Consider the following 144,179-nt stretch of genomic DNA (forward strand, 5'->3'; position numbering starts at 1 on the left):
TTTTTTTGTCATTTTGACTTTGTGCACAGCATTATTTTTTCCTTCACCTTTGGCCCTAATCCTGTTCCATAGTTTAGAAATATTTTGCGGCTCTCTGTACTGCTTTCTTGGTACAAAGACTTATCGATATTAAAATTGTACCAAAGAGACTGAGACAATGATATTCAAGTGAAAAAACTGTGCAAGTCCGTCCATTCAGTTTAAATGAAATCCTAGGTTAATATTCTGAATTAATGCCTCTGGAAAAGCTGTTCTTGGTTTCATTAGACATTAAATATGGTGCTGTTAAGAGACACTGATTATGTGTCCCTATTTGAGGACCTTTTGTAGATTGCCTTTTAATTCATTTTGTCTTTTATCTGGGCCCTGAGTTTTAAATACATTTTGAAAATGCATTTGATAGAAACCTGAAAAGAAAGCATTTTAAATGAGTTCTTTAAATGTAATGGTGTGCTGGCACCCTCTCTATGTCCAGGTCCTAATTAAAGCTTCAAACAGCATTTATCTAATTGGTCTGTTCACCTTTATGTTGACAAATTTATTTTTAAAAGTATGGATCATCAAGAGTATTTAGGTTGACTATAAGATACTTTAAAATCCAAACTGAAAAAAGGCAAGTTCCTCACAGGTCATAACTGCACGTACCACATATAACTTCAAACATGAGAAAGAGACATGCTGATGAATGTTCACATGTAGGAAATGTCCCACAGCTGCACATGGGCTCAACACTGACATCTGCTGAAAGTCTAGATTAATAGCAGCTTTGGGCGTTTTTTAAATGGGATCAAGAAGCCCTTTAGTCTGTTCTGCAGGATTGAGTCTTTGCAGCCTGTTCACATGCAGTACTATACAAAGTTGTTTCTTTGGTCAATTAACTAACTTCAGAGAAAATCATCACTTGTATTAAAAAAAAAAAAAAATATATATATATATATATATATATATATATATATCAAGGATTGAAATAATTCATAAAGTGTCGAAGTATGACTAAAAATACGGATTCTTGATAGTAAAGTCATACTAACTGTCATTTCTTAAGTTCAAGTCATCACGGCCCTGCTCATAACTAACTTTACTTATAACAGTTCCAAAAAGGAAAACAGGCAGAAATAATCACTGGAAGAACAATAAAACGCGTTCATCCATGTTAAAAAGTAAGGATAAAAATTTTTTTTGATAAAACTTTAAAAAAAAAAAAAAAAAAAAAAAAAAAAAATCCACTGCGCCTGAGAGACGGCACCCAGGGTTTATTAATCCCATATTGAGTCACCGTCACCGATGACGTCATCATCATACAAGTGACTGCTGTTATCAAGATGGCGCTGCGGCCAGGATCTGGGGGAGGCAGCAGGTATTAAAGCCTTTTAAAATCAACTCTGTCGGTGTAAAGTAAACATTTTGAGAAATATCCGCCTCTTAGTGCCCTTGTAAACACAGTAATTACACCGAAAGGCCTCAAGGACTTTAGTGGAGGCTGGTTTTGTTGTCGATGCTGGCTGATGAGATGAGATGGCTGGTTGTCAGGTGTCACTGCTAACGCTAGGTTACTGTTGAAGCTAACGTTAGCCAGCTAGCTGTGTCTGCTGTCTGTTAAAGCTCAGAGTGGACCTAAATGATGCCTTTAGGGTTATAAATTAAAACAATAACAAATGTTGTCTTCTGTTTTCACGAATGTATTCATAGCTCACGGTATTTAGTGATAAAAGGTGGTATTTGTTGTAAAGAAACTGTATTCCTTTTATAGCATTGTTAGATTATAGCTCGTACCTGTGCTGACAGGCCTGTTGACGCCTGATTCTGTAAAATCTGGCCTTACACTACACTGTTTTTTTGACTAATTCATAGTCCGCTATGTCTTGAATGTAAATAATGCTGGTAATCTGTGTAAATGTAAGATATGTAAGTTGATGGATAATGGAAATGTGAGAGGAGCTGCCAAATCACTTATGTTTGATATTATTGTATGGATCATAACTCCAATTTAAATGGCTCTATATTTCATTAAATAATGTGAAAACCTTCCTTCATGTTTGACTGAATTTAACAGCCAATCCTTTCTCATGTTATTAACTCATATTTACATTGAATAGCTTAATGTTTAATAGGTGAACAGGTCTGTAGTTAATAGATTGGTTTGATAATATTCTGTAGGGGAGATGAAAACAACAGACTCATGATTCTTTCATACACTGAGCTTGAGCAGCTTGAATAATGAATACACTCTGTTACAAGCATCTCGACTGGCCAGGTGATACTGATCTGACAGGTGAAACCAAACCCCCACCAGACTTTATGAATGAGTGGAGCCAGTAGGAAAAAGCAGATGTAATCGGATGAACTGGAGGTTTGCTAGAATATTCATACCTCTGTGAAATATATATGTATCAAAAGTCTGGGTTGTTCATATTATCAGTCTGCAAGAGGGACTATGTCAGTTTCTTTTTATTTTTATTTTGACAAAATCTCAGACATTCATATTCTTGCTGCATCTCAATCAACCAACCAAATTTTATCTATATAGCACCTTTTAAAAAAATTCAGTTGCAGTTCAAAGTGCTTTATAGGAGAGTATAAAAGTGATTGACAAAAAGGTAAGATGGTAAAAGAATTTAGAGACTAATGCACACCAAAATTAATTTAATAAAATGATTTAAAACTGGATGATTACGAAAGAAACAATTTAAACAGAAAGAGACAGATAAAAGGCAAAGCAAGAAAGGATTGAATTTTTAAAAGAAACTGTAAAATTATTATAATATAATAAAACAGTGATAAAAGATACAAATCACAAATAGTTAAAGGCCTATTACATTCTACATAAAAAGAGTAGATGATCATAACTACATATTGAAATACTAAAAAATAAAATATGAATTAAATAAGAAGTAGAATAGAACATTGATTTTGATGATACTATTTTAATCATAAAATCATGAAGTCCCACTTAAACGTCAGACTGAATAAATGAGTTTTAGCTTGCATTTAAAAATCTCAATATTCTCTGCTCCTCTCAGATCCTCTGGCAGGCTGATCCACCGTCTCAGAGCATTATAGCTGAATGAAGAATCCCCAAACTCTTAGTTCTGCTCTGTTGAGCAGCCAAGAGAGAGTCACCAGAGGATCTAAGGGGCTGTCCATGTTTGAAGACTAACTAGACTATAAACTAATGAAATAATTTTAAGATCAATACATGAACTAACAGGCAACCAGTGTAAGGACTTAACAATCTGTGTAGTATGTGCCCTCCTTCTGGTCTCTAGTACTCAATTTACAGTGTTCTTTGGTAGACCAGACAGGTCCCTCTGTTTCTGCAATGTTACATATTTTAATGCCAGTTAAAATGGCTAACATTAAAGATTTTTGAATGGATACAGTCAAAAAGTGGGAGTGCCAGAGTGGAGAGCCAGGAGGTGGCAGTAGTGCAGCTTACAAAACCTAACTGACAGGTAAAGCAATCTTTGCAGGTGTTTGAGGTTAATGTAATACATATATATATATAGCATTAAATGCTCAATTTATCAGCCAAATGTAGATTCATTTCTCCATACAGAGCAATGGTTTCCAGCCTTTACCTTAGCCCCCCCCCCCCTTGTGTATCTAAGAAATGCTAAGCCTTCCAGGACCCACTTCACAATGTCTTAAATTTTCCGCTTTAAAAACCTGAAATTTTTGAGACTACGAAGTCATGTATGCCCTTTTATACTCTGAATTTTTGAGTTTGCTTTCTTGTGAATATTTGACCTTATAATCCACATTTTTACCTTAAAATAATCAACGATCCCATTTATGTATTATTTTTAGGGTGGCCCTAATATGCCGTCTTACATTATGTTTCTAATCATGATTCAAGAAAAAAATAAATGCACGTCTAATTTTGACAACTTCAGAGAAGCAGCCCTTGGCTCATTATTTCCTCAGATGAATGCACACATCTTAATATAAGGGGAAAAATTACTATGATCTTACTGTACTCCCAAACACAACATAATGTCTTGAAAGTTTTTTAAAATTGGCCAATAGTCCAAAGATATTTTTTGCATAATATGAGAAGAATGACAAAGAAATTTGGCATATCTATGTGATTTAAGAGGCTGAAGCCAGAAAATACTCCTGCTGGAACAGTGACAAGCAGCCTATCAACATTCAAAGTTGCTGTTAATGATACTGATCACAGTTCTTTAGGGTGTTTGAAGTGTGCTGCTGTCTCTTTTTGCACTAAAATCAAATAGTTCTTTTTACCAAGTGATTAAAACCTTAGACATGCAGCCAGATCAGTTTGTGAAGCCTAATCCAGAAAAATGTTTTTTTTTTGTTTAAGTGAGAAATTGGTTCAGGAAAATCAAAATTGCTGTCAGTCAGTAGTGGCCAACACCAATCAACAATGAAGATCTAATTTTGTTCTTATACTGCAGAAGATAATGGCAGCCTTCATTTATAACCTTAAAGACTGTTTTGCCTCTTTAGAATTAGTGATTTTATGTCCTTAGAAAGCAGCTATAGAATGAGATATGGCAATTTTAGATTTTGCCTCCTCGATGATGGCTTTGTCTTAAACTCTTGACCCTGCCATCAGTCTCCCAGCTTGAACAACAGTTTGATGATAGCTGTTGGATGATTACAGTCTTTTTACGAGGCCCCAGCCTGCAGGGCCACAGCTGCTCTTACTGCTTATCTCCTCCTGTGTTAATCTGCACTGCCATGACCTCTTATTCACTGCAGGATGGTGGGCAGTGGTACTGTAGCGCTCCTGTAAAAACCTTTTAAGCTGCAAATCTTACAGGGAGCAGATGTGAGTCTGAAGCATCATGAAGTCAGGAATCACTATCACTGAAGATAAAGATGAGTCTTTTTACATAAGCAGCATCTTCTCTCTACTCAGAGGGTAATCACTTCATTGTGATTACCTTGTAAAGAAATGTAATATCCTGTTTGTAAAAATCCACATAGGAAAAAAGCGCAGTATATACTGCCTAATGGTGTTTTGTATAAGTACACCTGCTGTTCCATATTAGCTGTGTTTGTGGTAACAACAACAGGACTATAGGTATAAAAAAAGGAGCCTGCCTGTAGAAACAAAACCAGGGTTATTTTGATATAAAATACAGTTAAACAGTATCTAAGTTATCTGTTTATATTGGCCACTAGGGGCAGAAGAAATAAGCTCTCAACACAATACGGTCATAATACAGTATCACTAAGTTTGGTTTCAGGTTGACAAACAGTTGCACTTTGATGCACCCAGCTTTTATGGAACCACGAGTTATTTACTTTAAATAATGTTTGTGTTAGCTTGATGATTGTTTGGACAACACGGCTCTTTTAACTCTGTTTTTTGTCTCCACCGCTTCCTTAGGGGAGTAAGTGCCATGTTTTTTAGCCGCTAAATGCCGTGTAATTTCACAACCCGTTATTTTAGTACTGAGAACATTGTTTACAGTTTGGTTTTATAGGTTTTTTCACTGAAATCAAATGCTTCAGCTTTTTCCAGACCAAAATAGAAAGTTGCAGACTATAAAAATGGTTTAATAAATTAAAAGACACTATAAAATAACAGAGGAACTGCAGGCTCTCTTAAAATGATCTCTGAAAAGGTATATATTTAATTAAAGCAGCTTTAAAATGTACTTAAACTAATAAAAATGCATTTGAGCTAATATTGCTTCTCTCACATAGAATATATGCTGGAATATGGAAAAGTAGAGCTAAAACAGTAACAAGTCACAAATTAACCCATTTTTCCAGGCTTAACAGCCAGTCAAAAGTCACCTTAGAGGTTGCTTGATCCAGAAAAACCATCATTTGCGGTCCTGCCTCAACAGATAAGTACATAAATAAACACAGTCCTTATCATGATGAATGTTAAAAGCATCCTGAAGTTAATTTTGCATGCAGAAGTCGAACCCAAGTCAAAATTACCCCCTGTCTGCCACAGGGAGTTTGTAATTGCAATGGCAAATGCTTGAACTCTGTGACAATGAGCTCGCTGCCTCCCTTTTGTTAGCACAGTTGTGTTGGTGCTAAAGTTATCAGTATGATAATGTCGCTTATCCGTTGGATTAGCTCGATGCTCAGAGTCAGACGAGGAGGCAGACACTCTGTTGGCTCGTTCTTCTGTTGCTGCATCATCAGCTCCTGCCTGAAGAGATGGCGTGTAATAAGTTATTAGACAAATAGCTGAAGGCCTGTGTGACTTGGCTCGGCTGAGGAGGGACTTGGCCGGCTTCTAGAGGCTTCCTCGGATTATTTCTTAAAGGCTTGTTTCTCATCAAGGAGGCCAAGATGCCTGTGGAAACCAAATTGCAACATTTAAGCTTTGTTTTGGCGTTGATGTTTAAATTAGAAAAGAAAACTTGTATCTGGAGTAGCCGAAATCACTCAAAAAGTGACTGTGATGGAGCTTTTGATTTTAGCCGAATTGTGGGCACCAACTTTAATCACATATGAAAAAACCCTTTGGTGTGCTTGTCATGATGTGGCTTATGTTTTATAAAGACCTACATTTTTTACTTGTTGAAACTGTTCAATGCTGCAGGGAGCATTATTCTTTTCTAGTACTCATTCAACAAGTACTAGTGCTCATTTAGAAGTCTTACAGGCAACTTTAATATCATAGTTTTTACTTTACCTTAAGTATCACACTCACATGACCTCATGTTGTCATTTTTTCTTCCTTTAGTTTTATGTATCCTGTTGGAGGGGGTTTGGGACCACCACAAGGTGAGTTATACTGCAGTTTACATATGTTTTTTAGATAGTTATCACGATACCAGATCTTTAAACTTTGATACTAGTAAAAATCAACAATATCAAGAAAGGGTGACAAGAAAGAGAAAGGGTGACAAGAAAGAGAAAGGGTGACAAGAGAACAGTTTGAGAAAGGCCCAGGGTGCAGGAGAGTGATCATCATCTGGTAGCCTGGGGGCCAAATCAAGTCTCCCAAAACCCCATTCGGCCCCCAAAAGATGATTAAATTCAGAAAATGTGAGGAGGAAGAAAGATGTCGTGTTTAGGGTATCTTATGTCTTTAATTCCCTAGAGCTATCAAATCAACGCCAAAACGATCAAGATTGCAACAGTTTTGTCAGGAATTACTTGATGTTTGATTCTTTTTTTTACAGAAATCCAGTGACCATATGTTTCATGTTTGAAACCATCTCCAGATTTTGCTTGAGTCTGATTGTCAGAATTACTTTAGTGTGTTTTTTCCATCCAAATTTTTTAGAATCATTTATCAAGAATCTAGATGTGCCATGAAATGATTGGGTCCGTCAGAGTCTCCATTGTACCCTTTCCATTTTATGTCCGTATAACTTATTTAGCTTAAGTGAGTAGCAACCTTAATGTACAGAGTAGTGCATTGCCAGCTGTTAGATACGTCATGTACCTGTGCTCTCCTGTCATATTTAGACTATCGGCTCTTATTAGCAGTGCCAGTTTAGACAGAGTAGATTGTATTCAGCTACCTAAACAAGCCGCTTATTCAGCAAGCTGATTCCTAACACAGTGAATCATCTGGCGACTCCAGTAGGAGCTGGCTGCTCAACTCACACAGCATCTGTGAAAACAAACAGACACTTTCACTGCCTTCCCTCACTCCTTTTGTTTTGCTCCAAGCTGTCACAGTTGTCACAAGAAAAACAGATTTGGCTGATGCAGAGCCCACGCCTTTCCCAGCTGTCCAGGAAATTGATTTGCAATACCGAATCATGTTCACACTCTGCAGGCTTTTTTTTTTTTCGAACTGTACTTGTATAAGTTTTCCTCAGTGTATTTTAAATTGTGCTGACTGTCATTCTTCCAAAATTGATTAAATGCACTGTTCTTTTCTATGGCTTTAGTTCATCCTACTATTGTTTGTTTTCTTAGGCATGGTTCCTATGCAGCAACAGCAGCAGCAGCAACAGCAGGGCTTCCCCATGGTTCCTGTCATGCAGGCAAATATGCAAAGCATGATGGGAATGAACTTTGGGGGACAGATGGCTCCAGGGGCCATGCCTATGCAGGTGAGCTTGTGTTCTGCATTTTTACAATGTTGACGTCCTTTTGAATGCATAAATCTAAAACACTGCCCTATCGATTCAACTGAGTTCATTCAAGTGAAGGCCTGAATTTAGAGCTCCTTTTTACTTCCAAATCAATCTACCCATGAACTGTTTTAAAAAGGAGCACATCAACAGGGATTTACTGCAGCCTTGGGATTTTTAACAGGACTCAAGTCCATTAACATCAATCTAAATTACAGTGCTGTCCCTTGGTCAGAGCATTTAATGTCAGGTTAGAGGGGTGTTTAAGTAGGGCTCTAATGAGATATCTGAGCTGCTGTTGGTGTTTTTTATGTGTCTAACAGGGTGGGATGGCTATCGGCATGCAGACCCCCGGGATGCAGTTCTTGGGTCAGCCACAGTTTATGGGTATGAGACCAGCTGGACCCCAGTACACAGCCGACATGCAAAAACAAATGGCAGAGGAGCACCAGTAAGGCATCTTTACATTTTAGGTCTTCTCTGTCTGTCTGGGTCTAAGAGCTGAAATCTGCATGTGTACAACCCCGTACTTTGAGGGACTCCAAACTGGATTTTTACATGAGAAAGGTGACAAGTTGGGACTGAATGATCCCGATTATGACATCTTCTTTACTCCACTAAATTTACTTGACAGCCCCAGTTACTTTTTACTCAGACTTCGTTTTTTATTACTTTAATATCAAGTGAGCGTCAGTCCGCAAATTTTGACTATGGCTGGAATTTATGCCTTCATGATTAACTTGGAGTTTAAATATTTTCTCTTGAGTTCAGCTTTTTTAGCCAAATAAACTAAACAACAGAAATATGCTGGAAAGTGCATAGAGACAACACTGAAAACTGAGATAATTCGTGCATGACAACACCACCACAGGTAGTATTCTAGGTTAATGTCATTACTGTCAATAAAGAAGGAAACAGTGCAGCATCGCCCTGAGCAGTAGAATGGACTTAGATCAGAACAATACACTAATCGTTAAAAAGAAAAACATTATTACTAGACTGAAAAATGCTATACAGAAGTCCTACATGTCCATACATCTGAGATTTTTTATTTACTGTTTCCCATGAAAATAAGTAAATTTTGGCTGTTTTCCCTCAACACCCCGATTTATCTATTGTTTTCTTAAGGCTTTCACACGCACAAAGATTTTTAAAATTGATACCAATTTTTCCAATGTGAGAGACCCCACACATGGCGACAAATAATCACTGATTTTCCAGTTTTGTTTGTATAGTGTGTGGTGTAGAATGAGAGGATCAACTCAGCACACCACACACTTACAGATTCTGTTCACCAGCTGCCCAAGTCTCGTCCTGGTCTCATATTTCAAATTCCAAATTTCGGCCATCAAATGAGACTTTAGAGTGTAGAAGCTACTTTGGTTAGCTGTCAGCTTTGTGCTAAGTCCCTTGCCAGTTCAGTTAGCCTTTTCACTTGTGTGTTTTGTTTTATAATATATTTAAAGTAACACATTTTTGCATCATATTCTCAACATGTTCTAGAATATAAAGTTGTTTGATCTTTTCTTGCCCTTCAGAAAACGTCTAGAGCAGCAGCAGAAGATGCTAGAAGAGGACAGAAAAAGGAGACAGTTTGAGGAGCAGAAACAGAAGCTGAGGCTGCTCAGCAGTGTCAAACCCAAGGTGAGTCTCTCCACATCCTGATTATTTTTCCACTCTTAATATGGCCTGTTCAGAGCTCATCTTTGTAACCCCTCCGGGCTCTTGATCCTTCATTGTTTTGTACTTAGACAGGAGAAAAGAGCCGTGATGATGCTTTGGAGGCAATCAAAGGCAATCTGGACGGCTTCAGCCGAGATGCTAAGATGCACCCGACTCCATCATCGCAGTCCAAGAAGCCAGGTACCTCCACCTCAAAGCTTTTAAATTTAATCCCTGTTGTGCCTCTCCGGTCAGCTGATCTGCTCTCTGTAGCTCTGTTGAAAAGCCTCTGTCTGACAATAATAGTAGGATTAGAGGCAGGTCAGTATGACGAACACCCAGCTGGCAGCCAGACCAGCCAAAATACGGATTTTCTGTCTGAGCGCATAAAATGTAACACATATTTCTTTAATCACTTGGTGCTCCCCTTCTCACACTTCATCTGCACACCTATCAGTTTATTCATAGTTTTTTAGTAGTGTAGAGGTTTTTAAATTTGTGTTTGATAAAGCATTCATGTATGAATCCTTAGTGGTCATGTATGGATCTTTTCACTGATGTAGAAGTATTTCTGTCCCTCACTTAACCTATTTATGTGCATTTCCAAAAACTGTAGTCATGCATTTAAAAATCTGCCTGAAGTAGAGTTTCAGCAGACGTTACCAACCTTTAGAAAAGCTGAAGCAGTGTTTACTTGCTCATTGTCTTTCAGTAAAATTGCCTGTGTTTAAAGGAGAAAGTTGAAGAGGTAGCGCCAGGCAAAATATGCTGAAATATTCACGGATATGTTTCAAGTAGTCTATTAATGCCTTATTTTTCTGCCTTATAATGAAATCTTTGTCCTTTAAGAGGGAGCAGGTCACATTTAGGAAGTCAGACATGTTTAAACAGTAGAGTAGACAAATCAAAGCCAGGCTGTAAAGCGGTTCTTTAAGGCTTTTTCTCTCACACCCACACACACACACACACACACACAGGCACACACACACTACTTAAAATTTAAAGACTGTACTTAGGGACATGGGTGGGCCACTCAGCTATATTTACAGGTACCCAGGCACATTTGCATACCATTTTCCCTGATATATATTCACCATCTGCATGTATGAGAGAGATGTCCACTCATGGACCCCTCCAGTGAGCACCGATGCAACGACCCCTGATGATGATTATCTCTGCCAACATCATCCTGTACTCCGGCATTCTAGAATGACCCATGATAAACTAGCTTCATCAACAATGTGATTTCACTCACAGCTCAGCTGCTATAATTACAGAAAATCAAATAAAACATTTCAAAAAGAAAGTGATGTTTAAAAATGCACTGTTGATAATTGCTGTTAAAAGAGCAGAAGCTCAGAAAACTAAACATTAAGAATGAGGCAGGGTGGGATAGTCAGCCCTTCCCAAGTAAACTGTTATTCTGTGGGAAACGCTGGGGGAGGCAACAAACTCACATCTTTTTGTTCACCAATGCAGATTCCATACAGAGTCAAATATCAATTAGTAAATTGTAAAAACATAAAAAAAAATCTGTCATGAATGAATTAACTTGAGTTGCTACTTGGTTAGCAATGAGATACAACATCAAACATCAATTTTACTAGAGGATGGAAAATATAAATATTTAAAAATAGTCTATGATTCTTGTTCTTTGCAAAAATGTGTATATGAGTCAATGACATAAAATAAATATTTTTGTGTCCATTTAAAAAAAAATCAGTCCTTAACATACATCAATTAAGTCTATGAAAATACTTCGTTTGAATAAACTTTCAGTGTATTTGAATGATATCATTAATTTTATACTTTGGCTTCTCAAGCCCTAAAAATGTCAGGTGGTGCAAATGCCTGAGTAAATGAACAGATTATTGAGACTATTAAAATGCCATTTTAAGCATGAGAAATTCAAATTACAACACTTTAGAATACTTTTATGGTTGATTTGTTTAAAATAAACAAATGTTATTAAAATGTGTCATTTTAAAGCTAGTTTTTCACTGAAAAACTTTTGTCCCTGAATTTTCGAGTTCGTAAATATCATGGTGGAGCAACTATAATCCTGGGACTTATATGAAAAGATAAAACAGATTTTAGCATAATTTATCATCCATTTGACTCCAGTTAACACTCATGGCAATGTGAAATGTTTTGTAGATCCTTTTTAAATTAAGTATGAAAACATTCCTCTGAGTTTTTTTCAACTAAAACTAGACTAATACTAAAAGGGATAGAAATGACTAAAATGTGACTAAAACTAAAATACATTAGTATTTGCCGGTTTATTTGAAATTAGTTATGAATGTCAGGTGGTGTTCCTGCTATGTCAGAGATAGTGCAACTGCATAGAGTGTCACTATATAAAATAGTTATTTAAAGCTTTTAAGAATATTACTTCTAAAAAGGTAAATGAGGTATCACTCATAAAAAAGAAAAGTTTAATTACAGTTTTGCTTAGTTTAGCATGTACACCTTCCATGTCAGATGGTACAACCAAGGTAAAACAGCAAAATTTTATTTTACTATAAAATTCTTTGTTTTAAAAATATTTATGTATCCACTTTCTAACTAGGACAAAAGTACCAACAAGTGTGAAATTATTTGCCTGTTTAATTTGAAATTAGTTTCAAATGTCTGGTGGTTCAACTGCAGTGGATAAAGCCTGATATGTCATTGATCCATATTTGGTTGGAATTGTTTTTGAATGTGGAAAAAAAGGAGCAAACTACAAACAACAGAAACTTTTCAGGTGCACAAGCAAAACAGAAAGACTACAAACAAAAAAATAAAACTAAACATGCGGCAAACATTGCTGTCTTTTAAGGATATTATCAGGGCAGTGGCCCTTGTAGTCTGTATGCTTCCACTGCACAGAGTTAAAGACCTTCAAAGGACATTTTTGTGTGCCACTATTCAGTTTTGCTTGTAATTGTCTCTGAAAGAGCGGTTAAGCATTGCAAGATTCATCAAAAAAAGGAAATATAAGTAAAATATCTCTGATAGTAATTTTAGTAATTTTGATATTGGCTTTGAATTAAAAGTCACATAAAAACAAACAAAATACACTTTTTTCCAGCTTTTCTAACAAAATATGTGCTCCTGGCCTGTCCACAATACTGGAGTGTTTTTTCAACAACAAACTTCACAGGCATATTTTGGGGACCTCTGAGACCAATATAAACTTGTGTTAGAAGGGTAAAATATGGGACCTTTAAGAGATTTTAGTTGCATTTGCAGGTCTACACTTTTTGGTTTTGCACTAAATAGTCTTAATCTTACTCTCTGTTCAGCTTTTATTTCATTCTCCATTGTAGTGTGTTTTGTGCATCATCTTGATTTCTTCATTTTTGCAGACTCATCGCCATCACACCCGTCTGTCACCACTCACTCCCTCCCCCCAGCTTTGTCCGAGGACAATGATGAGTTTAGTGACTTTCAGGGGCCAGTAGACGCCCCCACCTCTTTCCCTCCACCCTCCTCCACCTTGGGCCTCTCCTCTCAGGCCCACGCCCAGCCTTCGTCCTCTGCCTCTCAGACAGGTTTCTCTGAGGACGATGACGAGTTTAGCGACTTTGTTCAGGGTCCAGTAAACACTCTTCCTTCCTCCAACACCACCCACCTCTCCTCACAGGTTCAACCTTCATCCCCCTCACTGAGGCCAGGTCTGTCCTCCTCTCCCTCCCCCTCCCTTCCTCAGTCCCTTCCTGCCTCTGTGTCCGTTCCCACTGTCACCCAACACTCTGCTGTCATCACCAGCTCCCAATCTACATTTCAAGGTAACTCTTCTTTTGCTTTGTTCACATCTCCCCTCCCATCCTCATAATTTATACTCAACCATTTACTCTTATTTTTTTTTTTTTTTTTTTTTTACTTGTGATGCTGCCTTTGTTGCTGAACATTCAAATTGGTATCCTTTATATTGGTTTGGCCTGTGATGCAGTGTGAGAGCATGCAGCCAGCACAGCAGATGGCCTGTTGTCATTACCTAAAACCTTAAAAGCTATCAAGCATTACAAACAAACAAGGGTGCAGAATGAATAAGAAAGAGAGACACTTTTCCCCAGTAGGTCATAACCATCCAGTAGCAACATTCACCACTGATACTAAATCCTTATTAAATGGATAGTGGTCTGATTGAAGACTGTCACTCTCACGTGTCATCTGGCGTCTAATCTGTGGGATGAGCAGCTGCTCTGTGACAGCTTTCTGGTCTATGAATGACAGGACAGAGATCAACGTCTGTCCAGAGAAATGCAACAGCTGACCCTCCATTGAGTGTCAACTCCCAATCCTCTGAGACATTTATGACCTAGTTGTTAAGCATCTGGAATAAACAGATTAGAAGCCCTTTAGATCTCTACCACTAATACAAGAGAAGACTTCAGGGATATAAATTTGTAAAACAATGACAAAAAATATGCATTGACTACCTTGTTTCCCTTAAGAAGAAAAACTAAGACTAGCTAAACATACAGTACTGTGCAGAACTTTGAGGCATGCTTGGGCAGAAAAAAAAATTGTGGCTGAAATAAGGTGTAGATGTGGTGAGTAAGCTGCCTGAGGGCACCAGGGAGCAGGAAGGAGGATTGACACAACCCTGGTAGTGCTCTGGATGTCCTTGTATGTTGCCAGGGGCTTAGTAAAATAATCTGTTGAAAAATAACAAAATCCATACAGGGCACATTAACGTGTGGATGTTGAGAGTAGCCTTGGGAGGGAAGCCTAGGGTACTGTCCAAGTGTGTAGTGGGGTTGTCATGAGCCATGGTCATGCTGTGGATGTTCAAAGGGCTTGAAAACCACTGGTGGTCTCGGGGCGTATCATCAGAGGTTTAAAAAGTCCAAACAAGAGAAATGCCAATGGGGTTGACCTTGGCTGCATAGCAACTTGTATCGGCTTGTGTTGACCTTGACTCTGTGCTCTAATCTAAAGACTTATATTGTGTTCACACCAGATGCAAGTACAATTATACATGCAATTTAATTAAATGCAAAGTCAATGTAAAAATACGAGTAGATGTAAGGGTGCCTTTAGCGGCGCAAATGCCACAAGTGTGCGGCAGGAATCACGCAAATTGAGCGAGTAATTTGCCCAAATGAGGCAAATTCAACTAAACACTCTGTTTGCTTGATGCGCTAGAGTTGGAAAAACTGAACTCCAGTAAACCACTCGTGCCGGGATGACCAATCAGTATGGAGTTCTTCTGGGACATCACCGGAGGATCCCCAAAGGACAGCCTGGGGGGGGGGAGATGACATTTATGTGAAAAACGGAGGAGAAACTTGTGGTGTCTGTCTGTGGCTATCCTGAGCTATACAAAAAAACGTACCTGTTCTACTGGCACAGGAATAAAAAAGGTGCTCCCGTGGAGGAAAGGGAGGAGGTCTGATTGCCTGGTAAGGCCAGCCACACATTACAGGATTTTAAGCCTGATATGGTGCAAGATTTGCCTCCCCTGATGATCATCCCGGGCGTATCCTGAGAGGAGCCTCATCGCAAACGACTGTTTGTCTGAATAATCCTCGTATGTGGTGTCAGCACGATTGTTTTACTGCTCCAGATTGTGTCGTAGCCTCCAACATCCTGAACTGTAAATGTCAAACACATTTGGTAATTACGATTCTAAGTCTTTGTGCTTCTGACAAGTACCCTCAAAAACCAATAAGAGCAAGCAGATGGGGTAACGTCACAGCCGGATCATACATATTTTCACCGCTCACAACCATAAACACAGCTTTAACTTAATTCCAGCCAGGATTTCATCCTGAGTCTTTCCCATATTTTATGATTTTTGCTTCACCTGTAACTCTTGCCAGGGCAGCCTGTTGTGGAGGGACAGCAAGAGGGTATTGACAGACATCCGTGTTTGTTTTTTTTCCTGAAGTCTTGTGATCACCGAGGTCGTTGGCAGGTCGGCAGGTGTGTGGTCTCCAGTGATCTGACAGTCTGGCTGAGTTGTCTAGTGTGTGCGTTCAGAGGATTAAAGATTAAAAAAATCTTTTGAAATTGTCTTCATATCTGTGGTCTCCCATGGTTTTAAAATTGTTTCAGATTTTAAAATTGTGTAGCGTGTGGTCGGCCTAAGTTGTGAAAACATTTGTCTGTCACTTGATTTTGGCCATCTACAGCCAAGTTAGCACTTAGCACTCACTGCATCTTTTGGGCTCTCGTGTACACGTGATTTGACACACGAGTGGAGCGAAATTTTTAAGAATTAAGTGAGTAAACTCCCTGTATTCTCGTGTTCAGATGGGCGATTATTCATGTCTGGTGTGAACACAACATGAGACTATATTTGAAATAACTACCAAAATTAGCACTGCTTTTGATAGAGCTACTTGTTTATTTTAGTTGGGTATTTACTTGGCTAAATATGAATATCTGTAATAACATTTTTAACCATTGCACAAATAACACAAAGTTTGATAAACCAAAAGCAAAGAGTGTACACTGGCTTGAATTTACATTTTCACTTCTAGACCCATCTTCAGTTCTTTACACCAGTGGTTCTCAACTGATAGGTTGGGACCTGAAAGTGGGATCAACCCACATTGGAGACCATCCCAACCAAAGCTTAAAGGCTGCTGAGTGGTGAACACGAGCCATGAACTTTCTCAGAAACTCTTAAAAACCCCAGGTAGAAGACCTTAGTATTCCCCCTGTGGGTTTTTTGCCTCAGAAGGTTGTTAAGCTCTAAAAGTAAGTGCCAAAAACATTAGTGACTTAATTAGTTCTGAAATAAATGCAGCATATTCTAGGCAGAAAATCTCAACTCCATAAACCTCCGTTTTCTTTTAAAAAAGTACTTGATATGATCAGAAAAATAACTTAATGTGCACCTTTGTCTTTCACCCTGACTAATAGTTGAACTGGGCTGTTTGTTCTTATTCTCTTTATCTCACTTTGAATATCTGAGAAATTACTGCTGCAGTTTTACACTGGCATTTCTCTGATGTTATTTCTCAAAACACATTTTTTTCGATCACAGTGATAAATATTCTGCTTTTAACAGGAAGTTAACATTCAATGTGATCAATCACAGTTAAATGCTGGTTTAAAAATAACAACAGAATTTGACATTTTGAATGCTAATTTCCTCTAAACGGTGAATTTGTCATGAAGAAACTTATTCCTTATTCACTCCTTTAGGCCCATCCCTGGAAGAGAAGCTTTTCTCCTCGTGTGATTTCACTGCTGATAAGACGGCCCAGCTTAGCTTTAAGTCTAAGCAGAGTTTGGCTGGAATGAGTCCTAGAGCCAAAGTCTCAACCCAGTTTCAGTCCAGCACTAAAGCCAGGAACTGGGCTCAGGCCCCCGAGGACTTGAGTTCTGTCTTCGTCTCAGAAAAACTACCTGAAGCTCTGGTGTCAACAGCGCCCAGCATCCCCCCACAGACTGCTGACTCATCTCCTCACAGCAGTAGTGACAGTGGTGAGAGAAGTAAATGTTTATCAGACTTTATCGCTTCTTCTTCTCTTTGCTGCAGGATTAACATGCAATCAAGGCAATAGTCTTCTTTTTGTCCTGGAGATATATTTTTACTCTTTCTCACCCAAAATGAATAAATAATCTCTCCTGTGGCTCAGTCTCCATCAATTTCTTTAGAACATGATTTTAGACTGGGCATTGCGCTATTTGCAGCTCTTTTGCTGTTGAATATCCTGCTGACATTTTCTGTACCTCTGAGATGATTACAGAGTAGTGCTGTCTTCAAGGTCTCTTCCCTGGTGTCTTGGCTCTCAAGCCAAGTCTTTGCTCTTCTTCCTGCCTGCTTCATATCTTTGTCACTTCAGGCCAAATCTCATTAGAGGGACCCTCTCATGTTGTCACTGGGTGCACACAGTAGAAATGGACTGTGTTATACCTGCTGACTCAATAAGCTGCCGTCTGTTCCCTGGCTGTGTAACACCCTCTCAGAACAACCTCCGGTGCATGCTGACTGCTTTGGTTTAACAGGGATGTGCATGGATGGGCAGGCGCCACCTGGGCCTGAATATAATCCAAGTCTGATTGTGCATGTCATCAAGCTACTCCTTTGTGTTGTTATTTGTTTGTCTGTGTCCGTGTCATCAAGGGAAATATAAAAACTCATCATGGAGACAGAGGGGAGATTTATAATAAGATTCATTTAACTGCCCAAGACTAATGGGAGTATTAATGGCAAAGAGGCTGCTTGAGCAAACAGATGCCCTGCAGACAGATTGGTAGTGAGTTTAAAACGGCTATTGTTTTCCCCTAGAAAGTCTGGTTGCTTTTTAGTGTTTAAATGTTACTAAGGTAAATTTCAGCTGCTAAATTAGCTTCTCAGTGATTTTTCTTACAAGGCAGCCTCTGCTACCCCCTCTGTTGAAGCTGGATCGGCTCACAGCTTGATTTATGGGTGTCTGACGTGGCAGCACGCTTACAATTCAGTGCAGGGGTGCGCTGTGTCTGCAGCCAGCTTCTCAGACATCAGGTGTATGATTTTGTTGAGTTGGATACCAGCGGGGCTCAGCTGCCAAGAGGCTTGGCAAATCGTAAGCCTGGACAAGGCTTTAGCTGGAAGCACTAACTGTGTGTGTTTGGTGTGTGTGTGTTTGTGGCAGCAGGTGTTGGCGTGTATCCACAACAAGAGCATATCCAGCCCATGCTGCCCGCCTGGGTTTACAACGACAGCCTCGTCCCAGGTAAACATTTACACGCTGATATATCCAGTGCCATGTTTCAGATATTCCAACTAGTCATTTTCTTCTTCTACCATTAAAACAAATTAAAATAACTCCCTAGTTTAATGCATACAGTGCCTATAGAAGGATTCACCCCTTGGATGTTTCAATATATTTTGGCTGTCTCTTTAATGTCACAGTGAAAACAGATTTCTACCAAGTAATGTTAATTTAATTAAAATATGTAATGTAAAATATTCAACCCCTTCAAGTCAGTATTTAGTAGATGCCGTTTGTCTGCAATTACAGCACTGAGTCTGTGTGGTTAGGTCTCAGTCAGGCTTGCACATCTGGACACTGCAATTTTACTGCAGTTTTCTTCCCAAAACTGCTCAAGCTCTGTCAGGTTGCATGGGGATCGGGCGTGACTAGCCCTTTTCAAGTCCATCCAGAAATTCTCAGTTGGATCTGGGCTTTGACTTGGCCACTCCAGACCATTCACCTTGTTGTCTTTAAACCATTTCTGTGAAGCTTTCGCTGCAGGTGTCAGGTAATTGTGTACTGGAAAACAAGTCTTCTCTGAAGCCATAATTCTCTTGCAGACTGAATAAGATTGTCCTCCAGGATTTTTCCCTGTATTTTGCTGCATTAGTTTTACCCTTTACCTTTACATGCCTTCAAAGGAAGGCTGCCAAGAAGCATCCCCACAACACGATGCTGCCACCACCGTGCTTCACAGTGGGGATGGTGTGTTTGTAGTAATGTGCAGCATTTGGTTTCTGCCAAACAAAAATTTTTAAAAGCACCAATTTTGGTCTCATCAGACCAAAGAACTTGACCATGGAGTCTCCCATGTGTCTTTTGGAGAAGTCTTGTGATTTTGAATTAGTTTTCTTCAGCAGTGGCTTTCTCTTTCCCGCTCCCTTATAAAGCTTTTAACTAGTGAAGAACCCTGGGTACAGCCATTGTATGCAGAGTCTCTCCTATCTCTTTTCTAACCTACAGAGTAACGTGGAGTGTTCTTTTGTCTTCACAGTGTAATGGTAGCCAAGAATACCGATAAACCAGTGACCCTTCAGACAAATGTGTCTTTATACTACACTCAGGTGCACTCAGGTGATCCTTTTTTCACTAGTTGTGAGACTAATCTCACAAAATATCTGTACCTCTGTTGAATTAGGTCAGTCACTTTAAAGGGGGTGAATATTTATGCAGTTACTTATTTTATACTACATATTTTTAATTGACACTACTTTCTAGAAACCTGATTTCACTCTGAAATTAGTTTTTTTTATTTTTTTATCAAAAAGCATAATTATATCAACCATGATTGATTTATAAAATCAGTGAGTGAAAGAGTAAAACATCTAAGAGGGTGAATACTTTTTGTAAGTACTGTATGTTAGTTGATTACTTCTAAAACATTTTTCTGCATCTCGTCATCAGAAATGTTCAAGAAAGTTCTCGAATTCACCATGACGCCAGCAGGGATAGACACAGCCAAGCTGTACCCGATCCTGATGTCATCAGGTCTTCCCAGGGAAGCTTTGGGGCAAATCTGGGCATCAGCCAACCGCACAACACCTGGCATGCTGACCAAGGAGGAGCTCTACACCGTTCTTGCACTAATTGGTGTGGCGCAGGTAAACACTGGAGTCAAGACAAATTATCCACTTAGAGTGACTTCACTGATCATCCTTTCTGGCTGCTGCTGCAAAGTCTCCATAAACTCCACACAGAAATCAGACAGGCTCTGCGAGAATGAGAAAGAGGCAGCGCTGTGAAACGGCCTGGGGCTCGTGAAGCATTGTAAGCCACGTAGATGTCTGAGTCCCCATCAGCCGAGTTTGGCAGGAGGCTTCTTATCATCCTTAGCTCAGGCCTGTCACCACCACCAGCACCTCTGGGAGGATGCAAATCTACAGGCAGCTCACGAAATGAAGCGTGCCATCGCTTCCCTGCAAAGAATAATAAGACACCTTTGGTGATGTACAGCAGCCTTAAAACACAAAAACACAGGTTGCATTCTCCTGTGAGGGAGAAAAGGTTTCAATCTGCCTTTGACCTCGGTTTTAAAGGAACTTGAACAGCATGCTGAATTTTTTATAAGCAAACAGCAGTCCTTTTTTTCATAGTTTATAGTATACAGGATGGTATCAAAGGAGAAAGGTTCAGAGTATACCTGTAAGCTATAATATATTAAACATCGCTGTGCTTTTCTCTCTCGTTTTTTTACCCATACCATGTCCAAATTAAAAGAACAGATAACCTAGCTTATAAGTGACAGGAATATATTTCTGAAATTGTTGCTCACAAAGGCTTTTTTAAGTTTAAGACAGCAATTGAGCTCTTTGACCCAAAGATATAAGCTAAAGTATACAAGGCTCTGGATGCAAAGGCATTGCTTGCTATAAGGGTCTCTTAAAAACAAATAATGTCACAGGTTGTATCCGTTTGTTCTATTTCTATTTATTTCAGAGCGGCCTTCCAGCTATGAATGTGGAAATCCTCAGCCAGTTCCCTTCTCCACCCGTCCCCAACCTGCCTGCCTTGGCTATGGCCATGGCCCCTGTCATGCCCCAGCACCAGCAGCCCATGATGACCCAGCCACAGGTCTCCATGGCGATGCCCACACCAGCACCCCCACCACCAGTTATGGCCATGACACCCGCAGCTCCGGCTCAAGCACCCACAAACACCAACTTCATCGCCAGTTTCCCCCCTACACAGGTAAAAACCCTGCCTTTATAATTCTGTATCTTCCTCCAGCTGATCAGAATGAACTTTTTCTGGTTTTCTAATTGTCTTAGGTCAGTAAGACAGATGATGATGACTTCCAGGACTTCCAGGAGGCTCCAAAAGCAGGAGCAGACCCTGCCTTTTCTGAATTCAAAGGAGATTCAGGAGGAGGTTTCCCCAGCACCATTGCACCTCAGCACCAAAACAAGTAAGGAGGCTAAACAATGTACTTTTAACTTAAATAGAGCAAAATGTAATTTTAGTCCAACTTGGATAATTAGTGTAGTTTCCAAAAAGCAGAAGTTGCACTTTATGTGTATCGCTGCCTTTGTAGCCTCTGTTTTCCTCATTATTTCTGCCTCCTTTTGCCCTCTAAGTAGTTCTTCTGTTCAAAAGAAACGTTTGCAGTGAAGAGGGTCTAATATTCAGTGTGTGTCTGTTATTTATAGCAGAGTTCCTCTGCATAGTATTTGTGTCTCTCATTGTCTGCCAGTGAAACCATAGTCAGTCTCACCGTCTTAATATCTCATAATAACCTCCCCAGAATAACAATGAGTATGGGTCATCTCTTAATGAATTCCTTTCAGTGGACAGTAGATAAGCTCATTTCTTTATATTACTTTCCAATGCCATACGGAGAGAACGTCCTTTCACGGAGAGGAAGCTGAAAGGCAATTATCCCATTGAAAGACAAAGAGAAAGCTGGACCAAAGTATCTCCCATCGAAGAGGCAAAGACCTCCAATAATGCCCTCCTGTTTCTCCCTGAAAACATCCCCTCCTCGCTGTTTCAGCTGTGTGAAAAATGTTCCCCACAGCCTGAGATCTCAGTGTAATTAAACAAGGGGTTGTAAAATCATGTTGGGTTGCCAGCATTACAGTCAGATGTCTGTAAAGAAAGGGGTTTTGATGAAACTTCATGAGAGAGTTAACATAATGATTTCCTGTAGTGTTTAATCGTAGTGTGTTTTATTCAGATTAGTTGCCTCTGCAATGGGAAGTATGCCACATTTCAGCATATCCTAACATTTGCTTATGATGCATTACATCTACTGTAGTGTATAGTTTCACTTCTGCCCTTTTCTACTGGAATAGCTGTGAAAATGCTACTTTGAGGCGTACTTGAATTTTTCTACAATATGATGTGTATGAGTATTTGTAGGTGCCTTTATTGGGGTTATGCGCTTCAGTTTTTTCTTGGCTCTTTCTTTGGCAACATTTCTCACAGTAAAATTGAAGATTTTTTTATTGGATCACATTTTATCACATCACTTATGAATCAGCAGGTTCTGGACTTTAAAAGTGTCCTTTTTATTTTAAAAAAAAGTCTTTTTTTAATTTGTACAGATAAATTGAAAGAACTCTCAGTTTACTTTAGCATCATAGCTACCAATAATTAGGACTCCTGAGAATGAAAAAGATTGAAACAGAAAAACTTCTCAGTGTGTAAATTTCACTACCTATTGTGAATTTTCAATCAGCTCAGTGTAGATAAACCTCCCTGCTGAAGCTCACTCCTCCTGAAGTCTGACTCTTGTTTCCCTGTAGCGCTCCTGCCATGCTGACTCCAGTGTCTGGTTCTTCATCTGCCTCTGTCGCCTCCTCTGATAAGTACGCTGTGTTCAAGCAGCTGTCTGTGGATCAGCCCGCAGAGCTGACACCTCCTGCATCAGGTACCTTCTACTCCTCACACAGTGTGCACAATTTGTTAGGAACATTTTCTGCTCTGCATGAAATACTCCAGACAAGTGAAGTCCTTTGAAGAAAAGATAGTACAAGAAGTTTAGGGAGAGAAAAATATAATCCTCACACCTCCTGCTTCTTCCCCTCGATGTTTCATCACACCTATGAGTTACTGCATATTTCAGCCATGACACAGCCAAGGAATTATAAGACCAAGCATTATCCTTCTCGTGCACGAAATTAAGCTTTTAAATTACTTTTCAACCTTATATTGAACCCTGACGGTTACCTATTGCAACTTTAAATATGCATTAGGTAAATTTCACAGCCATGGGGCTCTTAATCAACACAACAACCAAAGATGATAAAAGAGACATGCTGCCTACCTCTGCAGGTTTCTTGTTGTAAATTGATAAGCAAGGCACCTTATGGAGAACAGTTTTTTACTGACCAGAGTCCTCAAATCAAAACAAGAAGTGAGCTGTGTGCAGTCCTAGTGGGGCGATTGAGCTTGCAGCTGATGGTAGAGAATAAGCATGGTCCATCACAAATTTGCTGCACAAAACATGAATGGGATGCATCATCAGAATCAGTAGCAGTTCATGCTTCCTTATTTAGCAGTCTTTACATAACATCCAGTGTTTCCACCTCTGCCCTTTCAGCCACTTTAACAAGACACATCCTGTTACAGTTATAAAAATGAATCATTTCTCTGACTTTTAAAACAGTTGGAAATATTGTAATGTAGTAATGTAGGAACTAGAGATGGTTACCGGTCTTAATGGTAACCGTGATAATATGTCCCCACAGTTATCATACTGTACGTATTTTAATATGTACAGTATGATAACTGTACATAACTGCCAGTTATGTAACCATCCGTAATAAATGCCCTTTAATATTATGGTAAAAAATGTCTAGATGGCATGCCGCACGTGTCACATGAAGCAAACTTTAAAACAGTTTTTGATGGCAAATTGAATGAATCCAGTGGTGAGGAAAGGAATTGTGTTTGCCTTTTCAGCAAGATAAAAAAGATAATCGATGAAATTATAACCTTTTAACTTAAAACCTACTCATCTTATGCAAATTATGGTAAATCAGATTGTTGAATTATCTTTCCATCAAACAACAGAACATTATTACCTCCGACAAGGAGGTTAGGTGATCGGCAGGGTTTGTTAGTTTGTTTGTTAGCAACATAACTCAAAAAGTTATGGACGTATTCTGATGAAATTTTCAGGAAATGTCAGAAATGGCATAACAAAAACTGATTAGATTCTGGGAGTGATCCAGATCACCGTCTTGATCCAGAAATTTTTTGAAGGATTCTTCACTATTGGGAGACAGAGCTAATGGCAGAGGTCTGCGCCCTCCGAGTGCTTTTCTAGTTGACGCTGGTATTGATAAGGAGCTTTGGATTGAAAATATGACTTGTTTATCTGTTTTTTGTTAGTAACTTTGGTGTTTTTCTGTCCTATCAAATGAAAAAATAATGAATAATATATTGTTTTAAACATATGGTATCTTTAAAATGTTAAAAAGTATATCATTTTGACCACCTTATCAAAAGGATGTTTGTTAATGCTTGTTTCATAAGTTTTTCATGTTTACTTTTATTGTTTATAAAACTGTGAGGTCTTGTCCCATTCTGCTAACTTGATTAAGAGTGCTTTTGATATCAAACTTAAGGAAATTATTTGAAATGATGAATCTGTTTTTTGTCAGGTTTTCAGCAAATCACGACAATACTACAATAATACGGTTAATGGTTAATGGTACAGTTAATATGTTTTAGGCCACGATTATTGCGATATGATATTTTAGTATCTCTAGCAGAGCTCAGCTAAATATATCTGCATATATATAAGATAGGAGTACACATTTCAGAGCAAAAATTCTACATGTTGTATCTTGAAGTCAACAAAATTGTAATGTCTCAAAAATTAACTGCTGCATCTCATGGTTAATGAAAATGTTTTTAACTTCTTATGAACTTCTCATGTCTTCTCTACTTCTCTACAAATGCTTTTTAACAAAGCAAATTCAGAAACATTTTTGGCTCATCTGGGTTGCAACCAGATTCTCTCTTTGGAGAGGGTTTCATAGTTGTGTCTCAGTCCAGCCTCTGAAATTATTTTTGTGAATTGTGTGTAAGTGATGTACATGACAATCTGACAACATAACAGCAATTACAATCTGAGAGTGACAGATGTGTGTCAAAGCACCTGATCAGTACATCTTCTCATATATCACTGTTAATGAGCATCCATCATTGCTGAGTATTTTCAGTAGCAAAGGAAGACTTCTGAACTGTTCCTCAAAAGCACAATTGTTCAGTGGATGTAGTTATAGATTATCCTTTATTAACAGCTCGCAAAGTCACTGCCTAGCTCAGTAACCCATGCAGATAGGTCGGTGGTGTGGTGTCTGGAAAAACAAATTCAGTTACATCACCTGCAAATAAGAATGAATACTGACAGTCTGTCTTGAAGATCTGATTTGAGAAACAAATCTGATTTGCCTGCAGTCAGAACAAAACGGCAGAGTTTTGTAGAAAACTGCATTAAAGCAACACCTGCCTGCCTGTGAAATATTTCTCATTCATACTGAAGCCGTTTTTTTATTTATCTTTATCCAGACTCTGGAGACAAATACAGCGTCTTCAGACAGCTTGAGCAGCCCACTGACAAGAAACCAGTCGGTAAGAAACTCAGAAACTCATACATGCTTGCATTTGTGGTAGAAATGATGTTTTATTGTGTGAGCCGGTACCTTGGGTTTCTCTGACATCAAAGCTGGGACCATAGGCTCTAAGATGGTCCCCACATGCAAACAATTAAAGGACTTTACATAACAACATTGAATTTTTGTTAGAGAACAAATCATACTTAGGGGAAAGTTGTTGGATTCCTTCTAATAAACACTTTTGTACCAAAAGCTCTCAGGTCATTACAATGCCATGTTACCATTTCTCCATGTTTGCACTGTGTCTTGTTTAGCAGACCCACAGTGTTGATATCTGTGTGCTTCCCATCCCTGTTTCATTAGAACAGTTTCCGATGGGGACAGCTCTTACAACTCCAGTAAGTCATGCTTTTGCGGTGACCTTTCCTTGGCATTGTCGGGCTCCATCTTTTTAACGAGCCTATTAGTTATCTCTTCTCCTCCGCATACATCAACAGTGAGGAGTTCCAGTTGCAGTCCATGCATATATTATATTATACCACAGTGGATCATCAACCAGCTGAAACTGAAGAACATGGTCTTTCTTTTCTTCCTGTTTTGTTTTCAAGTGGAGTGTCTGAACATTTTGAGAATGAAAAGAGTCAGATCTGACAAAAAGTTTCTGCTGCCCTTTCAAGGATGCATGATATTTTCTCATTGTAACAAATATCCATCTTAACTTGAAATACAGAGCCAAACTATCCCCTCTAGTTATACTGTACCTTGCTTGGATATGTGGTGATATAATAATAAAATCTGACGGAATACCTTTTGTTATCTTCCACTTTTGAATCTTTCTCTGGAAATTTGTCTGCAAGACCAACATTAGTGCCATTCATTAATGCTTTTTTTTCCAAACCAGCTGATTTAGTTTATTTTAAAGTATACTGAACATCATAAATGTTGCTAAAGTAAATACAAGCTATTGTTGGAAGAAACCTAGTCCCTAATATCTCACAAGGACAGTCATCACTCCAGAAGTTGCAACATTTTCAGGCTTAAGGAGATCAAATAACTTGTTAGGATGGGGATTTGTTTGCATCTCTGCTATGTCATCTTCTGTTTGAAAAGGTCAGTGCTAGGGGTGCACATCATGTTCACAATCATGATCAAGTCTTTTGACTTCTGTTTTCCAATTTTAGATCTTTTCTTGAACTTATTACACACATAAACTCCAGGAGATATTTCTGCCCTATATCAGTCCTTCAGACTTTACATAGGGGCCTACAACATGTGGCCCGCAGCTCATTTTAGTTTTGTAAGACATGACTAGTTTTTAATGAGATTAAATCTGTTACATATGAGGCTACAGCAAATATTTACATTATTTTTGGTTTATAGCAGTCTTGATTTGATAAATGGAAGGCTTAGAGCAAAGTTTTATTTTAACAGGTACTCACTTGTTATGAGTAGCCTCGTAACAAGAGAGAAAGAATGTGGGTATAAAGAGATCATCTGTCCTGCTTTAACCACGTCAAGTCCAGGCTGTTTCTATTATTACAGTAAATCTAATGTGAGACATCAGGCTTTAATCTGTGTATCAAGGGGGCATGAAACAGCAGACTTTTCCCTTTCTGTTTATCTGTAGAGCCTGTATCAGACTCCACTTGCGCTACTTTAGCCTCAACAAGGGGAGAGTGGTTTGTATCTGCAAACGCTGTCATAAGGTGATTGTATACAGATAAAAAAAAAGCAGATGTAGTTGGCAAAAAAGGCATGCCCGCGCTGCAGTTGTCTCTGTCCTAAATATGTCCACAAAGCCGAGAGAGGAGTGGATATCCTCTATCTCGGCTGCTGCTGCTACCCATAGCTTGTTGAGGAGCGCAGATGGATGAAAACTGTAAACAGGCATGAGGGAGGAATTTCTAAACAAAAGCGAAACTTAAAGGTGATGTAGAGATTAATGTTTTGACTTTCTATCAATCTGATTGGATAAGTAATCAACCAATCAATGTACTGATAAACATTGATTAATTGTTACACTCCTAGTCAGTGCATGGTAATGCAGATTTATGTGTTAAGATGATAGAGATTTTGTGCAGTGATGTGTGCTACTCTTTGGACACTCTAGTGCGAAATATGACAAAATTAAGCCTAATCCATCTGCTTCTTTTCTTGTAGGACTAAAGAAAAGACAGATGCAGCTAAGACTTTATTGTATTTTGTCAGGTCTTTATTATGCCTCTGAAATGTTTAATGTTTATCTTAAACTGTTTTCTTTTGTTTACAGGTGAAGGATTTGCAGATTTCAAGTCTGTCAGCGCTGATGATGGATTCACAGACTTTAAAACCGCCGACAGCGTTTCTCCATTAGACCCCTCAGAACAGGCCAAGATCTTTCAACCTGCCTTTCCTCCTGCTTTCCCAACCTCTCAGTCTCTACAACAGCTACCACAGCAGCCAGCAGCGTCTCTATCTCAGCCCAAAAATCCTCTCAACATGGCCGACCTGGACCTTTTCTCTTCTATAGCTCCCTCTGTCCCAGCCTCCTCTGAGACAAAGCCCACCACGTTCCCCTCAGTGTCCGTGCCCCCATCTCTAGTTCTCCTACCAGGTGGAGCCAAACCTCCAGGAGCGGGAGCAGATGATTTTGGTGACTTTGCCCTCTTTGGCTCCTCCTCTGACGCTGCTCCGGCTTCAGCAGCAGGAGGCGCTGTGGCTGCCCCTCAGGACGACTTTGCGGACTTCATGGCATTTGGCAGTTCTGGTGGGGAGCCTAAAGGCGAGAGCAGTGTAGGTGTCCAAGGGGAGACCTCAACCCAGCAGCGGCCACAGCAGAGCTCAGACAAGTACGACGTATTCAAACAGCTGTCTCTGGAGGGGGGTCTGGCATATGACGATACGAAAGAAAGCGGAGGAGGGTCCTTTTCTTCGCTAAAGAGTGATACTGATGACTTTGCTGACTTTCAGTCCTCAAAATTCTGCACAGCACTCGGGGCTTCGGAAAAGACTCTGGTGGACAAGGTGTCGGCTTTCAAACAGGGCAAAGAGGACTCTGCCTCTGTCAAATCCCTGGACCTCCCATCCATTGGGGGGAGCAGCGTAGGAAAGGATGACTCAGAGGACGCTCTCTCAGTGCAGCTCGACATGAAGCTGTCGGACATGGGCGGAGACCTGAAGCACGTGATGTCGGACAGCTCTCTGGATTTGCCGGGGCTCTCTGCTCACCAGCCCCCCGCTACAGGTGAGGAACTAGTGCGATTGCTCTGGTGAGGCCCTTTAACCCCTCACCATTCACATAGAGTATTATTTTAAAGGCCGGCAGTGGCCTCTTTCCCTCAGTGCCCAATGCTGACCACCAAACAAGGAGTCAGAGGGCAGGGTCTTTGATTGAAAAATTCTTTAAATTCTGCAGACAGACATAACACTAGATGAATCCCATATCAGATTAGACACATCACATCTTTCATCCTATATTTCATCATTAGTCTCATCGTATTTATTTATATATTTATTTATGTATTTATTTCAACCATATATTCCTTCCTTAACCTGTTTTCTTTTTATTTTCATATTCATCCTCCTCCCTCCTTAATTAATACGTTACATTAATACGTTAATATTTAGATAGCAGAAAGGTCTGTAGCATGTTGCACCAGCTATGTGTAAGTTCTGTCTTAAGTTAAGGTGTGAAGTCCACACCAAACTCTACATTGAAACTAGTTAAGTTCTAATTTGGGTGAGAGTTAGAATTAAAGGTAAAGAGTCTTAAAAGTTTGTTGTTAAAAAGAACTTGCTTAAAACTGGTTTCAAAGACAGGCAGTGTGAGACAGTGATTCAGCAGCAGCAGCATGACAAAGCAATGCATGCACACACAGAGTACAACACCCTGGAGGTACTGAGAGAGATTTAAAAAAAATCTTTACTAGAGTTTAAAGCTTCTGTAAAGTGAAATCAAAACTTTGTGTCTGAACACACTAGATATATTTGAATAAGGTTGCTGTAAACATGTGAAAACACTGAGATCTTTGTGTGACAGAATTGTGGTTTAGACAGGTTGTTTACCTCTTTCCTGGCTAGGTTTAATTTGGGACCTACGGGTCGTTTAAATCATCATAGCAGAGAGATTTGTGACAGAAAGCAGACTTCTGTCTCTGCTCTGTCACAGAACCAGGCAGCTGCGCTCTGGCCAGAGTTCACCGTAAGGTCAGGAAACAGGCTAGTGGCTGGACTGCTTGTCTATTTTTCACTTGAAGGTGAAGCAGGAACAAACATCTTACCTGCTGAAGATGTTTTAATCCATATTTTCCTTGTCTTTAGTCTTTGATGATTAAAAGAAGAAGACTGTAGCTTTGTCTCTCTTAAAGCAGCAACAGTTAAATTGCTCACGCCTAATAGTTGGTGAAGCTAAAGTTCGGCCTATTCCTGCCTAAAAATAACTCTTGCTAACTGCTGTTAATCCTCTAAAAGCGCCGAAAGTGTTTACAAATGTGTCAAAGAATTTTGCAACACCGACATCGATTGGTGAAATCACGAATAAGATGAAATACTTTCTCTGTGATCGGCAGAAATGATCTTCCCTCATGAAAACTTACATTCACTAGGCTATGGTTGAACTTAGGCACAGCTGGTGTAACCCATAGATGGCCCTTATCTTCATTAATCTTTAAGTTGATGGCTGTCTGCTTGCGATGTGTCGGCAAAAGCTCCATATTTTTGGGTCCCCTGCAGCAGCAGAAATCGCTCTTCCCTTCAGTGTAGCTTTTGTCTCCACAGGCAGGAATCTGTGCGTGTGTTTGCATTTGTGTGTGTTGCTGAGGTGGTTGAACACAAACAGAAAAGTTTGAACAACATACAGAATCAGTGTTAGAGTTTTGCTACTCTTTGACTAAATCACAGGTTTTGCACAATAGACAGTTAAAACAAAGGCACAGTCTTTAAGCTCTCAACGTTTGATTTGTGCATATCAGAAGGTTTATTCTAATCAGCTTATATTGAGATGTATCCACATATGGGATATTTGCATGTAAGACCAGGATCAAGCTTTTTAAATATGAAGTCATGAACCAGTTGAGATTTTAAGCACGCTTAAGCTGGATGTTTCTTCAGGCCTGAGTGTATGAATGTGATATGTGTGTATTTACCTGCAGTATGTCAGACTCACCATGCAGTATTATTTTAGTCAAAAGGCTAACTATGAGATTTTCTGATAAAAGCTTTCCTCCCCTACCTCACTTCCATAATGTTTAAGTGGAACCTGTTTATTCTCCAATCATTTTGTGAGCTGAAAGTTAGTTATGAGTTAATTGATTGGCAGTGACATTTTGATGACTAGTCAATCGTTTGTGTCACAATCAAGGAACAAAGGGCAAACTCTTACAACGTCCAGCTTCATCGGTGTAGAGATAACTTATTATTTATAATAAAGAGAATATGTTCAGGTTTTGACTGTCTCAGAGATAACATGTAGTTAAAAAAAACTTAACCCATGATTCTTAGAAATGATGATGCTTCTTACAGTAAGTGGATGATATATGAAGAAAAATCCATCAAACAGGAACTGAATAAAATCTTAACATTGTACGACACATCAGCCAGAAATGACTAAAATTTTGTTAATTTAATCGTTAATTTAACAAAATCAGCTCAGTTTCTCTATGTATCAGGTAACACTCCTGTCAGCGTTCCCTCTCCTCCTCTCTCCAGTTCTCATTACTTATTCGTCCAGCATCTCACCTTCATGTCATGTTTCACGTTTTACAGAAAACATTCAGTACTCGTTTTTGGTGTAACACAGAGAAACTTTTAATTGTGGTCAGGTGAAAGCTTTGCAACTCTAAACATGGTGGAAACTTGAAAGCTCATAGTTTTGAAAAGATGGTTGAGAATATTTAACTTACTTTAAACCCTCCGAGTGTTTTTTTATGGAGATCTCGAGAGCTCAATTTCCAAATAATTTCACTTTTAATATTAAAGGTTAAGTAAAAACCACTGTCAACAACTAATATTAGGGGGAAACCCCACCCACCTCCCTGTAGTTAGGTAACATGGACTGCTGCGTGAACTTTTGAACATGAGAAGATTTCGAAAAACAAAGTTTGACAACAAATATTTTTTTTCTGTTACTGAACACACTTAGCAAGTAAATCATGGTATGCAAAGTCCCTGCCTGTGTTTTTGTAAAGCTGAACATTTGTAATAAACGCATCACTTAAGTCTGAAAGTTTTGCAGCTATAAAGATAAATTATTATGTGAACAAGCGAGGCTTTTTCCAAAGCAGTCTGGCAGCAGACCAATTATTTCTGACTGCCACTCTCACAGACTGTTCATCTGAGACGCTGTATATCTCAGAAAGGAAGTGCAATAATTTGCCAGTGCAATGGATTTCCTGTTTTAGATAATTTTACAGACTAAGCAAAATTTCATAAATAAACAGAGAAAAAGGTCATAGGTCTAATCCAGGATTAAATTATGTGTCAAGCTATTTTAGAAGTAGATACTCTAATGGTGGCTCACTTGAGCTTTAGCTGAAGATACCATAGCTGTGATAGCTACGATATTATCGTTACTACATAAGCCAATATTGCTAAGTTAGCTTTAGCTACATGAGCTTTAGCTCATGTAGCTAAAGCTAACTTAGCTATGTAGATAAGTAGTATACATAGCTACTTTTTGAGCTCAACATTAGCTACATAGCTCCGATATCTATGTAGCTTACACAGCTAACCCAGCTACGGGAGCTACACTTGCTGTGTTAGATTGTTTTCATAGAGGACAAAATTTTTTCCTTCAAGCAGACTGTTTCCGCTACATTATTCAATGTTTTTCTGCAGATCAGCTTTTTATGTTTTTTACTTTAAGTATCCTGACGGTTACATTAACCCTTACCCTAACCCTAACCCTAAATGCAAGTTTTATCAGATTTTACTTCAGAAGTTTGGGCGTCTTTGATAAACAGTCTGTGAGAGTGGCCACCAGAGATGTACAGTCTACAGCCATACCCCTTGCTAGTTAACTCTTTGTATAACAGTATTTATTTTACCTCTTGGATGCTGCCATGTAATCATAACTATTTGATGTGATTTAGTGAAGGTCAGGCTTTCTCTCAGCCACCCTCCTATACACTATTACCAGATAAATGTTGACAAAACAGCTTTATGGATTTGTTTCTAATTCAGGAGGTACATGTTGAACATTGACAACAACTTAAGACATGAAAACTGCACGTCAAAGCTAATATACTCTTTGGCTTCTGCTCATTTTTAACCCTTGATATTGTGATTATATTATTGAGCAGTGTTGGATATTTTTCTCATTTTACTCAGGCCTAATTCAAAGCAAGTTGAGCTGAGTAGAGAAGATTCCACCCTGTGTCTGAAATTGCAAAGACTTTTCCTGACAACAGTGACACTTTTTCACTCATTAAACTCTGCATGGATTGAGCTTTTTTGTTTATATCTAAATATTTTCACTAATCATATGATTATTACTCCAACAACATGAATACATCATTTCCTCCAAGGAACGGTTGATTCCTTGTTGGTTAGAAGAAGGCGTTGATGTAAACATCCCCATTGCCTTATTTTGTTTCTGTGCAGTGGAAATAAAACAGACTCCACTGTACCGACAAACAAACAGTCTGTGGAGCTGCAGCATGACATAGTTAACAATTTTAACATCACTACATTCCAACAAAGGTTTTCTGCTGCAACAGCCGCTCCACATTTCACCTCAGATTTGATCTATCTCATGTTCTTGGAGAGCTCTGGGACTCACCTGTTGTTAAAGTGTAGCAGGCCGAGCAATTTGAGCACCCCCATCAGGCTTTGCACTGTGTTTCTGTAAACTTAAAGAGACAGTATTTCTTTTCCACAGTTCCTTTTGAGTCTTTGAGCACAAAAGGAATCTGACTTTATTTGATTTATTTATTTATTTATTTTTACCGTGATCTGTGATATCGCAGCATGAATTATCATGTGTTGCTCAACGGACTGGCTCTCTGAGAACATAATGACATTAGTATAACCCTTCCTGCCTTGCTTTTTGCTGCAGTGTGCCTGCCTTTTCAATTTGTGAAATTGACAAGAACGTTATACAAAATACCGTTTTATGCATAACAGTATTGCAAGTTGTTTTTATTCAAGGAAAAATGTATACAGATTTAATAGTGTATTTTTATTACAGGAATATGAGCTCTTATTATTAAAGACTACTTGATCTTGATGTGATTCTCCTACAATGTAAATTAAATGTAGCCTACAGTATTAAGTAATTAGTGTTAATGAAACATTTTAGGTTAACATTCCAGACTAAACATTATTTTGAGTAATTAAAATGTTTTTTTAATCCTTTAGGGGTTCATAAGCTTTGTGCATATTAGCCTGCTTTGATAAAGAATCACTGTAGCAAGAGAAAAAAAGGATACTGTCTCTTTAAATCTGTTTCTACTTTTGTGATTGGATGTAAATGAAGGCTCTGTCGGGGATATCAGGTGTTAGGATGGCCCTCTTTGTTTTCTGTAACCCTTTGAGTGCTTGAATCAAGTTCACGTCATGTTTACAGATAACAGCAGATGTTGTGACAGTAATTGTAAATGTATAAAATGACAGCCTCTTAAATTGTGGCTCATAAGTCCTCACTGCTACAAAAGTGCAGTTTGTATACAGACTTTCCAAACAAGCATTCATTTCTGGGATGCTGTACCTATCCCCCCCCTCGGGTCCTCAAAGGGTTAATGCTTCCTGCCTTGAACTTTTTCTTTGAATTATCTTTTAAACTTGGCATTTCAAAGTGTTCTGTATTCTTTTTCCAAAACACCTGTTGCTTAAAACAAAGTTTGTCATCTCCCCAGATTTACTGATTCTAGTCTGTGAATGTGCCTTCTCATTCTGGTTTCTGCTTCTATATCCTCGGGTTCTCTTTGTTTTACCTTCTCGCTGTTTGTTTTCTTCCTTTTCTCCTGACTCTGCATGCCCTTGTACTCTAAATGACTGAACTCTGATTTTACAAGTGTTAGTTTGACAAACCTCTTGTAACGATAGACCTCTTTCACAGTACTTTGTGACCTTTCTCTTTCTCTCTACTCATGTTGTCGTAATAAATATTACTGTTGGTATTGCTGAAATGCGTACCGTCTTATTTTCTCCTTCCTTTTTACTTGAGAAGCTGTGAATTGATCTAATGACACAAAGCTTGCAGCACTAGGTCCTTGTCAATTTCACAAATTGCTTTTTGTATCTGATTGTTCTGTCTGGCAAAATAGGAAGGGTTCAACAAGGTCAATTTGTGTGTTTTTGAGAGTGTCAGAGGGGGACCCTGAATCCTTAAGTGCTGGCAAATTTGTGCAAGCAGCACAGCTCTGTCAGCTTCTATTAGTCTTAAAGAAAACAAATTGTTTTTACCAAAACACAGTGAAAGAAGTGGAACAAATGTAGTGAAAAGAAATATCTTTTCTGATGTTGTTAGAGTGTCAGAGCCTTTTAGGTGGCATCAAATGTGAAGAGATGGGCTCTAATTACTGTCAGAGAGGCTGTTTGTTATCAGCAAACACAGAGAAAGTCAAACGTAGAATTCGCTGAGTTTAACTTCAAGTATAGCACAAGTTTACTTCTCTTTTATGTGATTTATTGCAGAACAAAAGAAGTTTACTTGTAGCAAGAAAAAAAATCTTTGCAAGGCTGTTTGCGCTTACGTAGTAGGTGTTATAACAAAAATCAGTCATAACAGCAGTGACCAATCAATCAATCAATCATTCTGTGTTTTTATAGCGCCAATTCATAACCAAGCTTACCTCAAGACACTTTACAAAGAGGGCAGAGGGCAGACTGTACTCTCTGATGTAGCCTATTTAAAAGACTGGTGCAAATCACCATGACTCCAGCACTAGTAGTATTTACAGTGGCCAGAAGAACCTTCCCTTTAACGAGCACGACTCTCGAACAGAACCAGACTCATGTTGAAAGCCATCTGCTGAAGCCACACTCGTGTTGGGAGGGGGGGCAGGAGGAGGAGAGGGGCAAGAGAAACAACAAATTGAAGACAAATTTATGGTTGTCTTGGCTGTAAATCATCTCCCATTTTGTAGGATATTGCTGTAATGTCAGTGAAATCAAGTCAACATTCACACTATGGACAATGTTGTATGTGGTCAACTATGTGAACAGAGTAAGTTTGCTTAATGCTTAATATGGCTGGGGGTCCATTTACAATACATATGATCTCACTCTTCAAGTGTTACAGAAATGCATGGATAATGACAGTAAATTCAGAGGACCACTTCTTGATATGAGTGACCCATTATTTCTAATTTTAACTTACCTGTAATCAAGCTGTCTTCAGGAAAATAAAGATACAATATGCAGCTGTCAGTCCTGCATATGTCACATTTTAGCACCAATCTATAAGACCAAAACAAGCCCCCTTTGCCTGCAGCTTTCCTGACCTGCCTCTCCCACTGTGTTCAAACAGGGTGCACTAATCTCCATTCTAATAAGTAGCCCAAATAGGATTTGGTTCTTAATTCTTTAAAGTATTTTAGAACAGTGGTTCTCAACTGGTTGAGCCATCTACTCCTCAACGAGAATTGTGACCCTTATTTTTGGTCAGTCAGATGTGTTTCATAAAGTAGTAGAGTTTGGACCTCAGATGGTGCAAAAGATGTAACAAAACAAAGAAACAGGACAAACTGAGCAGATTTTTTTTCCCCAGGAACACAACTGTGACCACTGAAAAGGGCTTCATGACCCACTTTTGGTTCTCATCAGTTAAGAACCATTGTTTTAGAACACAGAAAGACTTTCCCTTTGTTTTGACTGTGGTTTCTTCTGTGGTTGTACTTTTGAGACGACATCCCACCATTGTGTCTCCTTCGTACAGCATCCCCTAAGTGGGCAAGGCCCTTGTGTTCCCTTACATGGCAGCAGGGCTAACAGTTAAAGATATAGGGGTTAATGTAGCGAAACAAACATATATGAAACACGTTTTAGCCTTTAACTGAAATATAAACAAGCTGAAGAAAATGCTGTCTTGTCAGTGTGAACACAGAGCTAAAAACAACAAACCCAGAGGGAATTAGACTTGACTCTTTTTAGAGAAAGTCATTACACAGTGATATAATCAGTTAGGAGGTATTAGTGTTTAAAATGTTGCATCTTATACTTTTTATTCTACTCATCTTGTGATATTTTATCCTCCATTTGGTTCAGTGGAGTTGAATGTAATTTACATTGTGATGCCTAACAGCTTTTTCTCCTAATGACAGATTTTTATGCATTATTTGTTGTAATTTTCTTTCCTTAAAGCACTGCAAAGAAAATTTAGTTAATTTCAGTTGTGGAAGCACTTTCAGACACATTGAAACTATCAGTGTGGCTAAAAAGACTTGTTATTGAATGTTTTAAGTAATTTTGGTGAACAGAGCCTTTAAAATATATTAAGGCCCCTTAATCAGATCATCATTCTGTCATAAGAGAAAAGATATCTCCTGAACCATAGGCAAGTGACAAAGTATTAATCCAACAATTTATCTTTCAGGCTCCTTTATTTATTACTTATAACAGGAGCATCTTTGCTATTCCAAGGAACCACTCGTATGTCTGTGTTGTCATTACAGAGGGAGATGACATGAAATTTGACCCATTCGGGACGTCGGCCCTCAGCACCCTGTCCAGCTATGACTGGTCAGACCGGGAGGAATGTCTGCCCGGGGAAGTCAGAAAGCCACAGAGTTTGGAGGGAGCTTCTCTTTCGTCTTTAGCTCCGGCTCAGAGGACAGAGCTGACCTTTGGCAGCTCTGAAAACATCACAGGAAGCTCCGCGGCAAAGATCACCACCTCCCTCCCCGCAGAAGACGGCTCCTCGACAGACGACAAGTTCGAAGCCTTTGCTGATTTTGGCTCTGGTGAACACAGAGGTGTTGATGACGAGGACGACTTTGGAGACTTTGCAAGTACTATTTCGGAAAAGTCAGACTCACCTCCCGCCAGCACCGAGGCAGGCTCTGAGGGAAATCTAGGTGAGGCCGCTGATGAGTTTGGAGCCTTCCAAGGGGACAAACCCAAGTTTGGGAAGTCTGACTTCCTGAAAGCAAGCGCTCAGCCCAAAGTCAAGTCCAGTGAAGAGATGATCAAGAACGAGCTGGCAACGTTTGACTTGTCTGTTCAAGGTGAGTCAAAACCATCATGTTTAAGGTCTTTACATACTCGGTCTTTTATTTTCGGATGTGTTTTTTTCAGATCCGTAATCCAAAAAACGTCACGCACTTGGACCTTGCACAATGTGTCCGATGTGTTTTTATTTGTCTTAAATGCGAAAATTCGTAGAAGGTGGCAAATAGTTTCGTACTGCGAGTCTGTCCTTTAAAATCCCGCTGGATCCATCCTAGAGAGCTTCATTCAGCACCCATTCATGCGTCATAATGCTGAGCCACGTTGGAGAGATGGAGAGCAACGTTATAATTCAGTCTCTGTTATGAGCTGTAAATAGGCTACAAATGTCTGCCTTTATCTGTTATATTTCCATAGGTGATATTCACATTACACACCTGCAAACAACGGTGTTTTAAGTGAGGTTTCAGGAGTGGGAGAGAGAGGGAGGAGTTGGATGGGGGTGAGTGAGCGAGAATAAAGTAACGGGCACTGATCTGAATCATCAGTCACCTGTCTATCTCAATGAAGATTTCGGTGTCAGTGTGCAACCTTGATTAAAACAACATGAGCTCGGTTTTCTTTTTTAACATGCAAAAAATTCAGACGAATTAATCGGTCCCAGTGTGCAAAGGCCTTTATACTGTAACAAATCCTAGAAATACAACTTAAACCAAAACATTTCTTTAAGAAATTTATTTAATCTCAGATTTTCTGTTGTGAATTGCGATTAATCACATTTTAAAATTCCACTATTTTGCATTTAAAACTGTTTTTGTGTCATTTTGGATCTTTGTACTGTCTTTACTATGGGTAATTGACTTCTTGTTTGGATACAGGCCTGCTATAGGTAGATTGATTATTATGACAATAACCAGGAAAAGGAATTCGCTATGGATTGTAAAGAAAATATGGGGACAGCAAATAAGATAAATGTTTGATATCCCAAGGTCCAGATTATTTCTTGCTTATCTACAGAGCTGTCTGAGATTTTTAAAGTGAAATGAGACTTTTAGGAGCAGTGATGCAGTTATTTTACATCGTGGTTGCAGGGAGACACTGATGTGGCTTAACCTACATGTGCTGAACGGGACAATAAAGCATGAGCTTAATCGCAGTTTAAAAAAAAACAATGTACTTGTCATGGACCTTGGATGATTTCAATTAGCGCGATTAATCTTGACAGCCCTAATTATAACCTTTGATTTATTTGAAGGTTGCACAGTTTGACTTTTTATCAACTAACCAACCAGTCGAAAAGAAAATAACTCTCTTTTTTTTGTTGCCCACTAAGTTCTTTGGAAAATGCATTTAACATTTTAAAGAATTCACTGGATTTTAAAAACTCAAGATGATAATTTAACCTGTTTTATTAATTAAATTTACTAGAAAAAAGCAGCAGATCTTTGAATTTAATCAGCTTTTGTAGGTGTAAGTGTTTAATAGGTGTCTCTGTTTGATAAATGAATTTTCCCTTCTAATTTATCTATTCCACCATTTTATTGCCTAAATACTTTTCAGAATTTATATCAAAATGGAGCAAATACAACCATTTTTAAGTAAGACTGTTCCGCTACATGAGAATTATAAGCCATTGGCCCAAAAATGGTGCATCAGCATCGTCCAGCAGCACACTCTGTGATCCAGCCACCACCTGTAAGGCCCATCAGATGTGTAATAAAGGGGCTAGACATTAGATGGCAGTGTTGAGATGACAGCCCCGCTCTAATGGCAGTGACTACTGAGATGGATTAGAGGAGGCCCACAAATCTATGAGCAGAAATTAACCGTATCCACTGAAAGGCAGTTGGTTTTTAAATGGCTGTTTGCTGTTGTCGTGTTCTACATATCATTGATGATTGTTTCACTACACTGTGATAAAGCCCATTTGCCTCGTAGATTTATCTCCTCCTGCTGGATTTAATTTGTGTGAAGAAAAGGAGGGCTAACTTGGCTCATCTTCACTGAGTGGAACAGTAATCTGATCATGGTGGGGCTCCTGGTGTGGGGAGGATGACGCAGGTCTCTGTGGGGGTGGCGGAGTTTGGGGGGTAGATTACCTGTGTCTGGACAACCCTCACACAAACGCATAGACACACGTGCTCTGACTGGCAGTCTTACTGGAATAGTCTGAGGCTTAGCATGTGTTTGTTGTGGTTCCCTGCCAAGATCTGTCCGTCTGCAAGTCCCCATGAATTATTCATAGCTGCATATTTGTGCCTCTATTTTGTATGTAATTATTGCTTGTCACAAATAAAGTATTTACTCATGCCTTCCTTGTCCAGGAGGAATTAGCCACAAAATAATGGAAGTGTAATGATTGTAAACTATCAGGAGCATATCTTTAAATGAGGTTTTTAAACTGACATAGTTATAGGGTATGTTTTTATGCGTTTTGCTTCACTTCTTCTCTCCTTTCTTAACCTCAGGCTCCCACAAAAGAAGTCACAGTTTGGGCGACAAAGAAATCGGGCGTTCACCTCCTTCTCCAGCTCCAGAGCAACCCTTCAGAGATCGGTCAAACACCCTGAGCGAAAAGCCTGTCCTGCCTGTCATCAGGGACAAGTACAAGGACCTGACCGGGGAGGTGGAGGTGAGAGGGATCTGGCTTTACCTTCAGTCTTTGCTCTCTTTTTTTATCCTCTACATGGTTTTTCCTGGACCCAATAATCAGGACTGTTGACGACTGCAGAGCAGGAAAATATCCTTGTTTCTGCTCTGTCTTTGTGTTACGTGTAATAATGTTTTGCTGTGTTTTTACAGGAGAGCGAGCGCTACGCATACGAGTGGCAAAGGTGTCTGGAAAGCGCTCTTGAGGTTTGGATTTGTTTTTGTCCAATGTCTGACTTGATCCAGTGGCGAGAGTTAATGGTTAGCTTTGCAAAACAAATGCAGAAGAAGAATTAAGATCACAGAAAGGTGCTGGGTTTTGTTGGCCAGTTGTTTCACTTCTCATTTTGGCATTTATACCCCTGCAAGCTTTCCTTCACTATTTAATTTAACAAATTTTTCAAGGTCTCCATAACAATTCAAAGGTCTGCATACCTAAGTATGTGGCAGGTGGATTATTGGCTTATACATTTTCAATGAAAATGAGAGAAGTTTACCAGATGGCCATATAACAGAACACATTTCTAAATATTCCTTCAGTGATTAGGTATTTTTAGGAGTTTTCTGTTTATATTAAAGTTTTAGATACAAAAAATACTATTTGTCATAGTGCACACTGCCTATAAAAGCGTTAACCCCCTTTTATTACCAGTCGTGGTCAATCTAATTTGGCTTTTTTGACAAAAAAATGACAAAAACACCCCCTTAGTGTCAAAGTGAAAACTGATTTCTATAAAGTAATGTCAAATAAAAATATGTGATGTAAAATAAGTGACTGGATAAATATTTACCCCATTTAAAGTGACTGACCTAACTCAACAGTTGTCCAGCTAATTGGTGCTAATAGTCTCACATTTGGTGAAAAAAGGGATCACCTGAGTGTAGTGAATGTATCTCAGGTGATTGTAATATAAAGACACCTGTATCTGGAAATGTAGATTTCAGTAAACTGTTGTATTATAATGATTATACTGATGGATGAAAGGATTAGTTTTTGGCTTAACCCGTCTCTCCTCCCACATTTAGGTCATCACCAAAGCGAACAACATCCTGAACGGCATCAGCAGCTCCTCCGTCTGCACCGAGGTCATCCAGTCTGCTCAGGGCATGGAGTACCTGCTGGGTGAGGGATCACAAACACTCATGCACACTTCCACACAAGACTATAAACAAACCTGGGCTGTTGAAGAACCCTGTGTGTGGCCTTACACCCTCTGAAGGACAGACAGGATAAGATTAGAACGAGCTCTGCTGTGTGATGGCTTATCTCTGCCTGCTCTGACAAGGTCCCTGCTCTCTTATTGTGTTTCTCTGCTTTTAATGAGCTGTGCGTGGCAAATATACCACAACAACAGAGTGGACACAGTGTGCCCCTTGAAAAATAAAACAAAGAGAAGCAACAAAAAATATTTTAGTGATTGCTCTGCTTGTGTGTTTTGTCTCTCAGGTGTGGTGGAAGTGTATCGCGTCACCAGGCGAGTGGAGCTGGGTATAAAAGCGACAGCTGTGTGCTCTGAGAAGCTACAACAGCTGCTGAAGGACATCAGCCGTGTGTGGAACAACCTCATGGGCTTCATGTCGCTCGCCAAGCTTGCTGTAAGTCTGATTAAAATAAAACTTAATGTCATAGAGAAAAGAATGGACATACAGTTAGAATAACAGACAGTGTAAAATGTTTAAAGCAGAACACCTACCTTAAAAACAAAAGCCAGCATGAAAGCTCCTTAAATGATGGCATATCTGATTGTATCACTCATGGGGAATTTCTAATGCTTCTCTCTTGGTTGATTACTAACAAATTCTCTTTGCTTTCAGTCCAGTGGGATATTTACAGGTGCATCTAAAAAATTAGAATATCATAAAAAAGTTAATTGTTTCCCTTGATTTAAATCAAGATGTGAAACCTCTATATATTCTAGATTTATTGAATGCAAAGTCTGACTTTTTTTGTTTTAATCTTGATGATTGCGCCTTACAGCTCACAAAAATCAGAAATCCATGATGTAAAAAAATATTAGAATATCACAAAACATCTGTCCAGAAAGGATATAACACAGAAATTTTGACCTTCTGTACAGTTATGCTAATCTCTGTTGTCAGTAATTGGTTTGAGCTCCTTATTCACAGTTTACTTCATCAATGCGATGTGGCATGGATCTTTAAGGTTCAGGTCAGACCAGTTGGTTGGCCAATCAAACACAGTAATACCATGGTCAACAAACCAGTTCCTGGTAGTTTTGGCTTCACTGTGGGCTTCACTTCCTGCTGGAAAAGGAAACCTAGCATCTTCATGAAGCTCCTCAGCAGATGGAAACATAAGGTGCTTTAAAAACTCCTGGTAGATGGCTGACAGCATTGACTACACTTCATAATGCACAGTGGACCAACAGCAGCAGATAACATGCAACCTCAAACCATCACTGACTGTGGAAAAACTGTAAAAACGAAACTTTGATGCCTTGATTTCCATCTGAAATTCAAAATTTACTTTCATCTCAATACGGGACTTTAGACCTTTGGTTCTTTTTCTCCTTAGCCCAGGTGAGACGCTGATGACATCTGTAGTGTAGGATTGGCTGGACACTGGGAATACCACACTTGTAGTCTATTTCCTTGTAATCTATTTCCTGGACCACATATGTGTGGTTGCTTCTTTGTGAAGCTCCACTAAGTTTTTGAATCTGCTTTGTTTTACGGTCCTCTGAAAGCTTAGCCCATCCTTGTTGCTTGTGCTCCTTTTCTTAGCACACCTTTCCCTTTCAGTCAACTTTCCATGAATATGCTTTGATAGACTCTGAGAACAGTCTGCCCTTTCAGCAGTGACCTTTGGTGGCTTACCCTCCTTGTGGAGGGTGTTGGTGACTGTCCTCTGGACATCTGTAAAGCCAGCAGTTTTCCCCATGATTGTGGTTGTGTGTACTGAGCCTGAGTAAGACAATGAAGACCCAGTAAACCTTTACAAATTAGACTTTCCCATAATATCCTGATATTTTAAGATAATTGATTGTAGATTTTCATGAGCTGTAAGCTGTTATCATCAAGATTAAAACAATAAAAGTCTTGAAATGTTTCACTCAAAGATAAAGCTAGAATTACATGGAAATTATTCTCCTGTAGTAAATCACAGGAAAAAATAACTTGTTCATGATATTCTAATATTTTAAAATGCACCTGTACAGTCATGATGAACTTCAGCTCATATTCCATTACTGACTTACCCCCAGATAAAAGAACTGAAGTGTTTATAAACTGGCATTGCCATGGATCCCTTTGCATGCAGCGGTTCTTGTTTAACAGTTAGACTTTAGAGAGGGCCATAGTGCGATGCCATAGCATGGAGCAGGTAGCGATGCTGCTGCTGAAAACAGACACACATTTCCAAGGCCTTTATTTTTAACAGAACCCAGAGATACATTACCGCCCATTCCTCATGGTATCATTTACTCATTTCAAGTCTTCTTTAACACACCCACACCACATTTTTATCACAGGCACTTGGTCACTAAAAGGACCATAATATCAGAATAGAAACTTAGCATCATGCTAATATCATCCAGACATGTTTAATCTCTTTACATGTAGGTAGAAGAATATGCATGAGACAGAGCATTGTGGCTCTGTTTGCATGAAACGACTACCAATAACATAATGAAATGTTAGTGAAACCAGCATGGTTGGTCCATTAGGTGAAAATCAATTATTCATTGATTAGATAGCAGGAACCTCTTTGGCAGGCTGTGTGTTCATGTCAACAGGGATGGCAAGGACTGTATAGATTTATTTATCCCGCTGCCTGCTGGAGTCTGTGAGACAGAAACAGGGAGAAAGAAAGTCCTAGTCTGCAGAAATATTGTTTGGTACTATGGAAGATACAACACAGTCTCTCCAGTAGAAGGAGAAAAAAATGACGTGCTTTAATTTAAAAGTGCAGGTAGATTTTTGTTATAGAAAAAGAAATGTGCTATTAATGTTTGTTTTTATTCCACGTAGTAAAAGTAAAGTGGAGCATTTATTCAAAGTTGATGATGCTTGGAGATGTTTACTATAAGCAGACTTGTTTTTATTATAGGAATAGAAATGCTACATTTTCCCTGCAGCAAAAAGTAAAATTAGTTTGTGTATTTGTGTGTTTTTGTGTCTGTGTGCAGCCTGATGAAAGCTCGCTGGATTTCTCCTCCTGTATTCTGAGACACGGCATCAAGAACGCCAAGGAGCTGGCTTGTGGGGTGTGTCTCCTCAACGTTGACGCTCGCAGCAAGGTTTGTGCATACACTCAGACACACAGTAGTGTAGTAGTAGATAGACACAGTGTTTGTGAATGCACTTTTACATAAACATTGTTATGCTCATCCACAGCGGATAAGAACTGACATTTGACTTTGACTTTGAAACGTTTTGCAGAACAAAGAAGGAAGCACTATTGGACGTCTGTTTAAACGAGTATGGCACAGTCAACTGTCGACCAAATCTCATTCCACTCTTTCCCACTGGGGGGCTTCGGGGGGGTCTATTCTTCTTTTTCAGATGAACCCTGCAGGGGGCCAAAGTGACAGCTCTCCACCGCTCCTCTTTCACAGACAAACATCAGTTATCTGAACAGAAACAAACTGTAACACATACACAAACTCAAACAAAATCCCTCCTCCTAATCCATCACACCACTTTTCACGACGCGTCACCCCTGTAAGTTACCACTATTTTGTTTTTGTTTTTGTTTTTTTTTTAGATTTATTTTGGGCATTTTTGTGCCTTTATTTGATAGATGAAGGACAGTGGATAGAGTCGGAAATAGGGATGAGAGTGGGGGAGAGACATGCGGTAAAGGGCCTCAGGCTGGATTTGAACCCAGGCTGTCCGCGCACGTGGGAACGCGCCTTAAACCACTAGGCCACCTGCGCCCCAAGTTACCACTATTTAAGTGTTTTTTTTCTTCTCAAGTATTCATTTCCATTTTTAAAAATAGTCGGTATGTTTACATGCAGTTTGGAAGTCAATTTATTATGTTAGTTTAACCAAAACTGGACTTTTAATATAGTCCAACTGAATCTAAATTGACAGACTGACACACCAGGATTATATAGTTGGCAATTGATTGACCTGGAAGTTGAGCAGCATAGACAATAAGCTTAGCAGAAATCACATTGGTGTCATTCTTTCAATTCTTACAATAAGATGGAGAGATAGCATGTATCATATTTGTACCAAAAATAAAGCAGAGAGTGTGCACAAATTGTATAAAGCTGTAAAGTTGTCCAGGTTTGTTTTGCTGTTTTACGTTAGTTTTGCTTTACTAACTTGTTAGTAAAGTCAACAGGTTGAAAATCTGCAGTAACTAGCTGAAAGGAGGCATATTGCCACCTAGTGAAGTGGAGGTTGAAATGCTTTATCATAAATCGACTCTTCCCCATTCTCCAGTGCATATACAGTTGCATTTCAAAAATTTGAATATTATGAAAAAGTTTATTTTTTCCTGTGATTTAATTCAAGAAATGAAACTTCCAGATGTTCTAGATTTATCTCATACAATGCTAAATATTTCAAGATATTTTTTTTGTTTTGTTCTTGATGTTTATGGTGACCAGCTCACAAAAATAAAAAACCCACTGTCTTAAAATATTAGAATATTGTGGAAAAGTCCAATTTGCAAAGGCTAACTGAGCCTTCATTCTCTCACTCTGGTTCAGTACCAGTGTTAGGCAAATTACTGAAAAATGATAACTAGTTACAGTTACTAGGTACTGCTGTATCTGTATACAAGGGACAAGTATAGTAGTCTGGGTGAATATCCTAATCAAGCTATAACTGCAGCTCTGCCAAATAGTGCTTAGAAACATACTGAGTGAAACTCAGACAGCTGCAGGTCAAAGTTTTTATCACATTTCCTCAAAGCCAATTGCTTTGTTGACTGAAACAACTACCACTAGTAGAGTTATCTACTGTAGGTAGCTAGTTTATTAAGCCATTATGGATCATTGCTTTGATTTTGTATATTTGAAGAAAATGATCCAATGGCTTGCTATTTCAAAAGAGTAGTCTTGATGTAATGCAGCTCATTTACCACCATTTTTCAGTTCAAAGAAAACTAAACACAGATTCAGTCTTTCAAGGATTACTACATTAGGATATCTAGTGCTTTAGTGGAGGGCTTTTGGTTTATTTTGTCCTCAGGGGGCTACAAGTTCAACAAATACCTACAGATCATCACAGATACTTCATATTAGACATTAAATATTTGATAATGATGTTATTTAGTAATTTTAAGGGGACAAAATCCTTCATGTTTTTTCATCTTTGATGTTTATCTTATATAAACATGCAGTACAGCAGTCTGGTTTGAAATATATTTGAAAAAAATCTAAAAATAGTAACTGCTTTGCATAAATGTTGCACATTTTGTCAAAATAGTTTTCTTACGTTTTTCTTTGTCATCCAGTTTAAATCGAGCCCTCTAAAGGGATCAGGGTGATTTCTATTGTCAAACTGATCCCAATCCTATTTACGAGCCACCACAAACTGGATTCTATCCATATTAAAACCGTATTAGATAAACCAAGTTTCATTGTATTACATAACACTGTTTTTCTTTTTATCAGCTTTATATCAAGATTTGATCAAATCTTTTATCCTGCTGTCTTACTATTGAATAACCGGGCCTTGGTTCCCCACCAAAGGCACTTTTTTTCTTTTCTAGTTGGATTTTGCATACATGCAGACAATACTTTATAAAGGTAAACGCTTTGACTTTCAAACACCTTTTTTATTATGACTGTGTAAGTTAAAACCCAATACTTAGAACTAAAAAGCAAACTACTCCAGGGTTGCATGTCTTTAAAATCCAGACACTTTCTTGATTTTAGGACTCCTTTGGTTTTCAACCCCAAACTTCAATGTTAAATGGTAGCATATCGTAACTAGCTTAAACTATTTTAATTTAGCTAGGCTGACATGAAAACAGGTGAATTAAAATAGAGTAGACAACCACTTTTTATATGTCAGTACAAACACCAATAGCATACTTAGCTGTTGATTTTAATAGAGACCCCGTGTGCACCTCTTTAACACAATGAGAAACCCTGTGTTTGTTGTTGGGGTTGCTAAGCATTTAAAAGCACACAGCTGTTCACCAGGGGATGGATTTAATGAACAGTCAGAGTTATGTCTGACAAATTTCATAAAGATTCCAACCAAGAAAGGGTAATTATGTGCACTCTTGAAATAAGTCTGTGAGGAGAAGTGTCACTTTGGCCCTTTAGATGGGTTTTTGCACTGTGGGATTGGTTCTTCAAAGTCACAAAGAGTGTTACTTTTCCTTGAAAGGGTTTCATTTTCTGTTCTTTCACCTCTATGTAGAGGCAACTGCTCACCTCGCCTCTTTCAACTAACAACCATTGGTGTTTCTGATAACCGTTCAGTTATTAACTCTGACTGGGCCTTATGAGCAGAATTGCTGTATGTCCAGCTCCTCGCCCACGGTGGCTGTGATTTTCATCAACGTGGGCCATTAATGGTATTCTCAGACCCTGTGGTTAGAAGGGCAGGAAGGGCGGCTCTGATTGTACCTTGCGGTCGCTCCGTTGCTCCGCCATAGCCAGATGGATGGAGCAGGCGAGATACGGCTGACTGAGAGGCATCCAGGACGCGAGCAGATGTGGCTTCCACATTAGTCAAAAGCAGGGAGAGCAGCTGATAATAGACCTGCAGGCTCCCTCCCTCACCTCTTGCTCTTGTGTTTGCAGAGGCAGGCTGAAAATTAATGCAGTTTTATTTTGTCTCTGTGCCACAAGCATGAGATTAATAACCCATCTTTTAATTACATTTTTGGCAGAGCCACTCTGGTAAGAATGCACAAAAGCCGAGTGGAGAATAGCATCCCCTCAGAGCATAATGAAGTGAAAGAGCAGCTTTGGTGACCACAGACGGCACTGATTGTTGTATTGTCCTTTAGTGAAGAGGTACTGATTTGTTTTCAAGCAGAGGTACAGAAGGGTGGAGGAGTGATGTGCCATCAAAGAAAATGTGAGAAGAATTGAGCGACTCCTGTCTAAATCATGCTATGAATTTTAATTCAGTAGAATTTTTATCCAATTTGTCAACATGTTTAGAGAGAGTAATCTTTTGTCTCAAACCTAGTCAGTGCTGAAACTTCCTTAGAGGTTTGTCGTCTCATCCTGCTGCTGTTGGATGAAGTTTTTGTAGAAACTCAGATACCATAGTGCTGTCCCCTCTTTTATTTTCTTTAGGCTAGAAGGTGGAGATGGGCCACCAGCAGCAGCTTCATCTCATCTCAGTCTGTCAGTAAAAGGCAACAGCAGTTTTATCAAAAGTGTTTCTTTCAGCTAATGATTCTCCAGCACTTCCCCAAAATGGTGATTTGAGCAATTACAGAGAGAGGCACTGGAAAGGATTTAAAGTAGAATTATGGCTATTTATATAAACGCTGGCTTCTGAAGTGCTGAAGGATTTAGATTGATTTTGCTGTGAGCTTTTACTCAACATTGCAGCATAGCTAGGAGAAGTTTGGATCCAAACTTTTTAGTTATTTCTCTGAAATGTTCCCTCCCCTCAACTTTTTAGCTTTACAATCTGCTTTGGTTGTCTGTCTCTGTTGCAGATACCTTTTAGTTGTCGAGGTGTGCAGGGTTCCTATACAGCCTCATAAATGTAGGGGTCCAAACTAGAGATGCTCGTAAATAGTCAATTAGACACTCAGTCCCTTGGTAGCAGGCACCAGAATTGCTTCTAGAATTACCTACCTCTTATTTTTTCTTAATTTCAGTCCTACAGTCAGATCAGATGCTCTGTCTAAACTGTAATACATCTGCCCAGTTAACTGGAAGTAGCTCCAGTTGATGGGTACTTTCATGCTGCCACATGGCTTTTTAAATGCACTGTATGTAAATTCTGCCACCAGGGGGCCCTGAATAAAAAAAAAAAAAACACAATACATCAAGTAGAGCCCAGTGCATCCGGTCTTATTAGCCTCGAAATGCTTAAACTGGAACCCAATGGTAGCCACCATTAGAAGGCATGTCCCATTACAATTATACAAATTAAGAGTTTCTCTGGTCTTGAAAACTGTTGAAATATTTGAGATAATATAAGAACTTCATTAAAAATATTCACAGGACCTCCAGGATGCCACAAACCTGGGCTTGGAGAGAGGGGGAGGGCGGCCAGGGTTAAGCCTGACACATGTTGAAACACACGTCTACCACCCAACCTCCAAGGTCAAGTTTAACAGCAATTAGTTTGTCCAGGTCTTTACACCCCTAGTGGTACACTCAAAGACCACCAGCATTTTTTATCTGTTTTTGGGCCCCTGAAACATTCACAGCACAACCAGTGGCTTATTGCAATCTTACTACCCATCCGGACAGTGCTTACACCATAATTACAGGTCATACCTCCTCCTAATGCCGTGCTAAGGGTCTAGACTTTGCTATTTTTTCAACAGATTATTTTCCCATGCCCCTGGTAATATGCAGAGACATCTAGTGCTAGACCGGGGTTGTCTCAATCCTCTGTCATTCCCAGTGGTACCCTCAGGCAGCCTACTTGCCACATCTACGCCTTAATGCCGCCTCATTTTTTGGCCTAAACATGCCTGATATAACACAACAGTAATCTTTTTTAGATGTATATAGACATTTCAGTACCAAAAAAACCTTCATATTGAAGCTTTAACCTGAAATTAAACAACATCAAGCTGATATCATTTTGTAGAAACAGCTCAGTTTAGCACTATTTTGTGCTAGAAAATTGTGATAGTTAAGACTGTGAGATTATTTTTCCTTATACACAGAAAAATTAACAGTGTTATGCCAACTCTCATATTATTAAATTAAAAACTTTGTCAGAATTTATATAATTCTCACATGTTCTGAGGTAAATTTACTCTTTGGAAAGTGTCAGTATTTTAACTTTGTAATGTTAATTTGTAATACTTTTTTGTTTGCTTTTTATACATGAAAGTGTGCTTTTAACACAACTTTGTGTTAAGGGTGTAATTTTGAGGTATTTACGGATAAAATTATTGACACTTTGAAATCTACTTTTCATTCTTATCAATGAAATACACACTTGATATAGATACAAACACTTTACATACATAGGAAGGGACGAACCTTAGTGGTTAACTTCACTCATGATGCACAGGTGTATCACATCAAAAACAGACAACATCTAATGACATATAAAAACATATTTATACATCTAAAACACATCTTAACGCTCTGTTCAAGGGCATGATGGTAAAATTCTGCCCCCAGTCTTTGAAATGGCAGTGGGCGGAGCTTAGAGTTAGAGAGTTTGATCAATACTAAATGGATCAACACTGTCAAATTACTCCAACACTGAAGGCCATTTCACTTAGATTGGAGTTAAAATAACAATTAAGGACATTAAATCAACTTTGAAATGGATAACACTGAAATATGAACACTACCGTTTTTCTATGTAACCAAAGCATCAAGAGACAAAATTCAGGACAGGCATGAACTTTAATCTGCAAAGAGGATTGAAGGCTGGCTGTGTTAGCTCCCCTAATGTTAGTACAGTCATGGACAAAAGTATTGGCACCCCTGGAGTTTTTCCAGAAAATACACCATTTCTCCCAGAAATTGTTGCAATTACAAACGTTTTTGGTATACACATGACTGTAACTGCTGCTGTGATCCAGTCTTAAATACATAGTGCTCAGTTTGACTTTTTCTGGGGTGTTTCCTTACCTTTAGAGGAACATCATTCCAACTCTAAACTTCAAATCAGGCAAAAACTTTAAATTGGTTGATTAGCATTTCCAATCTGGAAGAGTTAGAACCTAAAGAGTCAGGGACAGAAATGTAGGGGTATTTTTGGCTACTTTTCCTTCATAGAGTATTATTTAATTTCACATGAATCCAACCATTGATCAGGTTTCAGTTCTGCAGCCTCCATAACTGTAGCTGAACAGAAATCAACTAACAGTGAAACAGCGGTGTTTGGTTTAATCAGTTGCCCCCTCTGTTAGATGAACGTATTTTCTGTGTGTGGAAGTTATTCAGCGTCAAAGCAGGAATCAAAAATTGGTTATGACAGAGTCTGAGTGTGGCACAGCTTTATGAAATTTTGTTAGCTACAGGGTGTCTACAGGGTCTTAAAAAAGTATTGGAGGTTGATAAATCAATTTAGGAAAAATTAAGGCTTTTACAAAGTCTTACATGAAAGTCGCTAAGATCTTTGATTTTATAGCTTATCATTTATATATTCATCAAACATGATGTAGGCTAGTTTAATCTGCTTTTGTTTTTATATATAAAATCTGAAGACACATGATTAATTATTTAGATGTGTCAGTATTTCTAGCCAATCTAGACTGATGGAAATAAATAATTAAAAAGCTTTAGCTTATCATCTGAAACAGTAAAGTCATTTCTATTTTGATACAATGACTATATCCTTCTTTAGTGCAAAAATCCAATTTTCCATTGATAGCTACTTGATGGTGTCAAACTTGGTTTTTTTCCTTATTGTCTGATCTCAAAATGCATCTAGAAAGCTTAATTAACCAGCACAAAACATTTATAGTTTGTGTTGCTAATGAAACGAGTACAAAGTTGAAGATGCAGTTGGGTCTTAAAATGTTTTAAATTTAATGTCTGATGTTTTGTATATGCATTGTAGCTAATTAAAACCATCAAAAAGACCCTCTAGATGACAAAATCAGTAGAAGTTCAGAAAAGACAGTAAAGTGCAAAACTTTAAATTTCAGCTGCTTCAGTTTGAACCTTAACTGGAACGTTTGTTCGAGTGTGGGCGATTGAAACACTAGATTTAAAAGGAAAACTATGAAAGTTTGTAAAGGCTTGTGTCTTTGACCTTCAGTGAGAATTAAGTAAGTTTGTTAATCAATTCAAGGTTTTAACTGAACCAAAAGCTTGAAAAACCTTGATAAAATTTCAAAGTTAAAAATGAAAAATATTTTTTAAATTAAAAAAAAGTTATTTTTTAAATAAAAGTTCTAGTTTACCGTTTGAGCATCGATGGCTTCTGCTTAACCTTGACTAAATTGTGTCAGTCATAGTCTGTCTTTTAATTGGATTTGATGACAGATTTAACAGACACTTTATTCTGGATTTGCTGAACAGGTTTCTTGGCAACAAAAGACAAGAAATACCGTTGGGTTATTTAAAGCTGAATCCCTTGAATACTACAAAAGAAAATGTGTAGGAGCCCTGAGAGTAATAACTTGACTTCTTTCATATTTTCACCCACAAACACTCTGGGAATGGGGAGCTCTGTCCTGTTGAAACAGCTGATCTGAATGTTTGCACTCGGCTCTTCCTGTTGTCCTTGCTCTGGGCACCGCATGAACATGCTGACTCTTCTTGTGCTTACAGGCTCGGACTAAAGACAATAACAGGCGGGTAAGGGTTAATACACATCATTTATTTTTAAATCTCCTATAACTTTTAGAAATTATATAAAGCAGGGACTGTACTCAGGATGGATTTTAATGTTATTCAACCAGATGAAGCCCCATTTTTGATTCTCTAACCTTTACATGCAGCTGCAAAGGTCAGCTGAATTATTAGAGCCACTGTTTTATCTGAGCAGACACAGCTTGAAAGCATGAATCCTTTTATTCGTGTTCCAGCCTGTCTAAAAAGGTTATAACACGCAGCATCTGTCTAGTTAAATCAAACTAAATGTGCCTACATTCACTGCCATACAGGTGAAGTTGAAGGAAAAGGTTCAGGTTTAAAAGTGAAAGGCTCTGCAGTGAAAGGAGGAGGTACTACAGTGGGTTTTTGTGTGACCGCCCTTTCATTTAGCATCCTCTGCCTCCAACATTTCCCAGCTTTGGCAGCCGTAAGTGCAGGTTTGTGAAAACAAGTAGGCCAGGGCACAAAAGAGCTCGGTAAGGAAATCACTCTGCCTGTGAAACGCGAGCGTGTGAGAAAAAGCAAAGTGGAAATGTGTCATTCAGTTTGCGTGAGAGAGGCCTTCATCCTGCAGAGCATCTGTGCTGCAGACTGCATCCGAGCAGGTGAAGATGTATCTGACTTCTGCGCTGTGTGTGTGTGTATGGTTGGTGTGGGTTATTATTTATTTTTTTGTATGGAGTTGTTGCTTTCTGCATGCCTCTCTGTCTGCGTGGGAGGCTGTGATTCACTGCACATGACTCATTCCTCTCTCCGGCTTCAGCTCCCAGTGTTTCACCAGGGATGCAAATTCTTCAACGGCACAGTGCACACATTAGCATCTCCCAGCTGAACACACACGCAGCACTACAGCTGGACCCGGTGAAAATGTGCAACAGCAGCACTCAAGTGGGGGTCAGAGCATGCAACATGTGGGGAGGGTCTCTAAAGATCAACAGTGTTAGAGGTTTGAAGCAACAGGTTTAGTTTTTAGGCTACAGAGCAAAAGTGATGATGAAAATAGCATCAAGGTGAGTTTAAAGTCACCCTGATGACCGGATAATTAATAATTTAGATCTCTTAGCTAACATGTTAACAAAATGTGATCACTCAAACTTAATTGAGACAACTTTGACACAAAAGAAAGGTTACTGATGATAACACTGACGCAGAAAACCAGTTAGGAGGAGAAAGGAGCAAAACTGATGAGCTGCTGTGTGTGAGGGAATGGGAGGGGTGCAGGGGTGTGTGTGTGTGAGGGGGATTGAGGGGGGCAAAATCAGTTGGTTTTTGCTAGTTTAATTTTGAGGAGAGACCCCAATAAAACCGATAGATAATAATGTGATAAATGTTATGATGAAAATAATGAACCCACAGGGGTTAACATTTTAATATTTTATCAAGCCAGCACTTGTTATGATGCCTTAAAAATGTTTCAAAAGCAATTGTTTTGATACCAGTGTTTAATTTTTCAGTTTCAGTTTGTTCTTGTCAAGAATTTTTATTTTCAGTGGTAAATATTTAAGTCATCATCCTGGCTCTTGTACAGGAATAAATTGCAGTGTACCTGCAGATCCTTGAAAAGTCTAAGTCTTAAATTGCACATTTCAAATCTAAGACTTTAAAAAGTCTGAATTTTACCAGTGAGCAATCTTAAATTTTAGAAGGCACTTTGACTAAAGGCTGGCTCAGACTACACGAATTCAGCCAGATTTAAGACCGACTGCGACGTCGCAGCTCATCGGCAAAACTCTGACCCGATTTTGAGAGTCGGGTACGACAAACCGTCTAGTAGTGTGATGTAATTACCGACGCGTCCAAGACTCCTTACGATTCCTCACGACCACAATTCAACAAGACTAGCATGTCAGAATTTTTCGTACATCGTTGTCTAGTTTGACACCCTGACCTGACATTAATGACGTGAATCCTGACGTCTAACAACAGGAGAACATTTGCATATTATCTTTGCATTATCATTTACAAGATTTACCGCTTTTATCCCCTTTTATTCCCTAAAACTAATGTGTATATTTTATTTACGTTATCACATGCATACCTTAAGTTCTATCTGAAGGAAAGCCAGTCCATATTGTCCTCCTTTTGATACATCCATACTCATTATCCATAATTGTTTCTTATTTTCCTTTTTTTTTAGCAAAAAGACTGCTATATCACATAGAGCGCTTCTGTTGTAGAGTGATTGACACTCTTTGGCCTGCCCCCGACAACCTGTGAACTCGCACTCAGTTGTGGAGACAGTGGTGATGTCAGCATATGCTGATTCGGTCCCGACCACTCTTGTAGTGTGGCCAGGCTGTCGGCCAAGACGAGACAAGATTTTGGTTGCATAGTCTGACATGGTGCCATTGTAAATGACCAAAAGAATCGTGTAGTCTGAGCCGGCCTTAAGACATTTTCATATCCAGCCTTTGTTTTCTACCTTATATAATTTTAAACATCTTTGTAGAATAATTATTCTCTGCTGAATATCAGCAGATGTGCTGCTGATACTGATAAATACCAGTATTTGGCAAAATAGAATAGAGGCATTAAATGTGCCAGAAATCATCAAATTTGGGTGTTTATGACCAAAAAATGTAATTGAACTATACAGTTTGACATTATATTAACAGTTCATCAAATCAAAAACATCATCCCTGGACAAGTGTTCTGAGAAATCTCATATGCTTCTCATTTTTTACCTTTTACTGCACAAAAAGCGGTATTTTTTTTCTCAGTTCAGGTATTAAAAGTCTTAAACTTGATATGTAAAAGGGCTTAAAAACCCTGAATTAACAAAGGGACTTCTTTGTCCACAGGGGGTGCCAAAATAGACACAAACAGAAAATTTCCCCTTTAAAATTTACAGTGTTTTTATAGGTTTCAGTAAACATGGCATATAATTTCAGGTTATGACACTTGCATCTTAATCTGTCCTTTATCTCATCATCCTTTTGGGATTTTATGTTTAATTAGTGTACATACAGCAGCAACCTTCATCGCTTAAAGGCACATCATCTTAGCTGTTTAAAAATGGGTCTCGTGCATGTAGAGCATCGAAAAGATGCACATTTTAACATCTTAATTCTTCTCTGTGTCAAGAGATGTACAGTACTGTGCAGACATTTTAGGCATGTATGGGCCAAAATTTGAGGCTGAAGTAAGGTGTGTAATGGCGAGTACACCCACCTGAGGGCCCCATCAGGTAGGAAGGAAGATTGACACAACCCTCTGGATGTCTTTGTATCCATGCCCCAAGGGTATGGGAAAATAATCTGATGAAAACAAAACAAAAACCACAGCTTTAGGGTGGCGTTATGGGTAGATGTGGCGCTTGAACATACCCCTAGGGTACTGTTAGAGCAGCTAGGAGGGTTGCCACAATCCCCTGGTATTTGTGTGTGTGTTCTAAACACCTGAAAACTGTTGGCGGTTGCTGGGCGTATTACCAGGGGTGCAACGGCCCGGACAAAAGAAATGCTGTTAAGCTTGACCTTGGCTGCTGAGCAACACACGTACATGTCAGATGTGTTGACACTGACTCTGGCCGCCCTCCCTCCTCTATTCAGCCCAGGGTTGTGGAACATCAGGACCTGTGAAGAACCGTTAGCGCTCTACATGCCTAAAACTTCTGCATAGTACTGTATGTTTATTTTTTCCACCGCAGTCAGAGAAATCAAAGAGACTGTTCGGCCTTCACAAGCCTCAATGGGAGTTTCAGTGTGTCACAGTATGTTATACCTCATGCTTTGAATTCACCACAACAGCACTCTTTAGGGAAAATTATTCAGAGTTATTGAGACGGTTTGGAAACAGTCATTTAGATTCAGTTGTGATCAATGTTTCCATGAAATGCAAATTTGCACATTCCAGTTGTTCCTATTTGAGGTCTTGTATTATTTATGTGCACCAAGGGGATTTTAGTCAACCACCTTTTCCTGCATAAGAATTCAAATTCAATATTATTCAGGTCATTTAAAACAAATGAGATGGTTCAAAGTCTTCTCATGCAGGTATCGTATGCATGCAAACTCATGTGTATTAAAATCTGTTTTTCTTGCCAAAGGCTGATTTTGTCATGCGTGACTTGGCTGCAGCAAACAGCAGGGTCATGTACACAACAGCTGAGCTGTTTAGCAGAGAACTGTGATTAGAATAGATGTGAATAGTACTCTGAATTCAACTGAGGCTGGGTTTTAAGTCTTTGAATCATGGGATGGGGCACTCAAACATGCTTAAATGATCAATCACTGTGGTGTGTTAGAGATAAAATGTCTTCTTCCTTTTTTTCCTACATATCTGTCACTCTTCCTCCTGTGTGTACAGGAAGGTTTAATGTCTCAGTGATTCAGGTTTGTAATATTTCACTCTGACAGGCGTTCAACTCGGAGACGGACAACTTCAAGCTACTGTACGGGGGCCACCAATACCACGCCAGCTGTGCCAATTTCTGGATAAACTGCGTGGAGCCCAAACCCCCCGGCCTCATACTACCTGATCTGCTATGAGCTTTGGCCGGTGCTGCCGTGGCAACAGGACACAGCTGATCATCAGATAGGTGGACTGACGACTCACTCGCTCTGCACGCGCTCTCACCTTGAACTGTGAGCGAGAGGAGGACATTGAAACACTGGATCCCTTTGTATTTATTAGGTTTTATCTGCTGCCCCTCACTCTGAGTTCATCGTTTCATCTAGTGTTTTTGTTTCACGTGATTTACCTAAAGTGTATGCTTCACTTGTTATGGTTACATTCAGATCAATAAATAATTACCCTTTGAACATCAATACCATGTACACATACATTTACATTGCTAAAAAACATCCTGACTGGCTGATATTTATTAAATTAGGTGTGCAGTATTTTAAACAATACTGGCAAAAGTCTGAGTTTTGAGTTTTAATAGTAACTTCTGTTTGCAAATGATTTTTCTCATTATTCCTTTTGTTTTCACTGATGCAAAGCTGTTAAATCATAAGCCTATTACTCTACTTGAATCATATTTGTTGGTCTGTTAGATGAGACTCTGTGGCTGTTCTGGTTTTAATCTCTCTAAATCTCATGAATCACTCTGACTGGCAGGTGTCTACATTTATATGAATTGTGTTGAGTTAACTGGTTTGGGCGTTTCTTTGCACTGCTGAGGAGGTTTCACACCTCCTGGAGTATTTAAATTGTTTATTTTATTGGGAACAAAAAGTTGATTTTGGGGACTTGAAGGGAATCGTGTACGGTTGTGTTTTTTTGTCTTGGTGTTGTGTGCAATTAGAGCTGAAAGTCGAGAAGAAAGAAGTTGACTGTGATTCTGAACTAAAAATGGCAGCAGCACTTTTTGTACATTGAAGTGTCAGGCTGTAGCATTGTCATTGAGACAAACTGTAATGTGAATGTTATGTAAATAAATATGTATACGTCTTATTTCAGTTGTCAAAGATTATTCATTGGTCTCTCTTTGAGGTCACTTACTTTGATCTATCTTACAAAGAATACACTCAGACCTACTAAATTTGTTGTCGGACACTGTAATGAAATGAATACTTTTCACTTTTCGTACATCTCTCTAAATGATTAATCAATTTACATGGAAACCTAAAAAAAGCAAAACTCATAAATACATAAAGATGAGGGTGATATCTTTTTTTTAAGGGCTGCAATTTTTAATCATGATTAATCACAGAATTTTAATAATCGGTGTTATTCTAATCCTGTTGAAACAATGAAATTGCATTTCAAAGCATTAAAGGAGACATGCAAAAATCACTTTTTCAGGCTTTTCTAACACAAATATGTGCCCCTGGCCTGTCCACAGTCCCCTCAAATACCAGAAAAATCCATTCCCTCTCCCCCTCTCTTTCTCCACCTTCCAGAAAATGTGTGCTGAAACAAGCTGTTCTCAGATTTAGCTCCTGGTGACCTCACCAGGAGCGTAAGCACCCGCCCCAGGTTTGGTTGGCCCTCCCCCACTTGGAGGAAAGTTCTGCCCTCCTCTACAGATCCTCCCAGCTACCAGCTGAGATGCTGGATAGCTCAATGGGTTATCCTGACTACAATCTGGGAGGTTGATGGTTCAAATCCCAGTCAAGTTCTAACCTTTGGATAAAAGTGTCTGCTGTCTGCTCTGACATTGCAAAAATAAGATGTATATATATATATTTTAATACGATGATCAGAAACACCACGCACAGTAGTGTATTAGGTATTAGGGCCAACCCAAAAGATTTTTTTAAAATGTCCAAATTTGGGGGGAAAATAATCAAACTTTTAGATAACAAAGTTGTATATTTATAAGAAAACAAACTCAGAATTTCCCCACTTAAAAAGGCCAAAAAAGATGAAAAAAACTTAAAATGTCCAAGTTTTAAAATGCTTAGATTTTGACATTTGAACCTTTACAACTGTGTAAAGTCAAAAATGTACAAGAAACCAAACTGAAAATAGTGGTTGTATTTTCCACTTCATGATCACAAAATAGTTCTTGTTCACATTTATTTACAACTTTTGAAGTAAAAAAAAAAAAAAAAAAAAAACAATTTTTTTCTCAGTAATTTACAACTTCTTAACTTGAGTTTTTTCAAGTTTTTTCTTGAAAATGAACAGATCCTCTATATTATTATTTTTTTCCCAAAGTGGCCCTAATACATTATAATGGAGAGTTTATACATAGATCTTTGTCAAGAACAATCAATATAGGCCTATCATGTTGGAATTTTCCAAGTTGGTCCTGGGGCGGTGTTAGCTTTTCTTACATATGAATACCGATAGGAGGGGGCCAGGGGGTAACAGCTTCAAAGTGCTTAGTCTGTGAAACACATTGTTTTGCACTTAAAGACATCAAGGAATATACAGGAGTGCATGTACAAAATGACTCACTAAAGTCCAATGATCTCAACATTTGCATTTTTTAGAAATTCCTGTTTGGTTTGCTTTCTCAGTGAATTAACACAATAAAGGTAATTAAACTATGATGACGCCACCTGATGAAATGTGTGACGTCGTGCATGTATGACGGCTAATATGAATGACTAAACTACATCAAAATGCAAATGTAGATTAAGTTAAGGTAGCAAACTGCTTTTGTTAGCTCAAGCTATAGATACACTGCCAATGTAGCTACTTTGTCTATTTTGAAAGTTTTAGAGTGTATTTCCGTCCTGGCAGAGGTGGCGTCTCGTGGTCTGTAAGAGGGGGCGTCTGAGAACTGCGGTCTGCAGCCAGACTGGTTTTTTTTGTCAGCAGTGCTCCTCTAGTGATGTATTAATGTTGGTTTCCTGTTTTAAGTCTGAGCGAATTACATTTTTAAAATGAGATGATCATTTAATTCTCTCGGCCTTTGATATTATTCTTCCGGCTTTTCTGTGAAGCTTCCTCTTCTAAATGCATGAATGTTGCAGCACATTCACATTTCACTCAATAATGTACTTTCTCTGCGGCCAGAGAGGCCTCATCTCCATCACTTTACTACAAAATGGAATAAATTCTCCATCGACAAGCCTGCGGGGCCATCGCTGGCGGTCCAGCTTCAGCCAATCAAATGAGATGTCTGGGGGCTCGGTGAAACCAGTCTCATTATCCTTCTCACACTTTTGTTCAGGTGTGTTCTCCGACATCCATTTTATCTCCTGCCGTTCCCTAATTTATTTCCTGCTGAAAATGAATTCCTCTCCTCTCACAGTGAACATCAGGATTACAGAAAATTACAAGCACGGAAATCAATTACTGACTAAGGCTGTGTAATTCGAAATGCAGAGCGCCTTTCTCTTCCTTGTGCCTGTCATCTCCACGCTTATTGTCTGCAGAGCCGTGCTGAAATGATCACTCTGGGAGAGGAGTGAGATTGAAGTGATACTGTATTGACTGCTGTCCTTTGGTATTTCACAGCCATATAAATCATATTATTGATTAAGAAACAGCTGCTTCACCTTAAGTCCAACTGATTACTTCAGCCAAGTGGATAAGGTTGCTTCCTTCTTTGGTTTTTCCTGCTTTCAAGATTTTTTTTTTTTTAATTTATCAACAAAGTCTAGAAAAAGAGGTAGCTTAGAAAGAAAGAGCTGCTGTTTAAGAGTCTGCAAGGGCTTAAATGGCTCTTCTTTTGAGTGGGATTAGTATCTTAACTCTTTTGTTGGATTTATTGGTTGTTAATCATCCTAACCCCATTACTTTAAACCCACATTATTTATCATTAAATGTCGCTGGCAGCTAGAAGGGATACCAGAAACAATCAGATCAAAATCAACATTTGAATCATTAATCAACAAAATGGATTAAAACCTTTCAAACAGAATATATTCTTAACTTGTTTAAAAGTGAATTTTGTTGGAGTTGGACCAAACAGGAGGATTAAAGATGTCACCTTGGACCCAGCCTGCATTCTATCTCTCTTTAGCCATCTCTTATTTTTTTTTTTATCATTTATTACAAATTCAAACTTCAGGTAATTCAAACATTCAAACTTATGATTGTGAAAGTTCAGCAACTAAAGCTTTGTTATATAAAAGTTGATATGCTTTTGCATAAATTCGGTTAAGAAAAAAAACTTTGATATCTAAAGTTTAGATGGCTGACAATAATCAAAATAAAGCTTGCAAACTTTAAATCATATCGTCTGTTATAGTCCAGATTTTCCCATCATTAGAATTAAAATACTGGATTAATTCAATACCATTTTTTTGAATAAACAAATCCTGGTTTACTTTTGATACGATATAAATGTCCAATCAGTTCAGGTCTACTAAAAATGATCCGGATGACTTATTTTTACTTTATTTTTTAAAATGATTCACCTTTTATTAATATTAAAAATCCATCATGATAAATATAATTTGGCTTTCTTTGGCAAAGAACTAAAATAACCCCTCTTTAATGTGAAAGTGAAAACACATATTACAAAGCAATGTCAATTAAATAAAAATATGTAATGTTAAATAAATAACTGCATAAATATTTGCCTCCTGTAAAGGGACTGACCTAATTCAACAGAGATCCTGCCAAGTGGTCCTAGTAGTCTCACAATTAGTGAAACGGGGATCCAGTCAACCATTACACCATGAAGACAAAAGAACACTCCAAAAAACTCAGAGAAAAGATTATTGAAAAGTTTAAGCCAGGGGATGGATACAAAAACATGTTGAAGGCACTAAACATCCTCTGGAGCTCAGTAAAATCCATCATCAGGACACGCATGGGCTCTGGAAGCTATGGCGGAGCACATACGCATCCTCGGACCACTTCCTGCATGAATGCAGAAGTGCGCTTTCAAGTGCATCTCTCTAATAACCAGAAATTTATGAGTGACAAAAATATCAATGTTCTCTTACTTGTTACAGAGGTTATAAAACTTCAGAATTTCTCTGTCTTTGAAAACTTTAAAAAATATCTGAAATACTGTAAGACCTCAATAATACTATATATATACAGTAAATAACATAGGAATGGTCACTTTTTAATTAACATTAACCTGGCAGCAAGAACTGCTGATGAGAAGTGCTCTCAAACTGAAGTTGTGGGTGCTGACAATGCAAAAATGGTGACTTAGCCACCATGGCTGTAAGAAAGCATTGGTTGATGCCACTGTGACTACATTCATGTTTTATACAGTCTAGGCTTACATCAAAATAAGCAACAGAATGTTTAATTATAGGGATAAAATATCAGTCATGTAGAGTATGAGAGTAGATCATGTAGCCTCTGGTAGTTTTAGAAACAATGGAGCTATTTGACATGGAGGTATCGGGTTTATGCTGAGAAATGCAACCATTGTTGGTTTTAGTCACTGCATTGAATTTGGTGCATGTTGGTTAGATATAGAGAACAAACACAGTAATCCTTTTACACCTTTAGTTAAAGGTAAACCGTCAACACTTTAGTAGATTTATGAAGCTGACTTTCACCATTAATGACCTGAACACAGACATGAGTCATTGGTACTGGTAGACGCTCTGTACTGAACGCAGCTCTGGGCTCAATCTTTGCCTCACTGTCCACTCCATCAATCAGTTCAGACAGTCGAGGCTTTAAAGGCGACAGAAGGATGAGTCACTGTTACACCCGAGAGACGGCCCGCTCACACAGCTGCTCACTGTGGAGGGATGACTTGTTTCACTACAGCCAAGGTCTCCTGTTGCGCTTCAGATGAACCTGAGACTTTAAAGTCTCATATTTTATTTTAGTTATGGATCATTCTTTTTAATACTTCAATTTCACGTCTTAACCACCCTAACATGAAGCAGTAAAAGCCCTCAAATGTTTCCTCTGGGACTTTACCAATGTTCTCCATGCTGCTGTTTGTGTTTGCAGCTGATGCATATTTTGAACCTCATCCAACTGTTGAAGCATGTGTTGCTGTGCAGCTAAATCACGCTGTCAAATTAGAACTATAACAAGGGTGGTGAGCTTTAAATTGAGGCAGGAGTGAGAGCAGCATGTTTTTATTAATGGTGGGCCTTGTGTGTATGGCCTTGTTAAAATGGAAATTCCAGATTTACATCTATTGATATGGAGCAGTAGCTCATGCTGATTATAGTGAATTATTAAAGGCTGCATAATTTGAAGCCCGGAGAGGCCATGATTCAGAAGTCATCACGGCAACAGCAGATGTTCATATTTTCTTTGTGGTGGAAATAAAACCTGTTGTAGGCAGGGATTACAAATACTGACTTCAACCAGCCCCCTCATCCTGTACAGAAAAATATGTCAAAAAAAAACTGGGACATCTCTTTTAACAACATTTTAATTCTGTCATATCAGTTTCTAACCAACTGTAAAGATAAATCTTCAGAAATCTGACTCATCCTTGAAACCTCAGACTAGTTTGTCTGCTAATGTAGAACATTAACTTATGGTTTGAAATTTACACATTTCCACATGTTGACATTACATAAAAATCAATGCAGAGATCAAATTATATGACCTATCTAATAAGAATCTCATTAACTCTAACCCCTAACCCTCCTGATATTGTGGCAGTTCTCTGGTAATTAGGTGGTATTTTAACCTAACCCTAACCCTCTAACAAGACAGTGGATAGTCAGGAACAGGGACGAGAGCAGTGAAAGAGCCACAGGCTTGACTTGAACCTTGGCCGTCTGCATGCATGAAGCACAACCTGAACACTACACCATCTACGGCCCGACACTTAACATTTCATCATAACTTTCTCAGCTCTTTGATAAAATCCTAGACTCTTAGACAGTTAATCAAGTGCATTTTTGCAGCTCACCTGTGTCACACCCACCGTTTGAGTTTCTGATTTCTGTCTTCTTAAACTTCATCAGCACTGTTTGTTCTGCTCGGCCTGCAGAGCCGTTGCCCAGCCTCCCTCTGCTGCTCAGGATGATTCAACGTTTCTGCTTACTGCTTTAATGACAGATGATAATATCCTGCTGCTAGTGAAGGATGTGTTTACTTTCAGTGCTTGATTATTCCCTGGAAACATTGTGCATGTACTCACATTAACAATGTAGAGACAGGAGAGGGGGCAGGAGAACAAAAAAGATGAATTTCCTTTTTTTTTGCCTTTAGAAAATAGTGTGTGCAGTGTGTAATTTGGGCCCATCACTTTTGCATCTCGGCGGTGGTCGGCCTGTCATCAGACGGGCCTCGTCTCTCTCGGGAAATGGAATTCGTTGTGAGACCACTCCGGAGGTCCCTATGAAGTGTGGGCACAAGACGAGGAGCGCTCATCAATATCTGCCTGCTGCTCTGTAGTCACAGCAAATGAAAATGAATGACAGAACACTTCTTTGACATCGTGAAAACATCTCTTGGGGGAAAAATGTCCATGCAGAATGAACATAAAGAGGAGGAGGAAACGCTGCAGCCCGCTCAAGTAAAAACATCTAAAAGATAGTCAGAAGAAAGACACTTAAAGTTTCTCTTCCTTTAAAAAATGAACCATCTCTTCCAGTAAGAGCCTGTAATGGGTGTTTTTTTCTGCTGTCTGACTTTGTTATTGTTAAATCTGAGCGTGAACAGGTACCATTCACTTCTTTAAATACATTCATTATGAATGTTTTGGGGTAAGACATACTGTACAGTAAATTTATTGATCATTATTAATACAAGAATTTCACTTTGACTATCTTCACCTGAACTTTTATTCTGTTTTAACTATTGTTGTCCAATTCACCTAAACTCTGTTGAGTGTTATTGCACTGATTTGCGTGGGTTTAAAAATCCCCCTTTACTTTTGGGTATGCTGGTTAAAGTAAATAGGTACAAGAAAGAAGACAGATTTCTAAAGTCTGCCAAGGGACAAGGAAACTATAGAAGCTGCAGTGTAATCCTTGATCTAAGCACGTCCACTTTAAAGTGCTCACATTTGCCACTGATTGTTGAAAATAGTCCTAAGAACTACAACTACCACCTGGAAATGAATTTTGGAAAGCTGAGCTCAGTTTCACTAGCCACACCCAAGCCTTGTTACAGCCAGACCTGCTGAACCAAGAAACGTCTTAAATTGAACCTTTATGACTAAGTGAAGTAGGCTAAAAGATCTAAAGAAATTCAAGAACAGCTGTGACACAAAGTCATTGACGTCTGCCAGTCTGGACAGGGTTACAAAGCCATTTGTGAGGCTTTGAGACTCCAGTGAACCACGGTCAGAGCCATTATCCACAAATAGGGAAAACTTGGAACAGTGATGAACATTTCCAGGAGTGGCTGGCCTACTAAAATTACTCAAAGAGCGCATTTACGACTCATCCAGGAGGTCACAAAGAACCCAGAACAACATCTAAAGAACTGCAAGCCTCATTTGACCAAGTTAGGGTCAGAGTTCATGATTCAACAATAAGAAAGACTGGGCAAAAATGGCATCATTGGGAGAGTTCCAAGGCCAAAACCACTGCTGACAAAAAGGAAACACAAAGGCTCATCTGACATTTGCCGAGAAACATCTTGATGATCTCCAAGACTTTTGGAGAAATATTCTGTGGGCTGACGAGACAAAAGTTTAACTTTTTGGAAGATGCTGCCCCGTTGCATCTGGCATAAAACGTACGCAGATTTTCATTTAAAGAACATCATACCATCAGTCAAACATGGTGGTGGTATTGTGATGGTGTGAGGCTGCTGGAACCATGAATTCTGCTCTCTACCAGAAAATCCTGAAGGACAATGTCCAGCCATCAGTTCATGACCTAAAACTCAAGTGCACTTGGGTATGCAGCTGGAAAATGATCGTAAAAACATCAGCGTGTCCACCTCTGAATGGCATAAAAAAAAGTTAACAAAATGAAGGTTTTGGAGTGGCCTACTCAGAGTCAGGACATAAATCTGACCTTAAACCAAAATTTCTCCCCAGTGAGGTGAAGACTTATTGGCAGTTACTGCAAACATTTGCTTGCAGGGCCAGGTGGGTTTGGATGGCTTTTTTCCTTAATTGAAAAAAAAAAAAAAATCATTTAAAAACTGCATTTTGTGTTAACTTTACTTGTCTTTATCTAAAGTTAAAATCTGTTTGATGATCTGAAACATTTAATTATGGCAAATATACAAAAACAAAAAAAAAAAGGAAAAGAAATCAGGAAAAGGGAAAAATACTTTTCACAGCACTGTTTCTACTGTATTTGCTTTCTAGTCTGGACTAGACAGTGTGGACTGTCATTATTTAAACCAGCAGATTAAATCAGACTCTGGGTTAGAAAAGACTCATTGATAAGAGAGCGACCAGTTCCCATGAGGCAGCAGATATTTTAATACAGCATCAAATATCACTACAATAACATAGTGTAGTCACAGGATGGAGCAGTCAACCCTGTGGTACACAGGAACTTTCCTTAACCTTGACTTTGTTTACAGCTTATACAGTTTCACCTTTAAAAAGGTTTATATACTAACATCTTTTAAGTTAATCTGTCCCATAAACATTTTCCCGCCTATCCCAATAAAATAATTTGTCTTATATATTTTTTTCTGTACACTTATCTGAAATGCTACCATAAATTGAGAGCATGCTGCTGCCCTTTCACACTAAAATCTACTGCAAAACTTTCACAAAAACCACCACATGACACCACGTCAGGAAAAGGACTTCAGTCACATCTCAGTCAGAGCTGCAGAGTCTCACAGCTGGCACCTTCACAGAGCACCTGTCCTCCACTGGGAATGGAAAGACAGAACAGGAAATAGACAGCAGCGACTTCCACCCTCTTGTTTGGTGTCTGACATCACTGTGGTCCCTATTCATCCCCTACACTGAAGGATTCTGGGGCTTGGAGTTGCCTTGCTCCCACTTAAACAGTACATGGAGGTACCTGGTTGGAAAAACATCTACAACCAGTGATCCCAGTGCCTCGCTCTGTCCAAACGCACCATTAAATAAGCTTCACACACGTACACTCACACGTTGCCTGTTCTGAACACATATGAACCTGCAGTCCAGAAGGGCAAGAGGGCTCCTCTTCACATTACGATCCCTCGTTGTGGATGTTTTCTCTCTCACAGGCCCCAGTACGGAGCCAGACTCCTGCGGTCCCTGTCATAAACATCAGGTATGACTCCGTATGGCGTCTGCACCATCTTTACAGAGTTCTTTCCAAACAGCTTCCTCTCATACTCGATCAGCTGGCGCCAGAAGCCTCCATTCGGCCTGATGACCGGGCGGCGGGCTTTCACCCAGGCGTGTGCCTCCGCCAGAGACACACGGTGATACTTCATGAGGTACGCCAGACACAGAGAGGCTGAGCGGCTCACTCCAGCAGCACAGTGCACCAGCACTGCCCCTCGCTTCCGTCCCACACTGTGGATCTTATCGGCCACACTGTCGAAGTACAGGGAGATGGGGGAGTGGGGCATGTCCGCAAGAGGGACCTTCACGTACTCCATGTGGGGCCAGTTGAAGTTTGGGAGCTCGATGGTGGCGTTGACGACGCAGGTGATGCCTTTGGACAGCAGCAGGCTGCGGTTGGACGCCACGTTCCCTCTGCTGAGGAAGAGGTTGGGGGTGATTTGTGCAATACCCCCCAGTAGGCTGCCGCTTTCAGGCAGCAGCCTTGGCACCGTAGCAGGCAGCATGGAGCTACGATGGTGGTGATGGTGGTGATGGTGGTGGAAGAAGCTTTGACTGCGGGAACCCATTGGGGAATCAAGATGGCTTTAAGAGGGATGACAAATTTGTTCTTCTTTAAACTTCAGGAGGTCAGGGTCATAGTCGAGCAGGCAGACAGCTCCTGAAAAACAAACACATCCTTTTCAATTTTAATTCAGTGTTTTTCTGACTCAGTGTAGGCTGACAAAACCACAAACACCTCACAAGGATGAGGAGAATCACTGCTGTTTGCATAAAACAACAGTGTCAAAATACCTTTTTTCATTGGATGCCATTGTGCTGCAGAGATGCAGAAAGAGAGGTGTTAAAATACTCTGACACTGTGCTGAGAGTTGTTTCCAGGAAATGTTCAGCTGCCTGGGTCTTTATATATTATATAAAAAACACACCAAACAATTACAGATCAGCCAAAAAAGCCACCTACTTCAAAAGGTGACCTGAGGACCCATAATCCTGAGACTACAGACTATTTCATATACAAAGCCTATGAAAAGAAATCACCGCCTTGGATGTTTTATACTTTTACTGATTTCAAAACCAATCATGGTCAACACAATTCAGTTGATGTGATCAATACAAAAAAATCCTCTTAAATGTCAAAGTGGAAACAGATTTCTACAGTTATGTCACATGAATAAAATATGTAATGTCAAATAATTGACCACAAAAATATTCACCCCTTTTAAAGTGACTGACCTAATTCCACAGAGGTCCAGCTAATTGGTGCTAGTAGTCCCAGTCACTGGTTAATCAGTATTCCTTGCCACCATTACACCGTGAACACAAAAGAACACTCTTAGGTTATTGAAAAGTACAAGCCAGGGGATGGATAGAAAAAAATTAAAGAAATATGGCTTTTGTAAATCTGCCTGATCTGGCTTTCCTCACAAACTGAGTGACCGTGCAAGAACAAGACTGTCAAAGAGAAAGCTACTATTGAAGAAAACTCATTTTAATCTTGACTAGAGTTCAACAGAATGTGCGTGGGAGACTCCATGGTCAAGTGGAAGAAAGTTCTATGGTCTGATGAGAACATAATGGTTGTTTTTGGCCATCAGACAGTACACCACAGGTGTCAAACTCAAGGCCAAATCTGGCACACGGAACAGTTAAATCCGGCCCGCAAGATGATCTGATATTTCTGTTATAACTGGCCTGTCAGTATAAGGTCTGCAGACTCCCTCAAGTATAAAAATGTGAACTTATCCTTGATGATTTATCATATTCTTGTTGAGTCATAAAATCTGAACAAGTAAGGTAAAAATATTTAGAGAAGATAAGTCGGGAATGTGGGAAAATAAATTAATTTGTGTTTTAATTTCCCATTTTCAATGTAGCATCTCACAATTAGGACTCAGACTTAGGATTTTGACTTTTAATTTCATACTTTGAGGATTTCAGCTCATAATTTTGACTTCTCATATAATATTTTGAGCTTTAAGATTTATAATTCTAATTTTTAAGTAATATTTTGACCTTTATAACCAATCATTTTGTATTTTACCTCATATTTTCAACTCCAAACTTTGACATCATAATCCCATAGTTTGACCTTTTAGACTCATAATTTAAAATTTTTAATCATATTTTGAATTTTAATTGCATGATTACAAATTTTATTTCACATTTTGACCTTTTAAACTTAAGATTTTGACTTAATTTCTGATATATTTGCCTTTAAAAAACATTATTTTTTAATTTCAGTTTCATGTTTTGACCTTTTTTAACTAATAAATTTACTTTTCTCAGATTGTGCGCCTTTTAGCTTACCTTTGTAACTTTTTAAATGTCAAAATCGTTTATAATCATTCAGTTTTTTAATATATATATTTTATTACCAGTGAAACAAGGTTGACAGTTTATGGTTAAAAAGGTGACCCTGTTAGGCCCTCAGGTTAGTCCTGAATCCAGAATCACAGAACCTGCTGTAAGTTTGACACCCCTGCAATACACTATGTTTTTGCAGACACCAAACACTGCACATCACCACAAACACACCAACCCCACTGTGAATAACGGTGGTGGCAGCATCATGCTGTGGGGATGGTTCCCTGGTAGGCTTGTAAAGGCAGAGGGTAAAATGAATGTCGCAAAATCCTGGGAGACAATTCTATTCAGTCTGCAAGGGAAAATAGTTGTTTTTCAGCAAGACAATTACCTGGAGAACACAGTGAAAGCTACACAGAAAATGTTAAAAGACAACAAGTTGAAAGCTCTGGAGTGGCTGAGTCAAAGCCCAGACCTCAATCCAACAGAGAGTTTTTGGCAAAACTTGAAAAGGCAAATTATCAATCATGATTGATTTTTAAAACTAATTAAGGGGTAAACAGTGTTTAAAAAGGGCATAACCTTTAAAAACTCAGAGTGATAAGATGAGCACATTCATTGCAGGCCAATAGGAGCAATAAAACATATGACGTAGTGGGCGTGTCTGGAAAGTACACTATATAATGTGGACTCAACAGGCAGCAGTTGTCATTGCTTACTATCAGTGGAGCCAGCTGGTAAACACAATTCTCGCAGAAGGCAGTTGAGAGAAGAGCAAAACATCTCTTTCACCAAGAAAAGCTATATGTGCATTTTTTTGCTCTTCTTTTAATAAAGATAGGCTGTTAAGTTCTGATAAAACTACCACTATAGCTGCATCCAGGCTTATCTTTTTATTGGCAGCCATTGTTTATGGGCTTGCAGTCACTTCAACTAAATCACACCCCTAGCCATTAACGGGAACAGGTACTACAGCTTAAAGCTTTGCCAGATAAACCCATCTGATGAGGTAAGGAATCTGCCCAATCAATCTGCTTTGTAATCAGTCAGTGCAAAATGGAAAAAATAAACTGATAAGACAAAAATATGTTTTGCAATACCCTTCCTTCAACCTATCTGCTTTTGTCTTCTCCTTTTTGATGCCAGACACTATTTTTCTATATCTTTTAAACCTCAGAATCATCTGTATTTACAAGGAAAATTGATATTTTGTATTTTTGCTAGAAATGAAATAAAAGAGTCATAGTTGCTAATAAATCGTCCATAATCTTTATATATATATATATATATATATATATATATATATATATATATATATATATATATATATACATATATATATATAGACATTTAAAAATGAAGCTGAGCAGGACAAAAAAGTCATAAGGCCGGGTGATCTAATTATTGTTTTACAGGTCTCAAAGCCAATCACAGCTCCATTTAACTATGGCATCCTTCTCACTGATCCCTGCCTCATCAATGCTGTTCACACTGGACCCCAAGCTTTTGTTGTACTGTCATTAATTTTCATGTTACTACAGCGTAAATTGCTGCTGAATTAAAGGTCACATATTATGCAAAATCACTTTATCAGGCTTTTCTAACAAAAAATGTGCCCCTGATCTGTCCACAGTCTCCTCAAGTACCAGAACCCCCCCCCCCTTTCCACCTTTCAGACAATGTTTGCTGAAACAAGCCATTCTCAGATTTTCCCCTCATGATGTCAAGTGGGGAGTAAGCACCGTCCCCAGGTTCAATTGGCCCTCCCTGCTTGGAAGAAAGTTACGCCCCCCTCCCCTGATCCTCCTCTCGGCTGCCAGCTTAGAGGAGGATCAGGAGAGCCACATCCATTTCCTAAGAGGGGCGAAGTTAGGGGCGGATTCAGACAGCTCATTAACATTTAAAGCCACAGACACAGAAACAGCTCGTTCTGAGCAGGGCTGAAACAGAGGGGTTTCAGACATACAAAAATTCAATACTGGAGTGTATTTTCAGCAACAAACTTCACAGGCATGTTTTGGGGACCTCTGAGTCCAACATAAACTTGTCTTAAAAGGGTAAAATATGTCCCCTTTAAATTTCTCTGTATTTGACATATATTGTCATAAATGTATGTGTTTATGAAGCATGCTGCTTGATTAACCCAGTGGGCATCTTTTGAGCAGAGCCTTCCCTGCAAGACAAAACTGTACATCCATTTTGCAATAAATAGTTTAGTCCACGATGAGAGCGTTCCTGACTGAAATACTTTTACTGAAATTGTATTGTGATATGCATCATACTGAGTTGTTTTTACAGTCCGTTTTCATAAATCTTGACACATAAATCCTGTTTGTTCTTCAGCCAGAGAGACCAGCCTCTCTTTACTGTATGTCTCTCTACATTCAGGCAGAACGGCCTCCGTGCTGCACACTGCAACGTGCCACCCTCTGCCATGTGAGCATGGACCCCCTGGGGGGCGAACACTCACCTCATCTCATGTTCATCCATCCACAGCCCTCACGTACAGATTACATCTCTCGTCTCTCTGGCTACTGCTGCTGTTATGCCGCTTTAGACGGCACCAAACAGCAGGGTGCAGAGTAATTATACTTCCTACCATCATACCAAACTGTGCTCATAATACACTGCAGTTAGAATGAATTGTATCAGACTTACTCTGATTTTTAAAAAGCAGGGTGATCAAAATGACCAGCCTGATTGTGTAACATGATCACGTTGCAGATCACAAAGACAAAAATAAATAATTGCATTCATAATGTGTCATTCCTGCTGTGCTGTGTGATGGAAATAGTCTCCTGTGTTAATACTCCAGCTATCAGCAGAGAGACCACAGCTCTGGGCACTGCTGCTGCTGCACACACTGTTGCACTTGTCGTGCGTCATCCACACCTTGTGCACCGGTCTGGCCGGCAGCTCTTTTTCATTCATTTTCTTCCACAGTCTGGTTAACAAGACACACGGGTCAACTGCTTTCAACTGGAACTCAACCTGCAGAAATAACAACACACCTGATCACCTGCTGCATCCTGTGAGGAAGCTGCACAGACAGATATGGGCTCCTCTTATTTATTTAACAGAGATCAGATACATGAATATAAATCCACTGTATGACTGACAAAAGGATGAGATGGAGCTGGCAGCTGTGTGATCAAACGCATAAAACGTGACCTTTAACATGTAAAATTCAAGAACCTAAAAAGAGGCCTTTGTTTCCAAACAAATTCCTGGGGTTGGCTGTTTTCTGCCTTTTTCAGACAAAAACTTGAATTCTCTTTACCTAAAGCATCTTGTGTGCACAAATTTATGGCTGTAATGGCCTCCTAATTTGTAGGATATGGCTATAATGTCAAAAATGACAGCAGCAATATGTGAAGATAAGCAGTAACATAGCAGCAAAACAGTAGCAAAATTAGCATTAGCAGAAAGAGAGAGCTACATTGATAATTACAGCAGTCAAAGAAGAGCTCTTAGATCCAAATTAACTGTTTTAGTAATGATAAAAATAAGTGAGGATGATGTTGGTAGATGAAGCGGCTGTAGACGCCAGCAGAGAAGCACAGAACCTTGAGGAACTCCTAAGCTAACTTTGGTGTAGAAGACTTATCATTAACATGCACACACTGAGACTGATCTGAGGGATAACCAGCCTACAGCAGTTCCTGTAATTATGAAAAATTGCTCAAGTCTCTGTGACAGATGATGACTTGTTTCAAATGCAGCACTAAGATCTAATAAAACAAGTACAGAGAGAAGACCTCTGTCCTCTGCTAACAGTAGATCTTAAGTCACTTTAACCAATGCAGTTTCAGTGCTACAGTGGGCTCCAAGTCCTGGTTGAAAGTCTTCAAATAGGCTGTTACTTTGAAGAAAGTCACTCAACTGATTGGTCACTGGTCACTACTTTCGCTATGATCCTAATGATTAAAGGAAAAAGGGTCTATAGTTAGCTAAGGGGCCTGAATAAAACATTGGCTTTTTAAGTAGAGGTTTAATGACAACAATTTTGAAAGACTGTGGCAGAGCCTGTCAATAAGGACATACTGATCATGTTAAGAAAGGGAAAATTGTGTTTGGGATTTTATTTCTTTGTTGGAACAGTGCTTCTTAGCAATAAAAGCCTGTTTATTTCCCTTTTAAATGGGGCCACACGATAAGGAACATGCATTTGTGGGATGAGCAGCAGAGCTGAGTATGTGGGTTGGGCCCTTGAAAAATCAGCCAAATCTTCCTGGGGCTTCTGGTACACCCAGGACAATCAGGTGCCTGATTGTCACCTGTCCTGTTTAGCAATGAGTGCAGATTCTGGCTACAGCAGTTAGATCATAGGGTCAAAGAGTGGGGAAGATGTGGAGAACACTATGCCGATTGCTGCACCAGTAGAGTAACATCTGTTGGTGGAGGCAGTGTGATGATGTGGCGTGGCATCTACCTCACTAGTAAAACAAGGCTTATCATCATTAGAGGAAATCTCAATGCAGAGAAACATCGAGATGAGATTCTGCAACCAGTGGCAGTCCCATATCTTCACAGTCTGGGACCAAACTCTATCCTCCAAGATGACAACACTCGCTCCCACAGAGTGGGGTTTATCAGAGACTACCTCCAGAATTTGGGAGTGGAGAGGATGAGATGGCCTGCCAATAGTCCTGATCTCAACCCCATTGAACACTTGTGGGATCAGCTTGGGCATGATGTTCATGCCAGAGTGACCAACACAACCACACTGGCTCACTTGCATCAAACGCTTGTTGAAGAATGGGATGCCATCCCACAGCAGTGTGTGACCAGGCTGGTGGCCAGCATGAGGAGGAGGTGCCAGGCTGTTGTGGCTGTGTATGGTTCTTCCACACACTACTGAGGCTCCTGTTTTGTCTTGTTTCTTCAAACTTCAATCATTCAATACACCAATTAACACCGAACAAGAGTCAATGACAGAATAAGCGGTTTGGCATTGGCAGAAAAGATTTGGCTGATTTTTCATGAGCGCAATCCACATACTCAGCTCTGCTGCTCATCCCAGAAATGCATGTTCCTTACAAACATGGCACCATTTAAAAGGAAAATAAACAGGCTTTCTTAAAGTAAGATACATTGACAAAAAGCATTGTTACATCAAAGAAATAATCTACCATACACATTTTTCCTTACTTTCTGTGCTACATTTATGTGTCAGAGGTGGGGCAATCAGTTGATAATTTTAAAAAGCATGATTCAAGGTTATACCGGCCTGCAGCTTAAGTTATGTCCAAAAGTTTGAGGACTTTATGTACCTCATAGGTTGTAACAGGGCTGAAACTAACTAACTTGTCTTGGCATTTCCCTAAAGGACCTGCATGCAAGAACACAAACCCCCAAAATCCAGCAGACATAAAATGAGCTTTCAAATATCAACTGTTCAAAGAAGCTTTGAAATGGTGCAAAGTCTAGTTTTCATTAAACACCTACAACTAGGCTACATTATGCTGAAAAATCACTATTGACCTTCAAAGAGAATCTCTTGCCTACTCCGACTTAGAAATAAAGAAAAGGGTTGCTCCTGGTTCACACGGCCTCAAATGATTTAGCAGATATTGCTTTGTTTAATCCTGTCACAAACAAAAAGGATGAGAACCAGTGCTCTAAATGTAACATCAAAAAAAGTCCAGATAAAAAAATGTCATCTGTCATATTCCCCCACAAGATAACTTCTTTCTACACAAACCAGGCTGTGACCTCAGATATGAATGGCTTTAAAATAGGGCTGTCAAAGTTAACACATTAACATCACATTAACTCAAATTACTTTTAACGCCACTAATTTTTTTGTCGCATGATTAACACATGCGCGTTCTGTGTGACCCATGACCCATTCGGTAGTTTGCCAGATCAGGAAGCAGCGCCGTCGTGATGCAGTGAAAGTGAGCAGAAATGGATGCAGGACAGAGACTTTTGAATGGCAGGTTCAGTTTTCAGATCATGCCAGATAAGACTGAAGTTATTTGCTCTTACTGTCAACGTGAACTTAGGTACCAGGGGTACAGAGCCGCCGCCCTAGCTATACTGGATTGTTTACTATAGAGACGCTCAGACAACTCTGTAAGCAGGGATGGACTCGCTATCTGGCATACCGGGCATTTCCTGGTGGGTCAACGCACTTTTGGGCCAGTATAATTTATTCATTTGTTTATTTCTGTTATGTATCGGCTCCATAGCGCCACTGTCCCTTTATACTGATGAGTCCGATCACATCTCCTAAAGGTCCGTTAACCCCTCTCCTATCCCCACTCAGCTCCTGCTTGAAAGTGAAAATATTCGGAGAAAGCAAATCTTAGTAAAATGATGGATTGGGACTGTAAATAAACGCCAAATTTAAAAAAAAAAAAGGGCAACCAAGATGCTGCAAAAGTGTCAAAGTCTCTGCAGTCCCTATAAGACACAGTCTGACCGTGGGTCTTCTTTATTTATGAAGAAAAAAATGTTTGAGATTGAATCTTCTATGATCTAAAGAATGAAGAGATGGTCAAGTCCTCTTACTACACATTAAAAATTCTCCATTAAGACTTCTTTAACTTTGTGTGTTCATGAGTGTTGAATAGCAGCTTCAAATGTTTGTTTATTGACATCTTTCCAGTAAATCTACTGGACTGATGACAGTAATTTCTTACTGTCAGCATTTATTTTACATCTGGGCATTTTTTTAATTTGAAAATAAAAAGATGATAAATAATAGCAGACATTTTTTAAGTAATTACATGCTTTTTCTCTTGAGTAGGGCAGATGTCTCTACCTTACTCACCTCTGACCTCATCAGAACAGTGAAACACCATTAGATGTGTCTGTGCCTTACTGCTGAGCTCTCCCTCTCCCAGTAATCTGTAGTGTAATTCTTTAACTGTATTTGTGTCATCCTGTTGTGAGCCTTTATTTGCCCCATGTGAGACTGAAATTCTCTGCTTTAGTGTGAAGGATCCAGGAATGATCTTTGAGTGATTTAAACTTAACTGACCATGCTCTTTATGTACATGTGTGATGATTAGATTGTTCTGTGTTCAGCTGCTGAGAACAGAGGAGTTCAGCTCTAGAAGTCTAAAGTTTGACTCTACATTGTGGTGTTATTCAGTAATGTTGCACTAAGGTCAGTATCTCCATCTGTTGTCCTTGTTGGTCTTGAGTTTACCATGTTATGCTCTCAGCAGATTTTTGGAGCATTCAGCATCTTTGAGCTTAGTCTAGAGATTTTTTTGAACATTATCGGTCACTTTGGGTTGTTGAAATGAACGAATATTAGCATAAAGAAAGCATTTTTGTCCACTTGTGTTGATAAGGGTATTTAAATTTTGAGATATAGTCCTGTATGGTACATTTAGAACAGATAAAAAGTGTGATTCATTTGTGATTAATCTTGAGTTAAGTATGAAATTTGTTAGATTAATTGCGATTAAAAATTTTAATCTATTTGCAGCCCTACTTTAAAGTCTACTGTTAGCATGAAAGTATAAAAAAAGACATCCAGTCCAAAGAGTCTCTCAAAGTCTCTTTACACTGAAACTTCATCTCCTGAAGGTCACACTTTTATACCAGATATTCAAAATAAAGAACTCAACCTCTCTCTGCCTCACCTTCTTCACATATTGATTATAGTTTTTCTACCTCAGCATGGTCTCCTTGAAAGGAAAAAAAGCTCTCCACATTCCTGAACACCGGTCTCCACTGGTGATTGGACAACAGAAACACGAGCCAGACTCTGGAGGACGGGTTTTACAATCAGGCCACAGCAGGAGGCACAGAGGCATTTGTGTTCTACAAACAGTGCATAAAAACAAAGAAGGCCATTTCTCACACTGTTCGTCTCAGTGGATGGTTTGTTCATGATTTTAGTTGCTTTTGCTTTTCTTTAAGCTATTAGTTACCCTTATAGGTGTGTTTGTTTAAAGACATCATGTGAGAAACATTTACAAATGTCAGGGTTTTTTTTTTTCTTCCTTTATTGTGAACAAATGGTAGGAAAAGGAGTACACACAAACCCTTAAACTTTTAGTGTGCATAACCAAAAGGAGATTTGGAGGAAAACAGAACAGTCAGCACATATGATGTCCTTTGACGTCTTTTAATCTGGCAGAGCAGCAGCGTACAGAGAAGCTAGAAGCCTTCGTCAGCATTGATCATGATGAAGGCTCTTTGCTGAAACACATCTGTTGCTGGTCTCTGCCAAGATTAAAATCCCTTTTAATAGTAGCAACGATCAATATGAAGTTTTAAACAGAGCAGGAAACGCACCACAACAAATCTCAGAAACCAGAGGATGAGTCTAAATTCTCTCCATTATTCAGAGCCCTGTCATGCTTGTCTTTGCTGTTTCCTGTTTGTTCCAGGGTTCATCCTACTCTAATCAATCACTCCTTAGTAGTTTATCATTGCATGGTCAACATAGATGCAAAAGCTGCATGTAAAGTAGCATTCATCTGCATTTTCATACTAAGAAAGAGGAGAAACACATCCAAATTATGCAAGGTTCAAACCCATCAAAGAAAAGCCAGCGATGGAGAAAGTTGTGTGTTTTTTTCACAAAGCAAGAGACAGATAAGATTCTCTTATTACAATTTAAATCACACAGTAGGTGGCTGTTACTACACTTCATCCAAGAACTGACGGATATATTACAAGGAATGCCATTTTATCTCATGTTTAAATGTATTCAGACCCTTTGAAAAAATACTTAAAATTTCACTCAGGTTCCTCCTGTTTCAGTCAGGAATGCTTGTCATATTTAACCATTTTATTGCAAAATAGATATACAGTTTTACTTGGCAGGGAAGTCAAGCAGCATGCTGTGACTTCCAAGGAGCACATGGCTAGAACCCCCATATGGATAGATACACTTATGACAACGCCTATTGAATAAATAAAATTAGTTTAAAAATTAATCCATAGTAGCATGAATCTGAAATGAGGGTGTAACCAGCTTCATGCTATAAAGGAGGAGGCTGGAGTGGAGGAGGTTAAGCTTTTTCAGCAGCTGCAGCACTGCATATTCAAACAGATTGCTGTGTCCAGAGAAAGATATTTGATCTAGGAGGTGACCATTAGGATCAGCTGGCCGTCCGCCTATAACAGCTAGGTGTATGACTACCATGTCCTGCATGAACTAATGCTAAGCTTCATTTCTCTGATTGCTGCTGAGATGTTTCTACACTTTAATTGGAGTCTATCTGTGGTAAATTAAATTGATTGGATAGGATTTAGAAAGGCACACACCTCTCTATAGAAGGCATCACAGCTGACAATGCATATCAGAGCAAAATCTCATCCATGAGGTCAAAGGACCTGCCTGAAGAGCTCAAAGACAGGATTGTTGCAAGGAACAGATCTGGGGAAGGCTACAGAAAAAATTATGTTGCACTGAAAGTTCCCAAGAGCATAGTGCCTCCATAATTCTCAAATGGAAGAAGTTTGGTACGACCAGGACTCTTTCAAAAAAGAGATGGATGCCCAGCCAAACCGAGCAATAAGGGGAGAAGGGCCTTAGTAAGACAGGAGACCAAGAACCCGATGATGACTCTGACTGAGCTCCAGAGATCTGTGTGGAGATGGGACATCACTGTAGCCCTTCACTTATCTTGGCTTACGGCAGAGTGGCTAGATGAAGCCTCACAAGAAAATGAATATACAATAAAATACAGATGCCTCTCCTACAAAACTCTATCAGTGTGAGTTAATGCATTTAAAGTTGAGTGAAAATGAAAGGAGATTTGCTTTTGTGATGAAATGTGACCAAAAACAGAACTCTCTGAATCACTGATTCAGATTAGGCTGCAAAAATAACTGTGACATCTAAGAACATCCGACAAAAGAAAAACCAGAAATGGAAGACTTTCTGCTCCAGTGGGGTGCAAAGTTTATGCATTACCTCATGCTTAAGATAAGTATAAACCATCAGATGAGGTAGAACAGTCTCTGTTGCTGCAGCAACCTCCTGACCACAGAATAAGACAACAGCAGCCACATGAACGCAGAGATGAGGAAGATTAAAGAGCCAAATCATCTCTGGTCCTCTCCACAGTGCTGATGTACCACGGCCCCAGGCCGTGCTGAGATTCACTCGGTCCACACAGATATTTTTACCCCGGGCAGGGCAGGAGAGCGGCTGCAGAGAGCGGAGGAGGAGGAAGTGTGCAGAGGATGTCACCAGAGAAAAATCTACTGTAATGTTGATAATAGCGCAGATGCTACTGCTTCCTGTCTAATTTAGCAAAAACTTTGACCAGGATTACTCTGATACTGCACATGTTCCTGAAGCAAATCAGGAAGCATAAATGATTTCTTCGAGATCCTAAATTACCAGGGTACGTCAACAGGTGGTCCTGCCTCATAAATCTCCTCTGATGCTCTCTCCATCTGCAAAAAGATTCCTCCAGGATCTGGTTCCACCTCCGCCAACATGAACTGGAAACAAGACCCACCATCAGCAATCTCATGCCCACAACACTTAATGTTGAAACCTCTACGACACCCGGATCTAAGCCGGGGCGTGGGATGAGCAAACATGAATCCTCACCTGACACTCCCACGCCGCCCAGAATAAGATGAATGAAATGTTTGGAGAAGGAGCGAGCAGATACGCAGATCTCAGCATCGTCCCTCAATCAAAGACAATCAATTTAGTCTGTCTGAGTGATCCACGAAAGTGACTCTGCTGCTGCTGACAGTCCAGATAATAATCAGGAGAAAATGGGGAGAAATGACAAGGATGGTTCTTTGCTGAGGAAGGACACAGCTTTTAAAATTCAGCCAAACACACCTGGGTGCAGCAATAAACCCACAAAGACAGGAGGAGCCTTTAAAGTTGTCTGCAGAGGGTTCATAAGAGAGAGAGAGTCCAAATCCACATGAAGAGAAAGGCTTCAGCTTTGGCACCTTCCTGTAGTAGCAGTGCCTGGATGCTGCTCATGGAGCCACACAGTTTCACTCCGAGATGTGAACAGCCCCAGACAAGGCCACGTGTCATGTAGTGAACGACCATGTAGCTTCTACAGCAATTTTCTTTCAGCTTTTCAGACATATATCACACAAAAAGCCCTACTGTATGCAGACGAACAATTCAACTATGCATAAATAGCTGTTTGCAGGACTTAGTGTCACTGCATCCATCACAACAGCTAATAAATAGAGCACCCCTCATTTACTCTACTTTTCAACAATAAAAGAAATGACATGCAGCTCAAATTCTAATGAGGCCTTCTCATCATTACCTATAATTGCTGCTATAAGCAGTGACTACCAAGTAGAGCTGCAAAAATGTGCCAATTAAATAATAATCAGCAACTATTTAAAACCAATTAATAGCTTCAGTAATTCTTCAGGCAAAATGTCCAAACTTGATTTGTTAAATGTAAAATTTGCTGCTCTTCTTTGCCATTTGTGGTTAGAGTATCTTAAGGTTTTGACCTGCTGGAAAGAAAATCTAATTGCGAAGGATATCAAAGTCCCTTCAAACAAAATGTGGAGTTTGTGTTATACCCTATCCATTATTGACGTTTTTATGGTAGTGCATATCATTCTGTTTTTTTCCCCCTTTTTCATAATGCATTTGTTCTGTTAAAGTCTGTTTAATGGTTTAAAGAAGCATTATGTAGGAATTTAGTGTGGTGCATTTTTGCCCCACTGAGGGTTTATGAGTGTAACTACACTGTTGTTAAAAATTAAAAAACAAACAAAAAAAAACCCTTCTCCTCACAGACAAAATTTGTTGACAAACAGATGGTGGCAAAGCTGAAAAAGTTGTGAAAACCAAATAACCCTGGCATTCACTGACAAGGTACAGCATATGCTGTTCTGTAAAGACCAGTTTTAGAAGTAGATTTGCGAATGGTGGCTCACTTTAGCTATGTAGCTATGTAAGCTTAACCTTACATAGCTACGCTACTTATGTAGTTAACGCTACTACATAAGCCAATGTATCTACATTAGCTTCAGCAACATGAGCTTAAGCAAACACGGCTAAAGGAATGTAGCTACTTAACCTGTGTAAGATACACAGATAGTTCAGCTACACAACTTATGTAGCCAACTTTTGCTTCATAGCTTCATTGGTATAAATATCTGCCTGTATTATGCTTTGCATATAAGTATATTTCACTTATAGGTATGTTATGTTTTACATCTTAGTATATTACACTCATCTAATGGTTGACTGTCCTCACATAGTCTTTGGCTCCAGCCCTGGAAAAGAATGCTGAAACATTCCTGAGAAGGCGAATGTTTACTGGACCAGAAAGAGTTTTTAATGTGATAGACGGGGAAAGGGGGCTTGGAACGATGCCTGGAGTAAGTGTTTTGTTAGATACCAAAGAAATGTTTTGATATTTATCTAGAAGTACTTGTATAGAGAACATCAGGAAGTGTGTAGTTAGGCGCATGTAGACACATATGTGCACACATAGACTGAGAGGTATAAAAGCCATGATGAGACAGGTTTGGGGTCTAAATCATGTACCATTGACCTGCTTGCAATAAACGTTAACATCAAGGTTGCATTCAACTCGTTCTGACTCCTGACTTTTCTTTTAATGTAGTAATTCTGGCTACAACAATATCCATGAGTTTTGTGAGCTTTAATATTGGCTACATTAGCTAAAGTTCATAAATATAACAGAGAAAAAGGTTGATATCTAATTAGACTCATTTTAGAAGTGGTTACACGAACAGTGGCTTGCTTAAGCTTTGTTAGCTTTAGCTAAAGCTAACATTTGACAACTAAGTTCTTAACATTACTACATAAGTGAATATAGCTAAGTTAGCTATAGCAACGTGAGCTTTAACTAATGTTGCTTTGTAGATAGTGTATCTGTGCAGCTTATATAGCTGCTTTGTGAGCTTAGCTTTAGCTCTCTCAGTGATGTAGCTCAATTTTCTACAGCAAAGTTTGGCTTAGAAATTTTCAGCTTTAGAAAACATAGCTAAAGCTAATGTAGCTTCATAGATAATGTATCAGTGTAGCCGACATAGCTGCTTTGTGAGCTTAGCTTTAGCTCTCTTAGCTCTATTAGCGATGTAGCTCAATTTTCTATAGGAAAGTTTGGCTTAGAAGTTTGAGCTTTAGAAAACATAGCTAAAGCTAATGTAGCTTCATAGATAATGTATCAGTGTAGCCAACATAGCTGCTTTGTGCGCTTAGCTTAACTCTGTTAACGCTGTAACTTCAGTATCTATAGAAAAGTTTGGCTTGGCAACGTGAGCGGTAGAAAATGTAGCTAAAACTAATGTATCTTCGTAGATAAATTATCTGTGTATCTTACGAAGTTGCTTAGTGAGCTGAACGGTTTCCAGCCAGTGTTTTGATCAAAGCAGGTGACTTGGGTGCACTGTGAAAAGGGGGTGGACTCTATTGTACCTGCTGAAAATTATTGTACTAATCACATTTTAAACTACTAGTTTAAGGTAGAAAGATTACATATTGGTGCTGTAAATGGGCCACTTAGTCAAAATTTTCTTCACCGTTTCTGCCTATGCATGCAAAAGAAGACAAAGTATTTCTTATTTTATATCCTTTTATTTTTTGCAAAAATTGTGGAGTAACTGAAAACACAATCATACATTAATCATTACTGGCAGCTCTACTGTTAAATTCTGAATTTTTTTTTCCAAGATAGCACTGTAAGAGAAAAACTCACAGCTGGCTCCACATCTCCACATCTCTATCTAACTGGATCTAGAGCTGTTATCTTTCATAGTCTGAACATAAATGTTGTACATTTGCCTCTCCATGGAAAAAGTGACACCTGCCGCGTCGTGCACGTGACACAGGGTGTTAAAAATGAGGAGCTTTTAGGTGAATGACTCCTCAAGTTAAAAATGTATGACTGAGCCGTGAATGGGCAGTGTTCCTCTGCGCACGCGCTACTCGTCCTCGTGCGCGTGACGCGAGATGTGCGTGTGTTCACAAGTTGTGGTGTCAGAAATAGCTCCCAATAAAGTATAAAACATACGAACAGCCGGATGTTCGTGCCCTTCATACACCTGAGATAAACGTTCCTTCTTAAAAACGGAGTAGGTGCGCACGTTTCTCCTGTTTCACAGTCTTACATCATAAAACAGATAACACAAAACCCAGCAGATAAAAGCATCTTAAAGATACTATTAAATATTTCTGAATTGAAGTTGAAGCCTGCTGCCTTGAGGGTCAGAATTAAACCGATAAGCTGCCCCCATCAGATTTAAAACTTACCAGTGGGCTCTTGGTCGGGCAGAGATGGAGGTTTTTAAAGCGACTTCACCAGCGGGGTGCTCTGTTCCAGCGGGGTGCTCTCACAGTCCGGGCATCAACCTTCAGTCAGTCCGATCATACAAACGGCCGGAGGGATGGCGAAAGGCCAGGAGGTGGGAGACAAACCGCGACAGCCAACAACATAATGTGAAAGTCAACAGAAATACGAGCCATCAGTGCATTCGCCTGCTTCTCCACTGGCAGGAGCGGCGTGTACGGAGCAGCACTACATTTGTATGAGGGGTGGTTAGTGCCACACAGAGGCGGAGGCAGCGTGGAAGGGACCTTCACTACAAATGTGTAAGAGATTTTCTGTTGGAGGATGAAGGTCTTAGGTTTTTCTAGCCAAGTACTTCCCACTCTTAGCGTGAACTATATACAGTATTAAAAAGATGAAAGCATGTGTTTCCAGGGCATTTAGAGCTCCCTCTACTGGCTAACTCCAATGTAGGCCTTAATCTCTGTCTCCTCCATATAAACAGATGGGACACAGGTTTATCTTTAAAATCAAAATACTCATCAGATGTATTTTTTAAGAATGGTTTCTGTTTTAAAAGTTAGTTCTTATTCTGATTAATGTTGAAGTGTTCTCTTTTTTCTGAGAAGTACAGTCGGCTATTAATTACTTGATGCTATAGAGGGAAATAGAGGTGGACTTTACCAGTAGGCAAATTGACTGAGGCCCCCTGTAACATAGCATGAAATATGAATGTAAGTGGCATTGATTAAGCTTGATTAATAAAATTTACCAAAAAGTTTGAACTATATATATATGTGTGTGTGTGTGTGTATATATATATATTACTTTTTCATTTGAAAAACACCAAAACAAGTCATCTAGTGTCACTGTTATTTTACCAGATATTTTTGATAGATATTATACAAGTTTATTTACAAATAAATATAGTTATTTGGGCACTTTTTGAGAATGTTTTGTTGGTAAAACGTGAGAGAAAAATGGGGAAAGAGAAAAAAAATCCAAAATGGAATAAATATATATTTTTCTTCAAGGAAATTGTTATTTGTTGTGGAAAAAAAAACATTCAAACTTAGTACTACATTGCTCTGATGTCTTGTTGAAATCTACGTGGATATTTCTATAAAAGAAAACATTGCTGAACAATCATTTTTGGCTGGTTTTAGATCAAGCTACAATCAAGCTAGGACTTCTTTGATAAATAAAAATTTCAAAGGGGGGAGAACAATGGATGTAGAGGGTCCCATGACTCTGTTCGCCCAGGGCCCTAAAATTGCTGAATCCGCCACTCGAAGGGTCAATATGCCATGACTGACTGCTTTAGGAAAAATGATGCTCTTGTGGTGCTGAAAGCTCCAGATTGGCTGATCAGAGGAAGAATATTGAGTCATTAAACCTGCAATGATATGAGTGCCAGCCTAAAACAAAGACAAGCTCTGCTGCAAACTGTACTGACCTGCAGGGTATCTGCTGTTTTAGGGGAGAGCTAAATGTGGGTTTTGTTTAGCTAAGGGGCACCAAGTTAGCACTGACATAAAAACTTTGTCCTGTCTTAGCCAACAGAGAGGAAGAACTACAAGTGTGATCCTGACTAATCGTCATCTGCTGTCTTCTTAACATTTTCTCCTATCTTTGCACTTGTGTGTGAGGTCATAGGTCATCAGGGTGGTGGGTCAAGGAGCATTTATCATGACTACAGCAGAAGCACTGTGTGGGTCTTATGTTCTAAAAGGAAGAAAACAACAAGGAGGAAAGAAGAGGCCAGTATGGACTGGACATCCTTCAAGTAGAACCTGAGGTATGAATGTGATAAAATGTCAAAAAATAAGCCCAGTTAGCCTAGCTAAGTGCCGCTCTCCTGCTTTGCTACCTTTGCTGAATGTAAACAGAAGCTCCCCAGTAGCAAATGCTATATTGCTGTTCAGCATCAGGATACAAGACACTGATGTCAGGTCAGGGTGTCAAACTAGATGGAGGATGCAAGACAAATACCTGCATGTCAGTCTTGTCAAACTGAAGCCAAGAGCATTTGTCAATCCCAGCTTTCATATTTGGGCCTGCTGTGGACTCTGGGTGGCTTTGTAGTGTAGTCCAGCCTTTAGCCACTTAAATAAAATGTAGTCTGATATAAAATGTCATGATGCCAAACAAGGACCCACTGAACAGTGGTGTTTGTGACATGAATAACATTTGAATGGATTATTTCATTGTAGGATATTGCACGCCACTTACTTCTGTAAGACTGCAATTAGGCATAAGCTTAAAAAAATGAACAAAGTGCCCATCAATAAGCTGTTATTTAAACCAGTCTGTATGCAGACTGGTTATTTTTATGTGGCTTCTCCTTATTCCCCTTATCATCTGATCTTTGACCTCATAGACAAAAAACATCAATGAGATGGCAGCATGTTTGATATGTTGCATTCATACACCAAAAGATGCAATACTTAAAAATTCCCATTTTCATTTGTATTAGACTGTAATCAGTTTCTAGACACATTATCATGATAGGGAAACAGCCCATGTGAATGCAGGGTGTCAGTGCAGTATGCCTTATTGTACCTCATCAGTTATGCTTTGTACACTATTATTTACTCTACTTCATACAGTGACAGTGAACACACCCTAAAAATTAAAACCTAAGGTTGCTTTGACCAAACCTGAACACCCGTGGCACATAGAAATGCATACAATGATCTGAAATCAAACACAGTTTGCTCCTTTATTGTCATGAAAAGAGGTCTTAGTGTGCAGCAATCTGGGACTTAAGATAAATCAGTTCAGTACTGTCATCTGGCTCTGGCTGAGCTTTTATACAATAGAATCTACAGGCCATAATCCAGCCTCCTCACTGTCTCTCTGGCATGAGTTACTCCTCATACAAAGCAGTGGGAGGATCAAGCGCCTCCCCAGAGCACAATGCTGAAAACTATGAGTGAGATGCAATAGAAGAACAAACACACCTCTTGTCTGCTCGTAGAATAATCAAAGCTAGACTGAAACACAACGCTGACTCTTTCTAAACAGTAGACTATTTGTTTTCCATAAAGCACCACTGCTGCTTTTATCTCTGGGGTTAAAGTGGAGTCTGAACTATAAAACAAAGCAAAGACTGTGGGCAGAATTTAAGGTCAGGATTGTAAATTCTCCAGGCTGAAAACACCAATCTAAATGTGTTTTTATTACCAACCACACTACTAAATTCAGGGTGCAAAAGGAGGCTTGTTTAGTTTATTGATTCAAACGTTCAGTTGTATTTTGGTGAAGGTCTAGCTGTTGTTCAGTATTTATCTGCATTTAATATTAGAAATCTGTTAAAGGTTTTTCTCTAAGCTAGCTAAAGCAGGATAGAAGCTCTGATCTCAAAGAGAAGATTTTTCCCCAAGTCATTTAAACCCAAATTCCCTGAATATTAACAAGAGAGCATGATTATTAAGTCCTTAAATCTCCTGAGAGGAATTTTTTTGTTTGTGCCAGTTTTGGCGCCCCCTGTGGACAAAGCACTATTTCTTAGCTGTTTTTGTCTTGCATATTGTGTTTTCAGAAAAAAAATCTAATCCTGCTTTCTTATCTGTCAAACATTTAACTTGGCAGCTTGTTGTCACTTTATCTGACACCTACCCCCATGGCAGCAGTTTCAAACTTTTAAAATAACAGCATGGAAATTGTCATTGAATCTGCTGATGGTTTTGTTTGCTTTTGAAGGTTATAAACAACCATCAGTGTAAATTTCAGTAAGTTTCATAACCAGCTAGAAACTTCTGATAGGAGCTTTAATCTTTTCAGAGATTCTGATTATTTGGCTAGTAAGATCCGGTCTTTTAGCTCCCAAATAAATCCTAATTTTGCACCAGTTTCTCTTTGTAAATTTACCTTTCGATGTTACATACATAAATTTGTATTATTCAAGAAAGAAAGTTATTCTTAAAGGTGCAGTGTGTAATATTTAGCCTAGTAGCATTTAGCTGAACAAACTTGGTAAAATAAAGCAAAACATTTCTAAGACGGTCTATCTAAATAAGTGTTTAGTCATCTAAATAAGAAAATAGCTATTTTGAAAAAAACAACTCAAAATAAACCTTTAATTCATACATAGGGAGGGTCCCCTCCATGGATGCCACCATCTTGGATTTTTACATGTTGCCATGGTAACTTAGAGGAAAAAGGATATAAATAAAGTTATTGTATTGTATTGTATTGTATTCACATTACAGATACACATTAAATTCAACTGGTTGCCACACTTTCCAGCAGAGAAATACAATCGAGAACCCACTTCTAGATGTCGATATTCAGTTTTACACACTGCACCTTTAAATAGTTGCCGGCTCCTGTGGTTCACATAAAAGAGCTGCTTCATAGAACAAGTTTGTTCATGAACTACTCATCATACCTCGGTTGTTTACCCCACAAGGTTTATTTTCTTATTTGCTAGCATGTTTATGACAAATGAGGGAGAAAAGCTGTTAAAGAGGTTTCTCAGCTGGAGGAGGTGCAGGGGGCAGAGTCAAGCTTGACACATGTCGACACACACGTGTGTTGCTTGGCAACCAAGGTCAAGCTCGATGGCATCTGTTTTGTCCAGGCCTTTTCACCCTGGTTATACACCAGAGACTGTCAGGGGATTTTGAGCCACAGGAAAACCAGGGTTCCCTAGGCCATAGTTACTCACCACATCATCATACCCAATATATGTAGAAATTCTCTGATGATAATAGAGGTGGGCATGTCTAATTAGATTTTCAACATACTAACTTTCCTCCATTCCTACTAACTCCTAGCTGATGTTCTTTGCTTCTTCCCCATCTGACATTCACGTCATCAGAGATCAGAGATCATGTGACTACGAACTACTTAGGCCTTAGGTAAATAGCCTCACTGATGAAGGTAATTTAATACATGCATTGTTTTAGTGAAAGAGGGATGTATTTGTTTATTTGGATGAAAAACTGAGACATATCTTCACCTTGGTGACTTTCTGTCCCTGGCAAAGCTGATAAATGTGAGATGATGACACAGACAACTAGAGCCCGACACAGGACCGTCCCTGCCTATACGCAGACGCAGAGATGCATTGCATGGGGCCTCATCACTGTGGGGGGCCTCATTTGAGCATTTTTTTCCTTCTCTCTCTCTGCACATCAGTCCAGTGTTTGTATGATAAATATGATCCAGGTAATGCATACAATGTTGACCAAATGTAAATTTTCCCTTCCACATTAGTAAATCATCCCTCAAGATATCTATTTTTGGAAATCAGTGCCATCTGTGATCAATGAAGTGCACGCAGTGTGCGCTGGCTCTCCCTTTCTCTCTCTCCTGATGCTTGCAGCACAGAAACTCTTGTTGCATCTGTCCTGTATATCCACCTGTTATTCTGCCACCTCTCTTGTCAAACATCACCTTCTACCATTGTTTAGTTTGTGAATTTATGTTAAAACTCCATAAAGTTCATGCGCTGGTTCTGATCAGACATTAGCTGACATGGTCGAACTACCTCATGCAGATCAGCTGTTTTAAAATCAGACTGCGGGTGAAAACAAAATAAAGACAATGTGTATTTTAAGGTGATTTAACAAAATAAAGGCCACTGATGATAACACTGAAGCAGAGTCGCAGTGATAAAGAGAAAGAAGCCAAATAGATGAGCTGCTGTGTGTTAGGGAAGGGGAGGGGTGCAGGGGTGTGTGTGAGGGGGGTGAGGGGGGCAAGATCAGCTGGTCTATGTTAGTTTAACTTTGAGGAGAAGACCCCAATCAAACAGATAGTTAATAAAATGGGATTAATGTTATCATGAAAATATTAAGCCACAGTAATTCTTTTTTTTTTAAAGACAGACGTTGAAAATATTATCTTTATTATTGCAACAAGAAATATGATGATTAAAAGAAATGATCATTTTTGTGACTTTTTTCAAATAAAAGTTAGTTTTGCTGAAAGACTACAACTAACTCAGACTAAATTGCAAATCGCACAGACTTTGTGTTTATTATTATTACCCACGCCGATGAAATCGGCAGGGTTATGTAAAGGGTTCGGTATCTTTGTTTGTTTGTTTGTTTGTTTGTATGTGTACAAGATAACTCGAGAACTGAAAGTTGGATCTTCACCAAACTTTCAGGGAATATTTGGATAGTGACAGGGAAGAATCGATTAGATTTTGGTGATGATCCGTGAACCCGTTCGGTTTTTCTCGCACTTTGAAATTTTGAACACCATCGTAATCAATGGGAGCCTGAGTTTCTCAGTGGCGCTACTCAGGCATGGGTCTGCCTCCTCAGACGGCCATTCTAGTTGTTATTGTAATACCGAGATGTTGTGTGGGTGGGGGGGCAGTGTTGGGGGGCCTCATATCAGAGTATGCTTAGGGCCTCGCTTTGGCCAGGGGCAGCCCTGGCCTAGTGTTACATCAAATTATGTTATGATTAATATCTGCAGGGATGTTTCCCTATCCACTCATACCAAACAGTGCTGGGACAGACTTTGAGCTCCAGGCTGGTGAATGAACTTGTGGCCTATAAGTTGAACTAGTAGTGGAGAACCACAACTAGAATTACATTGTATTGAAAGCAGGCAGCCAAAGTGTTTTGCAGAAATGGGATAGACCCCAGTCTCTTAACCAAAAGTTAGTGTACTGTTGGATCAACTTTGAAACTACTATGGCTAATGATGCCATCTGAGCAATATCTAGCAAACTCTGAGGGAGTGGAGCAGTGCCATTGTGATCAGGTGATGATAACATGAAAATGAGTGAGCATGTGCAGAAGGGTGCAATTTAGTGTGAGAGGAAAAGAAAGAGGCAGCATACAGTAATCTTCCTGGCTGAACTGCTGATAGAGGTACATCTTGTTTATGAATTCAGGTGTTTCAATCAGACCCATTGCCACAGGTGCATAAAATCAAGCACCTAGCCATGCAGTCTCCATTTACAAACATTTTTGAAACAAAACACATTGCTCTGAAGAGCTGAGTGACTTCATGAGTGGTTCTGTAATGAATACCACCTTTGCAATAAGATGGGGTTTTTTTTTCCATGGTGGCCCCCTGTGATTTCCCATGTGAACTGCAATTGTGGATCAGCCCATAAGAGGCCCATCTAGACTCCGTCTAGAGATCCTTGCGATTGCCCATGCTTACAACGAATAGAATCTCTTGGATCTCTGGATGGGGCCTAGATGGGACTCATATGGGAAATCACAGGTGGGGCCACCATGGAACCCACGGACAAACCCACATGGGACCCATATAGTAGCCCACATATAACCCATGTGGGGCCCACAAGTATATGCTTAGCAGTCCTTGTTGGTGTAATGGTCAGGCGTCTGAATACTTTTGTCCATTCAGTGTATGTAGAGTAAATGCTTATCCAGTAGCTCAAACTGCAGCATACCAACCAGGGCCCCAGTGTTAAGACACCAGACATCCCTGCACTGATGCGCTATATCTGCTAACAGAACTTAAAGGTTATTTTTTAATCCTTACACCTTCCAGTGCTCTAACAGCTGCACCATTCAAGTGAGTGGAGGGAACACCTGATACAGTAGCTTCAACATACAGCGTGAAATGTTTATCTGAATGCCAGCAGGGACCTGTGCATGATCATGTTGCAGGTCTTGAACTTATAAAAACCCAGAGAGCAAACTCAGAGTTCAGGATGCAGTAAGCACAGACAATATGTTCTCCATCTCAGCATGCTGCTGACAGGCTGCACTTGTTAAACACAAACGCACACATTACCAATTTAAATGTCCCCCTGTGCGGCGGTGGGCTACAGGCTTATTTAGAAAACAAATAATCTGTCTGAACTAAAGGTCTGTTATTTCACATCTCATTATGCCCTGCCCTGGAGGAATCATTGTAATATCCTTGCAGAGCTCGACATTGTGTGCGCTTTTTCTGACCATCTACGTGGCCACAACTCGGAGTCGTTCCAGGCTGCAGCTCTATCTGTGCAGCCGTTCACAAAACCATAATTAGACATGCCTTCCAAAGTCAATCCTATTTCAAAGAGCTCCTAGGGGAGATATTATGCTATCCGTAAACCCATGGCCCCTGCCTCAGAGTCACTCCTAATTACATTCCAAATTCAATCAAGTGGAAACAAACAGCAGCAGCACCAAAAGAAACTGGTGCAGGGGTGACTTTTTCTGCCCCGCGTGGGAGAAAAGAGAGGAAATGACAGCCACTGACACAGATTTTTGACCCTGTGCTTGAATTGCATCCTGTTATAGCGCAGAGGAGCCATGTGAGAACATGTTGATTGAAATTCACCTGATGAATGTTTAAAGAGACGAGGAAATGGTGACACAAAATGTCTGTGAGAGGAATGACTAAGGGGTGAAAGAAAAAGGGAAGGGGTGATGGATGTTTAAAAAGTGTTAACCTTGAATTAGAACAGCGGAAAGCTAGAGAAAGAGATGGATAGAGAGATGGAGGGAGGGAGATAGAGCTGCAGGCTGGAGAGACGGCGACTGGGGTTCGGGCTGAAAATGTCAGATGAGTCAGAGGCATTCTGGGAAGACGCTCCTGTTTAATATGGCTCCACAGTCTGCCACAGAGGCTGGAAATTTACAATGACACCATCATGGTAATAACAAGCACCTGCAGCCACGTTCTAAAGGAGCTGTCTGCTCCGAATGAGCGGGCAGTGACATTGATTAACCCTGACTGCCTGTAACACAAGATAACTGATGGGTCTGACAGTGCAGAGGGGTGCCACACTGATTTAACTGTAAAATCCTATGCATATCTCTCAAACATACAGACACTCAATAACCGGTCCTGTCCAGCTATGGCCACTTATTTACACTTTGTGAGAGCCAGAAGAGATATGCCAATCCAAACAGTGAGTTATGAGCACAGTGGTTCCCAGTCTGGGGGCTGAAAATTCAACCTGAAGCAGAAAAAATAGGCTATGTGTGCTTTCCAGGAAGGTGGTTGTGGATGGAAGGCTTGACTGCCTAAATAGTTGCAAAAAAAGTATATGCATAGTTTATTAGTATAAATACACGTTAATGTTTTGTGAGCCAACTCATTCTCCTCGACCTTTCCATAGCCTTTAACACAATCTCCAACACCATCCTCCTAAACGGTCTCTCTGCAGGTTTCAATTTGTCACCATCGGCAAGTCCTACTATACCCCAGTCCTAGTAAACCAAGGCATCCCTTAAGGCTCTGTCCTCAGACCACTTCTTCTAGTCATTTTCATGCCCCCTACTGGTCACATCATCTGCAAACAGTCTCAGGTTTCATTCCTATGCTGATGACACACAGCTTTATTTACACACCACACCATCCGATCATCTCCACTAGTCAACTGTCTGCAAGAACTCAAAACCTGGATGTCAACCAGAAACCTCAAACTGAACAGCAACAAAACAGAGCTTAGGGTTGTTGCCCTCAGCGCTCTGCTCAGGAAGGTTGAAGATCTCCTGCTCAATGTTGACAGTAGTCCCATTCGCCCTTCCTCTGAGGTCCAAAGCCTGGCCATCAGCCTGGACACTACCCTGTCCTTCCAGTCCAACATCAAATCTGTGACAAAACTGCCCTTTTCTACTGCAAAAATATCTCCAGACTCAGACCATCACTCTCAGACTCTGTGGCCAAATCATTCATGTGTTCATCACGTCCTGTCAGGACTAGTGCGATGGAATCCTGTCTGGGGTACCACACAAAGAATCTCTAAAGAAATTCAAGAGCAGAGAGAAAACAGTTGCTGACATCTATCAGCCTTGAAGGAGTTACAAAGGCATTTTTGGTTCTTCATGGTGAGAGCCATTATCCACAAATGGAGAAAACTTGGAACAGTGGTGAACCTTCCAAGGAGTGGCCCACTAACCAGAATGACTCCAAGAGCTTATCAAAGATTCATCCAGGAGGTCACAGAACCCAGAACAGCTAAAGACCTGCCAGCCTCACTTGATTCATGATTCAAAAATAAGAAAGAGACTGGATGGTATCTATGGGAAAGCTGGAACTGTCATCACTAAAAAGTTTTATTTTATGGTTAACATTGTGACTTCAGTCTTCCTGCTACAGTCGTCGGAATATTTGAGCTTAAAGCAAAAATGTCTGTTCTGACACTAGAATGGAAACACTTACACTTCCTTCTGCTACCAAGAAGCTGCCAACTAGCTGTGGCTAAAATCAGCCTGAAGCTCAGAACAGGATAGAAGCAGCTTACTTTTAGCTAATGCTTACTTAAATTATTAATGCTGCTTATTCACACAGCCTTCTTTTTCATCTGTTCTGTGATAGTTGCCAGTGACTTCATCATCTCTCCCCTTGTATCTTAACAAACAAGCCCACATGCAGCTAATAAATGCTCACATTGTATTTGGACATTCTGACACTTGTAGTAACCTGTGGACACCATGTCTGAGTTATACATTATATGGGAAAAAAGTATTTGGTCACACCTGTAAATTATTGAGTTCAGGTGTTTCAATCAGACCTGTTGCCACAGATGTAGAAAATCAAGCACCTAGCCATGCAGTCTCTATTTGCAAACGTGTTGTTCTGCTGAGCTGAGTCACTTCAAGCATTGTACTGTGATAGATGCCACCTTTGCAATAAGATGGTTCTTGAAATTTTAATCCCTTCTGCATATTCCAAAGTCAGCTGTGAGTGATATTATTAGAAAGTGGAAGAGTTTAGGAACAACAGCAACGGCCTCAAAGCGGAAGACCACATAAAATCACAGACCACTGAGAAGCATGGTGCTGATGCTCTGCTGATTCTGAAGATTTTTGAACTTCCACTGACATTAATGCAAGCACAAAAACTGTGCAGTGTGAGCTCCATGGCATGGGTTTCTATGGCCGAGCAGCTCCATGCAAGCCTCACATCACAGAGTAAAATGCCTAGCATCAGATGGAGCGGGTAAAGCACAGCAGCACCTGACTGTGGAGCAGTGGAAATATGTTCTGTGAAGTCATGAATCACGTAACTCTGTATGGCAGTCAGATGGGTAAGTCTGGGTAAGCCGGGAGACTGTTACTTGCCTGACTGCATTGTGCCAAGGGATAAAGGTTTTTCAGGGTTTGGGCTAAGCCACTTATCTCCAGTGAAGGCCAATCTTAATGCTTCAGCATACCAACACTTTTTGGACAACGCTTTGCTTCCAACTTTGTGACAACAGTTTGGGGAAGACCCTTTTCTATTCCAGCATGACTGTGCCCCAGCGCACAAAGCGAGGACTATAAAGAGATGGTTTGATGAGTTTGGTGTAGAAGAACTTGACTGACCTGCACAGAGCCCTGTCCTCAACCCCACTGCACGCCTTTGGGATGAACTGGAAGGAGATTGTGAGCCAGGGGCTCTTCAACATCAGTGCCCAACCTCATAAATACTCTACAGAATGAATGGGCACAAAACCCCACAGAACACCCTAAAAATCTTGTGGAAAGCTTTCCAAAAAGAGTGGAGGCTGTTACAGCTGCAAGGAAGGGGGACACTCCATATTAAAGGGGACATATTTTGCCCTTTTAAGACAAGTTTATATTGTTCCCATAGGTCCTCAAAACATGTCTGCGAATTTTGTTGCTGAAAAAACGCGTTTCTGTATCTGTGGCTTTAAATGGTAACTAGCTGTCTGACTCCGCCCCTGACCACACCCCTCTAAGGAAATGGATTTGGCAATCCTGATGTTACAGACACTTTCATCCAAAGGTAAGAAGCTGACTGGGATTCGAAACATCAGTCTCCCAGATCAAAGCCAGCAGGGTAACCCACTGAGGTATCCAGCATCTAGGCTGGCAGCTGAGAGGAAGATCACGAGAGGAGGGTGGAACTTTCTTCCAAGCGGGGAGGGCCAACCAAACCTGGGGATGGGTGCTAACTCCCCATGTGAGGTCATTAGGGTAAAATCTGTGAACGGCTTGTTTCAGCACACATTTTCTGAAAGGTGGAGAAAGAGAGAGGGGGAGGGAATGGATTTTTCTGGTACTTTGGGGGATTGTGGACAGGCCAAGGGCAAATATTGTTGATATAAAAGCCTGAAAAAGTGATTTTTGCATATGTCCCCTTTAGGTATGTGATACAATGTCATTTGCAGTCGCTGTTGTTGTAGTTCAACACACTCAACCAGGCTTGCAATGATACCAAAACCCACTGTTTAAGTTGAGACACAAGCGGCAAAAGCCAATGTGTCATCACTTGCGTCACTAGGTCTTTATTTTGTGAATGGAAATTTAAGCATAGTTGGATTCTTATCACTATAAGCCAGATGGATATATCTAATACTTTCTCTCCAGATAACAGAACTGGTTGGAGGAGGTGGGTGGTGGTCAAGACCATGCTCTTGTTTCTGTTAGTGCCAGAAAATATTGTAACGCCAAGCTGAGTGAAATCAAATCTATCAGATTATGACAGTATCTGTGTCGTCTGCTAATAAGTTGATGAATAAATAACCCTGGGAAAGTAAACCAACGTGTGTATGATTCTCTGTCATGATTCCAGCTGGCTTGTAACACTAGAGCTGTTTATTTCAGTCTGATCTGTGCGTGGCCAGTAGAGCGGGTGGAGGTAAGATGAGGAGAATGGAAAGTGTTTTGTGGTGGAGATGCTATAGGAGAAGGAGGGGGTCTAAATAAAGTCTCTGCTGATCCCACAGGTGCCCCCCTCCCCCCTCTCCCTCCCCTTCTCCAGCTGTGACGGTGATAAATAGTTGTGGGATCTCAGTGTTTGCTGTGGTAACATGTGAGAGCAGCGAGGTGCCCGAACGCAGCACGGAGCCTCCCTGTCTCTGTGATCAGCACCACTGTGACTTCAAATAAACACATTTTCAGCAAGGAGCCCTCGGATAAACACATCGTAAGGGAAAAAAAGACATAGCCCAGCAGTGGTGGTGTTGTGTTTTCTCTCAATATTTTATCTTCTTTAGAGCTGAATGGATGCATTCATTTGCTCTCTTGATAGTGAGTCAGTGAGGAAAGGCACACATACAGATGGGCTGTTGGTGGAGGGGCTACAGCAGACTTTAGTCACGACTCCTCTGCCCAGCAAATGAGCATGAGCAACAGGGTGGAAATGTGTGTTTGTGTCAGTGGAGCTGCTCCTCCTCTCCTTCTCCTTGTCTTCAGCATGCAACAGACCTGGTTGCCACGGTAACCTCTTGTGTTGATGGCTTTACCTCAGTCTTAATCACCAGCTAGAAATAACCGCTAAAGCAGGATGTTTGTCTTGGGCATGCGTGTCCTCTTTAAAGAGGGTTACAACATGTGGGCGACATCTTCCTTTCTCCCCGAATAGCAGCAAAGTTGAAAATCAATACAACACCAACAGAGCAGAAGGTCTAAAGCCCATGGATTGATTTTTCTCTGGAGAGTTTCGCAGCATTTCCTAGGCAGTTGCCAAAACATGTTAGCCTACTTTCACTGCTCTAATAAACAAAAATAACTCCAAGACTAGGAGTGAATACATCTTCATTCTACAACTGCACAAATCTTTCGATGAGAGACAAAAATGTTAGCTGATTAATGTATCTTAGCGGCAGTCATGCCATTTCCTCCTTATCTTAACCTGCTGTCCTTCCTCTTTGATTCTGTAAGAGCCAAAATAACCAAATGATGAAAATGAATCAGTTCAAGTGGAAGCCTATTTTTCCGAAAAATATAATCAGTTTTTAAAAATAAAGTCATAAAAGTCACTGCATGTGATCTTTAACTTGGCTAGATGCTAAAGGTTTCCGTTTGCTTAGTGCCATGGCTTTTGATGCCTGATCAAAATCACACCAGGCTGGTCATGTCGCAGGTGAAATTGGCCCTTTTTGAAGCATATCCAGTTATTTTTCTGGAACTTTTCCTCACCCAAGATGAATTTTAGGTCCACCTCTAAGAGCCAGAGAGCAAACAGCAGTCCATACCGTGGAAACGCCTGCCTTCTTCTCCAAAGAAGGCTAGGGTGATGTCATCAACAGGGGAGTTGATGGCCTCCATCATCTTGAACGGCTTAACTATCAATGGAGAACAGTATGTCAACTTGCCAAGGCACCTGCAAAACGCATACGAGTCAAAACAGCCTGTAAAATTGACAAAGGGGGTCTTGTTTCACTGGGACAATGCTCCTGCACACAAGTCTGTGGTTGCAGTGGCTGCTGTTTGTCACTGTGGCTTTGAGCTGGCTGATTACCCTCCATATTCTCTGGTCAGCTGGACATACTGAGCAATCGGGGGAGAGGGGCCTTGAGGTAACAGTTGTGGAGATGGGACAAAGTTCAAATAGGACAACCATCACTGCAGCCCTCCACCAATCTAGGCTTATGGAAGAGGCTAGATCCTCTCCTCAGTGCAAATTATGTGAAAGCCCACTTTGCTTTCACTTGGAGTGTTTTGCAAACTTCACATGGTCTTTTACACTGAGGAGAGACTTCCATCTAGTCACTCTGCCATAAAGCCCAGATCAGTGGAGGGCTGCAGTGATGGTTCTCCTTCTGACACTTTGTCCCATCTCCATACAGGATCTCTGGAGCTCAGTCAGTGTGACCATCAGTTTCTTGGTCACCTCTCTTACGAAAGTCCTTCCCTCCAGATTGCTCAGTTTGGACAGGTAAGCAGCTCTCTAAAGAGTCCTGTTTGTGCCAGACTTCTTCCATTTGAGAATTATGGATGTGCTCATGGGAACCTTCAGTGCAGCAGAGTTTTTTGTGTAGCCTTCCCTGGATCTGTGCCTTGCACAATCCTGTCTCTAAGCTCTGCAGGCAGGTCCTTTGACCTCATGGCTTGGTTTTTGCTCTGATATGCATTGTCAGCTGTGAGGCCTTCTATAGAGTAGCATCAAGCTGCAACACAAGAAAATCTAAAAAAGTAGGGGGTCTGTGTAATTTCTGAATGCACTGTTGTATAATTAAATAATATACTTTATGAATGCATGCCTTAAAGATACTCAAGTATTAATTTTCGACATGCAGTGTTTATTCTTAGAGTTTAACTGACCTAGCACGTGCATACACACATGCATAAAGAGGAATTCTTTCATAGTGTTGAACATAAGCGATTGTTCAAACCACTCCTTAAACACTACAGGGTTGTCATGACATAAAATCCTCCCTACACAGCTATCATGACCAGCAAACTTTTGATTATAATACTATCATAGAAATGACACTTTGGATATGTTCTTATCTGTAATGAAAAGCGTCTATCTCACTTGCCATGAGTTTTAATTGATTGCTGAGTCCTGGTTATCAAATAATCACATCATGTAAAATAATTAACCCTGGAGCTGGTTCTCATCTACTTCCATGATCCTGATTATCTTCCTTTAAGACGTGGGGAAACTCTCACTGAGGCTTTAACTTTGTCTGAGTCCCTGCCTCAGTACGTGATATTTATTAGATCAACACAAGAGTTTTCTCTCAAATCGAGCAACTGTTTACCTTTACAGAGAGTCTGAGAGCGACGAAGAGCAGGAGGCGACCAGAGCGTCTGAGGAGACAGCGTGTGGGTGGAGTGAGAAATGTTGCATATCTGCACACATGCAGAGTGCTGACACCAACATCTGCTCCATCTGCTTCTCCTGCCACCACGGCACAACCCGAACAGTGACAGAGAGAGAGCCATGCCACGACATGTGCTGGGTGAAATAGGTGAGAAGTCTGCTCAGCATGGCTAGTGAAATCAGACATATTCTACATGGTGGATAAATATGTGACCAGCACAGCATGGAGAAAGCTCATTAATCTGATAGCATCAATCTGTGCTTTTAATTTCACTGCTCCAAATGAATCTCAGACTTGTTGCACCTGGTTGGAAGAAATATCTCCTGTCGTCTTTCTCTCTTTTTTTCTTCATTCACCTTCCTCATCTTCAGTCAGAGGAGGTACAAAGAGAATCACAGATTGAGAGACGCGTCCTTGGAGAGAGAAATAAAGCTGTCCAGACTGATATAACACTCAGCTCAACTTGCTCCAAACCCAGTCTGTTTGTCTGAGGCAACTGAAGAAAAATGGGGGAAAATGCTGCAGCTAAACTGGCGGGAGAAACATCATCCATAGATAAAAACAATTATTCATAATGGATTTAATGTCAGGAGCAAGATAAGAGAAGTGTAGATAAAATAAGATGAAATAGAGGACTTTTCAAGCTTTACTAATTAGCTGTAGGGGTTTAAATCACTTCTGAAACACTTGAAGAGTAAGGCACTATTTAATTGCAGACCAATGCTGGGCTCAATCAGCACTGATTATGCCGAGCATCAGACCACAAATAATTCACCTTTAAGTAACCCCAACCAGAGTGGCACTTATAGAGTGCTGCAGTAAAGAGTCCTAAAACTTAAAATGAAGAATTTTAGCACTTTTAGCACAAGGAGAGCAATGGCACACCTTTACGAAAGAAGCACAAATGCAAAAATGATGTTTTTTATTATAGGTGGACTACAAACAAAAGACTGCTGAGCCTTATTTCACATTTTGAGGTCGGGCGGCATTGTTAATTTTGACAACTATTTTAAATTTCAGTCTCTGGGGTAAAATGTTGGCGCCAAAGATCTTAAGGGGGTCGGGAGGCTTTGTCTGCTCTGACGCTGCTAAAATTAGATTTGCAAATATTGATTAAAATCATGATAAAGCTGTTATTAAGTAGTTTGGTCTTTTGATAAGAAAGCATTGTTAGGTACATGTAGGGGGGCTCCAAGGAAAAATGGTTGGAAAACACTGGTGTAGAGTGTGCAAATGGAAATGTTGAAATCCACCTGGATATTTCCTACTCAAAACAAACACTGCTAACTGTCATTTATGGTTGGTTTATCATTAAGATACAAGTAGGTCAAGGGGGAGGCCCCGTGCCAATGTCCTCCTTGGGCCCTAAAATTGCTAAATCCGCCTTTGACTGGGAGACAGCTTGGTCTAGGGTGGGGGCTGTGCAGTAAATAACACTGTCATCAGCATAAAAGTGAAAATTAGCATTAGACATGTTTTGATTGATATGATTTATGTTACGAATGACCAGGAGTGGGACCAGGATTGACTCCTGAGGCCCTCCTTTTGTTACAGTGAGATTGAAGTACAACCTGATGCCAAATGCAGACCATAATTTACTAAACAAACCAGTCTGCATCAGTCTGAGTCATTTAAGTTATGCTTAAGTTTGAATCTTTGATACAGTTCTTATCTCATATCCATAGACCTTAGAAACATGTAGACTAGTAGCAGAAAAAATTCTCTCCATCCCTTTAAAAGAGATTATAAGAGCAACTTTATAATTTGCACATTATATAGAGCTGAGTTGACTGGAGGGCATGTTGCAGAAGGATGCAGCTGTTGCTGTACATGAAACCGCTGTGATTTCCTCGTCATCAGTGTTACAGCAGCTTCTTAGTCAGTGAGGAGTTAGTCCTGACTGTAGTGACCGACTTCTGAATCCTCAAAAATCAGGTCAGTGTTTTCATCTTCTTTGTGTACTGAACACCAACTGTCACTCTTTGAAACCATTTGTTTCACACAAAAAATAAAAAGGCGGATTAAAGCCAAGTTTGTCGAGGCTAGTTTCAACTCAGGAGAGACTGCCAAGTGTGACAGGAGAGAATTGTACGCTTAGAAATTGAGCACAAGTGAAAGGAGCTTTTTAAGCTGCTGCTTCTGGTTTGTTGTTGGATGTTCATTTAATAAGACGCGTGGCTTTAAAAATGGTGTTCCTTTTTCACATCCTCTTAAATCCTGATGCTGTATTCTGCATCTCAGATCAGACTGTCCTCCGCGGTCGTCTTGTCCTCATCATCAAAGGTGGAATCTGCCGTTATAATCAGGCTGTTAGCTCAGGTTGATGCGGCGGCTGCTCTCTGCTCAGATAAGCCTGTCGCAGACCGGTGGCCTCCTGCCTGTGTTCGATTTGTCACTGCTCTCCCACGTCACACCGCGCCCACACGTCCACAGATGGAGACAGAAAGGATCAAGTCACTGCTGTTTCTGAGTGTCTGTGTCACTGTGGAGCAGGACTGTGAGCTCAGCACCAATCAGGCTGAGTTAATGATTCTGGAGAGAAACTTATGTCTCAATTTATCATCCACCATGAGCCTACACTTTACTTAAACAACTCACGGTTGAGTTGATGAGCGGGGGTTAGAGCTGCATGGGATCAATGTATCGAGTTCATTAAGTATTTTGTCTGTGGTAAAGGTTGATGTAGTTTTATTGACTCTTCCTCTTGCTCACTCATCACTTTTTTTGTAAGACATCTTTAAAATGTTAAATAACATATGTTAATCATGATTAATCACAGCTTTGTGAAGATGAGGAATTTCTTATTTTTTTTCCTGCAAAATAAAATATATGATGGATGGATAGAGTTATTTTTCTTAACTCAAGCCTACCCAGCTTACATCACTCCTGTTTGCGATGGATTGCCAGTTTGTCTTTCCAACTGGAAAAGGATTAAAATGTTATAATTAAGGATTTGTATCGATAAGGGTATTGTTGAGAAACATTAGCAATCTCCACCTAAACTATATGCGATGCAAACCATGGCAAAGTCGGCCTGTATAGAAATAATAAATCCATAAAATAGTCGATTATGTGTTCAGTGGACTTATATATTGTTTCTTTCCATAGATACACCTCTCCTCCATACATGTCAAACTCTATTTAATTGTGACTTTCAATCATGTTTTTTTTTTTTTGTACCCAAATAAGAGGTGATCAGCTGGTGCTGTTCGCCCACATATGGGTATGTCCTGTAGTTTTTTGGTTTTGTGGACAGAAAAAGGATGCTTCAAAATATTTTCTTCATTAGCTCTGATTGCTTTAAAAGGTCACATATCATGCAAAATACACATTCAGACTTTTGTAGCAAATATATGTGCTCCCTGGCCTGTCCACAATCTCCCAAGAATCAGAAAATCTATCCCCCTGCCCCTTTAGAAAATGTGTGCTGAAACAAGCCGTTCTCAGATTTTCCCCTCATGATGTCATGTGGGGAGTTGGCCCCGCCCCCAGGTACAGTTGGCCCTCCCCTCTTGGAAGAAAGTTCTGCCCCCCTCTCCTGATCCCCATCTATTAAGCCACACCCATTACCTGATAGGGGTGGGGACAGGGGCGGTGTCAGACAGGTCAGTAACATTTACAGCCACAGACACAAAAACAGCTTGTTCTTAACAGGGCTGAAACAGAGGGGTTTTAGACATGCAAAAATCTTAACCTGGAGTGTTTTTTTTAGCAACAAACTTCACAGACATTTTTTGAGACCGCTGAGACCAATATAAACTTGTCTTAAAGGGGTAAAATAAGTGACCTTCAAGCCCAATGGAGATGAACCTCTACTGCTTTTTGCCCAGGGCTAACAGCTTGCCTGTGCTTTGTTTACCCCATCTAAGCAGATAAAATTGTTGCTTTTAGCATTAAAAGGTCAGGGGAGATAAGCTTCAGCTTATACTTATTTAGTTAGTTTAATCCCTTATATATATCTTGTCAATTGTTTAAATACAGTTAGTGCGATTTTGTGGGGATAAATTGTTAATGATGATCAGCATGAATAAATAGACTACTAATTATCCTAAACATACCAGTGACGGGCCATTCTATTTGTCCTTGTGATGATGCAGATACAGAGAACGATCTCTAGAAATTTTTGTAAATAATTTTCAACTTCATAAAAGTTATTTGAGGTAAATCAAGGAAAACTAAGGTTAATGTAAAATACAGTGTTAGCAAATATACAGAATAGGACCAGTATTAGATAAATAAAAATATCCACAAACTTACAAATATTTTTAATAAACATTTCTATGTCAGGAGAAATAAATACAGCCTCGTTTTATAATAATCCATGATCTTCTGACACAGAATTGTACAAAGATTTTAGCCATTTAATACATTTTAAACTCAAAACACAAAACTTAAAAATGTTACAAAAATTAAAGGAGCAGCAACAATCTGACATTACCAAACAGAGTTATGATTAACAAGTAAAAAGGAAAAAGGTTATATAAGCACAACCCATCCAACTCTTCTAAAGTCAAATCAGTCACTCTTAGGCTTTAGTGATGTATCCCTCTTTGATCAGGAAATCGTATATTTTTCGTGTCTTGTTGACGTCGATCTTGATCAGTGCTCTGGCCTGTGCCAGCCGCAGTCCGCCCTGCCGTCTGCACTCGTTTAGCAAAGCCTGCTTATACTCCAGGTAGGCCCCCGGCACCAGACGCACCACCTGACACAACTACAAACACACAACACAAAAAACGAGAGGTTATTCTTACAAGAAAGCCTCACATTAACTCCTGCAAATGCTGATTTATGAATGAGGATTTAACATTCTGTTCTTTTACTGTGAGGGAAATCTCTTTCCTTCAAAATCACTATTTTCCAGGAGTTTACAAATGACTGCACTGTCCAAGTCATTGTTATGCCTTTCTATATGGTGAGTTACCAGTAGGTGTCATCAAATTATTAATATTTTAGCAAAATTGAGTTAAAATGTAGTTACAAAGTTTTAACCTGCAAAAATAGAAATCTGACTTTCATTTTTGTTAAATTTCCTCCAATCCAAAGTAGTTATGAGGTTGAGGCATACTCTCTTTTAGATATTTTTTCTTTTGTTTCAGCACTGATTTATGATAAAAATGATCCTGCAAAATGTAGAAACAAGGTTTCTGTGCAACACAGACGGTGCATTTTTTTTTCTTTTGCCTGTTTACAATGGCAGTTTTAAAAATTAAACATTTCATTTTTCCTTAAATTTGTCAGATCATTTAAAAAATGTCAAGTTAAAACACCTTTCAGGAGCTTCCAGCTCCTGATGATTTAGGCACCGCTTTTGGCAAAGCTGTACCTCTCAACGCTTAAGCTAGCCACAAACAACATGATTTTAGGCCAGATTTGCCTCCCCTGAAGATCGTGGCGGCGTATCCAGAGTTAAGGCCTGCCACAAATGATTATTTGTCTTCATAATCCTCAAGTGTGTGGTCTCGACATGATTATTTTACTGTTTCAAACAGTATCAGAATGGTTTATGTCACCACTGTAATATGGCTGAATATTGCTAGTGCTGTGCTCATGATGATTAACACTGGTCTTTTTTATAATAGGCCACAACATAGAGTACGGTCTAGACCTGTCCTCTTTGCAAAGTGCCTTGAGATAACTTCAGTTATGAATTGGCACCATACAAAGATTGACTGATTGATAGCATTAGTTTGGACAGGCCACAGAGTTAAGCACTGCCATGTAATTGAGATCAGTTGATCTCATGTACGCCCTCATCTGCTGCCAGCCATCTAATCCACCCTAAGCATGTTATTTAAACTGCTCTAGCCTGGCTACTATTTGCTGCTCTCTCTGCACGCTGCTTTTTAAACCCTACTCCAGCCCAGCTCCTCCTTTTTCTGCTTTTGACTTGATCTGTGTCATTCTTTTAGTCACTGATGCTTGCTCTACTCTGTTTTTTGCTGCTTCTCTCCCTGCCTCAGGCTCTCCCTGCACAGGAGAAGCAGGAATATGTGCTTTTCAAAACAGCACATGTGGAAGGGCAGGGGGATCCAGAACAGTCTCACTGCCATATATTTAAACGGCAATAAATGCAAATTAATCACAGCTAATAAAGAAAAATATTTTTAAAAATATTAAAATGGTCCTGACTGAACTACACCCATACAGAGCACAGCTCTTTTAACATTTTTTGTGTTGCATTTTTCTGACAGCTGTTGAACAATGTAAAAGCAACATCTCTCTTTCCAGTTGCCTTGGGACTTGTTTAAATCCCACATGCCCAGTCATTAAACCTGTTTATGCAAGGAGATAATTTTTCCTCTAACCTAAAATCCATTGTGTGACTCTTGTTAAACGTGCAGAATACCAACCAGCAGATCTCCTGTTAAATGCATATGGGATAAGAGAGAGTAGCAGCTTGCAAACATAAATCAAAATGGCACATAAATGGCACTGTTTGGTTGCAGTGTGTGTGAATCAGTAAATCTTGCCCACTGTTTGTGGAAAGCAATCAGGGAGGCAGGAGAGAGTGCAGGAAGAGGCTGTGACAGCAAGTTTTTGGTAAATCAGACATTCTTCTTCATTTAAAGAATAGTAAGGTCATAACATTTTGACCTTTTGGGGCACGGTAAAAAGCATGGCTGTACCTCTTTCTCCTTCTCGTTGAGCTTCTCTGTCCCTGGAAGCCCAGTTAGGTTGAGAGGGGGAGCACTCCGCCTTCCTGATGCTGCAGAGCACACATTTATTAACAGTCAAACATTTCAGACAGCATAATAGCACGCTGACAACATGCAGTTAATTCGTCTGGATTTGAAAAAGACAGGAGAATAGCTGTTTGCAGTGGTTAAATTGTGTAAATATAGCCTTGTGGGAGCGTGAGTCCCATTACTGCTCCAGGGGTTAAGGACAGGCAGCTCATTTAAAAATGGAAAAAACAGCGAGAGACAAATATGCATGTAGGGGCCTATATTTCAGTGTATTTATGGATGAGTGTCTGCATTATTGTGACTGTGCCTGGGGCAATGCCAACACAACAGAGAGGAAAAGGTGCAGAGCAGGAGAGGTGGAGAAGCTTCGTACCTGACACTGTGATTGTTGTGACAGCTGGAGTGATGCCGGCATCTCTGTGATCACAAAGAAGAGGGTTAGCAGCTTTACAAGCTTATTTATACACACAAAAGTCCTACTCACTCACAGCTTTTCTGGGTTATGTTCACTATTCCTACTCCAAGATCATCATCCAAAAGAGATGAATCATCACATTCAAGTTTTTTTTGGTGAAATAATTAGAAGAACTTGGATACCACCCACATCCAGGGCCCTGGATAGAGAAACAAGAGCAGCAGCACATGAAGGACTTAAAATACCAAAGAGACCGAGGGAAAAGTGAGATGCACAGCAACATAAAAGTGTGCTGTGTTAATTTCAGAGAGCTGACGGAGGTCAGCGTCTCTGACTTCGCCTGCCTTCCATTTACACACGAGGTTAACATGAAAGATGTCTTACATTGCAGCCTGTTTGCTGAGCCACTGCTGACAAGCTCGACCATCCTGGATGTACTGCAGCACATCACACAGCATAGTCCGCTTCCTCCGCTCCTCCTCTCGCATCCGCTTCACCCGTTCATACACCTTTGCACCTAAGGGTGGACACACATAAGAGTCAAAGGAAAGTACTTTAACTCAATGTGATTATTTGCAGTTTAAAGGTGATAAAGCATTGTTTTTAATTAATTAGCAAAGCTAAATTTGCCTAAATGATTAGTTATTCAAAGGGTGATTTCAAGTTTTGTATTAATTCTGCCAATAATACTGATATGACTCCAACACTAGCAGATAAAACTCAATAAAATATTCAGCTAAGCTTTCATCTGTGTGCCATGCATCAGCAAACTAGCCAAACATTAGAATTCTGATCTGAAGACCTGATACGCTGAGCTGCTGCTTCTGCAAATAATAATTAAAACAATTCCGATCCAAACTCAGAATAAAGACTTCAGCTCACATCTGAATATGAATACATTTCCCCTGCTTACTCATGCAACTTTAAAATGAAGTTTCTTTAAGCAGAGGAGTGAAAAGGTCAGACTCGACTCACTGCAGAAAGACTTGATCCCTGCTTTTCTGTACTCCTGCAGCCTGCGGATCTCTCTGCGCAGCTCAAACTCCACTGGAAGAAAAAAAAGAGATGAAGGTAAAGCCTTACATAATGTTACAAAGAAATGTACCTGAACTGTGTCTCAACACTTTTTGTACCACTGAGGTTCAGAAGGAGTTCATGCAGAGTTCAAGACATAAACAATGTGCATATCATTGACAGAGTCAGACAAACTGACAGCAAAAGTTTGAGATTTACTTTGCCTTCTGGTGAGGAATAAAAAACAAAAATTAAAAGCCTCCTCATTTCTGTCCTCACAGCTAGCAGCAGTTAGCTTAGCTTAACATACCCTGGAACCTGGAGGAAACTATATACAGGTACATCTCAAAAAATTAGAGTATCATGAAAAAGTTCAATATTTTTGTCTCTTATTTCAGAAAGTGAAACTCCTATTATATAGACTCATTACAAATAGACTGAAATATTTCAAGCCTCTATTTCTTGAAATGTTGATGATTATGGCTTACAGATAATGAAAACCCCAAATTCAATGTCTCAGAAAATTACATTCTTGTGAAAAAGTTCAATATCGGAAAGTCATGGTGTCACACCCTAATCCGCTAATGAACTTACCTTAACCTTTCTCTTTAAGGTTTAAGGTAATTGTTAGGATATCAAAAGTTAAAAGTCAAAAACCTGGCCTGCAAAACCTAATAACAAAATGTTAAATAAAGCAGAGTAAACAGTCTGCTTACAGGGAAAAAAACTTGTTTTTAATGAAAACATTCTACGCAGCTAACTTACCTCTGATAGCTGCGTAAGCTCAAGGCTAACGTATCTAAAGCTTCATTCACAAAGCTGCACCATAAGGTACGTAGCTTTGCAGCCTACAAGCTTTGCTAAAGCTCACAGTGCAAAAGCTTACTTAGCTGCATCTACTTGTGCAGTAATGTTAATTACAAAGCTAGTGTAGCAATCATAGCTTTAGCTAAAGCTAACAAAGCCAAAGCATACCACAATTCGTTTTTCTGTTTCTGATACAGGCCTATACATAATTTAATTCAGGATCAGACCATTTCATCTCATTTTTTCTCTTCCTTTTTTCTTTTTAAATATAAAATATTAATTACTTAGTCTGTAATGTTTGCAATGTGGTTGTTTCATGAATGTAACTGCCAGACTTTGTTTATGAATTAAGTTTTTAGAAAATGAATCTAAAACTGGAAATATGTTGTACCAGCAGTTCCAGTCTGACAGAGACGGCGTCTCAAATGAACCATCTATGAGAGTGGCCGTTAGAGATGTACGGTTTCAGCCAGGCTGTCTTTGAAATGATGAGAGAAACCTTACCAAAAAAGTTACCCAACTTTTCATAACCACTATTGTCTGCTTCTAACACAAGAATCTGCTCTGCAGTACCAACTGAAGGAATCCTTAATATTTTATCTTTATGTTAAATGTGTGCTTCGGTTAGCCAAAGGAGCTTGATGCCAATCCACAGCTCCATTCTGTGCATGTCTTGGCTTTAAAATTGTGCAATTATAGGGATATTTTGGCTTCACTTTTGTACAACAAAAGGAAACAGAGACATGTTGTCCATATTAATACACATTCAAAAAGAAAAACAGCTTGTCTGCCTCTAATGTAGTGATGAGGGCTTCAGGAGTTTAGAGTTTGAGGTCACTGGTTAACTGCCTGACTTCTCCTTTATTCTTTATATAACCCGGCTCATATAGTTTATACAACTTCTTTATCTTTCAAACAAGCTTAAAAACATATGGGCTCATCGCAGCACCACACAGAATGAGTATGTGACTTGTTGGTTAAAACAGTGGAGCATTAGGGTGCTACAGATCAAATATTTGCATTAGGAGGAGGTGGAGTCCAAAAACAGAGATAATTGAAAGCAATTTGGGAATAATTTCACAAGGTGGCCTCTTGAGACTCCATAATGCTAAAAAGACAAACATATACTGGCTGCATGCTGAGGCCTTATATGGAAGTGAGATGAAAAAAAAAAAACATTCATATCAGTCTTTTCATTTTAGACACAAACAGAAAATAAGTGAGCTACAATCTTCAGAAAGGTATATTTTTTTTCATGGGTAAACATTACCTTGTGTTTTTTGCAACACATTTCTTAAAAAAAGCCTACCCCAGTCTGATAGTCTGCCATTATCTCAGAACAAAATCTAAAGATAAAAACTTTTGAAGGCAACATTATCTATCAGTGTTGAGTCAGTTTGGCTAAATCTGATTTAATTTATTCTCTGTGTTTGTGACTGGCTCATACTCTCAGAGCCTAATCATGTGTACTCAGCCAAATACTAACGTGCGTGGCTTTCGATGAATTTGTCATGTTCAATCGGTCCAACCACCCTGGCAAATCTCCTCATGACGTCATAGAGCTCCTGCACCTCCTTTGGGTAGCATCGCTCCAGCACTGGACGAGAGAAAGAGAGCAGAGGGGAGGAGTGAGTGGGCAGCAGATACAAACAAATAACAACAGAAATATGGAAGAATAATCCCCTCTTCAGATACTCTGACACATTCAGTTTGTAATTTATTTATCAGCAGTGTGCATTAATGGAGAAGTGCAGTTATTCTGTTACTTTCTGTTAAAATTTCACTCAAACTACAATTGTTCATTTTACCACCAAAGAAATGCATTAACATGTACTATGGCTGTACAGAGAGATCTCCCATGCCTTGTTTTTTTTTTCTTTTTTACAGTTTGCTGCACAAAAAGTGGTATTAATTCTTCTTAGGTAAGGTCCTAAAGAGGTCTTAAAAAGTCTTTAATTCTTTAAAGATTGTAGGAACCGTGGACTAGAAGCTTAAACCTCATTTTTCTGTCATTTCGTTATTTATTTCTTTACCAAGTAAAAACTGCTGCTATTTATTATTTAGTAGAAAAATACTTCCCCCCAAAAAATAGACTTAAGTAAAATTACAGATTTTAAAAAGTATTCAATGAAGTACAAATGTACAAAAAGCTATTCAATAACAATAACCTGAGTAAATGTATTTGTTTATTTCCAGCTCTTCAGGTTCCTATCCTATTTGAAAAAGTAGTCATGCAAAGAAAGAAAGCACTATTTGTCTACATAAAACATTTATATATTGTAATAAATTCAGACCTTATGTTTAGTGCAACCACTTACAGTGCTTAACAAATTTATTAGACCACCCTAACCCTAACCAAAGTAAGCTTTATGCCACAGCTGCCCTAAATTAACAGCATTGATAATTACCAAAATCATTTTTTATGTTTCTGTAATGGTTAATACACCAATATGTAGAAGCTCTTTAACCCAAACGATATTTTTAATGCTACCCAAATTTGAGCCAGCTCAAATAAAAAAAAAAAGGTGAATTCAGTTTGAAATTCCTCATTCCTGTTCAAAATGTGGAGAGCTCACTGAAAATGAAAGAGTCCATATTAAAGCACTTCATGATGCTGGATGGTCTGAGACAAATATGACAGGTGGTCTAATAAATTTGTTAAGCACTGTACATTGCAATATTTATTCCTGTTTGTAGCTTATTTTTCTTTAATCATTCCGGTCTTAAGGATTGAACAGGGAAATATATTAAAACATCAGTTCTTGCAAGCTTGCTGCATCAAAAATCCTCCTCCCTCTCTGAGATTGGTCACAGTAATGCTCCTTCGATGTGTTTCCATCAGCACTTAGCTCACTCTACAAGCATGCATACTCTGAAGAGCTTGTTGTGTTCGTCTCAAACCCTCGGCCGCGTTGCTGAGTAACAGACAAGTGTCAAAGCCAGAGAGGAAAGCTGTTGTGGGGGAGTGTGAGGAGTGCTTATGTGTGTCCGTGAAGTTCCATCATCAGGCTCCTATATGTGAGCTCTAATTAGCAGCTGTCATCTCTGGGTAAACACATGCAGTCATGCTGACAATAAAACTATAGGCACAAGGAAAAATGTCGGCTACTAAGTGATGTCAACACTGGAGCATGTGGTCGCACACAAACACTGACTGTAAAAAAATGCAACAAAACAATCACTTCAATGATTTAAAGGAAGCAGCCTGAGCAGGACTCCACACGGACTCTGGTCAGACTGCCTCCAGCACTCACTGAGACATGATACCGTGAGCCTCCCGGGCTCGGGTACTGCTTCCATTATTGCATGTGACACAAACACACACACAGGCACTCTGTAGAGACACACACAATCTTTGACAGTCTCCATGACAACCAGTGTTCAGCTCTACAGCTACTCCGAGTTCCCTTTTGTCTTGAAAGACCAGAGAGATAAGGGAGTGGAGGGAGAAAAATGGAGAAGGGCTAACTGGAGGCAGGAGGATACATACATACATTAAACATGAGTAGAGAAGAAGTCTTCAACTCTCCGACCACGGGTGATTTCAGAGAGCAACACGTGGGAAGCAACAACAGGGAGGGCGGTCGGACTTGGCTTAAAAAGAAATTAATTGGAGAAATCCATTCATAGTATCGTCTGCCTGACCTCTAATACAAACACCAGAGAGATGACGAGAATTACATTACAGCGCTTGCTGAAATCCAACCTGTGACAGGTGGATCAATAAACAAACCCCCCTGCGTTTTAAGCCATTATGTTAGCAGCGCTCATCGCATGAAGATCTATTCACAGTAAAGCCATTATGCAGCCCCACACAACCTCTGTGGACTATTTGTAGCTCTGATCATGAATACAAGCTCCGCCAGTCGCCACACTTCTGCTACATGAAGGGCCTCAGAGGCTAACGGGGATAATTACCCCCGAGTTGTTTGCATGCATCCACAGAAACTCTGAGCAGCGATTTGGATGGTAGGTATCAGATGCCTCCCTGAAATGCTCTGAATACTGACGCAGCCCAGCCCAGATGAGTTTCACATGAGTTATGACTTACTCTGAAATTTCCGCAGGTTGATCAAGCCGTGGTCTCGGATTATCCTGAAAGAAATGGAGATGAAGTTTTATTAATATGCAAATTAATTTTCTGATTGCTGTGTGCCTGCAATATTAAACCTGGCATTTACTCATATGTAATTACCTTGGCTGTTACACTCTATAAAGTCATTACAGCATTTGAAAACTAAATATACAAATCTGCTCTGTACACAGCAGCAGCAAGGTGATATTTATGCAATAATTGCATTTTATGTGTAAATGATTTAAAGGTTTGTATCAAGCTCCCTGAAAGGTCACACATGCTGCTGGCATGTGACCGAGCCTGGGAGCCTTTTTGACAAGTTACAAGTTAACAGAGATAAAATAAGGATCACAGGGAGTGGAGACATGCCATTCCTCCATTCTCAGAGAGCACAAACTCGTTACAGCTGATTTAGTGATGGATGCATTACAGCGAGGATTGACGGCGTGTATGTCAAAGAATGACAGCTAACAGGCTGAAGGTGGAGGAGGCTCTCTAGAGAGAAAAACCAATGATGGACAACATTAGAAAAGAGGGGAAACATATGCTAATCCTCTATTGTATGGGAAATTAACACGGCAGATAGGGCTGACAGTCACCATTATTTTTCTATGATCCATGAGGACTTCTTCTTCTTCTTCTTATCATTCAGTGACATTATACATTTATTATAAAATTATTTTCCCCATTCAATGATAACAATGAAATTCAAGAAAAAGGACATTTAAAGTGCTTCTGTCTTAAAAAAAAGAAAAAAAAAACTTCAAGGAAGGTGGTCAGCTGTAGCTTTGTTTGACTCACAGCTAAAGATAAAAACACTCAGTGGCCACTTTATTAAGTACCTGCAGGTTGCATTATGTTTCCCTTCTGACTCATATTTTCTGACCTCATGCACTGATTGCAGAGAAGGGTCATAATATTCTTTTGCTTTATTTTTGTATAAAAATGTATATACCATGTATGTTTTCTGGAGATGTTTATTCAATAAATGCATTTTTTTCCTGTAAGTCTGTATTGTTTTAAACTCAGAGATGTTTCTTTTTGTTGTTTTTCTTAGGTCTAACCTTAATCTGAAAAATAAGATGAGCAAAATATTACACAGAATGGATAAAAATAGAAAAAGGAGAGTGAGTGCTACCCAGGGTCAAAAATATCTAAAAACATTGTAACCAGGATCAGGTGCTTTTCAGAATGAGAGAACGAGGACATAATGCAAAAAGAAGAAAAAAAATGGCATGCAAATAAAGAACTGAAAATCTGAGGCAATCTGATGTAAAAAATATCCATTATTGAACAGGGATGTCCGTGTATTTCAACCCTAACGAGTGATGTCCCGATGAAGACTCTGGTTTTCTACCATGGACTTCATTTGCAAGTAATCTGAAAGTCATTTTTTCCTCTTTTTGCACTACACAAAATTATTTAAACAGTCCCACATATGGCAACCTTATAAAAATGATTTTAAAAAGTTGAAACAAAGCTTTCAACAGATTAATGTTAACCGAGGCTGAGGCTTGAAAGGTGTACCTAATAAACTGACTCTGGAGAGAATACTCTCCCGTTCTGACCAAGATATGTATGCAAACATGCATCAGAGTGAAAAAAAAAACATCTAAATTGTTTTTTGAAATTTTTATTTTGTACTAGAGCAGTCAGCATTTGTGCATTAATTGTCATAAAGGTCCATAATTAGTGCATTATTTCTTTTTTACATTCACATTGATTGCATACATTACTTTATCATCCCTTTCAGCACACGATGGTCAAGCCACTGCAGAATCTCAATGCCCTCATAGTGATGAAAATCAAGTCCACCACTGTTCCCTAAAGTCTCATTCCGTTTTTAAAAACTCATATCTAAACCCTTATCTTAGAGATCAGCAGCTGGAAATTTTTTAGAATGATACAAAAGGAGAATTAAATGTAAAATAGTGGAAGTATAAAATGCAACACAAGGGGAGCTTAGTCATGATTTACTACAGATACACTGAGATTAATTGCAGTTAATTTCTTAAATGTAATGATGTCTCATAGGTAGACATTCCTTTGAAATCCATATGCAAAACCTCGCTATTCTGTGGTCTTTTATAAATATTTAAAGGGAAGGGCAGTGAAGACTTTGTGCAGCTGGTGCCAGTTACAGACTCTACATACAATTATAGAATATCTACACATGGGTTTGTATTTCTAGCATCTGAAGAGCTCTGTTTGAGTGTGAGGTACATTTTAAGTCTGAGCTGCACCGACCAATTACTCATCAGTAAGTTTAGGTGTATGCAGGCTCCCATGGACAGCAAAAACACAAGCTGAATAATATGTTCACTAGCGACTAATCTCATCATGATTTCAGTAGATCTTTATTCTGTTATCTGCATAAAGTGGAGCTAATGATCTAATATAGATAATCATTTCAACTTCAGTTACAAATCTACTTGATGCTGTGCTACAAACATCAATCAGCGTTTAGATTTCCCAACTACCTGAAATGCAACAGCATTGATCCACGATTCATGAAACCAACATTTAAAAGTTTTCTTCTTTTCTGAGGACAGACCTGACAATGCTGTTTTTGTTTTTTACAGTTTACAAATCTGCATTATGATCACAAGACACAGGACATCACAAGACAACTGCTTTCATTTTTGTACTCTTTCGCTTAAACAAGCCAAAGTGACGCCACTGTGAAGCCTGCTGTCAAAGTGAGACTCAACAGAAAAATGGGTGCTACTCAAGATTGTGGATCAAGAATCAACAGCAAAATGATATAACGAGAAAAAAAAAGTTGCACAGAAAAGGAAGTCTTGCCTGTTGCTCATTTGATGCTGAAACCTCTGGTTTTACTAGGATAACACAGAAATCTCAGAAGATCTGCTTTTAGAGATATTTATTAAACTGTAAAGGGTGTCTACTCCTCTGGCTTTATTTTCACTCTCCACAGTCTCACCAAACGTCCCGTGTACAAAACAGTCTGATTGGCTAGATGTCTAGCCAATTAACACTTAATCCTTGAGACCACTGACCCAGTGAGAGTGTTGCATCACGTCCTGTTTTCTGTTGCTGGCGTCTTTCTCTGTACTGTTTTGTAATGCTGATACAACTAGGGCTAAGTTTTTTCTTTTCCTTTAATTTTTTGATTTTGCAGTTTTACTTTTACATTTACGCTTTGTATGTCATAATAAATGTGTATTGGTTCTAAATATCAGCTAGTTTTATGAGCCACATATAATAAATACAGGCCCTGAAAAAACAGAATCTGTCAATCCCTTGCACTGAGATTGGTGGTAGCTTTAGTGTGGTCAAATTGCCAAACAATTTGGCTACACCATGATCACAACAAAGCAGGCACATCTCTTCACTTCTAATACTATACAAAGTTTCAAATAAGATTCCCACTGCTTGTTTGTTGCACCTGAATAAATCCCCCTGGCTTGCAATGAGAGCCTCAAATAACTCATGAATATTTAATTATACTCACATCACCAAACCTGCAACAACCACAGTCTCCAAGGACTTGTCTGGTAAGCACTTCTAACAAATAATTAAAGATTTTGATTTAAAATAATAAATACATTACTGCTATGAATTAATTAATATTAAGAAAATTCAGACTAGGGGTTTAATAATTTTTGCCTTGTAAATTTTAATTCAGTATGAAATGCATTAATTCAACATGAAAATATAAATAAGTATCTGTGAAATGAGGCTCTAGCTGGTCATTTAAGGAGCTTAGAGTGCCACCTACTGAATGACTGAGGCTATTACATAAGAACATAAATACTAGTAATGTATTCCTTTTTTTGCTGAATTAGAAAAGGACCTACTTTTTCCTCCGTTGCCTCTCCTTTAATCTTGAATGATATATGTCGACGACTGAAAGCTTGAGTGCTGAAATAAAACAATGACACAGTCAGTAGAGTAAATGTTGTAGTTTACTCCATGATCTTCTATTTGTCAATGAAAGAAACACAAAAAAAGCTATTGAGATTCTACTCACCACGTAGAATGTCTGAGTCATCATCCACAAAGTCGATGTCTTTTAAATCCCATTCTGCATAGTTGTCAAACTCCTAACAGGGCAGAGAAAGATGGCTTTCATCATCTTCTGCTTTGATCTAACTTCACTTTAGCCGACAAATGATCCCAGACGACAGCTCATATTCAAAAACAATTTAGAGGGTTATAGGGTAAAAGCAAACAACAGTATGAGTCACTGCTTCAATAACATCTAATAAAAAACCATCTAAATGCCGTTTCATGTTGATGATGGAAAAACACCTCCCACACCTCCATGAAGTCTGCTCTGGCAGGCATGTACCCAGCCATATCTCGAGACAACACCGAATCAAACGTGGGGCGAGGGGGATCGTCTGTGGCTGTAATATCAACAAATAACAGAACAGAAAAATTAACATACCATACCACTTTACTGTCCCTTGGGGAATTTGTCTTTGACTTAAGTGCTGCATGTTCAGCTCCTACTATTAATATTTCAGAATACAATGCAATATGTATTTATTTTACATGACAAAAAAATTGTGCAACCTTCAAACCCCATCTGAGATTTACTTACAGTAAGAAATATAAGAAATGCAACAACTCTATCTCTTCCTGCAAGTATATCAAAGAGTGAAAAATGTTTGTCAGGCTCTCAAACACGAGGACAGATGGAGACCTGAAGCCTGATAGGAACCGAGACAACTCACCAACTGTTTCTGTCTAACTGGACACTCACTTTCAGTGTTAGCAAGAGTGAAAATTCACTCTATTTTTTTAATTAGTAAATCTTGTTTTTAGAGTGAAAATTCACTCTATTTTTTTAATTAGTAAATCTTGTTTTTAGAGTGAAAATTCACTCTATTTTTTTAATTAGTAAATCTTGTTTTTTACTACTATAGAGGTCAACAATAAAGGCTTCCATTATTTTTAAACATACTTGAAAACTGTTAGATATGAGCCCTAGTAGGAGCTTATCTTAAACACTGTCTGTGCCTTAACTTGTTCAAAGAGACAAGACAGAAAAACCTCAGGATTAATTTAAGTTGTATCATCCTTGAAAAAACAATTACTGTAAATAATGCATGTACTGACGCTTGAAAGGAATAGCGCCCTCCGCAAAGCAGGAATCTTTCGTCTTGCGGAGGCTCAGCAGGGTGGAGGAGAAGAGCGGGTTATTGATGAAATTCTTCATGTAGTGGCTCTCACATTCCTCTTTAGTTTTAGTCCGCATCTGATAAGCCACATCCTGCCTGTGGGGCAAAAATGCAGAGTTTATGTGGTAATGTGTAACAATAGATCATAGAAAGTTTAGTGAGTAATATGAATAATTTACTAGCATACTACACTGTGCAGTATATTGCTGTAATTTGTCTAAAAAATATTTGAGGTTATATATCTTGATGATAACTAAATCCCTTTCACTTAAGGTATCTAAGCACAAAGCCAAGCCAAAAATCCTTACTCTGAAGAGAAGCATATCATTCTCTGTCTCATCAACTATTTACAGAAGGAATACATGATAATAGAGTTGCCAATACTGGATATGTTGAAATTTACAAATTCATGTATATAAATATAGTTCAAACCTAGAACTTTAATCCTTAAAACACATAATTTAAGTTTAAGAAATGAGGATAAACAAAGAAAAAGACTTCAGCTGACGTAGGGCTGTTGGTCCTGGCTACCTCCAAGATATTGTCATGATATTGATATCATGCCTTTAATATCCCTAATTAACAGGGTTTTTTTATTTGAAAGAAAATTACCATAGGACTACAGACTAGGATTTAAAAACCTATGAACTAAATCCTTATGCCCCAATATTCTCATGTAGTTTGGTTTTCAGTCTTGTGTAACATAGAAATGAAGAGAATATAAATAGAAGTCTAGAAGCCAGTGATTTTTCTATTTCACACGTCAGCAAAAAAGAAAAAAAAAAACAAAACAGGGAAGCAAGGCAGTCTTTATCTTGTTTTGCAGGTGCATTTATCTGATGTTGTTTTCAGAGATACATGGCATTTTTTTCTGTTATCAAAGTAGTAATGCCCATCTAAAATGTCCCTCTATGTCTCCATTTAAAGTATTTAAAAGCAAAGAATCAAGTTGCTCTGCAAAACAGAGGGGACAAAGTGAAAGAAGGCGATTACAGTGTATTCAGAAAGTATTTAGACCCCTTCACTTTGTTTCTATTTTGATATGTTGCAGCCAGATGCTACAATAAAAAAACATTTTTTTGTCATTAATCTACTCAGTACCCAATCATGACAAAGTGAAAACTGAATTTTAAAATTTTGGCTAATTTATAAAAAGAAAACCAAAAAAACTGAAATATCACATTGACATAATTATTCAGACTCTTTTAAAAAACACTTCAAATGTAGCTCAGGTTCCAGAGAGTCCACCTGTGTCACATTAAAGTGACTGGGCATAATTTGGAAAGGCACACACCTCTCTATAGAAGGCCTCATAGCTGACAATGCATATAAGTCCAAAAACCAAGCCATGAGGTCAAAGGAACTGCCTGCAGAGCTCAGAGACAGGATTGTTGCAAGGAACAGATTAGGGGAAGGCTACAAAAAACACCTGCTTCACCAGCAGTTCCCAAGAACACAGCGACCTCCATAATTCTCAAATGGAGGAAGTTTGGCACAACCAGGAATCTTCCAAGAGCCAGTCACCTGGCCAAATGGAGCAATCTTGGGAAGAGGGGCCTGAGTAAGAGAGGTGGCCAAGAACCTGATGGTCACTCTGACAGAGGTCCAGAAATCTTCATTTTTCAGTGAAACATTGCAACAACAAGACCTTGAAGGAATGGACTCCAACATTAAAACAAGAAGAACAAAAGCACTCACCAGTTTCCAAAGCCACAGTCCATGACCGCTTCTAACAGAGCCATCTCCTCCTGGGCCGTCCACCCCGGCTCTAAGATGGGGAAGTCTGATGTCTGTATCAGGAGTGAAGAGTGAGAGTGAGTGGAAATATCATGATTGGTTTGTCTGTAAGAGACTATTTCTGTTTCACTTACCATGATTTCATATTTGTGATCACTCTGATGCTTCTTGTATTCGAAACCTCTGGTAAAACACTGAAAAAAAGTTTAATTTCAGCCTCAAAGAGTGTTAGATTGATAAACAAGGGCTCTCATAACATTTGTGTCTGTTTGTACTTACCTGTAGACAGAGAAGGAAAGGTGAGGGTCCACATTCTGCACATTTGATGTAAGGTTCAGTTAGATAAGAAGAGCAGCCTCTGCATGGAGGTTTATCAAAAGGATCATCTGAAATGGACAAACACGTGGGTGCTGTTTATTCTCTCATAACGGCAATGACGAACTATTTTACACAAGCATAAATACACGATATTAACGATGAATGCTGATCACCAATTTCTTAGACTGTTTGGCCCAGAGGCCGCTCAAGCAGCCTGAAGTTAAAGTCAGCAAATGGTAAACAAACATACAGCTAACCATAGCCCTAATAAATGCTAAGCTAACGATGCCGATGAAAGGTAATACGACGTTTGGTTGAACGGCACAAATAATCAAAATGGAGGGGAAATAAGGAGATATCGATGTAAAGACAAGCTAGCTTAAATGCTAACGTTAGCGAAGCAATGCTACCCACAGAGCAGCTAATGTGGAAAACCGTAAATATTTTAAGAAATAAGCACACTACATACATAAAACTAAAGCAGTAGCATGTAACTGTGTTATTTTAACGACACTTACTCCCAAACGACGCAAGACGGTCCATAAGACAATTTTTTCTCACAAAACTAATAACAGAATGGATGTTTTCTTTTTCTTCTTCTCTGAGGTTGAAAGGCCGCTGGCGTCTTTTGCTGTTGCAGTGCTGCCATCTGCTGGAGATATTTCACACCCACAGTTTGAGGTTCATATATTTTATTTTAATGTTTTTATTCAGTTCAGTTCAATTAAAACTTTCTTACGGACCCAGTGTCCAGATGAAAAAAGCACAAGGCATAAAATGTCAGCACAATCCATATATGCTTTTCTAAAGGCACATAAAATGATCATAATTTAAATTTGATTTGTGAAAAACCACATCAAGTAACGGTATAATTAGTATAAAAGAGGCATCTGTTCCCATGTCTTGATGACGTTGACAGTTCTGTATCTATATATATGAATTTGTCCCCAGAGTAATCAAGTTGGCAGATTGGCAAGTTTTTTGTTAATACAGCTAGAGCAGAACTGTTTGATTAGTTTAGAAAGAGTGCTAGTTCCTGATAAAAGATCCCAGATGAAGGGCCAGAGAGATATTGCACAACATATGCTTAATGAATTTTCTAACTTCAGTCAAACAAATTGCGATTTTTTTCTTCCTCAGTTGAAGCAAGAATGCTTTCACAGTCTCTGCATAGTGTCTGTGCCTTTGCTCATGACTGTTGTCAGGCTAGCACAGCCAGTTTTGTCTGAGCCATCTCACATCCTCTACTCTGAGTATGAACTTTTGCTGTCTGTAGGCAATACAGAGTCCCAAAAAGTTTGAATCACTTCTTTAGTAGTGTGTGTTATTCCGTGTACTTATGGATTTTGTGTATATATGTGGATTGTTGTTACTTACTGATCTAATGTATTATTATTATCAATGTGATGGCAGCACTTGGAGACCAAGACAAATTTCCCCAGTGTCTTGAATCGTATCATACCCTATTGTATCATATCCCATTATATTGTGTTGTATTTTATTGCATTTTATTATATTGTATCATATTGTATTGTATCATTCCGTACCCTATTGTATCGTATGGTATCGTCGTATCATATTGTATCTGCTCTTTGCATCTACATTTTGTCTTTTTATTAAGAAGAAGAGATATTTTGTCATGTCTGGAGTGGACAGCAGATACTTTCATTACTAGGCAGTATAGAAGGTTTCTGTAAAAATAGGAATAACTTGTGACACCGTGAGATCGGACAAATAAACTGGCGAATTAATGAGATGGACAATTATATGGATATAATAAAAATTCAGTTCTTTATTTTAAAAAAAAACCTCTTGTGTGCATAATTTCACAGTATTGGTAATCTACTCAAAGGGCTGCTAAAAATAACCTCAGGGGCCTGACCCGGTCCAAGGGCCTTGAATTGTAGGCGTGGTTGTAGAGTGTTAACTCCTGCAGTTACAAATACCTCAGTGTTTCAACTTCTGCTACTCAGTAACAAACCCATGACTGTCCCATAGAGATATATCACACATTCACTTTTACTTACCCTACTTAATATGAGGGTTGCAGCTATGGTACATAACATGGGAAAACTACCTGATACTTTCTTGGAAAGGTGTTATAATGACCTGTCTTCCTTTAACATAGCCCACTGACACCAGTGCTGTTGCTTCTTGCTCTTTCCCCCTCCTTTGCCAGGTTCTGATGTTTTTAAACTTGTCTCTTTCCAAGTCTCTTATTTTGTTGTTCTTGAATGTACTGCCATTGAATTAGATGGTAAGTCCTAGATTATTCTCACATACACTGTAAGACTGAACAGGAAAAGGTTGTTTAAAAAGATAAACTTGTGTTAAAATTCCAAAATAGCAATTTCAGCTTTATTTTTCTGAGTTGACAGAACAAATTTTTAAATGTCAAGCTGGGACTGATCACTAAATCTCTCTTGGACTCCAGACTTTTTGCCTATTTGTGCCACTCTTGAACCCCTTTCTGATACTTTTTACCTTTATCTGTCTCTTTAAACCAATTTTTTTTAACCACTGTTTTCTCTAATCCGGCTGTTTATGCCACATTTTTGACACACGTCACCCATTTTAAAATATGTTCAGGCCGTTTTTTTTTAACCACTTTTTGCCTATTTTTGCCACTCCTTAACCCCTTTGAGTACTTCTTGCCCCTTTTTACCTCTTATAACCCATTTTTGATACTTTTCACTCTCTTTTACCACTTTTTAACCCTTTTTCACAACATTGTCCGGCCCTTTAGCAGCATTTTCGACACTTTTTGCACATTTTTTCAAGACTAGTTTTTGCCCCTTTTCTCAACTTTTCGCACATTTCTGCCATTCTTTAACCCAGCGGTTCTCAAATGGTGTGGCAAGGCACACTCGTATGCCTTAATGGCAAGTCTGGTGTGCCTTGGGAATTAGTACAACTGTACATAATTACTACAACTTTATGAATAGTACTGTAACCAGATCTCTCCACAGAATTAGCTGAGCCCCTGAGAAACCCAATGAATGGCCCTCCCCAGCTGTGATTTATTGATGACATCATTCAGCGCACATGGGCTGGATCAGTAGCATTATTGCTAGCGTCCTTGCTAACAGTTCCTTTGTTTTGGAGCTGAAGTGTGGCAAGCTATTGTTGGGTTCGGATGTTGAAATTATTTATTTTTGCTTCTTTTAACCAATTTAACCACTTCTGCTACAATTTCTTGCCAATTCTTTACACACTTTTAACCCATATTTGCAGCTTTTAACCATTTTTAGCCACTTTTAATTTCATTTAACAAATTATTATCCCTTTGGTCTCACTTTTTTTTGTGTGCCAATTTTCACATCTTCTCTTCGCCACTTTTAACCGAATTTTCTTTTTTTTTAAATCCTAATCTTCCACTTATATCCCAATTGGTTTCTTTTTCCCCACTTTAACCACATTTTTAAAAATCACTGAAACCCATTATTGCCATTGTTTGGCCACTTTTTGGCCAATTTTGCCACATCAACCCATTTTTGCCCATTTTCACTCATTTGTTATCTCTTTTCACAATTATTAGTTCTTCTTAAAGTTGTCTCAATTTCTTCTGCTTTATTTTCTGGCATCATGATATTTGTGCTTATGGCCTAGCTATGAAGTCAACATTACTTTCCTAATCATTTAGTTCACTGTGTCCATCCACATTTTTAACATTACCAATAAAATGGTAATTCTGTTTTAAGAGGATTACTTTTTTAAGAAAGCTATATCGTACCAAAGCATAAATAAATAAAACTTTCTAGCTTTGATTAGTGTGTTTATTATGCGGGATAAATGTATATTGGTTATCACAGCTTAATTTAACAATGGACCATGGTTTTGCTGATACCCCAGTTGGCTGTGACTCAGAAAGCTCTCCCCTTTACCCCCTTTATGGGCAGCCTTGACTGTAACATTATTTGATAATGACATTATTTGATAACCATATGAATATGGTGTGCCTTGAGACTTTGCCTTGGGAATTAAAAAGTTTGAAAACCACTGCTTTAACCCCTTGATACCCCATGCCTCTTTTTACCTCTTCTAACCACTTTTTTTTTTTATCCTCTTCACCCCTCGCAACCACTTCTTAACCCCTTTTTTGCAAACTTATCCATCCATTTTAGCCATTTTAATCATTTTTTTTCACATTTTTGTCCCATTCCCTGCCTCTTTCAATCTGTTTTTGCAACTCTCCAACCCCTTTTCAACAGTTTTCTTGCCAGTTTTTCCACCTGTAAACCGTTGAAGCCACTTTCACCCTATTGTTTGCAATTATTTAATTATTTCCCTAGAAGTTGATTTAGTTCCATCTGCTTTAGTTTTTTGTTTGTGCACATCCTGGCTTAGCTTTGGGTGTTTTCAGACAGACACGGTTCTGGTTCTGGCACTGGATTTGTTCTGGAGTCTCACTACCTTGGTGCTTTCTCAAACCAGCTCGTGTTCACACCAGTTTAAGCAGAACCAAAGTGGGAGGGCATGATGGACATGCATTACCTCATCCTGCTCCACTTTTGCCCAAGTCTCTCATGCTGTCCTGGTATTCCTTCTTTGGTTTCTTGAGTAGATCAATTATTTGGTCTGGTGTTCAGGTGAACCCAGCCTTTGCCATCTCTTCCTCAAGTTCGGTATATAACGTGCTCTTCCTTGTACTACTCTCTAGCTTCACCTGGAATCCTGTCAATGCCCAGATCACAATCAAACATTCTGTCTCCCCAGCAGACCACTTCTTTTTTTCTGCTCATCTTCACAACCTAGAATGTGATACACCCACTGATGATGTCACAGTTCCCAAGAAAGAACCAACTATTTTTGGTTCCAGCTGAGAAGCAACTTTTCAGGTTCAGAACCTGAACCTGGTTTAAACGCGCCGGCCGGTCTAAATGTAGGTTCAGGAACCAGAACTGGCATGGAGCCCTGCCTGTCAGAAAGGCCTGTTTGAGGTCTGATGTTACTTTCCAAGTGGTTTAGCCAGTGAGCCCATCCACATTGTACACATTACAAAAAAAGCCATTCTTTGTAAGAAAGGGGGTTTTACATTTTGTTAAAGGCTATGTTGTACCGCAGCATAAATGAATACAATTCAAGTGTTATTTATCCAGTTGAATGTTAATTATGGTTATTACAGATTAACTTGCACCCTGATTTTGCTGACCTCCTCATGAGCCCCCATGAGGCTTAGCCCTAGAAAACGCCCTGCATCCTGTCATCCTAGAAATGCTGTGTTTTGTTTTCTAGGTGTCTCTCCTCTGTCTTTGCAAAAATACTTGATTAAATCCCCACATCATTTTGATGAATTTTATAAACACTCATCATCCTCAGCATACTTCTAGTTCTATGAGTGAGCATTCCCCATCACACCACATGGTGGCAGAATGGTGCCACTTCTGAAAAGAAAACAATAAGCTAATCAAGTCTCTCTTTGTCTTTCTTTGAGCAAACACCACCACCTGAGCCTCTATAGGCCAGTTTGAATAAAGCTGGATCAGAGCCACACAATGTTGAATATGGGGCTGCACTACATTACCCCTCTCCATTGTAGTTTTTTCTTATTCAATAAACCTCTCCCTCTCCAGCTGAAATTGTTGGAGTATTGCTTTCCATGAAAACCGCTAACTCTTACTGATGCAATAAATATCTATTATCCCTGATATTTTCCAGAGTCTGAGTCCAGCTTTGGCCCCTAAATCAAATGTAGCTCCTGCTCGTCAAGGACATGCACAAAGGAGGACCTGGCAAAACCAATCTGTTACAACCTTGATACAAAAATACTACAAATCTGCCTGTGTCAGAACTAGTAAAAATAAGTGAGAAAGTATGTTTGTGTTGTAATTTGGCTGAAACTACATGTTTATTCAGGACAGATGTGAAATTATCAGCTTAATGATAACAGCTGCATCTCAGATGATAAGTGTTGGCACCAGACACATGCATTATCATCTTGGAGGTGCAACTTTGGTGACATTCAGGGAGTAATTGTTATCTTTGACAGTAATAGTTTGTTAAATGTTCATACTCTGCACATGAAATACTCCGTAGCAGGCTCAGATGGGGGAGTTATCATGGCTTCCAAACGGCACATTTGGTTAATCTGAGTGCTCTCCTTTCCTCTTGTTACTCTGAGCTGTCTCTCTATGAGGATGATCCACAGTGACAAGTGCGTTCAGCTGCAGCATGCACTGTGTCCCGTCTCCTGACCCCCAGGGGTTGCCTTAGACCTCCATGGAGTGACTCAGTCAGCATGAGAGCTGTGAGCAATGTAGATCCATGTGTAATGACAAAGTATCCCCCTCTCCTCCACCCCGACAGACTGGGCATAATAAAGGGACAGTTGTACTTTCCCCTTGGTGGCTTTTCTATCTAAACTGCCGGAGCAGTTTGTTTAACCATCCTGTGAAAGGGTTATGATTTATTTATCTTTGAGAGAGGAACTTCTGCTTTCTGTGTGACCATTAACAGTATGGATGAGATATTCTTGTAGCCTGGTTTTACCCAGAGGTATCATCACAGAAACCCAAACTGCAAGTTTAAACATTGACATTTTGGTCATGCATTATGCATTCTAAATGAGCAAAACTTTATGGACACCCACACATAACACTCATTTGAAATTGCTGCATTCTCATTCAAAAGCAGGGCAAATTTTAATACCTGACTGCATACATTTTCACTCATTATCCTGCAGATATATGAAAGGTTTTGGCCAGTAAAGCTATAGGCTTTTCCATCCATTAAATTCTTAAAGCTGTTGAATAGATGTGAGGTCAAGGCTCTGTGCCAGCCGGACCAGCTCTGCAGCACCAAAATGCTCTTCTAAAACCATGTCATTGTTGACTTTGCATTGTGCTAGATGCATTTCCATGCTGGAATAAGAACTAGACCCCTTAAAACTGCCATTCCAGTTGATTAAATTTGTTTTGCCTTTAGTCTGAATCTCACAGAGTTGGGGATGAAGTAATCCCCCTCTCCAGCTATCTTGGGCTAGAAGTCTCACATTTAGTGCAGTACCTGAGTGCAGTAAATGTTTCTAAAATGACTGTAATGTAAAGACACCTACATATGTCTGGAAGGTCCAGTCACTGGTTAATCAGAATTCCTGGCTACCATTACACCATTAAGACAAAATAACACCCCAAGAAACTCAGAGAAAAGGTCATTAAAAAGTATAAGTCAGGGGATGATACATCCTCACGAATTGAGTGACCGTGCAAGAAGAGCAGTGAGAGAGGCCACCAAGACACCTATGACTACTCTGAAGGAGTCACAAGCTTCAGCAGCTGAGATGGGAGAGACTCTCGTACAACAACTGTTTCCCTGGCTCTGGGAGCACAGGTGGTCAAGTGGTTTGGGGCACTACCCGTGTGCGCAGGCGGCCCTGGGTTCGAATCCGGCCCGTGGCTCTTTGCCCCATGTCTCTCCCGACTCTCTTCCCTGTTTCCGGGTCTGTCCACTGTCCGTCCTCTATCAAGAAAGGGCCCAAAAATAAATAATAATAAAAAAAACCTGTTACCCTGGTTCATCACCAGTCACAAGTTTTATGGGAAAGTGGCAAAGAGAAAGCCACTGTTGAAGAAAACTCAGATTAAATTGTGATGAAAGTTCACCAAAAGGCACATGGGAGAGTCCATGGTCAAGTAGAAGACAGTTCTTTGATATAATGAGACCAAAATGGTGCTTTTTGGCCATCAACCCAATTGTGAAGTATGGTGGTGGCAGCATCATGCTGTGGGGATGCTTCTTGGCAGCTGACCCTGAAAGCCTTAAAGGCAAATGGGTAAAATTACTGCAGCAAATTTAGAAATATCCTGGAGGACAATTTCAGTCTGCAAAAGAACTGGGGAGGAGATTTCTTTTTCCAGCAACAGAATGACCCAAGGCAGACAGTGAAAGCTATAGAGAAATGTTTTCAAGACAACAAGGTGAATGTTCTGGAGTGGCAGAGTCAAAGCCTAGACCTCAATCCAATGGAGTGTTTGTAGCTGGACTTTAAAAGGCCTGTTCATGCCAGATCCCTGTGCAACTTGACAGAGTTTGAGCAGTTTTGAAAAACAGAATGGAGTAAAACTGCAGTGTCCAGATGTGCAAGCCTGACTGAGACCTATCCACACAGACTCAGTGCTGTGATTGGAGACTTATAACACACATAGGACATTTATTTACAACACTAAGTATTCATAAGGCAGAAAGCAGGCTGCAGCAGACTTCATATGAAGTCACAGTACCAACTTGTTATTTTTTAAGAGTACTGTTTCCCCAAATGACACATTTAAAAAATAAAAAAACTTCTCAAACTGAGTCCTGATGGTTGAACATGCACACAATGTGACCTTAATGTGACCTGTCAGCTGTCCCAATTACTCTCTACTGTCAAAATTATAAAATAGAAATAGGAGAAATCATGTGGCAATCTACTGCAGCACCATTTAAGGACAGTCCTGCAGCCACTGTATCACTCTAATAAATCAAATTTCTCCCTGCATGCCAATTTGAATGCCAGGGTCAGCATATGTTGGAGCATACTGTAAAAAATCGCGTCTTGGCGGTGAATGCAGGCTGAGTCTATTATCCACATGGTGACTAACAAAGAAAATAATGTCAGCTCCACAGAGTGACATGTGTGCTCCCCTACGTCGGCCCCTGCTGCAGCATCACTGCCTACGGGCAGACAACCTGCTGTCTCCTCCAGCCACATGCCACCCCCGCCTACCCACAGTGCCACTCTGTTTCTCGCTTTCTCTCTCTGCAGCCTCACACCCACAGTAAAAGGCCTTGAAGCCCAGGAAAAACCCCAGCCTGCAGGCCGCACACTGCGCATATGGATCAAAGACGGAGATCCCTGTGGTTCCTCTGTTCTAGAAGTGTGCCAGATTATACACCAGCCAAACAAATGCGCACCCCCACCCCCATTACGTCTTTAAAAACTCCCCCAGTCTCGGCCCACTCCTTTGCCTCTTACCAATGCACTTCCCAGCTGCTGCGATTTGAATATGAGGGCCCCTCTGAAGAAAAGAGGGCATCTGGCACACGCCTTAGAGACTAAGAAAAAGAATGAAAGTGCTCCTGTCATGGAACTGTTTTTCAACAAGATTAAACCTCTTTAAAAGAAAAAAAGCAAAGAAGTAAAATGGACAAATGGCTCTGAATGAGTCCAGACAAAACACAACCCTAGGACACACCTGATAAACTCCTCATCCTCACGATAAATGGCTGCTTCTAGTGGATGCACCACCCACAAATCAGAATTATGTGTTAAGGTTGACAGAGAAAATCATCTCTCTTTTGTTTGAAATCAAGGACACGTCAGCAGTAATTGCATGATCACTCTCTAAAAGATGCATTCAGCTCAGATTTACGAGGCCTTCTGCCCCCATCTGGGCACTAACGCTGATTAACATACAGTTGCTGTGTACACTGGAGGGAACGCTTCAGGTTCTCTCTTAAGGGTTACAGTAACCCGGCACATCAAAAAGACGGTTTCATATCTCCATTGTATGAATGTACGTAACATTGATCATTGGAAAGCTCCCACAGAAAAACAATGGGGGAAGGCGGGACTTTTCAAAGCATCCTTTGAAGTTGATTGGTCGAACATTCTGCCTATCACATTCATGATGGGTCAATCAGAACTACAAGATAAAGTAGTCTCCTGTTGATCAGGCTGTGGTCCAGGGAAGTTACTGGAAGTTGTTAGCTTTTAAGCTAGCCTGGAGTTGTAGTACAGGTTTTTGTTTTTGTTTTTTCATGTTTGTCTTGATGGAAATTACCCGTTCTTTCTCTCAAATGTGTCCTGGACTATCCATTTTCTTTATTGTCATAGGTTTCAACATATGTTGGAAACTTAACTGTGAACCAACATTACAATTCCAAGATATAGCTCAAGAGTGCATTTATCTTGCTGCCACATGCTCTGCTTGCCAGGCAACACCAATTTTGTTGTTGGGCAACATTATAATTGCATTTTTTTATGAAATCTGGCTACATGTAGCCAGTACATGAGGCATCCATTCTGCTGTCTGATTGGCATCAGCTTTACTAAGTTAAATGATATTTGTATTTGTTTATTCTGATTTTTGTGTAACTTTTTCCAGCTGGTAGAGATGCTGCAGTTTTTTGTTCATTTCCTTAAAATAAACCAACGTAAGTCAATAAGGCAAATATACTAAATGGTGTTAAAATGAAGCCAACCAAGAAATAAATCTATGTTATAAATTCACCAATACCTTTGTGAAAAAACACACTAAAATATACTCAAGTTTATATTCAAATTAAGTGGAAATTTTTGAAGTACTGTATGTAGCTAATATCAAATTGTACTCTGTAAATAAATAATTAATGCTTTCATGACATATTTAGAGTCCCTGTAAAGTTAGATGACCAGATTTCGGAAGTGAAAACTGGGGAAGTTTACAACTCAGCAGAGTAAACCACTAAATATTGTCATGATACGAACTGGGGACACTTAAAGTTTCATGTGATTTGAAAAAAAATTTTCAAACACAGCCATGGGGCCTTATTCTGAGACTGTATTATGTTCACAATTCATCAGTAAATTTAGTACTGGAACTAAAGAGCCAAAAATACAACAAAATAGATTATTAACATAACTCTGCCACATAAAAGTTCATCCGTAACTCTTCGTCTTGTGTCAGTTCAAAATGCAACCAAAACATTTCCTGCTGTTTCAGCTTCCCACTGACAACATTTAAAGGTACAGTGTTAAAAGATGTTTTTATTCATCAACTAATCATCAAATTGGGAAGTTTTAGACAGGACCAACAGACCAACATCAGCTTAAGTCTTCTTTTCTTTATTCATCAACTACTTTAACTTTGAAATGTATTCTAGGAACTGAAGTTTGTTTCTTTGTTCATCCTTAAACTGTGTTTAAAGGACTCAAGTTTTAGGTCTGAACTACATTTAAACATTGATATCAATATCAGCTAAAACTAATTTGTAAATATCGACATATTGGATAAATATTGTGTATACCTGTCAAACTAAGAAATAGAATAAAGTACAGGTTTAAAGTTCTTGTGTGGACCTTAAAAATGGATTCCTTGTATGCCAATTCAGAAGGACAAAGGGCCACAGTTAGCCCCTGGGCAATTGTTTGGACACCCCTAATATATTTAACAATACTTATAGGATACTATTGGAAAATATTTCCAATATTAGACATTTATTAAACGCTGTTAGAGTCGGATCCATATAGTACTACCACAGTGGGTCCTAATGTTTAGAAAGCTAATCCAGAAATCCCTTTTTTCCCCTCCAACACAGTGTAATGATAACATCAGTACTATTAGAGTTGAATGGCGAATAAAAAAGAAAAAAAAATCTATCTCCAAAAATTATCTTTACCCTGACAATACACATAAAGTTCATGCAGTGTGGGGCTGTATTGATCCACTCCTCCATGCTTCTGTCTCTCTCTTTCCCTCATCTCTCATACACTGCTGCCTGTCTGTCCGTGTCATTTCTGACCTGTTTGCTACATTTAGATGCGTATTGGCTCGTTAACCAAACGACAGCAGCTACAATATCAGTGAAGGGAAAAATGCATCGTTTTATACATTTACCAGGGGCGTTGCTAGGCTTAAATCTCTACTGGGGCACAGGCACCCTGCTATATCCTCCAATACACACACACACACACCCACACACACACACATGCCCACCCCGCCCCACCCCACTGCCACACTCTTACTAAAACTACTACTTGAGATATTAATGAGTATATGAACATATTTATTTGAACAATTATGAACACTTTGCACATGGCAGCAAAAGCATATACGACATAAACAATGGCAAGTCAGATCAGGGCCGGTTCTAGCCATTTTGGTGCCCAAGGCATACTTACAATTTGAAGGGAAATCCCTTCTACCCATACCCAGGTGGGAGGGAGAGATGACACACACCGAACAAGCAGGTGTTAATGGTCAGGAAATCAGGGGGAATGGGCAGGTAGGGTGTTAGCTGTCCGACGCAGGACTCTATCTCTACATCCTGCCCGTTCAGCGCTGTGTGAACAAGGAAAAAGTTTTCTTTTTTTCTCTAAACGTCTTGCTGGGCTCCCAGTGTGTGTATGCCGGGGGTGCACATGGAGAGAGAGGGAGAGAGCGGCAAAGTGAGGCTGAACTGTTTCACGAACGAGGGGCGCAGAGGTTAGAGGAGTGCAGGAGTTGATGATCTGTTACATTGGTGGACCTATTCAAAATGTTCAGGGCTCATGAAGGCGCCCCCTCACCATGGCGCCCTAGGCAACCGCCTATATTGCCTATGCCCAGAACCGGCCCTGCTCCCAATGGCCAGTCTGCCCCTGATATTGGGGCACAGCTCATTTATACTGGGGCACATGCCCCAGTAAAAGGAGTCTGGCAATGCCCCTGGCTGTAACAACAGATACTGTAAACAGATGCATCATGGGAACTGTAGTGCCAAAAGTTTTTTTTTAGGTCTACCTGTACTGAGGAGTAAAAGTCAGGAAATGTGGCCTTTCATGCAACCATTTGGGTCAATTGTTTTGTAATCTCTCTCTTGGAAGTCCTCCAACCTAATGGTGCTGTGAGACTAAATCACTAGAGTGCATATATAATGTGTGGCATGCACCAAGGCTTAGCTCAGGGAACTGAACTGAATCAAGACGACCTCCTTCCTTAAGACTTCATTTTCTCTAAAGCAGCAAAACATGGAGCTCATTTATCCTCTAGATTACTAAAGGTGTAAAAAAGGTAAACTCAACTGTTACTCATAAAGTAGAAGACTTATACGCTGTAAAACCACAGAGCTGCACGCTTTATCTGCAGAGAGAGAGATCATCACGTGTTGGAAAGTGACTGAGCTGTTGAACTTTGAGAGCTCAGGTGTTGATGAAACTATTGATAAGAATCACATTTTTGTCATTGTGTTAGCAGCTTTTTAACTCCATTTTCCTGTTATTCATGTTTGCTCTCATCTTGACTCGTGCTAAGTTTAGCTTTCGTGTGGGTTTTAAATGGCTGTTGACTTACGGCTGATGTATATGCACACAGAGTCAACAAGGCCAGAAGGAAAATCATGCTTACTCTGCATTAAGGGTCAAATAAATGTCAACAAGGATCCAGAGTGAGCCGACTTCCTCCACTTTAGTACACCACATTCAGCAGTGTTGGATGTGAATTAAGTCATGAAAACAGAAGACTCCCACACAAATGTGTCATCAGTTTATTTTTTGCAGAGCAAGAGGTTCCCCCTACATATGTTCGTCCTCTCTGTGAGCTCAGTGGACGTCCTTTCCTTATGGCCAAGGTAACACAGAGGAATCAGCAGAGTGCGAGTTCAAGGAGGTCGACAAGTGGGTGTGGAATGCAAGTTTCCCACGCAGCGTACCTTGAGACATGAACTCAAAGAAAACGTGTCAGGCCTCAGGATGGCAAAAGAGGAATTCCTCGAGATCTTTAAAGAGAATTTATCAAAGGGTCACAGTTTGTGAGGAGGGTTGATTCACTGGCAAAAAGGATGTACTCAGATGCTTTAATAAAGAGTTCATCGTTATCAAAATACACCAGTGGGAGTCAAAAGCGGTATAAAATTGTGCTTTGAGAATGAACCCTCTGGAACACTCTGCCTGCAGAAGTCTGTAGTGCTCCATCTTTGGACATTTTCAAAAAACGTCTCAAGCATCACCTGTTCACCACAGCTTACAGTCATTACTAAACCACCCCTTACACTCATCCTATCCTCACATAGTCTGTCCATGTCTTATTTGTTCTTGTAAAGCGTCCTTGGGTTTCTTGAAAGGCACTATATAAATTCAAGATATTATTATTATTGTTTCTATTGTTATTATTATTATTGTAAAAACAAAGTAACATAAAATGAAATGTAAGAAATAATAAATTAAAATGAAATGAAAACAGAACAAAAAGATACTAAAATAAGAATAAAAACACTAAAATAGCTCAATAAAATTGTACAAAAAAGTCTAAAACACATAAAGAGAACATGGTAGCTTATGATAAGAGGATAAAATACTTAAAGACAATCCTGACATTAAAACTGGAGAGAGATAAATGCTAAAACACTCAAACAAAATTAAGTTAATGATATAAAGTTTAGTTAAAGGCCAGACTAGAAAGGTAGGTCTTGAGTTTTCTTTTATAAACACTGACATGAGGTGCAGCCCTCAGGTCTTCAGGTAGGCTGTTGTAGGTGTGAAGTAGTCTTTTTGGGGAGACCAGAAAGAAAAGCGTTACAATAGTCTATTCTACAAGTGATAAAAGCATGAATTAATGTCTCTGCATTGGCTTGAGAGAGAAACGGTCGTACTCTGGCAATGCTTTTTAAATAATAAAAAGCTTTTTTTGGTGGTATCCCCTATGTGTGGTTCAAAATTCAGCTCTGAATCAAATAAAACACCTAAAATTTTTGCCTGCCCACTCGGATTAAAGGATAACGTTTGGAGTTTGCTGAGCAGTTTCTCTCTCTTGTCCCCTGTACCAATGACTAAAACCTGAGTTTCGTCCTGGCTGACCTGTAAAAAGTTATCTGCCATCCATAATTAATATCCAAATCACGGTTAAAAAGGGCATCGAGTGGCCCTGTGTCATCAGGAGACATGGCAACATAGAGTTGAGTGTCGTCAGCATAGCAACATAGAGTTGAGTGTCGTCAGCATAGCAGTGAAAATTGATGCTGTGCCTCCTGATGACATTCCCTAGAGGTAACATATAAAGATTAAAAAGAATCAGGCCTAAAATTGAACCTTGGGGAAAACCACACTTCATGTCATAAAATTTAGATGAGTGATCCCCAAGATACACATAAAACTGTCTGTTGCTGAGACAAGATTTAAACCAGTTAAAAACAGTGCCAGAAATGCCAATACAATTTCAGAGTCTATTTTTAAAAAAAAATTGTGGTTGACTGTATCAAATGCAGCACTCAGGTCCAATAAAACTAAAACAGATGGCAATTTGTTATCCATGTTGGACCTGAGGTCATTTACAATTTTAACTAAAGCAGTCTCTGTACTGTGATTTTTCCTAAAACCAGGCTGATAAATTTCATAAATATTTCAAGAATTAATAAAATCATTTCATGTGTTGTTTCCTTGTTTACCAAGCAGTTATCATGCCTTGAGTTTTGGGAGTTTTGTATTTTATCCACCAAAGGTTGTTGTGTTTATATATGATGATAAAATAACCCCTACCATGAAATAGTAAAGCAGTAGTTTTAGTGTACAGTGGTTGTATATTTTTAGATTCTTAGATACTGAAAAGGAACTTTTACTTCAAAAGATGTAATGTGTCAGGAAACAGGAAGAAAGTAAGATGAAATGTAAACACCACAGTAGAGCAAAAGGAACAGAGAGCTGACAGAAGAAATTTCTGTGGCTGAAATGCGGAAATATTGCCTTACACAAACACACGTCGACGTTGCACCCCACTGTGGTGAGGCTGTGGATGGAGAAAAGAGCTCCCCATGTGAACCACACCGTGTTTCCTATGTACCTCTTACAGCAGAGCAGCTCTACCACAACACTGTCAGGACACATCAGCAGCTGCAGCTTTGATGGTTTCCACACTCGGGCTCTCCCAGTGGTCGCCTGGAGGGACACTGTGGGCCTGTTGCTTTAGCCCTGCCTCCAGCAGACCATTCTGCCCGCCTGCGCCTCAGTGCCTCGCTAACACAATATCCCCCTCGGCTTAATGCGAGCAAAGAATGACGACGTGCATTATGCATTATCCATGGCGGAGAATGGACAAAAACAACAGTGATGGGTCACACGGGACAATACAAATTTTTTTTTTTTTTTTATAATGGCTGATCTGTTGTAGCTGGGGCATAAATGGCCCTGAGCTCTGGAGCTCGCATGAGAGGAATAATTTCCTCAGAGCGTGACCTCATTGGATGCCACAGAGAGCCCCCATGTTAATCCATAATGTCTTCTTTCTACTAGGTGGCTCAAAATGTGTCACGTCATCACTATATTCTCCTCTCACAGTGGTATGCAGCCTGTCGACACAGTGAAAGTATTCTTGGTTGTCACCTGCTCTTTAGGAGTGAATGTGTGTTGAAGTGGGTAGTGAATGGCTGTCAGGGTCATAGCAGGAATGCAATGACAACAGCATGAGAGAGAGACAGTGAGAGAGATAAAGACACATGCACCAGTGTTCCCACGCAGCCACCAGTTTAGTGTTATGACCCGTCTGCTTCGCCACTTTCTACCACACAGCAGAAATGTATATCTGACCTCAGCCTGGGTGTCCACTGCGGGCTTTCTGTGGGAGCAGATCGCAGGAGGGGATTAGCCAGCTGTTGGGTGGGGGAATTTGAAGGTTTTTCCCCCAGTTGACAGTTCACGAGAGTACAAAGTGTGCCATTAAAGCAATCTGCTCATGGTCAGTGAATGCAGTGCAATGACACCAAACAGCAGACAGGCACACATAACATGCTGTTGCAGACTTCACAGCTCAGACAGGGGGCAAATGGGGTAAATTTACTAGCTCATCCCAGTGGGACAGTTAATAAACAGGCGTGATAAGTCTGGCAAGACAGCTGGAACCAGTGGCAGAAATATAGAAAAGGGCACGTTGGCTGTTACACAACATTTTGGTGCATTTTTAAGACCTGCAGCTCATTATTTTATTTGGTATTGACGAAGATAAAGATGCATTTTGATGCATTGTACTGCAGTCACAGAAAGAATGGAAAAGTCTTGAAAATTAAGGGACAGAAAAAAGAACAAATGCTCATTCACAGTCAATCATGTAGAGGCTGGAAGTCTGGAAAAAGCATCATATTTTCCTCAGTGTCTGGAAGACTCCTGTGCATTATGTAGCATTGTATTTAATTTTTTCATTGAAGCTATATAATGTTACACAGAGCAACTATTCAGAGCCAGAATCCCAAGTTTCTCATGAATAACCAATTATTTAAAATGGAATGTCTAATGCATCATTTTATAAGCATTCGCTCAAAGTTTATCCTTCTGTATTTGGTTTCTTTGGAAGCTATTCAAAGGAGAACTAACTATAAATATTAGGTTTAAAGCACCTGGAATCAATATAACCATGTATTAGTTGACAAAGTGAAAACAATTTGTCACATGAGCATGGTCAGGCGACTTGATTAGGTTCACTCATGACTCTCAAAGTGCATTTTAACAGCAGCAGGCATCCTCAAAACTCACATTCTTCATACATGACATGTATCTTTATTGCCGCTGGATGTAGGATTTGATTGGCTCAAATTTTACCATATTTAGTAAGATTTATCTACCCAGTAAAATCTCTCTCTGAGATTAAGAAGCTAATATGCGGATTCTCATTCACTCTTTTTAAGTTTGCCATGAAAAGGTAAGGCCTAAAACCTTGTTTTTAACTCGTGGGTTTGGGTCCAACTGTGGGACAAAAGAAATTGTGGCAAATGTCTGTCATATAGAAGCACTAAGTGGACATAAATCCATATAATTTATCAGATGCTTTGATTCTGAGTGTAGTTTGGTTGTTTTCTTGAGCCTTGACTCATTTATTAGATTATTTTGAGATAACAAAGCTCCAGTGATTGTGTTCATCTCTCAAGAGCTCTAGAAATAACCAAAATGTACATGTTGTCAATGCAGAGTACAATAATGCATATCCTCTCATGAATTCTGTGATGATGCATTCTTTTTTACATGTTTGTTTTGCCCTGTCTCTTTGGTAAGTCAAAGATTTATTCCAATTTTTATTGACCAGTTAATTCCAAATGTAAGTTGTAGTTTTGCATTGTATGCACATTTAGAACACCTCTTGGGGGGAAAGTAGTGATTTCTGCATGTGTTGAGCTGTTTGCAACTATGCCGAGCATTCAAAGCTTGAAAATAAAACATTCTTTATCCTCGAGCTTGTCACAAACGTGTCACAAAACCTTCTTGTATGTGCTGTTTGCATCAAACAAAGCAGTCTGATTTGGTTTAGTACAGTTTTGTCATGGTTTAGCACGTTAAACTCTGGTCTTGCCTGTGTTTCTTCAGCTGATGTTCATCTCACCAACCTCCAGTCTTACGACAGATCGTGACCTAACTGTGTGTAGCACAAGTTTACTTTTAGAAACTTAATTTAGAGTAAAGCAGATGGATACACCCATGTGTTTCTCACTGGCAAATTCATCTTGCAAAGCTTCCCTTCTGAACCGTTTGGGCCCAGTTAGAAAGTGACAGGACCAATCAGCGATGAGGGGCAGTACTTTCGGGCGCGGTGGAGTTGTGACGTAAGAAAGCAGCAACAAGAGGCCGGTGCACTTATGGGGGGTTGATTGGATGAACGTTCTATCTGTCACATCTTTATGGGCCAATCATAGCAACAACACACGTGAGGTAGCGTAGCCCCTCCCGAGGTGTGCTCCTACTGACTGAGGAGTAAGCTCCATATAGAACTGCATAACATGAAATATGCCGACTGTAGACATGTCAGTACATGACTTTTGTTGTTTTTTGAAAAGAAAACAACTCACTGCTGTTCTTTGTTCTTCTGTTGATGAAGAAATGTCATCAAGTTCTGATAAAACTGGCGCTTTAGCAGCGTCCACGCTAATGTCTTCCGCCATAATGCTTTCATACGTCACAACTCCGCCGTGCCTGAAAGTACTGCCCCCTTGTTGCTGATTGGTCCTGTCACTTTCTAACCGGGCCCAAGCGGTTCAGACAGGAGCTTTGCAAGATGGATTCGCCAGTGAGAAACATGGAAATGGGTGAATCCATCTGCTTTGCATGGTTAACTGTTTGGAGCATGATTGGACCAAAACATCTGATATATAAAAGAAAAGGGATAAAACTGACTAATTTTATACCCTCTTTCCCCATCATCATGTGTCAATATTTGCCAGTTTTCCAGAGATCTTGGGAATTACTTGATTATCATGGGAAAAGTAGCCATTTTTGGCAAGAAAAGGAGATTTATTAGTTGAAATATTTATCAAAAATTTTAAATTTACCCAATTTCACAGTAAAACAGGGTAAAACTAGAAAAGCACTCGGAGAGCGCAGACCTCCGCCATCAGCCCTATCTCCCAATAGTAAAGAATATTTTTTTAAAAATGCCTGGATCCAGAAGGTGATTCGGATCACTCCCAAAATGTAATCAGTTCTTCCTTATGCCATTTCTAACATTTCCTGAAAATTTGATCAAAATCCGTTCCTAACTTTTTGAGTTATGTTGCTAACAAACTAACAAACACTGCCGATCACATAACCTCCTTGGCGCAGGTAATAATAGGTATCGATGCATATCCAATAAGGACTCCAGCACTTTTTGAAGCACCTGATTTCAATTATTTGGATGTGTGAGTGAATACTTTTGGCAATATAGTGTATGTAGAAGTTTTCTGATTATTATTGCAGTGTACGTATCCATTTAGAGCTGTAAAGTACTAACTTTCCTCTGTTCCCATTCATTCTTCCTGACCCCCAGTAGACATCAGGATCACAAGATTGCAAAGAATCTATTGCTTACAACTCAGCAGAGTAGTGACCAATACTAATTTAACAACAATAACAAAACTTCAAGGTACTTGAAACTGAAATAGCCTTTAAAATAATAGGTTAATACCCAAAGGTTCAACAAGTACATATGTTCAATGTAAGTTACCTAAAGCTATGCCAAATAGATAAATAGATAAAAAAAAAATAAAGCAGCATACAAGCTTAAAGAAGAAGAAACTATCTCAAAACTAACCATAATCAGCAGAATACATCCTTATCACCATGCTGAATAAAACTGCGGATATGCTAACAAACTAAAGAGTGGAGCAGTGATTTCAAGTAGAAGTAGAAGAAGTAGTAGTAGAAGATGAAGTCTGCCAGGGTTTAGATTCAACTTGTCTGATCTTGCAGCTTTATAGAGGCAGACTTGCTAAAGCTTTTTTCATACTAATGCATTTAAAAGTTTCCACTTAAACATATCAATGTGTGTTTAGATCAGCTGATGAGAATTTATAGCATCCTTATATCTTAAATGTTACCCACTGAAGCTAAAGCAGATAAATCTGGAAAATTCCTCAACATCTACTGGAGTAATCAGTCAATTTCACCCGTTTCACAATAAAGCGTGCCTGGGAGGGGCCCCTCAATCGCACAACTGCTTGTAAAAAACTGAATGAATACAGAAAAATTGTTTGTAAGCTTGGGAATGAGGCACCCATGGGACAACAAATGACTGAAAATAGGGACTAGGATCTGAGGATTTGGGTTTGAACTGGCATGTGGTTCCCATTTCTGGAGTATAGAGAGAGATCGTGGAGGACTGGTGCTTTAACTGGCCTCGGTGTTTGCACGTGAGTCGATTAAAACCACATGTTTCCAGTGTGATTGTGTCTGTGGGCTCGTAAATGGTGGAACTCTGGCTGAAGAGCAGCTCCTGCTCACACAGAGCCCTCTTTGCATGTTAAAAACATTTTACCCCCACTCTCTTGGCTGATGCAACACTGTACAACTTCCTCGTGGAGTTTATTTTCCCTGACTAAGGGCTTTAAGAGCTGATTTATTGTAGGCCACAGTACTGTTGATGAAATGAATCCAGAGGAGAGCATATTTATTATAAGTGGAAAGGGCAAACTTTGCCTATAGCCAAACATAAGCTGGTGTCTGGTGACAAAATTGCCCTCAGAAGAAAATAGGTTACAAACATGTTTAAAAAATAATATTTCTAAGATACAGACATGTTTTCTGTCTTGATTGAGAAAAAGCCCTCGATAATGTTTGTATTTTCTGAAAATCCGTCATTAAACAGTGCTAACAACACCCACGGTTCAACTTTCATTGTGATGAGTAGGGTGGTTGGGAGAGCGAAAACAAATCCTGCTAAAGGTTTTTCTCATTGTGTTGTGATGGTTAAAAGGACACAGGCATGTAGATCAGGTTTCAAACCATTGTTGACAATGCTTTATGCTATAAAGGATGGAAGGTTCATGTAATAAAAGTGGTCCATTTCACCTAAGTTGTTAATTCTGCTCACGTCACTGTGAAGCGTCTGGAGTCGTTTGACCAAAATATCAAACATGCCAGAAATCCTTCCGACCAGTCGGGAGCAGGTCGTCAGGTCGTAGTCGGGTGGTGGTCGGCCGTCATAACCCCCTGTACACAGCACGACAAACAGCGCCCAATATGACTGAAAGTCGGCCCGACTTCAGAGTGAATTGTACGACTCAAAATTCGTGGCTGAATTGGAGGAAAATCACACAGTGTACACCCAGCTTTAGTGAGTTTGTAAAAATGGGTCAAAACACAGTGCTGGCTCACTATAAGCACTACGTCGAAAAATGTTGATGTTTTTTGTTTCTCTGAAAAGACTATTTTGGCACTATTTTATGAGACAACCTTTGGCTACGTATTCTTTCACCTCAGCATATTAGCTTAGCTGTGTGAGCATGCAGGCTTCAACTAACAGAACAACAAAAAACTAACTAAAACTAGTTTTGTCATCTCAGTTTTCCACTTCAATGGCCGGCACTTTGTTTTCATAAAGTAAACATATCGTGCCACCTGTCGCTTGTCTAATTATCAGCCATTAGAAGAATAAAGTGACAGCCATTAACATACTTGGATGACAAATTTCCATTGTGCACTTCTGGTCAGGGTCAGTTGTTCCAAATTGTCCTTGGAAAGTTGGAAAAGATCCGTAAGACACCAGCATTCAGGGAGGCAGAGAACTCCAGATGGGGAGTGATGCAGGCTGCAGGCCTCTTTGAGCCACTGTCTTTTTATTAGAAATTTCCTGAAGAAGTGTTGATAAGTCCCACTAGTGACAGCAGTACCTATCCATCTTTGTGGGCATGGGCTCACAGTTTACACACCTACACTACCAGGTAACTTGGGATTGCTCTTGCTTACTAGTTTTCACTGAAGTGTGAGTTGTTCCTCTGTGTACATCAAGTCATAAAAGTATCCTGTTGTAGCCACAGAAAACTGCATGTCATTGTCTTTCAGGTATATATATTTTTTTCAGTTTTGATTTTGCACATACTCACTGCAATAACTGGAGGCTTATGCCACTACTATTGTCAAGTACCTTATACAACCAAACTTCAAAAATACTGAAATATCCCTTTAAGTATGGAAAAAAGAGAATGAGGCATAAGCGCACCTTCCCATAGCCATCTATTTTTCCTGAACGCTTGATTTCCTATCAGCCTTTATTTCAATAATACAAACAAGTCATTTATAAGTAGATATCTTAGATAACATTCAGGTTTTTCCTTTAAAGTAGTTCAACTATTCTACAATCTTTCCACTTAATAAGGATAGAACAAAAGCATATGTGCCAGTGTTATATATCAGAGGTGTAACTGTGATATAATATATTTATGTAAGTGTTGGTGCGGTACAATTATAGCGGCCAGCTGACTGTCTCCTGCGGCAGAAACATCCACAGCTGTGTTAATTCACCCTGAAGTCTGCAACTGCATCCTCACTCTAAACCTCTGTGTCTTATCACCAGCAGCCAGTGTGCTGATTATAGAGAGACTCTACAGGCATGTACATACATCATGCTTTGTGTCAGAGTCAGCATGGATGTGGATGAATTTGGATGACAGATATACTCATTATAATGCCACTGGATTATAATGCCACTCATTTTGAGAGGATAGTGGGCCTATTCACGCAGTTTGGGTCAATGTATAGGCCTTTTGTTTATGTGGATGCAGATGGACACTAACCTTGAAAAGCAGATAGATTTGCCAGACTCCATCTGTCATCAGGCAAATCCATCTTGCAAAGCTCCAATCTACAACATTGGTGCCAGACACGAAAATGATTCAGACCAATCTGCGTCATTAAAGGAGAAAGAGGTGGTAGCTACAGGCCTGGTTTGGTTGTACTGGAAACTGATAGCTATAGCTGCCACTGGTGTAGCATTTAGCTCGGATGTAGCTGCAGTATGGCGGCAGTTTTATCAGAACTGAACCACATTTCTTCAGTAACGAGCAAAGAGCCACACTGAACGCTTTTCATGATGGATGATATACAGGGTTTGTTTCCCTCTTCTCTGGAACTGCTTCTGCATGAGTTTGCAATCATTACAGATAGGGTTAAAGGTCACATATTATGCAAAATGCACTTTTTCAGGTTTTTCTAACAAAAATATGTGCCACTGGCCTGTCCACAATCCCCCGAAGAATAAGAAAAATTCATTCCATCCCCTCCTCTGTTCTCCACCTTTCAGAAAATGTGTGCTGAACCAAGCTGTTCACAGATTTGCCCCTCATGATGTCATGTGGGGAGTTAGCCCTGCCTCCAGGTTTGGTTGGCTCTCCCTACTAGGAAGAAAGTTTCACCCTCCTCGCCTGATCCTCCTCTCAGCTGGCAGCTGAGAGAATGATAAGGAGAGCCACATCCATTAAGCCACTTCCATTTCCTGGGAGGGGCGGAGCCAGACAGCTCATTAACATTTAAAGCTACAGACACAAAAACAGCTCTGAGCAGGGCTGAAACAGAGGATTTTTTTAGACATGCAAAAATCCAATACTGGAGTGTTTTTCAGAAACAAATGTCACAGGCATGTTTTGGGGACCTCTGAGACCAATATAAATTTGTCTTAATGGGGTAAAATATGTGACCTTTAAGTTGTACTGTATGTCTTATACAATGGCTGCTACCGCTGTAGCTGTTGCCTCTGATGTACCTGTAGAAAAGCAGCAATGTAATCAGACTTCCAGCATATTTCTTCATTATAACAAGAGCAAAGAACCACACCAAAAGCTTCTCTTGGTGTTTTTGCATGTCTCATGTTCATGAACTACATTAGCACTAGCCTGTAGAGCTCAGGTTAGTACTGCAGCTGTGCATGTCTTCTACCTGCATTTTGTCTTGTTGCTCTGATTGGCATGAATGTGACAGACAGAACAGTCATCCAGTCACCTCCCAAGAATATTTTGAGAAGTCCTGCCCTTCCCAAATGTTTTCTAAGGTTTCTCAAATGAATGTGAATTAAATCCATGCAACAGATAAATGAAATGGTCTATCTGGAGGTCAAGTTATATGGACACTGTTCCCATAACAACAGTATTTCAGCAGAAGACATAGGGGCTGTTTATGCCTTGCATCAACATACATTTTGGGCATCCAGACACCAAGTGTTAAGCCCTAATGCTTTGTGTTGATGTGCTAAATGCATACTGAAGACAGTTTGATATCCAATAGCTCAGGCTGCATCAGGAGGGAGTCTGGGTCCCTAACACACATTAAAGACCGCCCCATCAACAGATGTAATCAGCATCTAACTGACAGTTAGAAAAAAAGTGGGCTTACTTACAGTGCCTATGAAAAGTATTCACCCCTTTGGATGTTTTACTCTTTGATTGATTTTATAAATCAGTCATAGTTAGTATAGTTTGGCTTTTCTGACAATGAAAATTACTAAAAAAAAAACCTCTTTAATGCCACAGTAAAAACAGATTTCTACACATTAATATCAATTCAGGAAAAATATGTAATATTAAGTAATTAACTGCATAAATATTCACTCCCTTTAAAGTGACTGATCTTATTCAACAGAGGTCCAGTCAAATAAGTGCTAGTAGTCTCACAATTAGTGAAATGGGGATCACCTGAGTGTAGTGAATGTGTCTCAAGTGACTGTAGCATAAAGATACCTGTGTCTGAAGGATCCAGTCACTGGTTAATCAGTATTCCTGGCTACCATTACAGCATGAGGACAAAAGAACACTCAAAGCAACTCAGAGAAAAGGTAAGTGAAATTTATAAGTCAGGACAGGAAAAACAGCTCTTAAACAACTGACTCCTGTCATCTGGCTTGTTGGTGACCAATGCATCTCAACTCGCCTGTCACTTGTCATCTAGAAATGAGTTGTCACTTGATTCCTACCATCACCCCATGGTGATGCTAAAAGCATGACAAAATAAGGGAGAATTTGCTGTTGAAAAGGTGCTGCTTGCC

The 144,179-nt window shown here is 39.5% G+C and overlaps 3 protein-coding genes across 13 annotated transcripts; 1 reads left to right on the top strand and 2 right to left on the bottom strand.

Annotated features, from left to right (window-relative positions):
- Positions 1-1,296: 1,296 nt before the first annotated feature.
- On the top strand, positions 1,297-58,001 carry synrg (synergin, gamma). Of its 11 annotated transcripts, none has more exons than XM_041805481.1 (24): positions 1,297-1,357; positions 6,683-6,723; positions 7,873-8,009; positions 8,354-8,481; positions 9,569-9,674; positions 9,782-9,893; positions 13,046-13,468; positions 16,842-17,123; positions 18,278-18,358; positions 19,784-19,980; positions 20,816-21,067; positions 21,148-21,284; positions 22,624-22,748; positions 25,400-25,462; positions 27,716-28,669; positions 37,038-37,589; positions 39,999-40,162; positions 40,333-40,386; positions 41,206-41,302; positions 41,627-41,775; positions 44,328-44,438; positions 44,581-44,619; positions 52,557-52,583; positions 56,960-58,001. In XM_041805481.1, the coding sequence occupies exons 1-24, from the start codon at positions 1,323-1,325 to the stop codon at positions 57,089-57,091; spliced, it is 4,398 nt and encodes a 1,465-aa protein (XP_041661415.1). In that variant the 5' UTR covers positions 1,297-1,322; the 3' UTR covers positions 57,092-58,001. The 11 variants fall into 11 exon arrangements, with proteins under 11 accessions (XP_041661415.1, XP_041661423.1, XP_041661432.1 ...); XM_041805489.1 differs by having other exon boundaries at positions 18,281-18,358; XM_041805498.1 differs by lacking the exon at positions 52,557-52,583.
- An 8,266-nt stretch (positions 58,002-66,267) lies between these two features.
- Positions 66,268-83,870, bottom strand: dusp14 (dual specificity phosphatase 14). Its single transcript, XM_041808513.1, has 2 exons — positions 83,606-83,870; positions 66,268-67,753 (listed from the first exon to the last, which is right to left on the bottom strand). Exon 2 carries the CDS (start codon positions 67,659-67,661, stop codon positions 67,023-67,025), a length of 639 nt encoding a protein of 212 aa, XP_041664447.1. The 5' UTR covers positions 67,662-67,753; positions 83,606-83,870; the 3' UTR covers positions 66,268-67,022.
- A 19,440-nt stretch (positions 83,871-103,310) lies between these two features.
- On the bottom strand, positions 103,311-119,901 carry tada2a (transcriptional adaptor 2A). The gene is made up of 15 exons (XM_041797906.1): positions 119,781-119,901; positions 119,224-119,330; positions 119,079-119,138; positions 118,906-118,997; positions 117,146-117,303; positions 116,342-116,430; positions 116,052-116,124; positions 115,879-115,942; positions 112,034-112,077; positions 109,469-109,579; positions 107,137-107,208; positions 106,546-106,678; positions 106,120-106,163; positions 105,687-105,766; positions 103,311-103,771 (listed from the first exon to the last, which is right to left on the bottom strand). Exons 1-15 carry the CDS (start codon positions 119,803-119,805, stop codon positions 103,586-103,588), a joined length of 1,338 nt encoding a protein of 445 aa, XP_041653840.1. The 5' UTR covers positions 119,806-119,901; the 3' UTR covers positions 103,311-103,585.
- Positions 119,902-144,179: the final 24,278 nt, after the last annotated feature.

The sequence above is a fragment of the Cheilinus undulatus genome, linkage group 2 (genome assembly GCF_018320785.1).
Source record: "Cheilinus undulatus linkage group 2, ASM1832078v1, whole genome shotgun sequence".
NCBI classification, from domain to species: Eukaryota; Metazoa; Chordata; class Actinopteri; order Labriformes; family Labridae; genus Cheilinus; species Cheilinus undulatus.

Excerpts from the sequence above, each read along its gene's own strand:
- synrg (XM_041805481.1), top strand. The coding sequence starts at position 1,323 with ATGGCGCTGCGGCCAGGATCTGGGGGAGGCAGCAG. Across the intron at positions 18,359-19,783 it reads CAACGACAGCCTCGTCCCAG|AAATGTTCAAGAAAGTTCTC; the intron begins GTAAACATTTAC and ends TCTCGTCATCAG. Across the intron at positions 21,068-21,147 it reads CCAGTTTCCCCCCTACACAG|GTCAGTAAGACAGATGATGA; the intron begins GTAAAAACCCTG and ends TAATTGTCTTAG.
- dusp14 (XM_041808513.1), bottom strand. The coding sequence starts at position 67,661 with ATGGGTTCCCGCAGTCAAAGCTTCTTCCACCACCATCACCACCATCAC.
- tada2a (XM_041797906.1), bottom strand. The coding sequence starts at position 119,805 with ATGGACCGTCTTGCGTCGTTTGGGA. Across the intron at positions 116,431-117,145 it reads GGGCGCTATTCCTTTCAAGC|CCACAGACGATCCCCCTCGC; the intron begins GTCAGTACATGC and ends TTGATATTACAG. Across the intron at positions 107,209-109,468 it reads ATTCATCGAAAGCCACGCAC|TGGAGTTTGAGCTGCGCAGA; the intron begins GTTAGTATTTGG and ends TTTTTCTTCCAG.